Source organism: Oncorhynchus gorbuscha, linkage group LG07 (assembly GCF_021184085.1).
Source record: "Oncorhynchus gorbuscha isolate QuinsamMale2020 ecotype Even-year linkage group LG07, OgorEven_v1.0, whole genome shotgun sequence".
NCBI lineage: Eukaryota > Metazoa > Chordata > Actinopteri > Salmoniformes > Salmonidae > Oncorhynchus > Oncorhynchus gorbuscha.
The window spans coordinates 267,324-411,502 of record NC_060179.1 but is presented as its reverse complement, the minus strand read 5'-3'; the positions used below and the strand labels follow the sequence as shown (position 1 = coordinate 411,502).

The 144,179-nt window shown below is 44.5% G+C and overlaps 1 protein-coding gene and 1 long non-coding RNA gene across 2 annotated transcripts; both read right to left on the bottom strand.

Annotated features, from left to right (window-relative positions):
- Positions 1-41,986: 41,986 nt before the first annotated feature.
- LOC124039078 lies at positions 41,987-46,208 on the bottom strand. The gene is made up of 2 exons (XR_006839501.1): positions 42,377-46,208; positions 41,987-42,327 (listed from the first exon to the last, which is right to left on the bottom strand). It is a non-coding gene; the product is annotated as an uncharacterized LOC124039078 (long non-coding RNA).
- Positions 46,209-46,328: 120 nt separating this feature from the next.
- On the bottom strand, positions 46,329-137,023 carry ptchd1 (patched domain containing 1). Its single transcript, XM_046355386.1, has 12 exons — positions 136,693-137,023; positions 136,474-136,592; positions 134,232-134,333; positions 112,583-112,697; positions 97,605-97,835; positions 96,131-96,363; positions 95,812-96,050; positions 84,327-84,463; positions 76,489-77,130; positions 72,992-73,169; positions 47,935-48,271; positions 46,329-47,208 (listed from the first exon to the last, which is right to left on the bottom strand). Exons 1-12 carry the CDS (start codon positions 136,777-136,779, stop codon positions 46,608-46,610), a joined length of 3,021 nt encoding a protein of 1,006 aa, XP_046211342.1. The 5' UTR covers positions 136,780-137,023; the 3' UTR covers positions 46,329-46,607.
- Between the last annotated feature and the right edge of the window lie 7,156 nt (positions 137,024-144,179).

Below are 144,179 nucleotides of genomic sequence, written 5' to 3'. Positions count from 1 at the left end.
TACCCCTGGCTAGCGCTATATAACCCACTAGTTTCCTGGTTTATGGGACACCAACTAGACTTGGGTAAGGACTGCTGGACTAAATGTCTAATATTCCCACCAAGAGCCTTGCCATGTTGTCCTGCATCCCTTGAAGACCAAAACTTTTCTGCTCTCCCTCCCAAATACTTTGACCTCCGGGAGTTGCTGGAGGCAGGTTTCATTTGCCCCTCTACACCCCCTGCTGGTGCAGGGTAAGAAGGCTGGGGGCCTGCGTCGACTACAGAGGGCTGAACCAAACTACGATCATGAGTCATTACCCCCTAACTCTGATGTGCTCCGCATTGGAGTTGGTCCAAGGGGCCCAATTCTTCACCAAACTGGACATCTGCAATGTTTACGATCTGGTGAGAATCAGGGAGATAGACAGTCTTCCAGTCATCTAACACCCCTAGTGGCCACTGTGTATTTAGTTCAACAATGTCGCCACACCTGGATCAGAGCGTGATCCTCCTTGCTCCACTCCTCTGCCCGACACCAACATCACGCAAACTGGCACCGAAGACCTCTTTGGCTCTTTCGACCGGGTCAACAGGTGTGGCTGTCCACCCGTGATCTTCACTTAAAAGTGGACTCAAAGAAGCTAGCCCTCGCTACATAGGACCATACAAGATCCTGAGTTGCATCAACTCGGTCACCTATCGTTTTCCAGCTTCCCAGGTCCATGAGGGTCTGTCTGTCCTCGTTTCCCTTCTCAAGCTGGTAAGAACCAGACCATTCTCTCCCCCCACACCTGCTCCTCAGCCTCCTCAGCTTGAGGGATCCACCCGACGGTCCAATGTCTGTTAGAGGCTCGTCGGGTCCGTGGGACCCTGCAGTCCCTGGTGGACTGTGAGGGCTACGGTCCCGAGGAGCGGGCGTGGGTGCCTGCCCAGTTATTGTGAAAGAACTGGTATTGTGAAAGAAGAGACTCAGGACGCACAGATCGCATCATAGTGTTTTGAACGGATTCTTTCATCACTTGACGAGACAGCCTATAAGGAGGATTTCAGAGACTTGACCGTGTGGTGCCAGAACATCAACCTCTCCTTCAATGTGATCAAGACAAAGGAGATGATCGTGGACGATAGGAAAAGGAGGACAGAGCACGCCCCCATTCTCATCGATGGGGCTGTAGTGGAGCAGGTTGAGAGCTTCAAGTTCCTTGGTGTCCACATCACCAACAAACTATCATGATCCAAACACACCAAGACAGTCATGAAGAGGGCACGGAAAACCTATTTCCCCCTCAGGAGACTGAAAAGATTTTACATGGGTTCTCAGATCCTCAAAAGGTTCTACAGTTGCACCATCGAGAGCATCCTGACTAGTTGCATCACTGCCTGGTATGGCAACTGCTCGGCCTCTGACCGCAAGGCACTACAGAGGGTAGTGCGTACGGCCCAGCACATCACTTGGGCCAAGCTTCTTGCCATTCAGGACCTCTAATAGGCGGTGTCAGAAGACTGTCCAGTCATCTTTCTAAAATAATCTGCCGCAATATTTGCAACCCCTATTACTAGCCTGTTCAACCTCTCTTTCGTATCGTCTGAGATCCCTAAATATTGGAAATCTGCTCCGGTCATCTCCCTCTTCAAAGGGGGAGACATTCTAGACCCAAACTGTTAAAGACCTATATCCATCCTGCCATGCATTTCCAAAGTGTTCAAAAGCCAAGTTAACAAACAGATCACCGACCATTTTGAATTTCTCCATTATGCAATCTGGATTCAGAGCTGGTCATGGGTGCACCTCCGCCACGCTCAAGGTCCTAAACGATATCATGACCGCCATCGATAAAAGACAGTACTGTGCAGCCTTTTTAATTGACCTGGCCAAGGCTTCAGACTCTGTCAATCTCACATTCTTATCGGCCGACTCAAAAGCCTTGGTTTCTCAAATGACTGCATCGCCTGGTTCACAAACTATTTCTACTTCTGTTCAATTCTTGGGCCAACTTTTTTCTCTGAAAATATCAATGATGTCACTCTTGCTGCTGGTGATTCTCTGATCCACCTCTACTCAGACGACACCATTCTGTATACATCTGGCCCTTCTTTGGACACTGTGTTAACAAACCTCCAAATGAGCTTCAATGCCATACAACACTCCTTCCTTGGCCTCCAACTGCTCTTAAATGCTAGTAAAACTAAATGCATGCTCTTCAACCGATCGCTGCCCACACCCACCTGCCCGACCAGCATCACTACTCTGGACGCTTCTGACATATGTGGACATCTACAAATCCCTAGGAGTCTCGTTAGACTGTAAACTGTCCTTCCAGACTCACGTTAAGCATCTCCAATCCAAGGTAAAATCTAGAACCTTCTTCCTCTTTTGCAACAAAGCCTCCTTCACTCACGCTGCCAAACATACCCTCGTATAACAAAATAGCCTCCTACACTCTACTCAGCAAATTGGATGTAATCTATCACAGTGCCATCCGTTTTGTCACTAAAGCCCCATATACTACCCACCACTGCGACATGTATGCTCTTGTTGGCTGGCCCTCGCTACATATCGGTCACCAAACCCACTGGCTTCAGGTCATCTATAAGTCTTTGCTAGGTTAGGCCCAGCCTTATCTCAGCTCACTGGTCACCATAGCAACACCCACCCCATAGCAAGCACTCCAGCAGGTGTATTTCACTGGTCACCCCCAAAGCCAACACCTCATTTGGTTGCCTTTCCTTCTAGTTCTCTGCTGCCAATGACTGGAACGTATTGCAAAAATCACTGAAGCTGGAGACTAATATCTCCCTCACTAACTTCAGTTGTCAGAGCAGCTTACCGATCATTACACCTGTACACAGCCCATCTGTAAATAGCCCCCTCAACTTCCTCATCCCCATATTGTACCCAGTATCTCTACTTGCACATCATCATCTGCACATCTATCACTCCAGTGTTAATGATAAATTGTAATTATTTTGCCACTCTGGCCTAGTTATTGCCTTTCTACATTTGGCCACACTGTATATAGATTGTTCTATTGTGTTATTGACTGTACATTTGTTTGTGTAATTCTGTTGTTTTTTTGTCACTGCTTTGCTTTATTTTGGCCAGGTCACAGTGGTAAATGAGAACTTGTTCTCAACTGGCCTACCAGGTTAAGTAAAGGTGAAATAAATACATTATATAATCAGTAAGGAACTAAAGATGTTTAAAGGGAGAAGATGAACAGAAGAGCTGAATTAATTAATTGAATGTTCTTTTAGAAAGGAAGTAAGATATTTCAATACATCTGGAATAGAACTAGATCAAATTAGTTGAGCTCCATCTGGAATAGAACTAGATTAGATTAGTTGAGATACATCTGGAATAGAAGTAGATCAGATTAGTTGAGATACATCTGGAATAGAAGTAGATCAGATTAGTTGAGATACATCTGGAATAGAAGTAGATCAGATTAGTTGAGATACATCTGGAATAGAAGTAGATAAGATTAGTTGAGATACATCTGGAATAGAAGTAGATCAGATTAGTTGAGATACATCTGGAATAGAAGTAGATCAGATTAGTTGAGATACATCTGGAATAGAAGTAGATTAGATTAGTTGAGATACATCTGGAATAGAAGTAGATTAGATTAGTTGAGATACATCTGGAATAGAAGTAGATCAGATTAGTTGAGATACATCTGGAATAGAAGTTGATCAGATTAGTTGAGATACATCTGGAATAGAAGTAGATCAGATTAGTTGAGATACATCTGGAATAGAAGTAGATCAGATTAGTTGAGATACATCTGGAATAGAAGTAGATCAGATTAGTTGAGATACATCTGGAATAGAAGTAGATCAGATTAGTGGAGCTACATCTGGAATAGAATTGGATCAGATTAGTAGAGCTTTATGTACATTGATTTGGCTGAAGGAGTCTTTATTAAATGTAGAGCAAACTGGGTGGAGGAGGGAGTGATACACAAGCTTTAAGATAATCTATTTCTTAAATATTGACAAGACCTTGTGTAAAAACCCTGTGTGTTCTTTCTATGAACATCTGTATACATCTGGTTTCATGGGATTGAATGTGAACATTTTATAAAAACATGTTACAGTCATTTTCCAAGTCCATGTGTGAAGAGTTGTTTTCAATAGAAGAGATGAGAGATGTTCTTTCATCTTGCCACTGTGCTTCTACACCTGCATTGCTTGCTGTTTGGGGTTTTAGGCTGGGTTTCTGTACAGCACTTTGTGACATCTGCTGATGTAAGAAGGGCTTTTTGATTTGAAGGGCAAAGCACCTGGAACAGATTGGTATTTCAGTCTGTTGGTTTTTGAATTTGGCCTGGTATGGTTCTCAATCAGAGGCAGGTGTCGTTAGTTGTCTCTGATTAAGAATCATACTTTGGTAGCCCTTTTCCACCTGTGTTTGGTGGGTGTTTATTTTCTGTTTTGTGTGTCGTTTCGTTTGTTCGTTCTTCCTAGTTGTTATTTTGTTTAGTGTTCAGTTTTGATTATATTAAAAATCATGAACACATACCACGCTGTACCTTGGTCCTCGCCTTCTTCCACCAACAATGGCTATAAGAAATAACAGTTTGTTTGAGGACACAGTCTTGGAAATCCATGCCATGGCGCGTCATGATGATGTTGCGCATCTGCTAAAATCGGTTTCCTATTGAACATACTTCTTTCCAGAATAAATATTATAGTTTGATTACATTTTAGGGTGTATGAGGAGTAAATACAAATGTATTTAAAACAGATTAGATTTTTGGATTCCTTTCTTGCAAGTTGAACGAGTGGATTACTCAAATCGATGGTGCCAACTATACAGACTTTTTTTGGATATAAAAAATTATTTTAACTAACAAAACGACCCTACATGTTATCTCTGGGACCATTTGGATGACAAATCAGAAGACAATTTTCAAAAAGTAAGTGAATAATTCATCTTTAAATGTGAATGTGTCATGTTTTGTCATTAATTATCATGTCTTGTCCCTGTGCTTCCCCTTCTATTCGTTTCCCTCTGCTGGTCTTATTAGGTTCTTTCCCCCTTTCTATCCCTCTCTCTCCCCCTCCCTCTCTCACTCTCTCGCTCTCTCTTCTCTCTATCGTTCCGTTCCTGCTCCCAGCTGTTCCTATTCCCCTAATCAATCATTTAGTCTTCCCACACCTGTTCCCGATCCTTTTCCCTGATTAGAGTCCCTATTTCTCTCCTTGTTTTCCGTTCCTGCCCCGTCGGATCCTCATCTATAATTCACCGTGCTGTGTCTATGTTTTTCCCTGTCGTGTCGTGTTTCCCTCAGATGCTGCGTGGTGAGCAGGTGTCTGAGTCTGCTAGGTTCAAGTGCCTTCCCGAGGCAACCTGCAGTTCTCGATCAAGTCTCCAGTCTGTTCTCGTCTTTACGAGTAGTATTATGCTTTTTGTTTTGTAAAGTTTCTTACTGGATTAAAGACTCTGTTTTCGCCAAGTCGCTTTTGGGTCCTCATTCACCTGCATAACAGAAGGATCCGACCGAGGAATGGACCCAGCGACTACAGACGCTCGTAACACTGCCGTCGAGATCCAAGGAGCCATGCTCGGCAGACACGAGCAGGAATTGTCTGCTGCTCGCCATGCCGTGGAGAACCTGGCCGCTCAGGTTTCCGACCTCTCTGGACAGTTCCAGAGTCTTCGTCTCGTGCCACCTGTTACTTCCTGGCCTGCCGAGCCTCCAGAACCTAGGGTTAATAACCCACCTTGCTACTCCGGGCAGCCCACGGAGTGCCGCTCCTTTCTCACCCAGTGTGATATTGTGTTCTCTCTCCAACCCAACACATACTCTAGTGAGAGAGCTCGGGTTGCTTACGTCATTTCACTCCTTACTGGCCGGGCCCGAGAGTGGGGCACAGCTATCTGGGAGGCAAGGGCTGATTGTTCTAACAATTACCAGAACTTTAAAGAGGAGATGATTCGGGTTTTTGACCGTTCAGTTTTTGGTGGGGAGGCTTCTAGGGCCCTGGCTTCCCTATGCCAAGGTGATCGATCCATAACGGATTACTCTATAGAGTTTCGTACTCTTGCTGCCTCTAGTGACTGGAACGAGCCGGCGCTGCTCGCTCGTTTTCTGGAGGGACTCCACACAGTGGTCAAAGATGAGATTCTCTCTCGGGAGGTTCCTTCCAGTGTGGACTCTTTGATTGCTCTCGCCATCCGCATAGAACGACGGGTAGATCTTCGTCACCAGGCTCGTGGAAGAGAGCTCGCATCAACGGTGTTTCCCTGCTCCGCATCGCAACCATCTCCCTCCTCTGGCTCTGAGACTGAGCCCATGCAGCTGGGAGGGATTCGCATCTCGACTAAGGAGAGGGAACGGAGGATCACCAACCGCCTGTGCCTCTATTGCGGATTTGATGGACATTTTGTTAATTCATGTCCAGTAAGAGGCCAGAGCCCATCAGTAAGCGGAGGGCTACTGGTGAGCGCTACTACTCAGGTCTCTTCATCTAGATCCTGTACTACTATGTCGGTCCATCTACGCTGGACCGGTTCGGGTGCTACATGCAGTGCCTTGATTGACTCTGGGGCTGAGGGTTGTTTCATGGACGAAGCATGGGTTCGGAAACAACATTCCTTTCAGACAGTTAGACAAGCCTACGCCCATGTTTGCCTTAGATGGTAGTCATCTTCCCAGTATCAGATTTGAGACACTACCTTTAACTCTCACAGTATCTGGTAACCACAGTGAGACTATTTCTTTTTTGATTTTTCGTTCACCTTTTACACCAGTTGTTTTGGGTCATCCCTGGCTAGTATGTCATAATCCTTCTATTAATTGGTCTTGTAATTCTATCCTATCCTGGAACGTATCTTGTCATGTGAAGTGCTTAATGTCTGCCATCCCTCCCATTTCTTCTGTCCCCACTTCTCAGGAGGAACCTGGCGATTTGACAGGAGTGCCGGAGGAATATCATGATCTGCGCACGGTCTTCAGTCGGTCCCGAGCCAACTCTCTTCCTCCTCACCGGTCGTATGATTGTAGTATTGATCTCCTTCCGGGGACCACTCCTCCTCGGGGTAGACTATACTCTCTGTCGGCTCCCGAACGTAAGGCTCTCGAGGATTATTTATCTGTGTCTCTTGACGCCGGTACCATAGTGCCTTCTTCCTCTCCGGCCGGGGCGGGGTTCTTTTTGTTAAGAAGAAGGATGGTACTCTGCGCCCCTGCGTGGATTATCGAGGGCTGAATGACATAACGGTTAAGAATCGTTATCCGCTTCCCCTTATGTCATCAGCCTTCGAGATTCTGCAGGGAGCCAGGTGCTTTACTAAGTTGGACCTTCGTAACGCTTACCATCTCGTGCGCATCAGAGAGGGGGACGAGTGGAAAACGGCGTTTAACACTCCGTTAGGGCATTTTGAGTACCGGGTTCTGCCGTTTGGTCTCGCCAATGCGCCAGCTGTTTTTCAGGCATTAGTTAATGATGTTCTGAGAGACATGCTGAACATCTTTGTTTTTGTCTATCTTGACGATATCCTGATTTTTTTCACCGTCACTCGAGATTCATGTTCAGCACGTTCGACGTGTTCTACAGCGCCTTTTAGAGAATTGTCTCTACGTGAAGGCTGAGAAGTGCTCTTTTCATGTCTCCTCCGTTACTTTTCTCGGTTCCGTTATTTCCGCTGAAGGCATTCAGATGGATTCCGCTAAGGTCCAAGCTGTCAGTGATTGGCCCGTTCCAAGGTCACGTGTCGAGTTGCAGCGCTTTTGGTGGCCGACTCAGGAGCGTGACACGCGCCGTTTCGTGGCTGCTTGTTCGGACTGCGCGCAGACTAAGTCGGGTAACTCTCCTCCTGCCGGTCGTCTCAGACCGCTCCCCATTCCTTCTCGACCATGGTCTCACATCGCCCTAGACTTCATTACCGGTCTGCCTTTGTCTGCGGGGAAGACTGTGATTCTTACGGTTGTCGATAGGTTCTCTAAGGCGGCACATTTCATTCCCCTCGCTAAACTTCCTTCCGCTAAGGAGACGGCACAAATCATTATCGAGAATGTGTTCAGAATTCATGGCCTCCCGTTAGACGCCGTTTCAGACAGAGGCCCGCAATTCACGTCACAGTTTTGGAGGGAGTTCTGTCGTTTGATTGGTGCGTCCGTCAGTCTCTCTTCCGGGTTTCATCCCCAGTCTAACGGTCAAGCAGAGAGGGCCAATCAGACGATTGGTCGCATACTACGCAGCCTTTCTTTCACAAACCCTGCGTCTTGGGCAGAACAGCTCCCCTGGGCAGAATACGCTCACAACTCGCTTCCTTCGTCTGCTACCGGGTTATCTCCGTTTCAGAGTAGTCTGGGTTACCAGCCTCCTCTGTTCTCATCCCAGCTTGCCGAGTCCAGCGTTCCCTCCGCTCAAGCGTTTGTCCAACGTTGTGAGCGCACCTGGAGGAGGGTGAGGTCTGCACTTTGCCGCTACAGGGCACAGACTGTGAGAGCCGCCAATAAACGCAGGATTAAGAGTCCAAGGTATTGTTGCGGCCAGAGAGTGTGGCTTTCCACTCGCAACCTTCCTCTTACGACAGCTTCTCGTAAGTTGACTCCGCGGTTCATTGGTCCGTTCCGTGTCTCCCAGGTCGTCAATCCTGTCGCTGTGCGACTGCTTCTTCCGCGACATCTTCGTCGCGTCCATCCTGTCTTCCATGTCTCCTGTGTCAAGCCCTTTCTTCGCACCCCGTTCGTCTTCCCTCCCCCTCCCGTCCTTGTCGAGAGCGCACCTATTTACAAGGTACGTAAGATCATGGACATGCGTTCTCGGGGACGGGGTCACCAATACTTAGTGGATTGGGAGGGTTACGGTCCTGAGGAGAGGAGTTGGGTTCCGTCTCGGGACGTGCTGGACCGTTCGCTTATTGATGATTTCCTCCGTTGCCGCCAGGGTTCCTCCTCGAGTGCGCCAGGAGGCGCTCGGTGAGTGGGGGGTACTGTCATGTTTTGTCATTAATTATCATGTCTTGTCCCTGTGCTTCCCCTTCTATTCGTTTCCCTCTGCTGGTCTTATTAGGTTCTTTCCCCCTTTCTATCCCTCTCTCTCCCCCTCCCTCTCTCACTCTCTCGCTCTCTCTTCTCTCTATCGTTCCGTTCCTGCTCCCAGCTGTTCCTATTCCCCTAATCAATCATTTAGTCTTCCCACACCTGTTCCCGATCCTTTTCCCTGATTAGAGTCCCTATTTCTCTCCTTGTTTTCCGTTCCTGCCCCGTCGGATCCTCATCTATAATTCACCGTGCTGTGTCTATGTTTTGCCCTGTCGTGTCGTGTTTCCCTCAGATGCTGCGTGGTGAGCAGGTGTCTGAGTCTGCTAGGTTCAAGTGCCTTCCCGAGGCAACCTGCAGTTCTCGATCAAGTCTCCAGTCTGTTCTCGTCTTTACGAGTAGTATTATGCTTTTTGTTTTGTAAAGTTTCTTACTGGATTAAAGACTCTGTTTTCGCCAAGTCGCTTTTGGGTCCTCATTCACCTGCATAACAGAATGTATGAAACCTGTGCTGGTGGAAAAATAATTTGGGTTTTACTGTCCAAAGCAGAGAGTCTGTCACGTTTGTCTACCTTTAATAACTGGCTCCAGCGTGATCTCTCTACCATTGGAAGGGTTTTAATGTACGAAGCAGAGCGTCTGTCACGTCTTTAATAACTGGCTCCAGCGTGACCTCTCTACCATTGGAAGGGTTTTAATGTCCGAAGCAGGGCGTCTGTCACGTTGGTCTACCTTTAATAACTGGCTCCAGCGTGACCGCTCTACCATTGGAAGGGTTTTACTGTCCGAAGCAGAGAGTCTGTCACGTCTTTAATAACTGGCTCCATCGTGACCTCTCTACCATTGGAAGGGTTTTATTGTCCAAAGCAGAGCGTCTGTCACATTTGTCTACCTTGCCCTTTCCCTTTGTGTAGCTGATTGGGGCGGCAGCGTAGCCTAGTGGTTAGAGCGTTGGACTAGTAACCGGAAGGTTGTGAGTTCAAACCCCCGAGCTGACAAGGTACAAATCAGTCGTTCTGCCCCTGAACAGGCAGTTAACCCACTGTTTGCAGGCCGTCATTGAAAATAAGAATATGTTCTTAACTGACTTGCCTAGTTAAATAAAGATAAAAAAAACAGCAAGGGAATCAACAACACTTTCCTAGACTTCATATGGGAAATCAACAATACTTTCCTAGACTTTATATGGGAAAATAAACAACACAAACTTAAGAAGTCTGTAATATCAAACCAAAGAGCTGATGGTGGGTTTGAAGTACTAGATTTCATTGATATCAACAATACCTCTCTAGGCTAGGGGGTGGTATTTTCACAACTGGATAAAAAGTGTGCCCAAGGTAAACTGCCTGCTACTCAGGCCCAGAAGCTAGGATATGCATGTTATTAGTAGATTTGGATCGAAAACACTCAAGTTTCTAAAACTGTTTGAATAATGTCTGTGAGTATAACATAACTTATTTGGCAGGCGAAACCCAGAGGACAAACCATCCAGGATTTTTTATATTTTTGAGGTGAGTGTTTTCAATGTGGATCTAGATTTAAGGACTTGGTTGCAGTTCCTATTGCTTCCACTAGATGTCAGTCTTTAGAAATTGGTTGATGTTTTTCCTTTGAGGTATGAAGAAGTAGCCATTTCCTATCTGGGTGGATAGCCAAGTGTACTGTTGTGGTTGGGGTGCGCGAAACTGAAGCTCGCTCCACTTTCATTTTATCCGCTATTGAACGCAGTTTATTCCATCTTACATTTTATCGATTATTTATGTTAAAAATACCTAAAGTTGGATTAGGAAAGTTGTTTGAAATGTTTGGTCAAAGGCTCTTCAAAGGTAAGTCATGAATTATATCGTTATTTCTGAGTTTTGTGTTGCGCCTGGCGGGTTGTATAATGATTGTCATGTGTTTGTTTGATGGGGTGCTGTCCTCCGATAATAGCATGGTTTGCTTTCACTGTAAATCCTTTTTGAAATCTGACACGGTGGCTGGATTAACAAGAAGCAAAGCTTTAATTTGGTGTATTGCACTTGTGATTCTATGAAAATTAAATATTTCTATTAATTTAATTTGTATTTGGTGCTCTGTCATTTCACCGGATGTTGTCAAATCGATCCCGTTAACGGGATGTAATCCCTAAAGTTTTTAAAGTAAACTGGATATAAAGACTGTATGCTTAGCTCTGAATCTATATGGTACTTATGTCATATTTTTTTTTTAATTGGGTGGAAGTGCAACAATTTGTCAGCAAAATGGCCCATCAAACATTCTATGTTTCACGAAGAAGCCCTTTTAGCCTGGAAACGATGTTATGTCCACAGCTTCTCCCCACACAAAACACTCCAGTGGAACAACAAAAATAATGTTGTGAAAAAAGTCTTTATGGTTTGAAAAAAATATTATATTTGTGCTTGATTTATTTGATAATGGAAATATAGGAAGGTCTTAGAAACATATAACGTACCAATACATTATAAATAATTTAATTCTATATGCAAAGCATATCTATTACTCAATTAAATTAGATTTTCATTTGTGTTTTGGAGAACTTATGTTAGAAGGTTTCTCCCTGCTGGATCAGAAATGTAATAATACATTAATAAGGGAACTTGTTCCCTCAAAGAACAAGATCTCTTCAGAGGGAAATCCTTCTGTAATGCACATATTATTGAAATTGAATTGAAGAAAGCTTGCTCGCTCCCTCTTAAATGTTGTATATCAAAATAAATTCACATTAAAATCTTACATAAAATATACTCTTGTAATGGATCAACATTCAGGGACTTGGAGGACATGCACCTTTTCTGTGATACAGAAGGGGAAACTATTATAATCAAGTTATTTTGGAGCAAACTAAGTAATTACATGTTTTATTTCATTGACATATATTCACAATGAAAGATGTAATGTTATTATTCAAATAAAAACAAAGCTACTGAATTAGTAGTTAATTTCTTCACTTTCCCTGGTAAATTGTTCATACACAAAAAACAAATATTTGAGATCTGTCCCCAGGTGCAATATATTTTTTACATGAAATCAAATATTTAATAACATCTCTACAATTAGTGAATAGTGAATAACAAAACAAATGTGTTTATACAACCGTAACCCCTGACCTTATTCTATAATAGGTTTATACAACCGTAACCCCTGACCTTATTCTATAATAGGTTTATACAACCGTAACCCCTGACCTTATTCTATAATAGGTTTATACAACCGTAACCCCTGACCTTATTCTATAATAGGTTTATACAACCGTAACCCCTGACCTTATTCTATAATAGGTTTATACAACCGTAACCCCTGACCTTATTCTATAATAGGTTTATACAACCGTAACCCCTGACCTTATTCTATAATGTGTTTATACAACCGTAACCCCTGACCTTATTCTATAATAGGTTTATACAACCGTAACCCCTGACCTTATTCTATTTGAGGTTCTTTATTAATAACTTTTGAAACTGGTGTCACTGGCAATTAAAGTGTTTTCTGATTTTTAATTCTTATTTCCTTTATTTTATTTTCTTTAATGTAAATGTATGTTTCTTCAGAGAAATGTATTCATAGTGATCTCCTCTGTTTATTTGTTTAGTAATAGCTAGCTAGTAAAGAGGTACAAATATGCCGGTACACGGATGCATAACTCATAGAATTATTTTGTTCTAGTCAATGACAATACATGTTGCAAAGTAAATACCTGCGTCAAATATATCTCATTGCATTGCATGCTAGTGCATTAAATCTCTAGTTGTGTTTTTTTTGCATAGATAACGGGACTCACCCAACATCAAGGGAATATACATTTCTAATAGCTAGTGACTGCGGATGAAGGTGACCTCTCGATGTCCTATACTTGATGGGATTTTCATCAGTGTGAATGACAGACCCATGTCATCTATTGTATTTTGTGGCATCTTTCTTTATACTCAGCATGTAGTGGCCTACGTGCATCGTCTTCATGAATGGTTTAATGCATACTAATAATTAATATAATTATCACAATGTGAAGATATTTGTAAATATGTATTTAGTTATTTTACCAGTTAAGTTGACTGAAAACATTCTCATTTGCAGCAACAACCTGGGGAATAGTTACAGGGGAGAGGAGGGGGAAGAATGAGCCAATTGTAAGCTGGGGATGATTAGATGGCCATGATGGTATGAGGGCTAGATTGGGATTTAGCCAGGACACCAGGGTTTCCACTGGATATCATAAAGTGAATGCACCAATTTGTAAGTCGTTCTGGATAAGAGCGTCTGCTAAATGACTTAACCATTTACATTACATTTACATTTAACACCCCTACTCGATAAGTTACGATAAGGGCCATGGGATCTTCAGTGACCACAGAGAGTCAGGACACCCGTTTAACATGCCATCCGAAAGACAGCACCCTACACAGGGCAATGTCCCCAATCACTGCCCTTAGGGCATTGGGATATTTAGACCAGAGGAAAAGGTGCCTCCTAAGCGGCGTGGTGACAGGCAGGAGCAGCGAAAGGAGGAATGGACATGGGAAGACGTTTTGGACGGCAAGGGTTGTTACACTTGGGAGGAGATCCTGGCTGGAAGAGATCGCCTCCCATGGGAACAGGTGGAGGCACTTAGGAGAGCAGAGGCAGCCGGAGAGAGGGGCCGGTGATACGAGGGAACACGGTTGGCAAGGAAGCCCGAGAGTCAGCCCCAAAAATGTCTTGGGGGGTGGCACACAGGGAATATGGCGAAGCCAGGTAGGACACCTGCGCCAACTTCCTGTGCTTACCGGGGGGCTAGAGAGACCTGGCAGGCACCGTTTTATGCTGTGGAGCGCTCTGTGTCTCCAGTGCGGGTGCATAGCCCGGTGCGGTACATACTAGCTCCTTGTATTGGCCGGGCTAGAGTAAGCATCGAGCCAAGTGTCATGAAGCTGGCTCTACGCATCTGGTCTCCAGTGCGTCTCCTTGGGCTGGCTTACATGGCACCAGCCTTGCGCACGGCGTCCCCGGTTCGCCTGCATTGCCCAATGCGGGCTATTCCACCTCGCCGCACTGGCAGGGCGACCGGGAGCATTCAACCAGGTAAGGTTGGGCAAGCTCGGTGCTCAAGAGCTCCAGTGTGCCTGCACGGCCGGTCTATCCAGTATCACCTCCATGCACCAGCCCTCCGGTGGCAGCTCCCCCCCCGCACCAGGCTTCCTGTGCACCTCCTTGGCCCAGTACCACCAGTGCCAGCACCACGCATCAGGCCTACAGTGCGCCTCGCCTGTCCAGCGCTGCCGGAGTCTCCCGCCTGTCCAGCGCTGCCGGAGTCTCCCGCCTGTCCAGCGCTGCCGGAGTCTCCCGCCTGTCCAGCGCTGCCGGAGTCTCCCGCCTGTCCAGCGCTGCCGGAGTCTCCCGCCTGTCCAGCGCTGCCGGAGTCTCCCGCCTGTCCAGCGCTGCCGGAGTCTCCCGCCTGTCCAGCGCTGCCGGAGTCTCCCGCCTGTCCAGCGCTGCCGGAGTCTCCCGCCTGTCCAGCGCTGCCGGAGTCTCCCGCCTGTCCAGCGCTGCCGGAGTCTCCCGCCTGTCCAGCGCTGCCGGAGTCTCCCGCCTGTCCAGCGCTGCCGGAGTCTCCCGCCTGTCCAGCGCTGCCGGAGTCTCCCGCCTGTCCAGCGCTGCCGGAGTCTCCCGCCTGTCCAGCGCTGCCGGAGTCTCCCGCCTGTCCAGCGCTGCCGGAGTCTCCCGCCTGTCCAGCGCTGCCGGAGTCTCCCGCCTGTCCAGCGCTGCCGGAGTCTCCCGCCTGTCCAGCGCTGCCGGAGTCTCCCGCCTGTCCAGCGCTGCCGGAGTCTCCCGCCTGTCCAGCGCTGCCGGAGTCTCCCGCCTGTCCAGCGCTGCCGGAGTCTCCCGCCTGTCCAGCGCTGCCGGAGTCTCCCGCCTGTCCAGCGCTGCCGGAGTCTCCCGCCTGTCCAGCGCTGCCGGAGTCTCCCGCCTGTCCAGCGCTGCCAGAGTCTCCCGCCTGTCCAGCGCTGCCAGAGTCTCCCGCCTGTCCAGCGCTGCCAGAGTCTCCCGCCTGTCCAGCGCTGCCAGAGTCTCCCGCCTGTCCAGCGCTGCCAGAGTCTCCCGCCTGTCCAGCGCTGCCAGAGTCTCCCGCCTGTCCAGCGCTGCCAGAGTCTCCCGCCTGTCCAGCGCTGCCAGAGTCTCCCGCCTGTCCAGCGCTGCCAGAGTCTCCCGCCTGTCCAGCGCTGCCAGAGTCTCCCGCCTGTCCAGCGCTGCCAGAGTCTCCCGCCTGTCCAGCGCTGCCAGAGTCTCCCGCCTGTCCAGCGCTGCCAGAGTCTCCCGCCTGTCCAGCGCTGCCAGAGTCTCCCGCCTGTCCAGCGCTGCCAGAGTCTCCCGCCTGTCCAGCGCTGCCAGAGTCTCCCGCCTGTCCAGCGCTGCCAGAGTCTCCCGCCTGTCCAGCGCTGCCAGAGTCTCCCGCCTGTCCAGCGCTGCCAGAGTCTCCCGCCTGTCCAGCGCTGCCAGAGTCTCCCGCCTGTCCAGCGCTGCCAGAGTCTCCCGCCTGTCCAGCGCTGCCAGAGTCTCCCGCCTGTCCAGCGCTGCCAGAGTCTCCCGCCTGTCCAGCGCTGCCAGAGTCTCCCGCCTGTCCAGCGCTGCCAGAGTCTCCCGCCTGTCCAGCGCTGCCAGAGTCTCCCGCCTGTCCAGCGCTGCCAGAGTCTCCCGCCTGTCCAGCGCTGCCAGAGTCTCCCGCCTGTCCAGCGCTGCCAGAGTCTCCCGCCTGTCCAGCGCTGCCAGAGTCTCCCGCCTGTCCAGCGCTGCCAGAGTCTCCCGCCTGTCCAGCGCTGCCAGAGTCTCCCGCCTGTCCAGCGCTGCCAGAGTCTCCCGCCTGTCCAGCGCTGCCAGAGTCTCCCGCCTGTCCAGCGCTGCCAGAGTCTCCCGCCTGTCCAGCGCTGCCAGAGTCTCCCGCCTGTCCAGCGCTGCCAGAGTCTCCCGCCTGTCCAGCGCTGCCAGAGTCTCCCGCCTGTCCAGCGCTGCCAGAGTCTCCCGCCTGTCCAGCGCTGCCAGAGTCTCCCGCCTGTCCAGCGCTGCCAGAGTCTCCCGCCTGTCCAGCGCTGCCAGAGTCTCCCGCCTGTCCAGCGCTGCCAGAGTCTCCCGCCTGTCCAGCGCTGCCAGAGTCTCCCGCCTGTCCAGCGCTGCCAGAGTCTCCCGCCTGTCCAGCGCTGCCAGAGTCTCCCGCCTGTCCAGCGCTGCCAGAGTCTCCCGCCTGTCCAGCGCTGCCAGAGTCTCCCGCCTGTCCAGCGCTGCCAGAGTCTCCCGCCTGTCCAGCGCTGCCAGAGTCTCCCGCCTGTCCAGCGCTGCCAGAGTCTCCCGCCTGTCCAGCGCTGCCAGAGTCTCCCGCCTGTCCAGCGCTGCCAGAGTCTCCCGCCTGTCCAGCGCTGCCAGAGTCTCCCGCCTGTCCAGCGCTGCCAGAGTCTCCCGCCTGTCCAGCGCTGCCAGAGTCTCCCGCCTGTCCAGCGCTGCCAGAGTCTCCCGCCTGTCCAGCGCTGCCAGAGTCTCCCGCCTGTCCAGCGCTGCCAGAGTCTCCCGCCTGTCCAGCGCTGCCAGAGTCTCCCGCCTGTCCAGCGCTGCCAGAGTCTCCCGCCTGTCCAGCGCTGCCAGAGTCTCCCGCCTGTCCAGCGCTGCCAGAGTCTCCCGCCTGTCCAGCGCTGCCAGAGTCTCCCGCCTGTCCAGCGCTGCCAGAGTCTCCCGCCTGTCCAGCGCTGCCAGAGTCTCCCGCCTGTCCAGCGCTGCCAGAGTCTCCCGCCTGTCCAGCGCTGCCAGAGTCTCCCGCCTGTCCAGCGCTGCCAGAGTCTCCCGCCTGTCCAGCGCTGCCAGAGTCTCCCGCCTGTCCAGCGCTGCCAGAGTCTCCCGCCTGTCCAGCGCTGCCAGAGTCTCCCGCCTGTCCAGCGCTGCCAGAGTCTCCCGCCTGTCCAGCGCTGCCAGAGTCTCCCGCCTGTCCAGCGCTGCCAGAGTCTCCCGCCTGTCCAGCGCTGCCAGAGTCTCCCGCCTGTCCAGCGCTGCCAGAGTCTCCCGCCTGTCCAGCGCTGCCAGAGTCTCCCGCCTGTCCAGCGCTGCCAGAGTCTCCCGCCTGTCCAGCGCTGCCAGAGTCTCCCGCCTGTCCAGCGCTGCCAGAGTCTCCCGCCTGTCCAGCGCTGCCAGAGTCTCCCGCCTGTCCAGCGCTGCCAGAGTCTCCCGCCTGTCCAGCGCTGCCAGAGTCTCCCGCCTGTCCAGCGCTGCCAGAGTCTCCCGCCTGTCCAGCGCTGCCAGAGTCTCCCGCCTGTCCAGCGCTGCCAGAGTCTCCCGCCTGTCCAGCGCTGCCAGAGTCTCCCGCCTGTCCAGCGCTGCCAGAGTCTCCCGCCTGTCCAGCGCTGCCAGAGTCTCCCGCCTGTCCAGCGCTGCCAGAGTCTCCCGCCTGTCCAGCGCTGCCAGAGTCTCCCGCCTGTCCAGCGCTGCCAGAGTCTCCCGCCTGTCTGCAAGGAGCCGCCAGTCTGCAAGGGGCCGCCAGAGCCGCCAGTCTGCAAGGGGCCGCCAGAGCCGCCAGTGTGCAAGGGGCCGCCAGAGCCGCCAGTGTGCATGGGGCCGCCAGAGCCGCCAGTGTGCATGGGGCCGCCAGAGCCGCCAGTGTGCATGGGGCCGCCAGAGCCGCCAGTGTGCATGGGGCCGCCAGAGCCGCCAGTGTGCATGGGGCAGCCAGAGACGCCAGTGTGCATGGGGCAGCCAGAGCCGCCAGTCTGCATGGGGCAGCCAGAGCCGCCAGTCTGCATGGGGCAGCCAGAGCCGCCAGTGTGCATGGGGCAGCCAGAGCCGCCAGTCTGCATGGGGCAGCCAGAGCCGCCAGGATACGCCAGTCAGCCAGGATCTTCCAGGTCCTCCAGTCAGCCAGGATCCGCCATTCTGTCATGCCCTGGTCTTAGTGTTTTGGGTTTTCTTTATTATTTTGGTCAGGCCAGGGTGTGACATGGGTTATTTATTCATGTGGTGTGTCTTGTCTAGGGTTTTTTTGTAGGTCATGGGATTGTGGTTAGTGGGGTTGTCTAGAAAAGTCTATGGTTGCCTGGAGTAGTTCTCAGAGAAAGCGAAACGTGATGCAGAAAACGGAGTGATTTGTCCTAAACAAATAATCTTTCAGGAAAAACTGAACATTTGCTATCTGAGAGTCTCCTCATTGAAAACATCCGAAGTTCTTCAAAGGTAAATGATTTTATTTGAATGCTTTTCTGTTTTTAGTGAAAATGTTGCCTGCTGAATGCTAACGCTAAATGCTACGTTAGCTATCAATACTGTTACACAAATGCTTGTTTTGCAATGGTTGAGAAGCATATTTTGAAAATCTGAGATGACAGTGTTGTTAACAAAAGGCTAAGCTTGAGAGCAAATATATTAATTTCATTTCATTTGGGATTTTCATGAATAGTTAACATTGCGTTATGGTAATGAGCTTGAGGCTGGTAGTCACGATACCGGATCCGGGATGGCTCGACGCAAGAAATTACACACGCACACACTAACACAGGGATCTCCAACCCTGTTCCTGGAGAGCTACCGTCCTGTGGGTTTTCACTACAACCTTAATCAAGCACACCTGATTCTAATAATTAGCTGTAGTCCATTAGAAAGTAGGTCCAGGCTCCTTTATAGCAGATACTAATGCTAAAATAAATGAAGGGGAGTTTGAAAGGGATAGAGATAGAAGAAGTAGTATTACTGGATATGTCATTATTACTCCAGCAGATTCACACTGGATTAGTTTTTATAAACTGCCCCCTGTAATTCTGGAGGTTTTTATTCTAGACATATTTCAACATCTATACGATAGAAGGCTACAATGATCACGTGTGCTGGCTGCCAAATGTATAGGTGTCCCCGTAGGCCTAATATTTAAAATGGTTTGTTGGACGTCCCTCCTAATGAAAAGGCCTCCATCCTGCTGTGTGAGCTGCTGGACAGCACACTGTCACTTGATATGAGTTTATGGATGAGAAAGTGAACTTGCCATTTCCAAAAATGAGCTCAATGGGGAATGGGGAGTCCCTGAATTGTGATCTGTTACCTACGTCACAACCATGGTTTCATTTTTCGGAGAAATATATATATATATATATTACACAGCGCATTCGGAAAGTATTCAGACCCTTTGACTTTTTCCACATTTTGTTACACTACAGCCTTGTAGTTTTTTTGTGGGGCCCCAGTGTTGAGGATCAGTGGGGTGGAGATGTGGTTTCCTACCTTCACCACCTGGGGGCGGCCCGTCAGAAAGTCCAGGACCCAGTTGCACAGGGCGGGGTCTCAAGCTTAATAACGAGTTGAGGGCACTATGGTGTTAAATGCTGAGCTGTAGTCAATGAACAGCATTCTTACAGAGGTATTCCTCTTGTCCAGATGGGAGAGAGCAGTGACGTTTGCATCATCAGTGGACCTACTAGAGCACTATTCCACATCAGGTAACTGATGCAGCAGTCGAACCAGATTTTAAAAAACAGATAATAAATATAGAACAGCAGGGACTGTGAAGAGACAGACACATGCATACGCACACACATGATAACATACACACATGTACACATGGATTTTACATTGTAGATATGTGGTAGTGGAGTATGGGCCCGAGGGCACACACTTAGTGTGTTGTGAACTTTGTAATGAATGTATTGTAATGTTTTTCAAATTGTATAACTGCCTTAATTTTGCCAGGACCCAGAAAGAGTAGCTGCTGCCTTGGCAGGTACTAATGGGGATGCATAATAAACCCCAGGAAGAGTAGCTGCTGCCTTGGCAGGAACTATTGGGGATCTATAATAAACCCCAGGAAGAGTAGCTGCTGCCTTGATAGGAACTAATGGGGATCCATAATAAACCCCAGGAAGAGTAGCTGCTGCCTTGGCTAATGGGGATCCATAATAAACCCCAGGAAGAGTAGCTGCTGACAGGAACTAATGGGGATCCATAATAAATACAGATAGAAACAAACACCATTGTAAATACAACCCATATTTATGTTTATTTATTTTCCCTTTTGTACTTGAACTATTTGCACATAATATGAAATTTGAATTGTCTTTATTATTTTGGAACTTTTGTGAGTGTTTACTGTAAAAATGTGTATTGTTTATTTCACTTTTGTTTATGATCTATTTACTTTGGAAATGTAAACATGTTTCCCGTGCCCAAAAAATGTAAATTGACTTGAGTCAGATGATAATATTTATATATTTTGCATTATTCATCTCATAAGTACAGTTGAAGTTGGAAGTTTACATACACCTTAGCCAAATATATTTCAACTCAGTTTTCACGATTCCTGACATTTGTCACGTCCCCCCCCCCCCCGGCACTGCCCTGCATCACGCTGACACTGTCTCGTTCCATGTCCATTCCTTATGCCCCCCCCCCGGCACTGCCCTGCATCACGCTGACACTGCCTCGTTCCATGTCCGTTCCTTATGCCCCCCGGGCACTGCCCTGCATCACGCTGACACTGTCTCGTTCCATGTCCGTTCCTTATGCCCCCGGCACTGCCTCGTTCCATGTCCGTTCCTTATGCCCCCCCCGGCACTGCCTCGTTCCATGTCCGTTCCTTATGCCCCCCGGCACTGTCTCGTTCCATGTCCGTTCCTTATCATCCAATGTGACACCCATGATGCTTATGCTTGCTTACTATGTTTGTACAGATGAACATGGTTCCTTCAGGCGTTTGGAAATTGCTTCTAAGGATGACCCAGACTTGTGGAGGTCTACAATTTTTTTTCAGAGGTCTTGGCTGAGTTCTTTTGATTTTCCCATGATGTCAAGCAAAGAGGCACTGAGTTTGAAGGTAGGCCTTGAAATACATCCACAGGTACACCTCCAATTGACTCAAATGATGTCAATTAGCCTATCAGAAGCTTCTAAAGCCATGACATCATTTTCTGGAATTTTCCAAGCTGTTTAAAGGCACAGTCAACTTAGTGTATGTAAACTTCTTACCCACTGGAATTGTGATACAGTGAATTATAAGTCAAATAATCTGTCTGTAAACAATTGTTGGAAAAATGACTTGTGTCATGCACAAAGTAGATGTCCTAACTGACTTGCCAAACGATAGTTTGTTAACAAGAAATGTGTGGACTGGTTGAAAAACAAGTTTTAATGACTCCAACTTAAGTGTATGTAAACTTCCGACTTCAACTGATTTCCATCCTATTCTACTGTATCTTAGTCTCTACCGCTCTGACATTGCTTGTCCAAATATATTTATATTCTTAATTCCATTCTTTTACTTTATATTTTGTGTATTGTCGTGAATTATTCGATATTACCGCACTGTTGGAGCTAGAAACACAAATATTTCGCTACACCTGTGTGTGACAAACACAATTTGATTTGAGATAGAGAGACAGCTAGAGAAGGAGAGAAAGAGAGAGACAGCCAGAGAACAAGCGGTAGACAGAGAGAGACAGCTAGAGAACGAGAGAGAGAGACAGCTAGAGAATGAGAGAGAGGTAGACAGAGAGAGACAGCTAGAGAACGAGCGAGAGGTAGACAGAGAGAGACAGCTAGAGAATGAAAGAAAGGTAGACAAAGAGAGAGAGAGAGACAGCTAGAGAAAGGAGAGAGAGAGGTAAGACAGAGAATGAGAGAGGTAGACAAAGAGAGAGAGAGACAGCTAGAGAACGAGAGAGAGAGGTAGACAGAGAGAGAGACAGCCAGAGAACGAGAAAGAGGTAGACAGAGAGAGACAGCTAGAGAATGAAAGAAAGGTAGACAAAGAGAGAGAGAGAGAGGTAGACAAAGAGAGAGAGACAGCTAGAGAAAGGAGAGAGAGAGGTAAGACAGAGAATGAGAGAGGTAGACAAAGAGAGAGAGAGACAGCTAGAGAACGAGAGAGAGAGGTAAGACAGAGAATGAGAGAGGTAGACAAAGAGAGAGACAGCTAGAGAACGAGAGAGAGAGGTAGACAAAGAGACAGAGAGACAGCTAGCGAACGAGAGAGAGAGAGGGAGACCGAGAGAGACAGCTAGAGAATGAGAGAAAGGTAGACAGAGAGAGAGACAGCTAGAGAACGAGAGCGATGTAGACAGAGAGAGAGACAGCTAGAGAACGAGAGAGATGTAGACAGAGAGAGAGAGAGGTAGACAACGAGAGAGAGAGAGAGATACAGCTGGAGAACAAGTCAGGTAGACGAGAGAGAGAGACAGCTAGAGAACGAGAGAGAGAGGTAGACAGAGAGAGAGACAGCTAGAGAATGAGAGAGAGGTAGACAGAGAGACAGCTGGAGAACGAGAGAGAGTTAGACAAAGAGAGAGAGAGACAGCTGGAGAACGAGAGAGAGTTAGACAAAGAGAGAGAGAGACAGCTAGAGAACGAGAGAGAGTTAGACAAAGAGAGAGAGAGACAGCTAGAGAACGAGAGAGAGGTAGACAAAGAGAGAGAGACAGCTAGAGAATGAGAGAGAGAGGTAGACAGAAAGAGAGACAGCTAGAGAACGAGAGAGAGAGGTAGACAAAGAGAGAGAGACACAGCTAGAGAACGAGAAAGAGGTAGACAGAGAGAGAGACAGCTAGAGAATGAAAGAAAGGTAGGAAAAGAGAGAGAGAGACAGCTAGAGAACGAGAGAGAGAGAGGTAAGACAGAGAATGAGAGAGGTAGACAAAGAGAGAGAGAGACAGCTAGAGAACGAGAGAGAGGTAGACAGAGAGAGAGACAGCCAGAGAACGAGAAAGAGGTAGACAGAGACAGCTAGAGAATGAAAGAAAGGTAGACAAAGAGAGAGAGAGAGAGACAGCTAGAGAACGAGAGAGAGAGGTAGACAGAGAGAGAGACAGCTAGAGAACGAGAGAGAGAGGTAAGACAGAGAATGAGAGAGGTAGACAAAGAGAGAGACAGCTAGAGAACGAGAGAGAGAGGTAGACAAAGAGACAGAGAGACAGCTAGAGAACGAGAGAGAGAGGGAGACCGAGAGAGACAGCTAGAGAATGAGAGAAAGGTAGACAGAGAGAGAGAGAGACAGCTAGAGAACGAGAGAGATGTAGACAGAGAGAGAGACAGCTAGAGAACGAGAGAGATGTAGACAGAGAGAGAGAGAGGTAGACAACGAGAGAGAGAGAGAGATACAGCTGGAGAACAAGTCAGGTAGACGAGAGAGAGAGACAGCTAGAGAACGAGAGAGAGAGGTAGACAGAGAGAGAGACAGCTAGAGAATGAGAGAGAGGTAGACAGAGAGAGACAGCTAGAGAACGAGAGAGAGTTAGACAAAGAGAGAGAGAGACAGCTAGAGAACGAGAGAGAGGTAGACAAAGAGAGAGAGACAGCTAGAGAAATGAGAGAGAGAGGTAGACAAAGAGAGAGAGACAGCTAGAGAACGAGAGAGGCAGACAAAGAGAGAGACAGCTAGAGAACGAGAGAGGTAGACAAAGAGAGACAGGTAGAAAAAGGAGAGAGAGAGGTAGACAACGAGAGAGAGACAGCTAGAGAACGAGAGAGAGAGGTAGACAAAGAGAGAGAGAGACAGCTAGAGAACGAGAGAGAGAGGTAGACAGCTAGAGAACGAGAGAGGTAGACAAAGAGAGAGAGAGACAGCTAGAGAACGAGAGAGAGGTAGAGAGAGAGAGAGAGCTAGAGAAAGGAGAGAGAGAGGTAGACAAAGAGAGACAGCTAGAGAACGAGCGAGGTAGACAAAGAGAGAGAGAGACAGCTAGAGAACGAGAGAGGCAGACAAAGAGAGAGACAGCTAGAGAACGAGAGAGGCAGACAAAGAGAGACAGCTAGAAAAAGGAGAGAGAGAGAGGTAGACAACGAGAGAGAGACAGCTAGAGAACGAGAGAGAGGTAGACAAAGAGAGAGAGAGACAGCTAGAGAACGAGAGAGAGAGGTAGACAAAGAGAGAGAGACAGCTAGATAACGAGAGAGGTAGACAAAGAGAGAGAGAGACAGCTAGAGAACGAGAGAGAGAGAGGGTAGACAAAGAGAGAGAGACAGCTAGAGAAAGGAGAGAGACAGGTAGACAAAGAGAGAGAGACAGCTAGAGAACGAGAGAGGTAGACAAAGAGAGAAAGAGACAGCTAGAGAACGAGAGAGGCAGACAAAGAGAGAGACAGCTAGAGAACGAGAGAGAGGTAGACAAAGAGAGAGAGAGAGAGGTAGACGAGAGAGAGAGACAGCTAGAGAACGAGAGAGGTAGACAAAGAGAGAGAGAGACAGCTAGAGAACGAGAGAGAGAGGTAGACAAAGAGACAGCTAGAGAACGAGAGAGGTAGACAAAGAGAGAAAGAGACAGCTAGAGAACGAGAGAGAGGTAGACAAAGAGAGAGACAGCTAGAGAACGAGAGAGTTAGACAAAGAGAGAGAGAGAGAGACAGCTAGAGAAAGGAGAGGTAGACAAAGAGAGAGAGACAGCTAGAGAACGAGAGAGTTAGACAAAGAGAGAGAGAGACAGCTAGAGAACGAGAGAGAGGTAGAGAGAGAGAGACAGCTAGAGAACGAGAGAGAGGTAGAGAGAGAGAGACAGCTAGAGAAAGGAGAGAGAGAGGTAGACAAAGAGAGAGACAGCTAGAGAACGAGAGAGTTAGACAAAGAGAGAGAGAGAGACAGCTAGAGAACGAGAGAGAGGTAGACAAAGAGAGAGACAGCTAGAGAACGAGAGAGAGAGAGACAGCTGGAGAACGAGAGAGAGAGGTAGACAAAGAGAGAGAGACAGCTAGAGAACGAGAGAGAGGTAGACAAAGAGAGAGAGAGACAGCTAGAGAACGAGAGAGAGAGAGACAAAGAGAGAGAGAGAGAGAGACAGCTAGAGAAAGGAGAGGTAGACAAAGAGAGAGAGACAGCTAGAGAACGAGAGAGAGAGGTAGACAAAGAGAGAGAGACAGCTAGAGAAAGGAGAGAGAGAGGTAGACAAAGAGTGAGAGAGACAGCTAGAGAACGAGAGAGGCAGACAAAGAGAGAGACAGCTAGAGAACGAGAGAGAGAGGTAGACAAAGAGAAAGAGAGACAGGTAGAGAATGAGAGAGAGAGGTAGAGAAAGAGAGACAGGTAGAGAATGAGAGAGAGAGGTAGACAAAGAGAGAGACAGCTAGAGAACGAGAGAGAGTTAGACAAAGAGAGAGAGACAGCTAGAGAAAGGAGAGGTAGACAAAGAGAGGGAGACAGCTAGAGAACGAGAGAGTTAGACAAAGAGAGAGAGAGACAGCTAGAGAACGAGAGAGAGGTAGAGAGAGAGAGAGAGCTAGAGAAAGGAGAGAGAGAGGTAGACAAAGAGAGACAGCTAGAGAACGAGAGAGGTAGACAAATAGAGAGAGAGACAGCTAGAGAACGAGAGAGGCAGACAAAGAGAGAGACAGCTAGAAAAAGGAGAGAGAGAGGTAGACAACGAGAGAGAGAGAGAGACAGCTAGAGAACGAGAGAGAGAGGTAGACAAAGAGAGAGAGAGACAGCTAGAGAGAGAGAGGTAGACAAAGAGAGACAGCTAGAGAATTAGAGAAAGGTAGACAACAAGAGAGAGAGAGACAGCTAGAGAAAGGAGAGACAGGTAGAGAATGAGAGGGAGAGGTAGACAAAGAGAGAGACAGCTAGAGAACGAGAGAGTTAGACAAAGAGAGAGGGAGAGACAGCTAGAGAAAGGAGAGGTAGACAAAGAGAGAGAGACAGCTAGAGAACGAGAGAGAGACAGCTGGAGAACGAGAGAGAGAGGTAGACAAAGAGAGAGAGACAGCTAGAGAACGAGAGAGAGGTAGACAAAGAGAGAGAGAGACAGCTAGAGAACGAGAGAGAGAGAGACAAAGAGAGAGAGAGACAGCTAGAGAAAGGAGAGACCGGTAGAGAATGAGAGAGAGAGGTAGACAAAGAGAGAGACAGCTAGAGAACGAGAGAGTTAGACAAAGAGAGAGAGAGACAGCTAGAGAACGAGAGAGAGGTAGAGAGAGAGAGAGAGCTAGAGAAAGGAGAGGTAGACAAAGAGAGAGAGACAGCTAGAGAACGAGAGAGAGACAGCTAGAAAAAGGAGAGAGAGAGGTAGACAACGAGAGAGAGAGAGACAGCTAGAGAACGAGAGAGGTAGACAAAGAGAGAGATAGCTAGAGAACGAGAGAGAGGTAGACAAAGAGAGAGAGACAGCTAGAGAACGAGAGAGGTAGACAAAGAGAGAGAGAGACAGCTAGAGAACGAGAGAGAGAGGGTAGACAAAGAGAGAGAGAGACAGGTAGACAAAGAGAGAGAGACAGCTAGAGAACGAGAGAGAGAGGTAGACAAAGAGAGAGAGACAGCTAGAGAAAGGAGAGAGAGAGGTAGACAAAGAGTGAGAGAGACAGCTAGAGAACGAGAGAGGCAGACAAAGAGAGAGACAGCTAGAGAACGAGAGAGAGAGGTAGACAAAGAGAAAGAGAGACAGGTAGAGAACGAGAGAGAGTTAGACAAAGAGAGAGAGACAGCTAGAGAAAGGAGAGGTAGACAAAGAGAGAGAGACAGCTAGAGAATGAGAGAGTTAGACAAAGAGAGAGAGAGACAGCTAGAGAACGAGAGAGAGGTAGAGAGAGAGAGAGAGCTAGAGAAAGGAGAGAGAGAGGTAGACAAAGAGAGACAGCTAGAGAACGAGAGAGGTAGACAAAGAGAGAGAGAGACAGCTAGAGAACGAGAGAGGCAGACAAAGAGAGAGACAGCTAGAGAACGAGAGAGAGGTAGACAAAGAGAGACAGCTAGAAAAAGGAGAGAGAGAGGTAGACAACGAGAGAGAGAGAGAGAGACAGCTAGAGAACGAGAGAGAGAGGTAGACAAAGAGAGAGAGAGACAGCTAGAGAACGAGAGAGAGAGGTAGACAAAGCGAGACAGCTAGAGAATTAGAGAAAGGTAGACAACAAGAGAGAGAGAGACAGCTAGAGAAAGGAGAGACAGGTAGAGAATGAGAGAGAGAGGTAGACAAAGAGAGAGACAGCTAGAGAACGAGAGAGTTAGACAAAGAGAGAGGGAGAGACAGCTAGAGAAAGGAGAGGTAGACAAAGAGAGAGAGACAGCTAGAGAACGAGAGAGAGACAGCTGGAGAACGAGAGAGAGAGGTAGACAAAGAGAGAGAGAGACAGCTAGAGAGAGAGAGGTAGACAAAGAGAGACAGCTAGAGAATTAGAGAAAGGTAGACAACAAGAGAGAGAGAGACAGCTAGAGAAAGGAGAGACAGGTAGAGAATGAGAGAGAGAGGTAGACAAAGAGAGAGACAGCTAGAGAACGAGAGAGTTAGACAAAGAGAGAGGGAGAGACAGCTAGAGAAAGGAGAGGTAGACAAAGAGAGAGAGACAGCTAGAGAACGAGAGAGAGACAGCTGGAGAACGAGAGAGAGAGGTAGACAAAGAGAGAGAGACAGCTAGAGAACGAGAGAGAGGTAGACAAAGAGAGAGAGAGACAGCTAGAGAACGAGAGAGAGAGAGACAAAGAGAGAGAGAGACAGCTAGAGAAAGGAGAGACAGGTAGAGAATGAGAGAGAGAGGTAGACAAAGAGAGAGACAGCTAGAGAACGAGAGAGAGTTAGACAAAGAGAGAGAGACAGCTAGAGAAAGGAGAGGTAGACAAAGAGAGAGAGACAGCTAGAGAACGAGAGAGTTAGACAAAGAGAGAGAGAGACAGCTAGAGAACGAGAGAGAGGTAGAGAGAGAGAGCTAGAGAAAGGAGAGGTAGACAAAGAGAGAGAGACAGCTAGAGAACGAGAGAGAGACAGCTGGAGAACGAGAGAGAGAGGTAGACAAAGAGAGAGAGACAGCTAGAGAACGAGAGAGAGGTAGACAAAGAGAGAGAGAGACAGCTAGAGAACGAGAGAGAGAGAGACAAAGAGAGAGAGAGAGACAGCTAGAGAAAGGAGAGACAGGTAGAGAATGAGAGAGAGAGGTAGACAAAGAGAGAGACAGCTAGAGAACGAGAGAGAGTTAGACAAAGAGAGAGAGACAGCTAGAGAAAGGAGAGGTAGACAAAGAGAGAGAGACAGCTAGAGAACGAGAGAGGTAGACAAAGAGAGAGAGAGACAGCTAGAGAACGAGAGAGGCAGACAAAGAGAGAGACAGCTAGAGAACGAGAGAGGCAGACAAAGAGAGACAGCTAGAAAAAGGAGAGAGAGAGGTAGACAACGAGAGAGAGAGAGACAGCTAGAGAACGAGAGAGAGAGGTAGACAAAGAGAGAGAGACAGCTAGAGAAAGGAGAGAGAGGTAGACAAAGAGAGAGAGACAGCTAGAGAACGAGAGAGAGAGGTAGACAAAGAGAGAGACAGCTAGAGAACGAGAGAGGCAGACAAAGAGAGAGATAGCTAGAGAACGAGAGAGAGGTAGACAAAGAGAGAGAGAGACAGCTAGAGAACGAGAGAGGCAGACAAAGAGAGAGATAGCTAGAGAACGAGAGAGAGGTAGACAAAGAGAGAGAGACAGCTAGAGAAAGGAGAGGTAGACAAAGAGAGAGAGACAGCTAGAGAACGAGAGAGTTAGACAAAGAGAGAGAGAGACAGCTAGAGAACGAGAGAGGTAGAGAGAGAGAGAGAGCTAGAGAAAGGAGAGAGAGAGGTAGACAAAGAGAGACAGCTAGAGAACGAGAGAGGTAGACAAAGAGAGAGAGAGACAGCTAGAGAACGAGAGAGGCAGACAAAGAGAGACAGCTAGAAAAAGGAGAGAGCGAGGTAGACAACGAGAGAGAGAGACAGCTAGAGAACGAGAGAGAGAGGTAGACAAAGAGAGAGAGACAGCTAGAGAAAGGAGAGAGAGAGGTAGAAAAGGAGTGAGAGAGACAGCTAGAGAATGAGAGAGGCAGACAAAGAGAGAGATAGCTAGAGAACGAGAGAGAGGTAGACAAAGAGAGAGAGACAGCTAGAGAACGAGAGAGGTAGACAAAGAGAGAGAGAGACAGCTAGAGAACGAGAGAGAGAGGGTAGACAAAGAGAGAGAGAGACAGCTGGAGAAAGGAGAGAGACAGGTAGACAAAGAGAGAGACAGCTAGAGAACGAGAGAGAGAGGTAGACAAAGAGAGAGACAGCTAGAGAACGAGAGAGAGAGAGACAGCTGGAGAACGAGAGAGAGAGGTAGACAAAGAGAGAAAGACAGCTAGAGAACGAGAGAGAGGTAGACAAAGAGAGAGAGAGACAGCTAGAGAACGAGAGAGAGAGAGACAAAGAGAGAGAGAGAGACAGCTAGAGAAAGGAGAGACAGGTAGAGAATGAGAGAGAGAGGTAGACAAAGAAGAGACAGCTAGAGAACGAGAGAGAGTTAGACAAAGAGAGAGAGAGACAGCTAGAGAAAGGAGAGGTAGACAAAGAGAGAGAGACAGCTAGAGAACGAGAGAGTTAGACAAAGAGAGAGAGAGACAGCTAGAGAACGAGAGAGAGGTAGAGAGAGAGAGAGAGCTAGAGAAAGGAGAGAGAGAGGTAGACAAAGAGAGACAGCTAGAGAACGAGAGAGGTAGACAAAGAGAGAGAGAGACAGCTAGAGAACGAGAGAGGCAGACAAAGAGAGAGACAGCTAGAGAACGAGAGAGAGGTAGACAAAGAGAGACAGCTAGAAAAAGGAGAGAGAGAGGTAGACAACGAGAGAGAGAGACAGCTAGAGAACGAGAGAGAGAGGTAGACAAAGAGAGAGAGAGACAGCTAGAGAACGAGAGAGAGAGGTAGACAAAGAGTGAGAGACAGCTAGAGAAAGGAGAGACAGCTAGAGAACGAGAGAGTTAGACAAAGAGAGAGAGAGAGACAGCTAGAGAAAGGAGAGGTAGACAAAGAGAGAGAGACAGCTAGAGAACGAGAGAGAGAGAGACCGCTGGAGAACGATAGAGAGAGGTAGACAAAGAGAGAGAGACAGCTAGAGAACGAGAGAGAGAGGTAGACAAAGAGAGAGAGAGACAGCTAGAGAACGAGAGAGTGGTAGACAAAGAGTGAGAGACAGCTAGAGAAAGGAGAGACAGGTAGAGAATGAGAGAGAGAGGTAGACAAAGAGAGAGACAGCTAGAGAATGAGAGAGTTAGACAAAGAGAGAGAGACAGCTAGAGAACGAGAGAGAGAGAGAGACAGCTGGAGAACGAGAGAGAGAGGTAGAGAATGAGAGAGAGAGGTAGACAAAGAGAGAGACAGCTAGAGAACGAGAGAGGCAGACAAAGAGAGAGACAGCTAGAGAACGAGAGAGGCAGACAAAGAGAGACAGCTAGAAAAAGGAGAGAGAGAGGTAGACAACGAGAGAGAGAGACAGCTAGAGAACGAGAGAGAGAGGTAGACAAAGAGAGAGAGAGACAGCTAGAGAACGAGAGAGAGAGGGTAGACAAAGAGAGAGAGAGACAGCTAGAGAACGAGAGAGAGAGGGTAGACAAAGAGAGAGGGAGACAGCTAGAGAAAGGAGAGAGAGAGGTAGACAAAGAGAGAGAGACAGCTAGAGAACGAGAGAGGTAGACAAAGAGAGAGAGAGACAGCTAGAGAACGAGAGAGAGGTAGACAAAGAGAGAGACAGCTAGAGAACGAGAGAGAGTTAGACAAAGAGAGAGAGAGACAGCTAGAGAATGAGAGAGAGGTAGACAAAGAGAGAGAGACAGCTAGAGAACGAGAGAGAGTTAGACAAAGAGAGAGAGAGACAGCTAGAGAAAGGAGAGGTAGACAAAGAGAGAGAGACAGCTAGAGAACGAGAGAGTTAGACAAAGAGAGAGAGAGAGACAGCTAGAGAACGAGAGAGAGGTAGAGAGAGAGAGCTAGAGAAAGGAGAGAGAGGTAGACAAAGAGAGACAGCTAGAGAACGAGAGAGGTAGACAAAGAGAGAGAGAGACAGCTAGAGAACGAGAGAGAGAGGTAGACAAAGAGAGAGAGAGACAGCTAGAGAACGAGAGAGAGAGGTAGACAAAGAGAGAGAGACAGCTAGAGAAAGGAGAGAGAGAGGTAGACAAAGAGTGAGAGAGACAGCTAGAGAACGAGAGAGGCAGACAAAGAGAGAGATAGCTAGAGAACGAGAGAGAGGTAGAGAGAGAGACAGCTAGAGAAAGGAGAGAGAGAGGTAGACAAAGAGAGAGAGACAGCTAGAGAACGAGAGAGGTAGACAAAGAGAGAGAGAGACAGCTAGAGAACGAGAGAGAGGTAGACAAAGAGAGAGACAGCTAGAGAATGAGAGAGTTAGACAAAGAGAGAGAGACAGCTAGAGAACGAGAGAGAGAGAGAGACAGCTGGAGAACGAGAGAGAGAGGTAGAGAATGAGAGAGAGAGGTAGACAAAGAGAGAGACAGCTAGAGAACGAGAGAGGCAGACAAAGAGAGACAGCTAGAGAACGAGAGAGGCAGACAAAGAGAGACAGCTAGAAAAAGGAGAGAGAGAGGTAGACAACGAGAGAGAGAGACAGCTAGAGAACGAGAGAGAGAGGTAGACAAAGAGAGAGAGAGACAGCTAGAGAACGAGAGAGAGAGGTAGACAAAGAGAGAGAGACAGCTAGAGAAAGGAGAGAGAGAGGTAGACAAAGAGTGAGAGAGACAGCTAGAGAACGAGAGAGGCAGACAAAGAGAGAGATAGCTAGAGAACGAGAGAGAGGTAGACAAAGAGAGAGAGACAGCTAGAGAACGAGAGAGGTAGACAAAGAGAGAGAGAGACAGCTAGAGAACGAGAGAGAGAGGGTAGACTAAGAGAGAGAGAGACAGCTAGAGAACGAGAGAGAGAGGGTAGACAAAGAGAGAGAGACAGCTAGAGAAAGGAGAGACAGCTAGAGAACGAGAGAGTTAGACAAAGAGAGAGAGAGAGACAGCTAGAGAAAGGAGAGGTAGACAAAGAGAGAGAGACAGCTAGAGAACGAGAGAGAGAGAGACCGCTGGAGAACGATAGAGAGAGGTAGACAAAGAGAGAGAGACAGCTAGAGAACGAGAGAGAGAGGTAGACAAAGAGAGAGAGAGACAGCTAGAGAACGAGAGAGGTAGACAAAGAGAGAGAGAGACAGCTAGAGAACGAGAGAGAGGTAGACAAAGAGAGAGACAGCTAGAGAACGAGAGAGAGTTAGACAAAGAGAGAGAGAGACAGCTAGAGAATGAGAGAGAGGTAGACAAAGAGAGAGAGACAGCTAGAGAACGAGAGAGAGTTAGACAAAGAGAGAGAGAGACAGCTAGAGAAAGGAGAGGTAGACAAAGAGAGAGAGACAGCTAGAGAACGAGAGAGTTAGACAAAGAGAGAGAGAGAGACAGCTAGAGAACGAGAGAGAGGTAGAGAGAGAGAGCTAGAGAAAGGAGAGAGAGGTAGACAAAGAGAGACAGCTAGAGAACGAGAGAGGTAGACAAAGAGAGAGAGAGACAGCTAGAGAACGAGAGAGGCAGACAAAGAGAGAGACAGCTAGAGAACGAGAGACAGGTAGACAAAGAGAGACAGCTAGAAAAAGGAGAGAGAGAGGTAGACAACGAGAGAGAGAGACAGCTAGAGAACGAGAGAGTGGTAGACAAAGAGTGAGAGACAGCTAGAGAAAGGAGAGACAGGTAGAGAATGAGAGAGAGAGGTAGACAAAGAGAGAGACAGCTAGAGAACGAGAGAGTTAGACAAAGAGAGAGAGAGAGACAGCTAGAGAAAGGAGAGAGACAGGTAGACAAAGAGAGAGAGACAGCTAGAGAACGAGAGAGGTAGACAAAGAGAGAAAGAGACAGCTAGAGAACGAGAGAGGCAGACAGAGAGAGACAGCTAGAGAGAGAGAGACAGCTAGAGAACGAGAGAGAGTTAGACAAAGAGAGAGAGACAGCTAGAGAACGAGAGAGAGGTAGACAAAGAGAGAGAGAGACAGCTAGAGAACGAGAGAGAGGTAGACAAAGAGAGAGAGAGACAGCTAGAGAACGAGAGAGAGGTAGACAAAGAGAGAGAGAGACAGCTAGAGAACGAGAGAGAGAGGTAGACAAAGAGTGAGAGACAGCTAGAGAAAGGAGAGACAGCTAGAGAACGAGAGAGTTAGACAAAGAGAGAGAGAGAGACAGCTAGAGAAAGGAGAGGTAGACAAAGAGAGAGAGACAGCTAGAGAACGAGAGAGAGAGAGACCGCTGGAGAACGATAGAGAGAGGTAGACAAAGAGAGAGAGACAGCTAGAGAACGAGAGAGAGAGGTAGACAAAGAGAGAGAGAGACAGCTAGAGAACGAGAGAGTGGTAGACAAAGAGTGAGAGACAGCTAGAGAAAGGAGAGACAGGTAGAGAATGAGAGAGAGAGGTAGACAAAGAGAGAGACAGCTAGAGAATGAGAGAGTTAGACAAAGAGAGAGAGACAGCTAGAGAACGAGAGAGAGAGAGAGACAGCTGGAGAACGAGAGAGAGAGGTAGAGAATGAGAGAGAGAGGTAGACAAAGAGAGAGACAGCTAGAGAACGAGAGAGGCAGACAAAGAGAGACAGCTAGAGAACGAGAGAGGCAGACAAAGAGAGACAGCTAGAAAAAGGAGAGAGAGAGGTAGACAACGAGAGAGAGAGACAGCTAGAGAACGAGAGAGAGGTAGACAAAGAGAGAGAGAGACAGCTAGAGAACGAGAGAGAGAGGTAGACAAAGAGAGAGAGACAGCTAGAGAAAGGAGAGAGAGGTAGACAAAGAGAGACAGCTAGAGAACGAGAGAGGTAGACAAAGAGAGAGAGAGACAGCTAGAGAACGAGAGAGGCAGACAAAGAGAGAGACAGCTAGAGAACGAGAGAGAGGTAGACAAAGAGAGACAGCTAGAAAAAGGAGAGAGAGAGGTAGACAACGAGAGAGAGAGACAGCTAGAGAACGAGAGAGTGGTAGACAAAGAGTGAGAGACAGCTAGAGAAAGGAGAGACAGGTAGAGAATGAGAGAGAGAGGTAGACAAAGAGAGAGACAGCTAGAGAACGAGAGAGTTAGACAAAGAGAGAGAGAGAGACAGCTAGAGAAAGGAGAGAGACAGGTAGACAAAGAGAGAGAGACAGCTAGAGAACGAGAGAGGTAGACAAAGAGAGAAAGAGACAGCTAGAGAACGAGAGAGGCAGACAGAGAGAGACAGCTAGAGAGAGAGAGACAGCTAGAGAACGAGAGAGAGTTAGACAAAGAGAGAGAGACAGCTAGAGAACGAGAGAGAGGTAGACAAAGAGAGAGAGAGAGACAGCTAGAGAACGAGAGAGAGGTAGACAAAGAGAGAGAGACAGCTAGAGAACGAGAGAGAGGTAGACAAAGAGAGAGAGAGACAGCTAGAGAACGAGAGAGGTAGACAAAGAGAGAGAGACAGCTAGAGAACGAGAGAGTTAGACAAAGAGAGAGAGAGAGACAGCTAGAGAAAGGAGAGGTAGACAAAGAGAGAGAGACAGCTAGAGAAAGGAGAGACAGCTAGAGAACGAGAGAGTTAGACAAAGAGAGAGAGAGAGACAGCTAGAGAAAGGAGAGGTAGACAAAGAGAGAGAGACAGCTAGAGAACGAGAGAGAGAGAGGTAGACAAAGAGAGAGAGACAGCTAGAGAACGAGAGAGAGAGGTAGACAAAGAGAGAGAGAGACAGCTAGAGAACGAGAGAGTGGTAGACAAAGAGTGAGAGACAGCTAGAGAAAGGAGAGACAGGTAGAGAATGAGAGAGAGAGGTAGACAAAGAGAGAGACAGCTAGAGAATGAGAGAGTTAGACAAAGAGAGAGAGACAGCTAGAGAACGAGAGAGAGAGAGAGACAGCTGGAGAACGAGAGAGAGAGGTAGAGAATGAGAGAGAGAGGTAGACAAAGAGAGAGACAGCTAGAGAACGAGAGAGGCAGACAAAGAGAGACAGCTAGAGAACGAGAGAGGCAGACAAAGAGAGACAGCTAGAAAAAGGAGAGAGAGAGGTAGACAACGAGAGAGAGAGACAGCTAGAGAACGAGAGAGAGAGGTAGACAAAGAGAGAGAGAGACAGCTAGAGAACGAGAGAGAGAGGTAGACAAAGAGAGAGAGACAGCTAGAGAAAGGAGAGAGAGAGGTAGACAAAGAGTGAGAGAGACAGCTAGAGAACGAGAGAGGCAGACAAAGAGAGAGATAGCTAGAGAACGAGAGAGAGGTAGACAAAGAGAGAGAGACAGCTAGAGAACGAGAGAGGTAGACAAAGAGAGAGAGAGACAGCTAGAGAACGAGAGAGAGAGGGTAGACAAAGAGAGAGAGAGACAGCTAGAGAACGAGAGAGAGAGGGTAGACAAAGAGAGAGAGACAGCTAGAGAAAGGAGAGACAGCTAGAGAACGAGAGAGTTAGACAAAGAGAGAGAGAGAGACAGCTAGAGAAAGGAGAGGTAGACAAAGAGAGAGAGACAGCTAGAGAACGAGAGAGAGAGAGACCGCTGGAGAACGATAGAGAGAGGTAGACAAAGAGAGAGAGACAGCTAGAGAACGAGAGAGAGAGGTAGACAAAGAGAGAGAGAGACAGCTAGAGAACGAGAGAGGTAGACAAAGAGAGAGAGAGACAGCTAGAGAACGAGAGAGAGGTAGACAAAGAGAGAGACAGCTAGAGAACGAGAGAGAGTTAGACAAAGAGAGAGAGAGACAGCTAGAGAATGAGAGAGAGGTAGACAAAGAGAGAGAGACAGCTAGAGAACGAGAGAGAGTTAGACAAAGAGAGAGAGAGACAGCTAGAGAAAGGAGAGGTAGACAAAGAGAGAGAGACAGCTAGAGAACGAGAGAGTTAGACAAAGAGAGAGAGAGAGACAGCTAGAGAACGAGAGAGAGGTAGAGAGAGAGAGCTAGAGAAAGGAGAGAGAGGTAGACAAAGAGAGACAGCTAGAGAACGAGAGAGGTAGACAAAGAGAGAGAGAGACAGCTAGAGAACGAGAGAGGCAGACAAAGAGAGAGACAGCTAGAGAACGAGAGAGAGGTAGACAAAGAGAGACAGCTAGAAAAAGGAGAGAGAGAGGTAGACAACGAGAGAGAGAGACAGCTAGAGAACGAGAGAGAGGTAGACAAAGAGAGACAGCTAGAAAAAGGAGAGAGAGTGGTAGACAAAGAGTGAGAGACAGCTAGAGAAAGGAGAGACAGGTAGAGAATGAGAGAGAGAGGTAGACAAAGAGAGAGACAGCTAGAGAACGAGAGAGTTAGACAAAGAGAGAGAGAGAGACAGCTAGAGAAAGGAGAGAGACAGGTAGACAAAGAGAGAGAGACAGCTAGAGAACGAGAGAGGTAGACAAAGAGAGAAAGAGACAGCTAGAGAACGAGAGAGGCAGACAGAGAGAGACAGCTAGAGAGAGAGAGACAGCTAGAGAACGAGAGAGAGTTAGACAAAGAGAGAGAGACAGCTAGAGAACGAGAGAGAGGTAGACAAAGAGAGAGAGAGAGACAGCTAGAGAACGAGAGAGAGGTAGACAAAGAGAGAGAGAGACAGCTAGAGAACGAGAGAGAGGTAGACAAAGAGAGAGAGAGACAGCTAGAGAACGAGAGAGAGAGGTAGACAAAGAGTGAGAGACAGCTAGAGAAAGGAGAGACAGCTAGAGAACGAGAGAGTTAGACAAAGAGAGAGAGAGAGAGAGACAGCTAGAGAAAGGAGAGGTAGACAGAGAGAGAGACAGCTAGAGAACGAGAGAGAGAGAGACCGCTGGAGAACGATAGAGAGAGGTAGACAAAGAGAGAGAGACAGCTAGAGAACGAGAGAGAGAGGTAGACAAAGAGAGAGAGAGACAGCTAGAGAACGAGAGAGTGGTAGACAAAGAGTGAGAGACAGCTAGAGAAAGGAGAGACAGGTAGAGAATGAGAGAGAGAGGTAGACAAAGAGAGAGACAGCTAGAGAATGAGAGAGTTAGACAAAGAGAGAGAGACAGCTAGAGAACGAGAGAGAGAGAGAGACAGCTGGAGAACGAGAGAGAGAGGTAGAGAATGAGAGAGAGGTAGACAAAGAGAGAGACAGCTAGAGAACGAGAGAGGCAGACAAAGAGAGACAGCTAGAGAACGAGAGAGGCAGACAAAGAGAGACAGCTAGAAAAAGGAGAGAGAGAGGTAGACAACGAGAGAGAGAGACAGCTAGAGAACGAGAGAGAGAGGTAGACAAAGAGAGAGAGAGACAGCTAGAGAACGAGAGAGAGAGGTAGACAAAGAGAGAGAGACAGCTAGAGAAAGGAGAGAGAGAGGTAGACAAAGAGTGAGAGAGACAGCTAGAGAACGAGAGAGGCAGACAAAGAGAGAGATAGCTAGAGAACGAGAGAGAGGTAGACAAAGAGAGAGAGACAGCTAGAGAACGAGAGAGGTAGACAAAGAGAGAGAGAGGCAGCTAGAGAACGAGAGAGAGAGGGTAGACAAAGAGAGAGAGAGACAGCTAGAGAACGAGAGAGAGAGGGTAGACAAAGAGAGAGGGAGACAGCTAGAGAAAGGAGAGAGACAGGTAGACAAAGAGAGAGACAGCTAGAGAACGAGAGAGGTAGACAAAGAGAGAAAGAGACAGCTAGAGAACGAGAGAGGCAGACAAAGAGAGAGACAGCTAGAGAACGAGAGAGGTAGACAAAGAGAGAGAGAGAGAGAGAGAGAGGTAGACAAGAGAGAGAGAGACAGCTAGAGAACGAGAGAGGTAGACAAAGAGAGAGAGAGACAGCTAGAGAACGAGAGAGAGGGGTAGACAAAGAGAGAGAGAGAGAGAGAGACAGCTAGAGAATGAGAGAGGTAGACAAAGAGAGAAAGAGACAGTTAGAGAACGAGAGAGAGGTAGACAAAGAGAGACAGCTAGAGAACGAGAGAGTTAGACAAAGAGAGAGAGAGAGACAGCTAGAGAAAGGAGAGGTAGACAAAGAGAGAGAGACAGCTAGAGAACGAGAGAGTTAGACAAAGAGAGAGAGAGACAGCTAGAGAACGAGAGAGAGGTAGAGAGAGAGACAGCTAGAGAAAGGAGAGAGAGGTAGACAAAGAGAGAGAGACAGCTAGAGAACGAGAGAGGTAGACAAAGAGAGAGAGAGACAGCTAGAGAACGAGAGAGAGGTAGACAAAGAGAGAGACAGCTAGAGAACGAGAGAGAGTTAGACAAAGAGAGAGAGAGACAGCTAGAGAATGAGAGAGAGGTAGACAAAGAGAGAGAGACAGCTAGAGAACGAGAGAGAGTTAGACAAAGAGAGAGAGAGACAGCTAGAGAAAGGAGAGGTAGACAAAGAGAGAGAGACAGCTAGAGAACGAGAGAGTTAGACAAAGAGAGAGAGAGAGACAGCTAGAGAACGAGAGAGAGGTAGAGAGAGAGAGCTAGAGAAAGGAGAGAGAGGTAGACAAAGAGGGACAGCTAGAGAACGAGAGAGGTAGACAAAGAGAGAGAGAGACAGCTAGAGAACGAGAGAGGCAGACAAAGAGAGAGACAGCTAGAGAACGAGAGAGAGGTAGACAAAGAGACAGCTAGAAAAAGGAGAGAGAGAGGTAGACAACGAGAGAGAGAGACAGCTAGAGAACGAGAGAGTGGTAGACAAAGAGTGAGAGACAGCTAGAGAAAGGAGAGACAGGTAGAGAATGAGAGAGAGAGGTAGACAAAGAGAGAGACAGCTAGAGAACGAGAGAGTTAGACAAAGAGAGAGAGAGAGACAGCTAGAGAAAGGAGAGAGACAGGTAGACAAAGAGAGAGAGACAGCTAGAGAACGAGAGAGGTAGACAAAGAGAGAAAGAGACAGCTAGAGAACGAGAGAGGCAGACAGAGAGAGACAGCTAGAGAGAGAGAGACAGCTAGAGAACGAGAGAGAGGTAGACAAAGAGAGAGAGACAGCTAGAGAACGAGAGAGAGAGAGACAGCTGGAGAACGAGAGAGAGAGGTAGACAAAGAGAGAGAGAGACAGCTAGAGAACGAGAGAGAGAGGGTAGACAAAGAGAGAGAGAGAGACAGCTAGAGAAAGGAGAGAGAGAGGTAGACAGAGAGAGACAGCTAGAGAAAGGAGAGAGAGAGGTAGACAAAGAGTGAGAGAGACAGCTAGAGAACGAGAGAGGCAGACAAAGAGAGAGACAGCTAGAGAACGAGAGAGAGGTAGACAAAGAGAGACAGCTAGAAAAAGGAGAGAGAGGTAGACAACGAGAGAGAGAGACAGCTAGAGAACGAGAGAGAGAGGTAGACAAAGAGAAAGAGAGACAGCTAGAGAACGAGAGAGAGAGGTAGACAAAGAGAGAGACAGCTAGAGAACGAGAGAGGTAGACAAAGAGAGAGAGAGACAGCTAGAGAACGAGAGAGAGAGGGTAGACAAAGAGAGAGAGAGAGACAGCTAGAGAAAGGAGACCGGTAGACCGGTAGACAAGTCGCTCTGGATAAGAGCGTCTGCTAAATGACCTAAATGTAATGTAAATGTAGGTAGAGAGAGAGAGATAGAGAAAGGAGAGAGAGAGGTAGACAAAGAGAGACAGCTAGAGAACGAGAGAGAGAGACAGCTAGAGAACGAGAGAGAGGTAGACAAAGAGAGAGACAGCTAGAGAACGAGAGAGAGTTAGACAAAGAGAGAGTGACAGCTAGAGAACGAGAGAGAGGTAGACAAAGAGAGAGAGACAGCTAGAGAACGAGAGAGAGAGAGACAGCTGGAGAACGAGAGAGAGAGGTAGACAAAGAGAGAGAGAGAGAGAGACAGCTAGAGAACGAGAGAGAGGTAGACAAAGAGAGAGAGACAGCTAGAGAACGAGAGTGAGAGAGACAGCTAGAGAACGAGAGAGGCAGACAAAGAGAGAGACAGCTAGAGAACGAGAGAGAGGTAGACAAAGAGAGACAGCTAGAAAAAGGAGAGAGGTAGACAACGAGAGAGAGAGACAGCTAGAGAACGAGAGAGAGAGGTAGACAAAGAGAGAGAGAGACAGCTAGAGAACGAGAGAGAGAGGGTAGACAAAGAGAGAGAGAGACAGCTAGAGAAAGGAGAGAGACAGGTAGACAAAGAGAGAGAGACAGCTAGAGAACGAGAGAGGTAGACAAAGAGAGAAAGAGACAGCTAGAGAACGAGAGAGGCAGACAAAGAGAGAGACAGCTAGAGAACGAGAGAGAGGTAGACAAAGAGAGACAGCTAGAAAAAGGAGAGAGAGGTAGACAAAGAGAGAGAGAGACAGCTAGAGAATGAGAGAGAGAGGTAGACAAAGAGAGAGAGACAGCTAGAGAACGAGAGAGAGGTAGAGAGAGAGAGAGAGAGAGAGAGAGAGAGAGAGAAAGGAGAGAGAGAGGTAGACAAAGAGAGACAGCTAGAGAACGAGAGAGGTAGACAAAGAGAGAGAGAGAGACAGCTAGAGAACGAGAGAGAGGTAGACAAAGAGAGAGACAGCTAGAGAACGAGAGAGAGGTAGACAAAGAGAGAGAGACAGCTAGAGAACGAGAGAGAGACAGCTAGAGAACGAGAGAGAGAGAGACAGCTGGAGAACGAGAGAGAGAGAGGTAGACAAAGAGTGAGAGACAGCTAGAGAACGAGAGAGAGGTAGACAAAGAGAGAGAGACAGCTAGAGAACGAGAGAGAGAGAGACAGCTGGAGAACGAGAGAGAGGTAGACAAAGAGAGACAGCTAGAAAAAGGAGAGAGGTAGACAACGAGAGAGAGAGACAGCTAGAGAACGAGAGAGGTAGACAAAGAGAGAGAGAGACAGCTAGAGAACGAGAGAGAGAGGGTAGACAAAGAGAGAGAGAGACAGCTAGAGAACGAAAGAGAGGTAGACAAAGAGAGAGAGACAGCTAGAGAACGAGAGAGAGGTAGAGAGAGAGAGAGAGAGATAGAGAAAGGAGAGAGAGAGGTAGACAAAGAGAGACAGCTAGAGAACGAGAGAGGTAGACAAAGAGAGAGACAGCTAGAGAACGAGAGAGAGTTAGACAAAGAGAGAGAGACAGCTAGAGAACGAGAGAGAGAGAGACAGCTGGAGAACGAGAGAGAGGTAGACAAAGAGAGAGAGACAGCTAGAGAACGAGAGAGAGAGAGACAGCTGGAGAACGAGAGAGAGGTAGACAAAGAGAGAGAGACAGCTAGAGAACGAGAGAGAGAGAGACAGCTGGAGAACGAGAGAGAGGTAGACAAAGAGAGAGAGACAGCTAGAGAAAGGAGATAGAGAGGTAGACAAAGAGTGAGAGAGACAGCTAGAGAACGAGAGAGGTAGACAAAGAGAGAGACAGCTAGAGAACGAGAGAGAGGTAGACAAAGAGAGACAGCTAGAAAAAGGAGAGAGGTAGACAACGAGAGAGAGAGACAGCTAGAGAACGAGAGAGAGAGGTAGACAAAGAGAGAGAGACAGCTAGAGAACGAGAGAGAGAGGGTAGACAAAGAGAGAGAGAGACAGCTAGAGAAAGGAGAGAGACAGGTAGACAAAGAGAGAGAGACAGCTAGAGAACGAGAGAGGTAGACAAAGAGAGAAAGAGACAGCTAGAGAACGAGAGAGGCAGACAAAGAGAGAGACAGCTAGAGAACGAGAGAGAGGTAGACAAAGAGAGACAGCTAGAAAAAGGAGAGGGAGGTAGACAAAGAGAGAGAGAGACAGCTAGAGAATGAGAGAGAGAGGTAGACAAAGAGAGAGACAGCTAGAGAACGAAAGAGAGGTAGACAAAGAGAGAGAGACAGCTAGAGAACGAGAGAGAGAGGTAGACAAAGAGTGAGAGACAGCTAGAGAAAGGAGAGACAGGTAGAGAATGAGAGAGAGAGGTAGACAAAGAGAGAGACAGCTAGAGAAAGGAGAGGTAGACAAAGAGAGAGAGACAGCTAGAGAACGAGAGAGTTAGACAAAGAGAGAGAGAGACAGCTAGAGAACGAGAGAGGTAGACAAAGAGAGAGAGAGAGACAGCTAGAGAACGAGAGAGAGGTAGACAAAGAGAGAGACAGCTAGAGAACGAGAGAGAGGTAGACAAAGAGAGAGAGAGAGACAGCTAGAGAACGAGAGAGAGGTAGACAAAGAGAGAGAGAGACAGCTAGAGAACGAGAGAGAGGTAGACAAAGAGAGAGAGAGACAGCTAGAGAAAGGAGAGAGAGGTAGACAAAGAGAGAGAGAAGAAGATTTAATGTACAGACAAAGTGAGGTGCATTAATATGTTATATTGATAGAAGTGATCCAACCGGTAGATGCTAATTTCTCTTTTCCCAGCAGGCTGCAGTATGAATGTGACATCACAACTGAATACAAACAACACAAGGTACCCGGAGGCCATCACATCTTCTAGTCTACACTAGGGTGTGTGTGTGTGAGTGTCCGTCACACACTAAAAGACACCGAGACCCAGAAACATGTGTGTCTTTATTCTTCTAGCCAACAGAAACATCAACAGAACACAAGACGGATCCCTGTAGAAGTCCCTAATCCAGAGTTCAGGCCAAAAGTAGTGCACTATGTAAAGAATAGAGTGATATACAGTACTGCACTGGAATACTGGAGTGCATAGGCCTATGAAACAGGGGCTAAGGGTCGATTTAGGATTCAAAAACATTTCATTTGATTCATTAGTCTGATTTCTGACTGCAGATGTTCCTGTTGTTGCTGTATTTCTAAAGTCTGTAAAGTATTTAGAATATTTTTGACTCCATAATGATAATTATTAACTCTGCAGCAGCAGCTCCTCTATTACCTGTAATATGGTTATTACCTGTAATATGGTATCACTGCTCCTCTATTACCTGTAATATGGTATCACTGCTCCTCTATTACCTGTAATATGGTATCACTGCTCCTCTATTACCTGTAATATGGTATCACTGCTCCTCTATTACCTGTAATATGGTAGCACTGCTCCTCTATTACCTGTAATATGGTATCACTGCTCTTCTATTACCTGTAATACATGCTGTATATCACTGCTCTTCTAATACCTGTAATACATGCCGTACATCACTGCTCCTCTATTACCTGTAATACTGTATCACTGCTCTTCTGTTACCTGTAATATGGTATCACTGCTCCTCTATTACCTGTAATACTGCATCACTTCTCTTCTATTACCTGTAATATGGTATCACTGCTCCTCTATTACCTGTAATACATGCCGTATATCACTGCTCCTCTATTACCTGTAATACTGCATCACTGCTCTTCTATTAACTGTAATATGGTATCACTGCTCCTCTATTACCTGTAATACATGCCGTACATCACTGCTCCTCTATTACCTGTAATATGGTAGCACTGCTCATCTATTACCTGTAATACGGTATCACTGCTCTTTTATTACCTGTAATATGGTAGCACTGCTCCTCTGTTAGCTGAAATACATACCGTACAGCACTGCTCCTCTACTATCTCTAATACTATCACTGGTCCTCTAATACCTGTAATACGGTATCAATGCTCTTCTATTACCGGTAATACTATCACTGCTCCTCTATTACCTGTAATATGGTATCACTGCTCCTCTATTACCTGTAATACGGTATCATTGCTCTTCTATTACCTGTAATACTATCACTGGTCCTCTATGACCTGTAATACGCTATCACTGCTCTTCTATTACCTGTAATATGGTATCACTGGTCCTCTATGACCTGTAATACGCTATCACTGCTCTTCTATTACCTGTAATACGGTATCACTGGTCCTCTATTCCCTGTAATATGGTATCACTGCTCCTCTATTACCTGTAATACGGTAGCACTGGTCCTCTATTACCTGTAATACGGTAGCACTGGTCCTCTATTACCTGTAATATGGTATCACTGGTTCTCCATTACCTGTTATAAACTGGGTGGTTCGAGCCCTGAATGCTAATTGGCTGACAGCCGTGGTATATCAGACCGTATACCACAGGTATGACAAAACATGTATTTTTACTGCTCTAATTATGTTGGTAGCCAGTTTATAATAGCAATAAGGCAGCTCGGGGTTTATGGTATATGGAAAATATACCACGGCTAAAGGCTGTGTCTATGCCTCCGCAATGCGTCATGAATAAGAACAGCCCTTAGCCGTGGTATATTGGCCATATACCACATCCCCTCATGACTTACTGCTTAATTATAGAGTACCACAGTATAAGTCATAACTTATGAGTCATAACTCATAACCTAGAAGTCAAACAGAGAAATGGTTCTAATTGTTTTTCCACCAATCATATTTCCCATAGGGGATTTTAGAAACACCTAAAGTAAGGGCTGTGTTTCGTGTAGGCCTAACCTGGTGTACCCTTTTGATAACCGATCTCTCTAGGACAAGGTGACTTATCAATATATTTACCCCCCCAAAAATGTAATGCCGCTAATGTGGCTATCATAAAGAACTACAAATGCCATGATGATCTGGATGAGACTGCCGAATTGAGTCAAAGGTCAGAATCTCTGGATTATCTATCTAATGTTTAGTAATGAATACATAGGCAACATTTCTTTAAATGGACAATTCTGTTAACTGTCTTGTATAAGTTTTAAATTGACACAATACCCGTTAGCAAATGTGTCAGCTAGAGATGACATGCATCTTTGATACTAATTAGCATTTGATTAGAATCTGAGAGTAAATAGAGCCGGATATATTGTAAAGTCACCTAGTCTTTACATGGTTATCAAAACGTCATGCCAGGGCAAGCCTACATGAAACATAGCCCTCATTATAAGTGTTTCTAAATCCCATATGAGAAAAATGAAAAGTGGAAAAACTATTTGAACCCTTTCCCTGTTGGACCACCAGGTTATATGGGTATTATGACACCTCCACTCTGGAGCTCTATACGGTATCACTGCTCCTCTATTACTTGTGATACGGTATTTTTTGGAGTTTGGGATAAACAGATGATTCACAGGTGAATGTAACATACACAGTGTTCCACAGGTCATTAGTTACTATGACAACTGACTGACATCCCTCTCATACAGGGTTAGAAGTCTCTGATTGGACAATAGTTCATGAAGGGTTTCTGACATCACTAAAACCTTTCCTCCATTGATACAGGAAACTCGTACTGATGTCAAAGTCTCTGTGAGACCATAGTAGATCCAGTCTGCAGTAGATCCAGTCTGCAGTAGATCCAGTCTGCAGTAGATCCAGTCTGCAGTAGATCCAGTCTGCAGTAGACCCAGTCTGTAGTAGATCCAGTCTGCAGCAGATCCAGTCTGCAGTAGATCCAGTCTGCAGTATACCCAGTGTTCAGTAGATCCAGTCTGCAGTAGATCCAGTCTGCAGTAGATCCAGTCTGCAGCAGATCCAGTCTGCAGTATACCCAGTGTTCAGTAGATCCAGTCTGCAGTAGATCCAGTCTGCAGCAGATCCAGTCTGCAGTAGATCCAGTCTGCAGTAGATCCAGTCTGCAGCAGACCCAGTGTTCAGTAGATCCAGTCTGCAGTAGATCCAGTCTGCAGCAGATCCAGTCTGCAGTAGACCCAGTGTTCAGTAGATCCAGTCTGCAGCAGATCCAGTGTTCAGTAGACCCAGTCTGCAGTAGATCCAGTCTGCAGTAGACCCCGTGTTCAGTAGATCCAGTCTGCAGTAAACCCAGTCTGCAGTAGATCCAGTCTGCATTAGATCCAGACTGCAGTAGACCCAGTGTTCAGTAGATCCAGACTGCAGTAGATCCAGACTGCAGTAGATCCAGTCTGCAGTAGATCCAGACTGCAGTAGACCCAGTGTTCAGTAGATCCAGACTGCAGTAGACCCCGTGTTCAGTAGATCCAGTCTGCAGTAGACCCAGTGTTCAGTAGACCCAGACTGTAGTAGATCCAGTGTTCAGTAGATCCAGACTGTAGTAGATCCAGTGTTCAGTAGATCCAGACTGTAGTAGATCCAGTGTGCAGTAGATCCAGACTGTAGTAGATCCAGTGTGCAGTAGATCCAGTGTGCAGTAGATCAAGTGTGCAGTAGATCCAGTGTGCAGTAGATCCAGTGTGCAGTAGATCCAGACTGTAGTAGATCCAGTGTGCATTAGATCCAGACTGTAGTAGATCCAGTGTGCAGTAGATCCAGTGTGCAGTAGATCCAGTCTGCAGTAGATCCAGTGTGCAGTAGATCCAGACTGTAGTAGATCCAGTGTTCAGTAGATCCAGACTGTAGTAGATCCAGTGTGCAGTAGATCCAGACCATAGTAGATCCAGTGTGCAGTAGATCCAGTCTGAAATAGATCCAGTGTGCAGTAGATCCAGTCTGCAGTAGATCCAGTGTTCAGTAGATCCAGTGTTCAGTAGATCCAGTGTGCAGTAGATCCAGTCTGCAGTAGATCCAGTGTTCAGTAGATCCAGTCTGCAGTAGATCCAGTGTTCAGTAGATTCAGTCTGCAGTAGATCCAGTGTTCAGTAGATCCAGACTGCAGTAGATCCAGACTGCAGTAGATCCAGGCTGCAGTAGATCCAGGCTGCAGTAGATACAGACTGCAAAAAATGGGGGGGGGGCATGTCCTGATAACTGCAAGGAGAGTAACCATGGAAACAAAGCACCTCTCCATGTTTCTTCTATCTTACTCCACCCTCTCTGTTTCACTCTGTCTCTCACTCTCTTTCTCTCTACCTCTCCCTTTGACTTTTTCTCCCTCTCACTCTCTTTCTCTCTCCCTATCTATCTCTCATCTGACTTTCTCACCTTCTCTCGCTCTTCCTCTCTCCCTCTCACTTTCTTTCTCTATCCCCATCTCTCTCATCTGACTTTCTCACCTTCTCTCGCTCTTCCTCTCTACCTCTCACTTTCTGTCTCTCTCCGTATCTATCTCTCATCTGACTTTCTCACCCTCTTTCACTCTCTCTCCCTCCGTTTCTTCCTCTCTCTCTCTATGTGAAAACGCAACATGTTGATTCCTTGCTCTGATTGGCCACACCCCGTGAGGCTTCAGCCAACAGAGGCTAGTAGCCATGGTAACATACCATTTACATTACATTTAAGTCAGTAGAACATACCCTCAGCGACCCCATCAAAACCTGTGACATCACATCCTGTTGGTCAGACGGTGGTGATCTGGTCGACCACCCTGGTGCTGTCAACCATCTCCACACACTCCACCTCCTCTCTAAGCCCCTCCCCTTCCCCTCTATCTCCCTGTCTACTTCCTGTCTTCTTGGCGGGTGGCAGGAAGGTGAGCAGCGTGGGCAGGAAGGCCAAGGCATGGAGCGCTGAACAGAATGCCGTCAGCACTAGGCAACGGAACAGCGAGCGTGTAAGGTTGGAGCGGACGGCGGCCAGAGGGAGCAGCGCTGCAGTATAGCAGATCAACGTCTGTAGAGAGGGGACGCCATGTCTCTCCAACGCCAGTCTGACCCACACGGTCCGGCTGTCCCCCCGGCCAGAGGAGAAGGTGGCCAGTAGAGGACCACAGCAGTCTGCAGAGTGACCCAGTGCTGAAATCAAACATAACACAGACACGCAGTCGAGCTCCACGCCCCACAGAGTCATGAAGCCCAGAACACCAAACTGGACAGAGAGGAGGGTTAGACTGAGCCACACTGCCACTAGGGGCTCCACGACCGCTAGAGACGACAGACCCAGTAGGAACAACACCGCCATCAGGGAGTGGCGCAGAGGAGAGCTCACCGCTGTAGCATACCTAGAGAGAGGGGGAGAGAAAGAGAGAAACAGAGAGAGATGGAGAGAGGAAGATACAAAGGAGAGAGAGGTGGAGAGAGAGGTAAAGAAGAGAGAGAGGGAGAGGGAGAGGAGAGAGAGGAATAGAGGGGCAGAAAGGAGAGAAGGAGAGAGACAAAAAGACAGGTAGAGGGGAGAGAGAGAGAGAGAGAGAGAGAGAGAGAGAGAGAGAGAGAGAGAGAGAGAGAGAGAGAGAGAGAGAGAGAGAGAGAGAGAGAGAGAGAGAGAGAGAGAGAGAGAGAGAGAGAGAGAGAGAGAGAGAGAGAGAGAGAGAGAGAGAGAGAGAGAGAGAGAGAGAGAGAGAGAGAGAGAGAGAGAGAGAGAGAGAGGTAGGAGAGAGAGAGGTAGGAGAGAGAGAGGTAGGAGAGAGAGAGGTAGGAGAGAGAGAGGTAGGAGAGAGAGAGGTAGGAGAGAGAGAGGTAGGAGAGAGAGAGGTAGGAGAGAGAGAGGTAGGAGAGAGAGAGGTAGGAGAGAGAGAGGTAGGAGAGAGAGAGAGAGAGACAGGTAGGGGAGGGAGAGAGAGAGAGAGAGAGAGACAGGTAGGGGAGGGAGAGAGAGAGAGAGAGAGGTACAGAGGGGGAGGGAAAGAGGAGACAGAAAGATCAGTTGAGACTCCTCTCTTCTCACACACACACACACACACACACACACACACACACACACACACACACACACACTCCCGTCCCACCTGTCCAGGTAGACGAAGGAGGGGTTGAAGATGAGAAAGCGGACGCGTGATGTCAGAGACAGACGTCTCAGTGTGTCCAATAGGACGGACATCTCCTCCCTCTTGTTCTCTGTTGTCTTGGCAACCAGGAAGACACGTGACGCTGCCATCTCTGGCTCCTCCCCTTCATCACGCTCAGCGAAGATGATGTCATCGGCAAAATGAGCGAATTGCGGCTGGCGAAGGAAGGAGAGGCGGAGCATCCGCGTAAAGCTTTCACGTGATTGGCTGGTAGTGGAGAGGTTCCGTTCTGTCAGGTAATCCAGGTAGCTTTCCAGCCAGCTGATTCGCTGGAACCCTTCAACAATAATAACAATTATATTCATGTACCAATAGTAATATTTATACAGCACTTTACATACAATATAATACTAGTTCTACAGCTGCACCATCGAGAGCATCCTGACTGGTTACATCACTGCTTGGTATGGCAACTGCTCGGCATCTAACCGCAAGGAGCTACAGAGGATAGTGTGTACAGTCCAGTACATCACTGGGGCCAAGCTTCCTGCCATCCAGGACCTCTATACCTGGTGGTGGTGTGTACAGCCCAGTACATCACTGGGGCCAAGCTTCCTGCCATCCAGGACCTCTATACCATGTGGTTCTGTGTACAGCCCAGTACATCACTGGGGCCAAGCTTCCTGCCATCCAGGACCTCTATACCTGGTGGTTCTGTGTACAGCCCAGTACATCACTGGGGCCAAGCTTCCTGCCATCCAGGACCTCTATACCAGGTGGTGGTGTGTACAGCCCAGTACATCACTGGGGCCAAGCTTCCTGCCATCCAGGACCTCTATACCAGGTGGTGTCAGAGGATTTCTTCACATTTCTTCACACACACTGCTGCTACTTTCTGTTTACTATATATGCATAGTCACTTTATCCCGACCTACATTACCTCAATTACCTCGTACCCCTGCACAATGACTCGGTACCGGTACCCCTTGTATATAGCCTTGTTATTACCTTGTACCCCTCACAATGACTCGGTACCGGTACCCCTTGTATATAGCCTTGTTATTACCTCGTACCCCTGCACACTGACTCGGTACCGGTACCCCTTGTATATAGCCTTGTTATTACCTCGTACCCCTGCACAATGACTCGGTACCGGTACCCCTTGTATATAGCCTTGTTATTACCTCGTACCCCTGCACAATGACTCGGTACCCGTACCCCTTGTATATAGCCTTGTTATTACCTCGTACCCCTGCACAATGACTCGGTACCGGTACCCCTTGTTATTACCTCGTACCCCTGCACAATGACTCGGTACCCGTACCCCTTGTATATAGCCTTGTTATTACCTCGTACCCCTGCACAATGACTCGGTACCGGTACCCCTTGTTATTACCTCGTACCCCTGCACAATGACTCGGTACCCGTACCCCTTGTATATAGCCTTGTTATTACCTCGTACCCCTGCACAATGACTCGGTACCGGTACCCCTTGTTATTACCTCGTACCCCTGCACAATGACTCGGTACCGGTACCCCTTGTATATAGCCTTGTTATTACCTCGTACCCCTGCACACTGACTCGGTACCGGTACCCCTTGTATATAGCCTTGTTATTACCTCGTACCCCTGCACACTGACTCGGTACCGGTACCCCTTGTATATAGCCTTGTTATTACCTCGTACCCCTGCACAATGACTCGGTACCGGTACCCCTTGTATATAGCCTCCACAATGACTCGGTACCGGTACCCCTTGTATATAGCCTCCACACTGACTCGGTACCGGTACCCCTTGTATATAGTCTCCACATTGACTCTGTACCGTAACACCCTGTATATAGTCTCCACATTGACTCTGTACCGTAACACCCTGTATATAGCCTCCACATTGACTCTGTACCAGTACACCCTGTATATAGCCTCCACATTGACTCGGTACCGGTACCCCCTGTATATAGCCTCCACAATGACTCTGTACCGGTACCCCTTGTATATAGCCTCCACATTGACTCGGTACCGGTACCCCTTGTATATAGCCTCCACATTGACTCGGTACCGGTACCCTCTGTATATTGCCTCCACATTGACTCTGTACTGGTACCCCCTGTATATAGCCTCCACATTGACTCTGTACCGGTACCCCCTGTATATAGCCTCCACATTGACTCGGTACCCCCTGTATATAGCCACCACATTGACTCTGTACCGGTACCCCCTGAATATAGCCTCCACATTGACTCTGTAACGGTACCCCCTGTATATAGCCTCCACATTGACTCTGTACCGGTACCCCCTGTATATAGCCTCCACATTGACTCTGTACCAGTAACCCCTGTATATAGCCTCCACATTGACTCGGTACCCCCTGTATATAGCCTCCACATTGACTCTGTACCGGTACCCCCTGTATATAGCCTCCACATTGACTCTGTACCGGTACCCCCTGTATATAGCCTCCACATTGACTCTGTACCGGTACCCCCTGTATATAGCCTCCACATTGACTCGGTACCCCCTGTATATAGCCTCCACATTGACTCTGTACCGGTACCCCCTGTATATAGCCTCCACATTGACTCTGTACCGGTACCCCCTGTATATAGCCTCCACATTGACTCTGTACCGGTACCCCTTGTATATAGCCTCCACATTGACTCTGTACCGTAACACCCTGTATATAGCCTCCACATTGACTCTGTACCGGTACCCCCTGTATATAGCCTCCACATTGACTCAGTACCACTACCCCCTGTATATAGCCTCCACATTGACTCAGTACCACTACCCCCTGTATATAGCCTCCACATTGACTCAGTACCACTACCCCCTGTATATAGCCTCCACATTGACTCAGTACCACTACCCCCTGTATATAGCCTCCACATTGACTCTGTACCTGTACCCCTTGTATATAGTCCTGTTATTGTTATTTTATTGGGTTACTATTTACCCTTAAGCTTATTTTTTTTTAAACTCCGCATTGTTGGTTAAGGGATCGTAAGTAACATTTCACGGTAAGGTCTACAGTTGCAAGTGACAAATAAAAAGGTATTTGATTTGATTGTTGATTTATTTGATTACTTGACAATCAATCAAAACAATCAATTGAATGCAAGTTCCTGAAAATGTGTTTAAAAGAGGGAATAGGGTTTAAAAGAGATTTAAAGAAGACCATTAGCTTTGAGGGAATCGGGTTAATGCCATGGTGATACATTGGCAATTTTGGAAGAAAAACATTTAAAATAATAATCTGGGGAGTTTTGATTGGCAGCGCCACATAGTGGGTCATTTTTTATGTTCCTCCAATCAGAGCTTAGATCTCGGTCCTGTGATCAGTCTGCCGTTTTAAAATATTTAGGAAAACATGGTGGCCATTTTTTAGATGAAGCGAGAGAAAATACCTAAAACCTAAAATCATCTCTGGTTTTGGAGTGAAATGTTGGTCATTAGTGTCTCATATGTTACCTCACTACCATATTTGATCACAATATATATACGGCTCCGAGTCGTCTTGTTAGTATATACATATTGTGTTCAGTTTGTCATATTTAACTGCCAGAAACATACACTGTAGTTTCCATGCTAATCGATCAGCCTGCTAATCGATCAGCCTGCTAATCGATCAGCCTGCTAATCGATCAGCCTGCTAATCGATCAGCCTGCTAATCGATCAGCCTGCTAATCGATCAGCCTGCCAATTGATCAGCCCATATTAAATGGATATTTAGCCCAAATCACAACATGACATACTGATTAACTTACCCTGTAAGCAGTCTATGGAAGGTATGACAGCAAACCATGCTTTGGTTTAGTTTCCCTGGCACTGTTTCCACATGCTAACATTTTAGCATTTGTGGCACAACTCCCATTCAAGTCATGGGACCAATATCAGCATTTTTCCCATACCATGTACAAAACATCTATAAGTGACTATGTTGAGCTTCACAGTCCATTGTAGGGTTAGGGTTTGACATGATGTGCGAAAAAGGCTAAATACAAAATAGATCAAATACAGAAATCGAATTTATCTAAGTATTCACACTCCTGATACAATACTTTCGATAAGCACCTTTTGTGGTGATTACAGCTCTGAGTCGTCTGGGTTATGTCTGTATCAGCTCTGAGTCGTCTTGGGTATGTCTGTATCAGCTCTTAGTCATCTTGGGTATGTCTGTATCAGCTCTGAGTCGTCTTGGGTATGTCTGTATCAGCTCTGAGTCGTCTTGGGTATGTCTGTATCAGCTCTGAGTCGTCTTGGGTATGTCTGTATCAGCTCTGAGTCGTCTTGGGTATGTCTGTATCAGCTCTGAGTCGTCTTAGGTATGTCTGTATCAGCTCTGAGTCGTCTTGGGTATGTCTGTATCAGCTCTGAGTCGTCTTAGGTATGTCTGTATCAGCTCTGAGTCGTCTTAGGTATGTCTGTATCAGCTCTGAGTCGTCTTGGATATGTCTGTATCAGCTCTGAGTCGTCTCGGGTATGTCTGTATCAGCTCTGAGTCGTCTCGGATATGTCTGTATGAGCTCTGAGTCATCTCGGGTATGTCTGTATCAGCTGTGAGTCTTCTTGGGTATGTCTGTATCAGCGCTGAGTCGTCTTGGGTATGTCTGTATCAGCGCTGAGTCGTTTTGGGTATGTCTGTATGAGCTCTGAGTCGTCTTGGGTATGTCTGTATCAGCTGTGAGTCGTCTTGGGTATGTCTGTATCAGAGCTGAGTCGTCTTGGGTATGTCTGTATCAGCTCTGAGTCGTCTTGGGTATGTCTGTATCAGCTCTGAGTCGTCTTGGGTATGTCTGTATCAGCTCTGAGTCGTCTTGGGTATGTCTGTATCAGTTCTGAGTCGTCTTGGGTATGTCTGTATCAGCTCTGAGTCGTCTTGGGTATGCCTGTATCAGCTCTGAGTCGTCTTGGGTATGTCTGGATCAGCTCTGAGTCATCTTGGGTATGTCTGTATCAGCTCTGAGTCGTCTTGGGTATGTCTGTATCAGCTCTGAGTCGTCTTGGGTATGTCTGTATCAGCTCTGAGTCGTCTTGGGTATGTCTGTATCAGCTCTGAGTCGTCTTGGGTATGTCTGTATCAGCTCTGAGTCGTCTTGGGTATGTCTGTATCAGCTCTGAGTCGTCTTGGGTATGTCTGTATCAGCTCTGAGTCGTCTTGGGTATGTCTGTATCAGCTCTGAGTCGTCTTGGGTATGTCTCTATCAGCTCTGAGTCGTCTTGGGTATGTCTGTATGTTAGAGGAAATTATAGTTGAAATGATTAATTATGTATACATTATTGATTAGAACCATTTATTCTAATACTATTATTTTATGATATGAAAAGTATAGGTTTTTGGTTAAGCTGTTACTGAAAATGTAAGCAGAACTAATTAATTGTCTGTGCCTCTTGGACAGTTTAAGGGGGAGTTGAGATAGCTTTTCATACAGATAAGAATGTTTTGGTTGGATTCCATTAGTGGAGAGAAGTATATCTTTTAGACAGGTTGGAATGTAGTTTTATGAGGGGAGTAAAACATCTCTAGGACTGAATACTACGCTATTGTAAGGATGGGAGAGGGTGTGAAACTGATGACGTCATTTTATGTTCTCTTTCTTTAAAATGTAATGTTCTTTGTATTTTGGGTCAGTACTCTCTGGAATTAAACGCTCTTACCTGGATTTTAAAACTGGTCTCGATCTACTTCATGCATAATTAATGAACTTACACATCATTAATGAATTAGAAACAAGTGCGAAATTGGTTTTGGCAATTAAAACATAAAGGAATTTAGAATTCCTCTATCAATTTGGTCCTTCGAGGTGCCGGATCTAAATATCTCTACCTGTTATCTGAAGGTAATACGCTGAAAATCGTGCACGGACGAGTTTTTGACTCGTTTTACTAAAGACCTGACCTCTGAATTGAGGTTAAAATTGAAACAGGCCTGCGTATTATCACAGAGGACAGAGAGGGTGACTAGATTCAAACGAACAATGCTTATCCCAGTCAGCAGCAGGTAAAGTAGCTTTTATTCTTGAATTTGGGAGGGATTATTTAGGATATTTATTGATTAAAATGTTATGAAGGAGTTGAATTTGATCAATAATAGGTGCTTGAATATTCCGAACAAATAAAATGGGTTTCTACCGGGGGTATTAACCAGGATATCGATAAAAAGGAAGCAAGTCCGAAATTGACCTGAGGTAAGGAGCGCTACCATCAAATAAACTAGAGCTTAATAAAGCCTGGTCTTGCAAGCCAGGAGGATTATTAAGGAGTGATATAGTACGCATTGGAGAATTAGGACGCTTGTTCCGTACAAATAGGATGGCCAATAATTCAATAAACATACCTAAATAAAGTTTTTACCTAATAGTCTATCTGTGTATGGGAAGCTGACTGTGGAAAGTAGCAGATAGATATGTTAAAACAGGTGAGGATAAATTAGGCTTGGTGAGAAGGCAGGGTAATTCTAGGTGAACAGAATAAATGAACCTGTACAATGCTGAAAGAAATTAATATCAAATGATAAGTGATTAGTCTAGAGTAGTGAGATTCGAGACATTAACGATTGAAAGTCCCAAAAGGAATATCCTATGGGTGAAATGTGATGTCCGATCAAAAGTCTTCTATAGACGTGGTTCACAGGAGAGGTCAACTTAGTCTAGAGTAGTGAGATTCGAGACATTAACGATTGAAAATCCCAAAAGGAATATCCTATGGGCGAAATGTGATGTCCGATCAAAAGTCTTCTATGGATGCGGTTCACAGGATGGAAAATACATACTGATTATTTTTAAAGGAACACACACATAGGCAGACAGAATAGTAACTAGAAGTAACTAAGTAACGGTAAATTACAAATTTATAGAACTGCACGCACATAGAATTTAAAATTATATAGAAAGGCATAGATAAGTGTTTAAAGACATTGCTACTAGTAACGGTAAGGATTAAGAATGGGGAGAAATGCCTCGAAAGAAGCCCCAGAACTAACGGGAGACGAGCGATACATGGCACAGAAAGACAAGAGAAACATCGATTTCTGTCTAAGATGGAAAAAATAATAATAATAATAATACGATTTTGATGGCCGTCTAAATGTAGAAAAGCTAGAATCCCTTATAAAACAGATACATAAGGAATGTGGTAATAATGTGAAAAAGCAGAATAAACAGGGGTTATACACAGCCGGAGTTTGGCTTTCGGAAGCAAAAAAAGAGAAAGCGACGCGCAGAAAACGAGAATTCTAACTGAGGGAAAACTTTGGGCGTTAAATTGGGGCTGTTTTCTGTTGTCTAGATGTCGGAGTAACAAATACAGATAACTGTAAAAATGGGTATATTTGCGGAGAGTCTCGGTCAAATTCATAGCGCTGGTAGTATAGTGGCGAGCGCAACAGTCTCACCAACGGTAATCCACGGTTCGGTTCCCGGCCGAGGCGTTTGAACTAAAATGGATTTTTAGATCGTAATTGACCTATTTGCATGTTTTGCCTGAAAAATACGGTCGCCAGTGTTTGCAAAAGATATAACTGAACGGATATTATGTGTTCTAGATAAGAATTGATAAAATAAGTCATTAAAAATAATGGCGAGACAATTTCGATGTAAAACGCTATTTCGCCCAAAATGATCTGGTGGAATAATGTATTGAGATGGGAGTCGTAGTTAAATAGATGTATCATAGAAGACAGAGAGTTGCTTGGAGTTGAATGGAGGGGATAACGGGGAGATACGATGCAGTTCCAGCCTGCCTGGACGTTGTGGCTATTTGTGAGTCAATTGACATGAGAAGTTTAACACAAAAACATGGCACGTTTGAATGTTAGGGTATAGTAAATTGAGAAGTTCGGTTGGGTTTACTCTGAAGATTAGAATTTAAAACTGAACTCAATCTGAATAGGGAATATATATTTTACAAAGGCGGGCAGATTTGTGTCTATAGCCAGCGACGGAATTGCTAGACACTCAATGGGGCTATATAGTGCAACGCTTTGGACTATAAATTAGGTAAGAATAGTTTAATCGTAAAAAGTTGTGATTGTTTTTCCGAGTATTGATTTTTGGTTAAGGTAACGCTAGTGCATTTGAACAAAAAGTAACGTATTCTAAAAAGTATCTGTTTTCCGTTCTCATTGCGGGGAACAAATAAAATGTCTTATCTTATAGGGACAGTGCACGTCAATCACAGTGGTTTGAGTGTATGACAGGGGAAAAAATATTGTGGGACGACAATTCGAAGATAAGTTGCATGATACCTCAAGAGATTTAAAACAAACGATGTGAAGGGATCATCGGAATTATTGGGTGTCGTTGTAGGAGTGAAAGTTTGGGTTAAGGGGATTTCCCTGTTCCCAGAGACAAGGCATTTTAAAGGCGTACACTCACTAATGCTGGTCTGAGTTTGTAATTAGACAAGTGAATAACGTATTGGGAAGAGAGTTGTAATGAAAATACTAAGTCAAAGACGAGACAGTTACTTAGAGCAAAATGGGTTCTAAATGATAACAAAGAGACAATTATAATTTATGCCCATCGAAAAGCTTTTATAAAATTAGCGAATTTAGAGATGTTGGTTGGGGTGGTAAATTATAATTCAGGATTTGAACAGATGTGATAAATTACGTTTGGTTAATCGAACAAGAATTATTTACAATTAATTTGAAGTCGCTACGAATTGGCAGGTTGAACGCTTGATGATGACGTCACTAGCGAGACACTTTTGTCACCAGGGACTGGGGATAACGGAGCAAATCGTATGGCTGTTAGTGTGTGGATCGAGGTTTCGAGTAACTTTTCAGAAGTTGATATAAAAGTGTTTTGTTAATTTGTTTACTGGTTATGGTCAATTTTAGGGTTTGATTTAACTTAGTTGAACAGCGTGCTCTGGCGGGTTTAGGTAGAACTCTTTGTTCCGAGACGGATGGGAGTTACCCAAAAGTAAGTAAATTAAAGGAGCCATGAGGGAATGCGAATGCATATTTATTAAATATCTGGGATTAAATTACGGATTCCTTACACTATGAAATGTACGACATTTGCGGCAGAGAGAAAAAGTAATGCATTGGATAATAATGTTATTGGGTTAATTGTATCTAAAGGTAGCATGGTCATTTAAGTAAACATATCCGTAGACGATGTTTAAAACTTATGATTAATGATTTGAGTCAAAGGGGAATTATCATTAGGTTTTAGTTATAGTTCACTTATCGAGTTTCTGATTCGAGGTAGCATTAGTGAATGATAGTTAGGGGTGTGGTGTCTCACTTTTAGAGGCCTGCTGGGATTATAATTTTGGGGAGAGTGGGAGAGAGAGCAGCTTTAAACGACCAAATTGAAAAATGTCTGCAAATTATATATATATATAAAACAACTGTTAGAACGATTTGTTTTAGTGCAAGGAGATTTTAAAGAGGCACGCTCACATATGGAACCTTATGAGATGTTATTTTATGGGTTTTAATTACACAGGTGACTATTTCTATTGTAAGGATAAAGGGATCTTTATGTCTAATATGGTATGGCCTTTTGACCTTATCATGACTGGCTTCTGAGGTCTGATCAGCCTCAGGGGAGAGTCATTTGTATAATGAATGGGGTCATATTGAGTTACTAGTTTTAAGGTAAATTCATTAGAAATGAAGCAGTTTTGGTTGAGGGCTTAGAATTACTGTTTAAGCCACAAATGAGAAAGGGGTTCAGGATTCTGTCTTATAACATTAGCTGTGAAGTTTTTTTGAATGGGCTATTAGGGATTTGGTATTGTAACAGAGACAAAGTCATATTTATCATTGAGAATAAATAGGGGAAGATTACATGATAACCAACTTGGGACAGTTCTGGGATTGGAGAAGAGGATATCCTTATAGCATTAGGGGATCCCACAAAGGTGGATAGGTTTTCCATGATATGGGGGAAACCTGGGAGCACTGTTGAACTTTGTAAAGGTGATGAAATCCTACTAACCATCAAAACTATTAAGCTCTCTGATGCAGGCACTTACACCCCCGGACTACAAAGGACCGGGACAGACACGATGGGTGTGTTTTCTATTAAGGTACTGCCAAAACCAGAGGTCCCAGACGAACCAGGGCCAGGCACACTCCTCTACCACCCCTGCCACCACTGTGTTAAAAATCCTACTCAGGTCATTTATATTAGACTATTCAGCTATTGATCAATTAGGCACGGCGACTGGTTTTGATGGTAGGGACAATTTGTGGCTGTCTTATACAGAATAGACTTGCTTAGGATATGCTTCTTGCTAGTCAGGGGGGCGCCTGCAAGATGTTCGGTGAACAATTTTGCACGTATATTCCTAATAACACCAGTCCAGATGGTAGTATATCTAAGGGCCTTAATGGGCTTGATGCACTATCTGCTGAGATGAGGACCATGGCAGGGGGTGGAGGAGTCTGACTGTTCTTAGTTGGGAGCCTGGTTAGGTAAGTACACTGGTATGATGGTTACTGGATTTCTGACCCTAATTCTTGTATTATTTGTTATTGATGTGATGTGCTGCTTGCATCATACCGTGTTTTAAGAAGTCTGTTACAGATGTGGTGAAGGCTTCAGGCATGATGCCTTTGCTTGATGCTCCAGTTGGAGAGGCTGAGGTGAAGCATGCTTTCAGGGGAGGATGAGACTGACTGAGGATGACCCATGTATGGTTGTTCTCCCTGTTGTGAGGGGTGGCATGGTGCCCACCTGGTGCAGGATAGGAGTAGCTGAGAGGACTAGATGGGTGATAAGAATGCTTTGTTCTGCTTTACTCTGTTTTCCATGACCAAAGTTTTATTCCACACTTTGCAACACATATTAAATCCATGTTATTGTCAGATAGAATACTGAGGGTCCCCAAGGAGAGGGCGTATTAGTGTAGGAAGGATTTTTAATATGGTTAGCATTTATTAGATTATAAGTTTTTAAAGTATTAGTATTTAGTATTATATTTAACAGGAATATAGGACATCTATGATGATTTAGGATTATTGTTAGGATTAAGATATATTGATTAAGGACTTTAGAGAAAAGCCGCTCATAGACATGTTCTTTCTGAAAGAAAATCCATGAGTTTATAAAGCCAAACAGTGAAGCATGTAGTTCACATTTGGGAATGTGAAAAACAGCCACAGGCAGACAGAAGAGCCCTCCCCCTGCACTGCAGAGACCTTGAAGGTTGGAGAGCAGAGAAGTTTTAGAAGGGGAGCCAGGACGAGCAAAGATAACATAGTGTGTAGATAAACAGTTACTGAGTGGAGACAAAAGCGAGAATTGGACATGTGGAAAATGAAAGGGACACTCCTAAATGAAAATGTCAGACATAAGGATAATTCACTAAAATCTTACCTAAGTCATTGTGTAAGAATAAGGCAAGGTTGTTACCTGGGCAGAGCCAGGTAACTGAAGGGGGGATGGGTAAATAGTGTTCTAGAATAGGATGTGACGTACGGAATAATTAACTAATATTTTTTTTTTTAGCTAATTGGTTTGACGAATAAGAAACTGTTTTATTAACCAAACCTGTATGTCCAAGAGTTTATGCACTACAGGTGAACTACAGGTGAAGACACTCAATCTAGTCCTGTGGGCCACCCGGATTCATATCGCACTGCGGGAGGGTAAGATACAATTTTCACTGCCAGAACAATAACAGTGTTCGAGAGGAGAACTGGAAATAACAGAATTCCGGGGGCCATCTCTCGAATGAAGTAACCCTCCCTGTCCTGTCACCCCTGTTTTTGTTCATAGAAGTGAAGATGTGTCTGGCTCTTGCTAAGTGATGCGTTCTCGGGGAAAGGGTGGGGTTTCACATGGAAGCTGTTAGTCTGAGCTGTCTTATCGTGGGTGACATATTCCTGATACAGCACGTCCTACCGGAGAGTGCCAAAGAGGATAATTTGACTCATGTGCTAGATGAGGGAAATGGGATGTTACCAAAGATTCTCAAAAGGTCACTGAAACAAAACAGTAAGGAAGTGAGGGTGGAATTGGGCAAAGATCTCTCAGTAGAATTTTGTGTAGACCAATTGGGGTCATTCACTCCTTGGCAGTCTAGAACCATGGGACTCTATGGGAAGTATTTGTGTAAATCACCCTGTAAGTCGTGGAGCCAGGTCATAACTCACACTGAAAGGGATGGCTACGTAAACCCATACACTCAATTTGGGACCAGGTGGAGTATAGTCAGGGTTGGCGTTTTGGACTGTGTTCCCGAGCAGAGGAAGTATTGTATAAAGGTGCGAATTAACATTAAGGCGGTCAATACTCAGGACCTCGGGTTATGGTATGTGGGCTTCGACCAGTTTTCAACTGATACTATGGTACCGTTCCAGGTGACAGAAGTTAGAGTCGTGTAGTCAGCTCAGAAGTTAGAGTTAGTGTAGTCAGCTCAGCTATCACCATTGAGACCGTGTCTGTGCCTCGACCTAGGTTGGGCAAAACTAAACATGGCGGTGTTCGCCTTAGCAATCTCACTAGGATAATGACCACCTCCATTCCTGTCATTACTGAAAGAGATCATGATACCTCACATCTCAAAATAGGGCTACTTAATGTTAGATCCCTTACTTCAAAGGCAATTATAGTCAATGAACTAATCACTGATCATAATCTTGATGTGATTGGCCTGACTGAAACATGGCTTAAGCCTGATGAATTTACTGTGTTAAATGAGGCCTCACCTCCTGGCTACACTAGTGACCATATCCCCCGTGCATCCCGCAAAGGCGGAGGTGTTGCTAACATTTACGATAGCAAATTTCAATTTACAAAAAAAAAAAAAAATGACGTTTTCGTCTTTTGAGCTTCTAGTCATGAAATCTATGCAGCCTACTCAATCACTTTTTATAGCTACTGTTTACAGGCCTCCTGGGCCATATACAGCGTTTCTCACTGAGTTCCCTGAATTCCTATCAGACCTTGTAGTCATTGCAGATAATATTCTAATCTTTGGTGACTTTAATATTCACATGGAAAAGTCCACAGACCCACTCCAAAAGGCTTTTGGAGCCATCATCGACTCAGTGGGTTTTGTCCAACATGTCTCTGGACCCACTCACTCTCACAGTCATACGCTGGACCTAGTTTTGTCCCATGGAATAAATGTTGTGGATCTTAATGTTTTTCCTCATAATCCTGGACTATCGGACCACCATTTTATTACGTTTGCAATTGCAACAAATAATCTGCTCAGACCCCAACCAAGGAACATCAAAAGTCGTGCTATAAATTCACAGACAACACAAAGATTCCTTGATGCCCTTCCAGACTCCCTCTGCCTACCCAAGGACGCCAGAGGACAAAAATCCGTTAACCACCTAACTGAGGATCTCAATTTAACCTTGCGCAATACCCTAGATGCAGTTGCACCCCTAAAAACTAAAAAAATGTCTCATAAAAAACTAGCTCCCTGGTACACAGAAAATACCCGAGCTCTGAAGCAAGCTTCCAGAAAATTGGAACGGAAATGGCGCCACACCAAACTGGAAGTCTTCCGACTAGCTTGGAAGGACGGTACCGTGCAGTACCGAAGAGCCCTTACTGCTGCTCGATCGTCCTATTTTTCTAACTTAATTGAGGAAAATAAGAACAATCCGAAATTCCTTTTTGATACTGTGGCAAAGTTAACTAAAAAGCAGCATTCCCCAAGAGAGGATGACTTTCACTTTAGCAGTGATAAATTCATGAACTTCTTTGAGGAAAAGATTATGATTATTAGAAAGCAAATTACGGACTCCTCTTTAAACCTGCGTATTCCTCCAAACCTCAGTTGTCCTGAGTCTGCACAACTCTGCCAGGACCTAGGATCAAGAGAGACGCTCAAGTGTTTTAGTACTATATCTCTTGACACAATGATGAAAATAATCATGGCCTCTAAACCTTCAAGCTGTATACTGGACCCTATTCCAACTAAACTACTGAAAGAGCTGCTTCCTGTGCTTGGCCCTCCTATGTTGAACATAATAAACGGCTCTCTATCCACTGGATGTGTACCAAACTCACTAAAAGTGGCAGTAATAAAGCCTCTCTTGAAAAAGCCAAACCTTGACCCAGAAAATATAAAAAACTATCGGCCTATATCGAATCTTCCATTCCTCTCAAAGATTTTAGAGAAGGCTGTTGCGCAGCAACTCACTGCCTTCCTGAAGACAAACAATGTATACGAAATGCTTCAGTCTGGTTTTAGACCCCATCATAGCACTGAGACGGCACTTGTGAAGGTGGTAAATGACATTTTGATGGCATCGGACCGAGGCTCTGCATCTGTCCTCGTGCTCCTAGACCTTAGTGCTGCTTTTGATACCATCGATCACCACATTCTTTTGGAGAGATTGGAAACCCAAATTGGTCTACACGGACATGTTCTGGCCTGGTTTAGGTCTTATCTGTCGGAAAGATATCAGTTTGTCTCTGTGAATGGTTTGTCCTCTGACAAATCAACTGTACATTTCGGTGTTCCTCAAGGTTCTGTTTTAGGACCACTATTGTTTTCACTATATATTTTACCTCTTGGGGATGTTATTCGAAAACATAATGTAAACTTTCACTGCTATGCGGATGACACACAGCTGTACATTTCAATGAAACATGGTGAAGCCCCAAAATTGCCCTCGCTAGAAGCATGTGTTTCAGACATAAGGAAGTGGATGGCTGCAAACTTTCTACTATTAAACTCGGACAAAACAGAGATGATTGTTCTAGGTCCCAAGAAACAAAGAGATCTTCTGTTGAATCTGACAATTAATCTTAATGGTTGTACAGTCGTCTCAAATAAAACTGTGAAGGACCTCGGCGTTACTCTGGACCCTGATCTCTCTTTTGAAGAACATATCAAGACCATTTCGAGGACAGCTTTTTTCCATCTACGTAACATTGCAAAAATCAGAAACTTTCTGTCCAAAAATGATGCAGAAAAATTAATCCATGCTTTTGTCACTTCTAGGTTAGACTACTGCAATGCTCTATTTTCCGTCTACCCGGATAAAGCACTAAATAAACTTCAGTTAGTGCTAAATACGGCTGCTAGAATCCTGACTAGAACCAAAAAATTTGATCATATTACTCCAGTGCTAGCCTCTCTACACTGGCTTCCTGTCAAAGCAAGGGCTGATTTCAAGGTTTTACTGCTAACCTACAAAGCATTACATGGGCTTGCTCCTACCTACCTCTCTGATTTGGTCCTGCCGTACATACCTACACGTACGCTACGGTTACAAGACGCAGGCCTCCTAATTGTCCCTAGAATTTCTAAGCAAACAGCTGGAGGCAGGGCTTTCTCCTATAGAGCTCCATTTTTATGGAACGGTCTGCCTACCCATGTCAGAGACGCAAACTCGGTCTCAACCTTTAAGTCTTTACTGAAGACTCATCTCTTCAGTGGGTCATATGATTGAGTGTAGTCTGGCCCAGGAGTGGGAAGGTGAACGGAAAGGCTCTGGAGCAACGAACCGCCCTTGCTGTCTCTGCCTGGCCGGTTCCCCTCTTTCCACTGGGATTCTCTGCCTCTAACCCTGTTACGGGGCTGAGTCACTGGCTTGCTGGGGCTCTCTCGTGCCGTCCCTGGGGGGTGCGTCACCTGGGTGGGTTGATTCACTGTTGTGGTCGGCCTGTCTGGGTCCCCCCCCTTGGGTTGTACCGTGTCGGAGATCTTTGTGGGCTATACTCGGCCTTGTCTCAGGATGGTAAGTTGGTGGTTGAAGATTTCCCTCTAGTGGTGTGGGGGCTGTGCTTTGGCAAAGTGGGTGGGGTTATATCCTTCCTGTTTGGCCCTGTCCGGGGGTGTCCTCGGATGGGGCCACAGTGTCTCCTGACCCCTCCTGTCTCAGCCTCCAGTATTTATGCTGCAGTAGTTTATGTGTCGGGGGGCTAGGGTCAGTTTGTTTATCTGGAGTACTTCTCCTGTCCTATTCAGGTGTCCTGTGTGAATCTAAGTGTGCGTTCTCTAATTCTCTCCTTCTCTCTTTCTTTCTCTCTCTCGGAGGACCTGAGCCCTAGGACCATGCCCCAGGACTACCTGACATGATGACTCCTTGCTGTCCCCAGTCCACCTGGCCATGCTCCTGCTCCAGTTTCAACTGTTCTGCCTTACTATTATTCAACCATGCTGGTCATTTATGAACATTTGAACATCTTGGCCACGTTCTGTTATAATCTCCACCCGGCACAGCCAGAAGAGGACTGGCCACCCCACATATGCTCTCTTTAATTCTCTCTTTCTTTCTCTCTCTCGGAGGACCTGAGCCCTAGGACCGTGCCCCAGGACTACCTGACATGATGGCTCCTTGCTGTCCCCAGTCCACCTGACTGTGCTGCTGCTCCAGTTTCAACTGTTCTGCCTTATTATTATTTGACCATGCTGGTCATTTATGAACATTTGAACATCTTGGTCATGTTCTGTTATAATCTCTACCCGGCACAGCCAGAAGAGGACTGGCCACCCCACATAGCCCGGTTCCTCTCTAGGTTTCTTCCTAGGTTTTGGCCTTTCTAGGGAGTTTTTCCTAGCCACCGTGCTTTTACACCTGCATTGTTTGCTGTTTGGGGTTTTAGGCTGGGTTTCTGTACAGCACTTTGAGATATCAGCTGATGTACGAAGGGCTGTATAAATACATTTGATTTGATTTGTTTGAGAGTCGATAAGGAGAATATGATTGGCCGAAGTTCAACCAATCCCTCTAAAACAACGGCTATTCCTAGTGTAATCATCCAGGGTAAAGGAATATTACCCCTGACGGGACCATGTCTGATTTGACAGGCTGGTTGAACTCTGGGGATTTCAATATGTTGAAGTGGGCCAGGGCGACATCTGGTGGTTGTGCGGGGGAATGAGTTTGTGGCCAGTATTGCCAACTGATTGGACTGGTTAGGAATGCCTTTTACACTCATACAACACCAAGACATGAAGTTAGACAAACGAGAGAGAAGAGAAGCTCCATCTGGGTCTTTTGACGACAGAGTATATATTGATAACATTGGGGTTCCACGAGGTGTGCTGGATGAGTTCAAGGCAAGAAATCAGATATTAGCAGGATTGGAGTCAAGCATTTGCTGGTGGTCTACTCTCAAATAAGAATGTAGACTGGATTATTTATAGTTGCCAGAAGTGTTATTAAAGGTTTTGTAGAACAGACTGAAGCAACCAGCTGGAAGACCTGACAGAATAGAATTGCATTAGATAAAAGGGGGAAGTGGGCGTGGTAATCAGGACTAATCAGGACGAATCAGTGCCCGAAGCCTCAGCTGGTTTGACCACCCTGGCTCACGGGTTGGCAGAAAACTCTGGGGTGAATACTTCCCTGACTAATTGGTTTGATAGTACGATTGGAAAATGGAAAAACGTTATAATCACGGTGTTTGGGCTGTATCCACCTGCATGAGTGTTTTAATTTTATGCGGCTGTTGTCTAATTCCCTGTGTGCGAGGCCTTGTTTCCAGGACTCTGGAGAGATCAATGACACTACAGATTGTGCGTTATGGGCCGATTCCAGGTTCTGACCTGTGGAGGACTGAAGGCATGTCTACAGAGGAAGTGGACGAATCTGGATCTGTCATTTGTGGGGAATTTATGTTTGATGAGGCTAGTGTTGAGATTAAGGGGAATTAGATTGTAATTTGTTTCCATGATTAAACTGCTTTTTAATGAAGGTCGTGACGAAAATCCGGAAGGAAGAGTTATGATTCTGATGTAGGTTTAAAAACAGTTGGAGTTAAGGTTAGATTTGATATGTGAAGAGTTGGATAAACATTTATAATAATGTTAATTTGTTGATTATGTGTGTGTCTATTCATATGATAATCTGATAAACCTCTATAAAAAGGTTAGTTAAGTTCGTTTATACTTGTATTTTTATGATTAAATAAAACTAGATGTAGATTTGAATGTATAATATTTGATCAAAGGGAGGATTGTTAGAGGAAATTATAGTTGAAATGATTAATTATGTATACATTATTGATTAGAACCATTTATTCTAATACTATTATGTTATGATATGAAAAGTATGAGTTTTTGGTTAAGCTGTTACTGAAAATGTAAGCAGAACAAATTAATTGTCTGTGCCTCTTGGGCAGTTTAAGGGGGAGTTGAGATAGCTTTTCATACAGATAAGAATGTTTTGGTTGGATTCCATTAGTGGAGAGAAGTATATCTTTTAGACAGGTTGGAATGTAGTTTTATGAGGGGAGTAAAACATCTCTAGGACTGAATACTACGCTATTGTAAGGATGGGAGAGGGTGTGAAACTGATGACGTCATTTTATGTTCTCTTTCTTTAAAATGTAATGTTCTTTGTATTTTGGGTCAGTACTCTCTGGATTTAAACGCTCTTACCTGGCTTTTAAAACTGGTCTCGATCTACTTCATGCATAATTAATGAACGTACACATCATTAATGAATTAGAAACGAGTGCGAAATTGGTTTTGGCAATTAAAACATAAAGGAATTTAGCATTCCTCTATCACTGTATCAGCTCTGAGTCGTCTTGGGTATGTCTGTATCAGCTCTGAGTCGTCTTGGGTATGACTGTATCAGCTCTGAGTCGTCTTGGGTATGTCTGTATCAGCTCTGAGTCATCTTGGGTATGTCTGTATCAGCTCTGAGTCGTCTTGGGTATGTCTGTATCAGCTCTGAGTCGTCTTGGGTATGTCTGTATCAGCTCTGAGTCGTCTTGGGTATGACTGTATCAGCTCTGAGTCGTCTTGGGTATGTCTGTATCAGCTCTGAGTCGTCTTGGGTATGTCTGTATCAGCTCTGAGTCGTCTTGGGTATGTCTGTATCATCGCTGAGTCATCTTGGGTATGTCTGTATCAGCTCTGAGTCGTCTTGGGTATGTCTGTATCAGCTCTGAGTCGTCTTGGGTATGTCTGTATCAGCTCTGAGTCGTCTTGGGTATGTCTGTATCAGCTCTGAGTCGTCTTGGGTATGTCTGTATCAGCTCTGAGTCGTCTTGGATATATCGCTGCTGGTTAATCAAAACGGATTGCTTGCTTTTTGTTACATTTTATTACAACCAAACTCATGAGAATGATTCACCTTCCTGGTTTTACGGTGACAACGTCCGTGGAGGGCTTGCAATGCAACGTATGGAGATGTGTGAATCTGATCTGATAGATGGTTCTGATTAGGTTTATAAAACAGGCCTAATAGGGAGTAGTAAAACACTTAGTGGACATTCTTGCTCTCTCTTTATATTGTGTAAATATTGTCTTTTTATTTGTGTAAAACCCTTCATAGACTGTATTGTTTTAATATTATACAATGTGTTTAGACAGCCTGTTCAAAACAAGATGTTGATTCATGTTGTTTAGGCTTTTGATGAGAATTTTTCACTCTCTTTGTTGTGAATTTAATCTTGTTTATTGACAATATAGTGTATATATATTTCAACAATGAAGCATTAACTTAGAACAATGTGGACTGCAAAAAGGTTCAAGTTAACATATTTAGCAAAAATTGGATTTTTAACATTTTTAAATGTTTTATTTCACCTTTATTTAACCAGGTAGACTAGTTGAGAACACCTTTATTTAACCAGGTAGGCTAGTTGAGAACACCTTTATTTAACCAGGTAGGCTAGTTGAGAACACCTTTATTTAACCAGGTAGACTAGTTGAGAACACCTTTATTTAACCAGGTAGACTAGTTGAGAACACCTTTATTTAACCAGGTAGACTAGTTGAGAACACCTTTATTTAACCAGGTAGACTAGTTGAGAACACCTTTATCCTTCCAGGTAGACTAGTTGAGAACACCTTTATTTAACCAGGTAGACTAGTTGAGAACACCTTTATTTATCCAGGTAGACTAGTTGAGAACACCTTTATTTAACCAGGTAGACTAGTTGAGAACACCTTTAGTGTTCTCATTTGCAACTGCGACCTGGCCAAGATAAAGCAAAGCAGTGTGAACAGACAACAACCCAGAGTTACACATGGAGTAAACAATAAACAAGCCAATAACAAAATAAACCAGTCAATTACACAGTAGAAAAAAGAAAGTCTATATACATTGTGCAAAAGGCATGAGGAGGTAGGCAATAAATAGGCCATAGGAGCTAATAATGACAATTTAGCAGATTAACACTGGAGTGACAAATGAGCAGATGATGATGTGCAAGTAGAGATACTGTTGTGCAAAAGAGCAGAAAAGTAAATAAAATATAAACAGTATGGGGATGAGGTAGATAGATTGGGTGGGCTATTTACAGATGGACTATGTACAGCTGCAGTGATTGGTTAGCTGCTCAGATAGTTGATGTTTAAAGTTTGTGAGGGAAATAAAAGTCTCCAACTTCAGCGATTTTTGCAATTCGTTCCAATCACTGGCAGCAGAGAACTGGAAGGCGGCCAAATGAGGTGTTGGCTTTGGGGATGATCAGTGAGATATTCCTGCTCGAACGTGTGCTACGGGTGGGTGTTGTTATAGTGACCAGTGAACTGAGATAAGGAGAAGCTTTACCTAGCATGGACTTATAGATGACCTGGAGCCAGTGGATCTGGCGACAAATTTGTAGCGAGTGCCAGCCGACTAGCGCATACAGGTCGCAGTGGTGGGTGGTATAAGATGATTTGGTAACAAAACGGATGGCACTGTGATAAACTGCATCCAGTTTGCTGAGTAGAGTATTGGAAGCTATTTTGTAGATGACATCGCTGAAGTTGAGGATCGGTAGGATAGTCAGTTTTACTAGGGTAAGTTTGGCGGCGTGAGTGAAGGAGGCTTTGTGGCGAAATAGAAAGCCGATTTTTAGATTTCATTTTGGATTGGAGATGTATAATATGAGTCTGGAAGGAGAGTTTACAGTCTAGCCAGACACCTAGGTATTTATAGTTGTCCACATATTCTAGGTCAGAACCGTCCAGGGTGGTGATGCTAGTCGGGCGGGCGGGTGCTGGCAGCGAATGGTTGAAAAGCATGCAGTTGGTTTTACTAGCGTTTAAGAGCAGTTAGAGGCCACGGAAGGACTGTTGTATGGCATTGAAGCTCGTTTGGAGGTTAGTTAGCACAGTGTCCAAGGAAGGGCCAGAAGTACACAGAATGGTGTCGTCTGCGTAGAGGTGGATCAGGGAATCGCCCGCAGCAAGAGCAACATCATTGATATATACAGAGAAAAGAGTCGGCCCGAGAATTGAACCCTGTGGTACCCCATAGAGACTGCCAGAGACAACATGCCCTCCAATTTGACACACTGAACTCTGTCTGCAAAGTAGTTGGTGAACCAGGTGAGGCAGTCATGAGAAAAACCAAGGCTATTGAGTCTGCCGCTAAGAATATGGTGATTGACAGAGTCGAAAGCCTTGGCCAGGTCAATGAACACGGCTGTTGGCCCGGGTTTGGAGTAGCCAGGAGGAAGGCATGGCCAGCCGTTGAGAAATGCTTATTGAAATGTTTGATTATCATGGATTTATCAGTGGTGACCGTGTTACCTAGCCTCAGGAGGTGCTCTTGTTCTCCATGGACTTTACAGTGTCCCAAAACAGGATGCGAATTTCTGCTTGAAAATGCTAGCCTTTGCTTACCTGACTGACTGCGTGTATTGGTTCCTGACTTCCCTGAACAGTTGCATATTGTGGGGACTATTCAATGCTATTGCAGTCTGCCACAGGATGTTTTTGTGCTGGTCAAGGGCAGTCAGATCTGGAGTGAACCAAGGGCTATATCTGTTCTTAGTTCTGCATTTTTTGAACGGGGCATGCTTATCTAAGATGGTGAGGAAATGACTTTTAAAGAATGACCAGGCATCCTCGACTGACGGGATGAGGTCAATATCCTTCCAGGGTACCCGGGCCAGGTTGATTAGAAAGGCCTGCTCGCATAAGAGTTTTAGGGAGCGTTTGACAGTGATGAGGGGTGGTCGTTTGACCGCAGACCCATAGCGGATACAGGCAATGAGGTAGTGATCGCTGAGATCCTGATTGAAAACAGCGGAGGTGTATTTGGAGGGCAAGTCGGTCAGGATAATGTCTATGAGGGTGCCCATGTTTACGGATTTAGAGTTGTACCTAGTGGGTTCCTTGATGATTTGTGTGAGATTGAGGGCATCTATCTTAGATTGTAGGACTGCCGTGGTTTTAAGCATATCCCATATCCCTAACACAATGAACTCTGAAGCTAGATGGGGGGTGATCAATTCACAAATGGTGTCCAGGGCACAGCTGGGAGCGGAGGGGGGTCGATAGCAGGCGGCAACAGTGAGAGACTTATTTCTGGAGAGGTACATTTTTAAAATTAGAAGTTCAAACTGTTTGTGTATAGACCTGGAAAGTATGACAGAACTTTGCAGGCTCTCTCTGCAGTAGATTGCAACTCCTCCCCCTTTGGCAGTTCTATCTTGACGGAAAATGTTGTAGCTCGGTATGGAAATCTCAGAATTGTTGGTGGCCTACCTAAGCTAGGATTCAGACACGGCAAGGACATCAGGGTTAGCAGAGTGTGCTAAAGCAGTGAGTAAAACAAACTTAGGGAGGAGGCTTCTGATGTTGACATGCATGAAACCAATGTTTTTTCAATCACAGAGGTTAACAGGATAGGATAGGTCTGTATTTTGTTATTTGGTTTCTGTAAACTGTTTAAGAAACTGTAACAGACTAATATTGGAATTGGAGGGCAATACCAAGGCAATACATAAACATTTTTTATTTTTTTATTTTACCTTTATTTAACCAGGCAAGTCAGTTAAGAACACATTCTTATTTTCAATGATGGCCTGGGAACGGTGGGTTAACTGCCTGTTCAGGGGCAGAACGACAGATTTGTATCTTGTCAGCTCGGGGGTTTGAACTCGCAACCTTCCGGTTACTAGTCCAATGCTCTAACCACTAGGCTACCCTAATACTTTAAACATACAACTTGAAGCAACCACATACAGGCATTTGGAAAGTTTTTAGACCTTTTGACTTTTTCCACATTTTGTTACATTACATAATTATTTTACAATTGATCAAATCCAATAAATTCCTCTTCAATCTACACACAATAACCCATAATGACAAAGTGAAAAAAGGGTTTTAAAAATTCCAAATGTATTAAAAATAAAAAATAGAAAAACCTTAGTCAGTAATACTGACTTTGCTACGAGACTGTAAATTGAGCTCAGATGCATCCTGTTTCCATTGATTCTTGAGATGTTTCTACAACTTGGAGTTCACCTGTGGTAAATTCAAATGATTGGACATGATTTGGAAAGGCACACACCTGTCTATATAAGGTCCCATAGTTGACATTGCATGTCAGAGAAAAAACAAAGCCAAGACATCGAAGGAATTGTCCGTAGAGCTCCGAGACAGGATTGTGTCGAGGCACAGATCTGGGGAAGGGTACCAAAAAACGCCTGCAGCATTGACGGCCCCCAAAATCACAGTGCCGACCAAGAACCCGATGGTGACTCTGGCAGAGCTCTAGAGTTCCTCTGTGGAAATGGAGCACTCCACCAATCAGTTGGAGCATTCCACCAATCAGGCCAAATAGTTCCGTCTGGCCACTCTACCAATCAGTTGGAGCATTCCACCAATCAGGCCAAATAGTTCCGTCTGGCCACTCTACCAATCAGTTGGAGCATTCCACCAATCAGGCCAAATAGTTCCGTCTGGCCACTCTACCAATCAGTTGGAGCATTCCACCAATCAGGCCAAATAGTTCCGTCTGGCCACTCTACCAATCAGTTGGAGCATTCCACCAATCAGGCCAAATAGTTCCGTCTGGCCACTCCACCAATCAGGCCAAATAGTTCCGTCTGGCCACTCCACCAATCAGTTGGAGCATTCCACCAATCAGGCCAAATAATTCCATCTGGCCACTCTACCATAAAGGCCTGATTGGTGAAGTGCTGTAGAGACTGTTGTTCTTCTGGCAGGTTCTTCCATCTCAGCCAATAAGCTCTGGTCAGTGTGGTCATTGGGTGCTTGGTAACCTCCCTTCTTGCCTAGTTTGGTCGGACAGCCAGCTCAAGGCAGAGTCTGGGTAGTTTCCCAATGATGGAGACCTCTGTGCTCTTGGAAACTTTCAACACTCTAGGAATAGTTTTATACCCTTCCCCAAATATACGCCGCATTACCATTCAATCTCAGAGATCTACGGACAGTTCCTTGGACTTCATGGTATAGTTACTGCACTGTCAACTGTGGGACCTTATACAGACAGATGTGTTTCTTTCTAAATCATGTCCAAATAGTTGAATTGGCCACAGGTGGGCTCCAATCAAGTTGTAGTGACATCTCATGGATGGTCAAAGGAAATTGGATACCCCTGAGTTGCAGAGCAAAGGGGTCTGAATACATATGTACATTTGATATTTCTGTATTTCATTTTCAATACATTTGCTAAATTGACAAAAAAAAAAAAACTTTTTTATTATGGGGTATTTTGTTTAGATGGGTGACATATAAAAAAAATGTTAAATCCACTTTGAATCGAGGCTGTAACACAATGTGTAATAAGTCCAGGGGTGTGAATACTTCCTGAAGGCGTACATTAATATATCCTATGCTTTATATGAAATCTATTCTTCATGTCCATGTTACTTGTTGCCCATCATTGCTCCCCTGTCTCATACCCCATCTCGTTGCCAGCAACATTGCCTCAACAAATTGCCAGTGGATCATGGCCTTTAGGGTTAGTACTTTTAAGGTTCTCTATCAGGGTTAGGGGTCAGAGGTCAGTACACCTTTCGCGTACTCAAGCAAGGTTAGGGTTAGGGGAGTTTTTCAAACTCGGTCCTGGGGCCCCCCTGGATACAGGTTTTGTTTTTTGCTCTAGCGCTACACAGCTGATTCAAATAATGAAAGCTAGATGATGAGTTGATCATTTGAATCAGATGTGTAGTGCTAGGGCAAAAAAAAAAACATGCACCCCTTGGGGTCCCCAGGACCAAGTTTTGAAAACCCTGGGTTAGGGTTAAAGGTCAGAGGTCAGTGCCTTTAGCTACTCCGGCAGGGTTAGAGTTATGGTTGGAGGTCAGAGGTCAGTGCCTTTAGCTACTCCGGCAGGGTTAGAGTTATGGTTGGAGGTCAGAGGTCAGTGCCTTTAGCTACTCCGGCAGGGTTAGAGTTATGGTTGGAGGTCAGAGGTCAGTACCTTTAGCGTACTCCAGCAGGTCTCGCTGTACCGAGGTGTTCCAATAGGGGGCGCTCTCATAGACATAGAAGCCAATCACAGGAGAGTAGGAGGAGAAGTAGCGCTGCTGGGCGCGAGCATACAACAACGTCCCTGTATCCATAGCAACCAGAGAACTGGGCTCCGAGCCCTGGCTCACCTGCAACACACATGTTATTATATATTAGATATATTCTTAATAACGGTTAGGGCTTTGAGTTAGAAATATTAACGTTAGGAATTAGTATAATTAGTAGTCAGTGAGTTAGTAGAATTAGTAGTCAGTAGAGTTAGTAGAATTAGTAGTCAGTGCAGTTAGTAGTCAGTAGAGTTAGTGTTAGTAGAATTATTAACGTTAGTAGTACAATTAGTAGTCAGTGAAGTTGGTAGAATTATTAATGTTAGTAGTCAGTAGAGTTAGTAGATTATTAATGTTAGTAGTCAGTAGAGTTAGTAGATTATTAATGTTAGTAGTCAGTAGAGTCAGTAGATTATTAATGTTAGTAGTCAGTAGAGTTAGTAGATTATTAATGTTAGTAGTCAGTAGAGTCAGTAGATTATTAATGTTAGTAGTCAGTAGAGTTAGTAGATTATTAATGTTAGTAGTCAGTAGAGTTAGTAGATTATTAATGTTAGTAGTCAGTAGAGTCAGTAGAGTTATTAATGTTAGTAGTCAGTAGAGTTAGTAGATGTAATGACTGTCCTGGTCAGGTCAGGTTACAGGAGACCACAACCCTACAGATTATCTCTCAACCCCAACAGAGGAGGAGAGATCTAGAGGTCTGAAGATGTGGGGGGTTTCATGACCCCTCACGCCCCTGGTAAATCTCAGGCCACAGGCAAATTCCTTTGTCCTGATACTATGGAGAACCAGCCTCAGAACATTAAACATGAAATAAAGGGGCTTTGGAACAATGGTTTCCATCAGCCACAATGGTGGTCATGACGATAGATGGAATATGAAAATGTATGTCATTTTTGTTTTGTTATTAAAGGTTAATAGATGATGTTATTACGAAAACAATGTAACGTGAAGAGTTTTCCTAGTAGATGTTTGATGTTTATACATTGCACGTTGTATGGAAAATATCCGAATCAAAGAGAATGTATTTGGGAAGATGAAATGTTAAGTTAGTTGTCTAAAATTGGATTTGAATCAAATCTAGACCTTGCCTCATTAACTTGGTACACCCAGTGAATTGCCCTAAAGGCGGTTACACCCACTTCTGACCCAAGGGTATAAAACCTGTGAGTATAGAATTTACAAGACTACGTGGCCCCAGCAAGGTCTAAAAAGTCAACAAACCCAGAACGCAACGCAAGTTTGAGGACAAAGGAACCCTTTTCTACCCAAGCTACGGAGGAGTAGCTGTGTCTATGCGGGTGAATTCAAGTCGAACCACCTAGCCTCCATCTCCCATCGAATCGTGGTATCTAAAGGGTTTCATTCCTACGCTGTGAGCTCTGAGCTAAAGAGCTGTCTGACCTCAGAAGAGCCCTTCCAGAACAAAGGGTGAGGGAACAGACTCCTAAGTGCAAAAGGACACTGACAGCGGGAGGACGATCAGGGAGGTGCGCCGGAGTAGTGCGTCAGCTGAAGGCCTACGTAGAGAATCCTCGGAGATCATCCCCATGTAATTACATCATTATATTCGGACCCATAAGAGAGGCAGTTTGTGGCAAGGCTAGGGTTAGAATAAAATAGCTGACAAATTCACCCAAATGTATATTTCTCTTGTGTACTTTCTTTTTTCTCTCTCTTTTGAAATCCTCATTGTGGGTAACACGGGCCATAGTGTGTTGGTCCGTTATACTAAGTTCTAATCATTAAGCCTAGAATGTGTTTTGTCTATGTGTATCTTTTATCATCATTTTAGCTTTTTAGTAAATAAATATTCAACTAAGATTGGTGTGGTACGAATTCATTGGTGAGACCCGGGTCCGTGCAGATTCACGGGCTATATGACGTTCAGAACCAGATTGGTAGAGGCAACTGGTTAATTAGCGGCTGTTGTAAAATCGATATTCTGATATTCTTTGAGCTAATTTGGGAAATAGAAACTCAATAAAAACCTATGGTACCCCAGGTTAATGAGTTAATAACGGCTTGATTCAGTTAATTACACAATTAGAAACTTTAATGATTCGATGAACAACAGTCGTCACATTAACTAATACAACGTCACGACATAGAGTTAGTAGTCAGTAGAGTTAGTAGAGTTAGTAGAAAGTAGAGTTAGTAGAAATATTAACGTTAGTAGAGTTAGTAGAGTTATTAACGTTACTGGAGTTAGTAGAATTATTAACGTTAGTAGAGTTAGTAGAATTATTAATGTTAGTAGAGTTAGTAGAATTATTAACGTTAGTAGAGTTAGTAGAATTATTAATGTTAGTAGAGTTAGTAGAGTTATTAACGTTACTGGAGTTAGTAGAATTATTAACGTTAGTAGAGTCAGTAGAGTTAGTAGTCAGTAGAGTTGTAGAGTTAGTAGTCAGTGGAGTTAGTAGAATTAGTAGTCAGTAGAGTTAGTAGAATTAGTAGTCAGTGGAGTTAGTAGAATTAGTAGTCAGTAGAGTTAGTAGAATTAGTAGTCAGTGGAGTTAGTAGTCAGTAGAGTTAGTAGTCAGTAGAGTTGTAGAGTTAGTAGTCAGTGGAGTTAGTAGAGTTAGTAGTTAGTAGAGTTAATAGTCAGTAGAGGTAGTAGAGTTAGTAGTTAGTAGAGTTAGTAGTCAGTGGAGTTAGTAGAGTTATTAGTCAGTGGAGTTAGTAGTTAGTAGTTAGTAGAGTTAGTAGTCAGTAGAGGTAGTAGAGTTAGTAGTCAGTAGAATTAGCAGTCAGTAGAGGTAGTAGAGTTAGTAGTCAGTGGAGTTAGTAGAGTTAGTAGTCAGTAGAATTAGCAGTCAGTAGAGGTAGTAGAGTTAGTAGTCAGTGGAGTTAGTAGAGTTAGTAGTTAGTAGAGTTAGTAGTCAGTAGAATTAGTAGTCAGTAGAATTAGCAGTCAGTAGAATTAGCAGTCAGTAGAGGTAGTAGAGTTAGTAGTCAGTGGAGTTAGTAGTCAGTAGAGTTAGCAGTCACTCAGAGAGAGGAGAGAGAGGTGAACTCAGTGTCACGCCATTGCATTTTATGTCCAATGTTTTAATAATTCTTAGTAATCGGTAGTTAGTAGAGTTAGTCGTCAGTAGAGGTAGTAGAGTTAGTAGTTAGTAGAGTTAGTAGTCAGTAGAATTAGTAGCCAGTAGAGTTAACAGAGTTAGTAGAGTTAGCAGTCAGCAGTGTTATTAGAGTTAGTAGTCAGTAGAGTTAGTAGAGTCAGTAGAGATAGTAGTCAGCATAGTTAGTAGTTAGTAGAGTCAGTAGAGATAGGAGTTAGCATAGTTAGTTGTTAGTAGAGTCAGTAGTATGTATGTGTGTGTGTGTGTGTGTGTGTGTGTGTGTGTGTGTGTGTGTGTGTGTGTGTGTGTGTGTGTGTGTGTGTTACCTGTAGGAAGCCCATCAGGCCAAAGGAGATGTATACGAGGTAGAGCAGAACCATGAAGGGCTTCACATAGGTGTTGGTGATCCAGTCTCCATAGCAACGCTGCACGCAGCCTAGCAACAAGTGTGAGTCCTGGGGTCGCAGTTCAGAGATGGTGGTTGGGGTGTGTGTATTTGGAATGTGTGTGTGAGCATGTATGTGTGTAGTGTTGGGAGTGTGTGTGTGAGCGTGTGTAGTGTTAGGTGTATGGTCATGTGTGTGTGTGGTGTTGGGAGTGTGTGTGTGAGTGTGTGAGTGTGCAGGATTCGCTGTATGTGTGTAGGTGTGCGCAGCATTAGGTGTGTGTGTGTGTGTAGAGTTGGGTGTGTGTGAGTGAGTTTGTGAGTGTGTCTCGTCCTGGTAGCGTGTGTACATGAGACAACGGTACCAGCGTGGCTTGGTGTCCAGTGCTCCCTTCTTGGGGACGCGGCGACAGAAACACCCGTGTCTGTACCCTGTCTCCAGGTAACCTGTGGCAACCAGACAGGTGGCGTAGAAGGACAAGGTGTAAAGGTAACCAACGGTTACGCCCAATGCAGCACAGCGACAGAACAGCCGGACAGCCTCCAGGTTGGTCAGAGGAGACGCAGCCAGACCCAGAGACACCTGGGAACACACACACACGTAGAATGTATGCACACATGACTGTAAGTCGCTTTGGATAAAAGCGTCTGCTAAATGGCATATATTATTATTATTATTACATCGTTTCCATTGGCACTTTAAGTCAGGGTCAAATTCCAGCTGGGTCGGAGGAAACCCGGGCTAGCGCAGACAAGTTTCACAACTGGGGCCTGATTAGATTTGAGCTGGTGACACGGTTGATACTGTATGCAACCACCAGCTGATCACTGCTGAATGCGAACACGTCTGGGTTTATTCCTGTTAGCTTGCCTCAGTTTGTTGAGGTTAGCTAGCACATGGACAAGCAGCACTGCAGTAGCCAGGTATGACACCATAGCTGGATTCGTAATTTATTTTTGCACTACACAAACTTTCATGAGAACAGAGTCAGTCATGTTGTTTGGTTATCAGCCCTCAAATGCTAGCGAGCTAACATTAGCTAGCAGGTATTTTAGATAGGCGGGTCATTTTCATACATTATTGAAAGCTAGCTACCTAAACTAAATGACCAAAAGTATGTTTCCCTTCTCCTGAGAAAGCCTCCCCTTTTCTGTCATCGCTGTTCACTTCCTGTTGAAAGTGTGTGAGGGAAAATGTCTGTGTGTATCAGATTGTACACAGATCATATGTTTAGCATAAATGCTGCTTTTCTAACAACCAATTTGGCTGGGTTCATGCAAGTGACTGATTGATTGCTCATGGGAGGAATCCTCACAATCACTGTATAGGCAATTTGGCAGTACGCCAAGAACATTGGTCTGGGAACCAAAAGGGGTATCTCAGTTTCAAGGTCTCAGCTTGGAGAGAAGAAGCCTTGTGAGGTAGTGGTCATGCAGGAACCAATGTTAATGATGAATAATGAATAATGTATATCAAGCAAATATAGCTTGTCTGTGTAAACAGAATACAAGATAACTTAAGGGACCGCCCTGGAGGAACTTATGACCTGTACTGAATGTGCAGAGTTTGTTCTAACCTCTCCAGTTAACTGATAATAGAGAGTGATTTGCTTAATATTGACTTCAGGTTTCCCTGGTGTTGAATTTCCACCACACATCGAACAAGGGAGAGCTCGGTTTGTTGTTTTGGAAAGTTTTTAAAGTCTATTGAAAAAGATTGATTACTAGCTAGCTACCTCTTGAGTTTGGTTCCCGCGATGCGGTTGGCATCAGTTGCTGGGACCTCTACCATATATCCAGTGATCCTGCCTACCATGGCCGGGTCTGAGGAACCGTTTGGAGTAGCAGCTAGCCTAGCAGGGTTTTCTTGAGGGCTTGAACGCAGCCCGAGACACAGTTAGTCATTGTGGCTGGGACAGTGGATTGTCCCGGGCCTGTGGCTGTATAGATCCCTGCAGTTTGTTGTTGTTTTCAATCTTCCCTGCGACCTGAACTGTCTGGAACTATGAGGACTAACAGTGTAACCTACGTTGCTACAATGACAAAGACCAAATCCGGCGGGAGTACCGTTAAGGACAGTGGTGTCTATCACAGGTGAGGGATCTTTTAAACAAACAAAAATAGTTCTACAAGCAATTGTTACAACAAGAAAATAGCTTAAAGTGTTTTATCAAAATACTGGTGGAGTCAACGAAAAAAAGAATGGACGACTTGACAAGGTAGCTGTTCTGGAAAAAGCCAAGAACTTGAGAGGAACGTAGATCTTCCTCAACGAGGACTATCCTGAAGCTGTGCACCAGAAGAGGAAAGAACTCATCCCAGCTATGAAAGCTGCCGGAGCGCGTGGGGACTTTGCTTACATCTATGACAAGCTCATTGTCCCTGCTCCCTCCCAAAAGCCTGGAAGAGATGAGAGAGCCAAGACTATGGGTTCGTAGCTTCAACACCGCAGCACACACACACCAACGGATTACTAGATGGAAAAAGTATATTTTTCTCTCAGTTGAAGTCGGAAGTTTACAAACACCTTAGCCAAATACATTTACACCTTAGCCAAAGACATTTAAACTCTGTTTTTCACAATTCCTGACATTTAATCATAGTAAAGATTCCCTGTCTTAGGTCAGTTAGGATCACCACTTTATTTTAAGAATGTGAAGTGTCAGAATAAAAGTAGAGAGAATGGTTAATTTCAGCTTTTATTTATTTCATCACATTCCCATTGGGTCAGATGTTTACATACACTCAATTAGTATTTGGTAGCATTGCCTTTAAATTATTTAACTTGGGTCAAAAAAAAATTGGTAGCCTTCCACAAGCTTCCCACAATAAGTTGGGTGAATTTTGCCCATTCCACCTGACTGGTGTAACTGAGGTTTGAAGACCTCATTGATCGCACACACTTTTTCAGTTCTGCCCACAAATTTTCAATGGGATTGAGGTCAGGGCTTTGTGATGACCACTCCAATACCTTGACTTTGTTGTCCTTAAGCCATTTTGACACCACTTTGAAAGTATGCTTGGGGTCATTGTCCATACTGTGGATATAGACACTTTTGTGCCTGTTTCCTCCAGCATCACAAGGTCCTTTGCTGTTGTTCTGGGATTGATTTGCACTTTTCGCACCAAAGTACGTGCATCTGTAGGAGACAGAACGCGTCTCCTTCCTGAGCAGTATGACGGCTGCGTGGTCCCATGGTGTTTATACTTGCTTACTATTGTTTGTACATATGAATGTGGTACCAACAAGGCATTTAGAAATTACTCCCAAGGATGAACCAGATTTGTGGAGATCTAAAATTATTCTTGGCTGAATTATTTTGATTTTCCTATGATGTCAAGACAAGAGGCACTGAGTTTAAAGTTAGGCCTTGAAATATATCCACAGGTACACCTCCAATTCTAAAACCATGATAGAATTTTCTGGAATTTTCCAAGCTGTTTAAAGGCACAGTCAACTTAGTGTTTGTAAACTTCTGACCCACTGGAATATTGATACATTGAAATATAAGTGAAATAATCTGTCTGTAAACAATTGTTGGAAAAATTACTTGTGTCATGTAGATGTCGGTAACGACTTGCTAACACTATAGTTTGTTAACAAGAAATGTATGGAGTGGTTGAAAGACAAGTTTATTGACTCTAACCTAAGTCCGACTTCAACTGTATATCTCTGATAAACTACCCAGGAAAGGGCTGAAAATGTCAAGTGTTATTGAAGTGTTGTGGTTGCAGGTTCACTTGGCACATCGTAAGCATTTTCTTTAGGGGTGTTGCTATAGGCCATCAAGTGCTAACAGTCAGTATCTAAATAATGTATGTGAAATGCTTGATAGTGTATATGATGTAAACAGAGAGGTCTACATTATTGGAGACCTGAATATTGACTGGTTTTCATCAAGATGTCTGCTCACGAGGAAGCTTCTCACTGTAACTAGTGTCTGTAATCTGGTTCAGGTTATTAATCAACCTACCAGGGTGTTTTTCAAACACTACAGGATAAGATCATCCACATGTATCAATCACATGTTTACTAATACTGTAGAACTTTGTTCTGAAGCTGTATCCGTACCCATTGGATGCAGTGATCACAATATAGTGGCTATATCCACGGCTTTTGTGGAGCGATGGGTAACGATGCTTCGAGGGTGACTGTTGTTGATGTGTGCAGAGGGTCCCTGGTTCGCGCCCGGGTATGGGCGAGGGGACGGACGTAAAGTTGTACTGCCAAAGTTCCAACAGCTGGGCGAAAAAATAGTGTATAAGATTTTGCTGTGACACTTTTTGTGGATGTTAAAAATATTTGTTTGTCTGGTGTTCGTCTGGTGTCAGGACGAGCCTGCAGGAAGGATACCACATGAGGGAGGAGGATGTATTCCCTGTAGTCACAGAGTTGAGATTGCCTGCAATGACAACAAGCTCAGTTCGATAATGCTGTGACACACTGCCCCAGACCATGACGGACCCCAGCTCCAAATGGATCCCGCTCCAGAGGCCTCGGTGTAAAGCCACTCCAGACCATGACGGACCCTCCACCCTCCAAATGGATCCCGCTCCAGAGTACAGGCCTCGGTGTAAAGCTAATTCCTTCAATGATAAACGCAAATCTGACCATCACCCCTGTTGAGAAAAAAACGTGACTCGTCAGTGAAGAGCACTTTTTGCCAGTCCTGTCTGGTCCAGACAGGATAAGACGGGGGCATTGTTCCATGATCTCGCCATCACGGTTGACAACTCCATTGTGTCCTCCTCCCAGAGCGCTAAGAACCTTGGCGTGATCCTGGACAACACCCTGTCGTTCTCAACTAACATCAAGGCGGTGGCCCGTTCCTGTAGGTTCATGCTCTACAACATCCGCAGAGTACGACCCTGCCTCACACAGGAAGCGGCGCAGGTCCTAATCCAGGCACTTGTCATCTCCTGTCTGGATTACTGCAACTCGCTGTTGGCTGGGCTCCCTGCCTGTGCCATTAAACCCCTACAACTCATCCAGAACGCCGCAGCCCGTCTGGTGTTCAACCTTCCCAAGTTCTCTCACGTCACCCCGCTCCTCCGCTCTCTCCACTGGCTTCCAGTTGAAGCTCGCATCCGCTACAAGACCATGGTGCTTGCCTACGGAGCTGTGAGGGGAACGGCACCTCAGTACCTCCAGGCTCTGATCAGGCCCTACACCCAAACAAGGGCACTGCGTTCATCCACCTCTGGCCTGCTCGCCTCCCTACCACTGAGGAAGTACAGTTCCCGCTCAGCCCAGTCAAAACTGTTCGCTGCTCTGGCCCCCCAATGGTGGAACAAACTCCCTCACGACGCCAGGACAGCGGAGTCAATCACCACCTTCCGGAGACACCTGAAACCCCACCTCTTTAAGGAATACCTAGGATAGGATAAAGTAATCCTTCTCACCCCCCCCTTAAAAGATTTAGATGCACTATTGTAAAGTGGCTGCTCCACTGGATGTCATAAGGTGAACGCACCAATTTGTAAGTCGCTCTGGATAAGAGCGTCTGCTAAATGACTTAAATGTAAATGTAATGTAAATGTCCAGCGATGGTGGATTTGTGCCCATAGGCGACGTTGTTGCCGGTGATGTCTGGTGAGGACCTGCCTTACAACAGGCATACAAGCCTTCAGTCCAGCCTCTCTCAGCCAGTTGTTGTTTACATCCTGTACCTGTCCCGCCGGTGTGATGTTCGGATTCACCGATCCTGTGCAGGTTTTGTTACACGTGGTCTGGCATTGCGAGGACGATCAGCTGTCCATCCTGTCTCCCTGTAGCACTGTCTTAGGCATCTCACAGTACGGACATTGCAATTTATTGGCCTGGTCACATCTGCCCGTCCTCATGGCTCCTTGCACCGTGCCTAAGGCACATTCACACAGATGAGCAATGACACTAGGCATCTTTCTTTTTGTGTTTTTCAGAGTCAGTAGAAAGGCCTCTTTAGTGTCCTAAGTTTTCATAACTGTGACCTTAATTGCCTACCGTCTGTAAGCTGTTAATGTCTTAATAACCATTCCACAGGTGTATGTTCATTCATTGTTTATTTGCCTTTCTTCATTGAACAAGCATGGGAAACAGTGTTTAAACCCTTTACAATGAAGATCTGTGAAGTTATTTGTATGTTTAGGAATTATCTTTGAAAGACAGGGTCCTGAAAAAGGGATGTTTATTTTTTTGCTGAGTTTATAACAGACTCCACTCTTCTGGGAAAGCGTTCCACCAGAAGTTGGAACACTGCCCAGGGACTTGCTTCCATTCAGTCACAAGAGCATTGGTCAGGTTGGGTACTGATGTTGGGCGATTAGGCCTCGCTCGCAGTTGGCATTCCTATTCATACCAAAGGTATTAAATGGGATTGAGGTCAGGGCTCTGTGCAGGCCAGTGAAGTTCTTCCACACCGATCTCGACACACTGTTTCTGTATGGACCTTGCTTTGTGCACGGGGGCATTGTCATGAAACAGGAAAGGGCCTTCTCCAAACTATTGCCACTAAGTTGGAAGCACATAATCGTCTAGAATGCTGTAGCATTAAGATTTCCCTTCACTGGAACTAAGGGGCCTAGCCCGAACCATGAAAAACAGCCACAGACCAGCCACAGACCTTCTCCACAAAACTTTACAGTTGGCAATATGCATTGGGGCAGGTACAGTTCTCCTGGCATCAGGAGAAACAAACCAAGATTTGTCCATCGCACTGCCAGAGGGTGAAGCATAATTCATCACTCTAAAGAAGTGTTTCCACTGCTCAATAGTTCAATGGCAGCGATCTTTACATCAGAGGCAGTTTGGAACTTAGTAGTGAGTGCTGCAACCAAGGACAGACGATTTCTATGAGCTACGCTCTTCAGCACTCGACGGTCCAGTTCTAGCTAGCCAGCAAGCTAAACATCTGGCTAGTTGGCAGTGGCAGGAGGATGGGAGCAACATTAGTGGAGCTAATTAGTTAGTTAAGCTGCACAGTAATGTCTACCTATTAACATGACATCATTTCTAAATGCAATTTGAGCCAGAATATCAAGGCTATCTAGACCGCCAAGGCTATCTAGACCGCCAAGGCTATCTAGACCATCAAGGCTATCTAGACCATCAAGGCTATCTAGACCGCCAAGGCTATCTAGACCATCAAAGCCATCTAGACCATCAAGGCTATCTAGACCCACAAAGCCATCTAGACCCACAAGGCCATCTAGACTCACAAGGCCATCTAGATCCACAAGGACATCTGGACCCACAAGGCCATCTAAAACCCCAAGGCCATCTAGAACCCCAAGGCCAGCCAAACCATCAAGGCCATCTAGACTTCAAGGCCATCTGAACCCCAAGGCCATCTAGAACCCCAAGGCCAGCCAGACCATCAAGGCCATCTAGACCCCAAGGCCATCTAGAACCCCAAGGCCATCTAGACCCACAAGGCCATCTAGAGGCCAAGGCCAGCTAGACCACCAAGGCCATCTAGAACCCCAAGGCCATCTAGACCCACAAGGCCATCTAGAGGCCAAGGCCATCTAGAACCCCAAGGCCATCTAGACCCACAAGGCCATCTAGAACCCCAAGGCCATCTATACCCACAAGGCCATCTAGAACCCCAAGGCCAGCCAGACCATCAAGGCCATCTAGACCCCAAGGCCATTTAAAACCCCAAGGCCACCTAGAACACAAGGCCAGCTAGACCACCAAGGCCAGCCCACCAAGGCCAGCCCAACCCAGATTGAATTCAAGGCTTTAGCGTGTCACAGCTAGACAAACACAAAGACAAAGACAAACACACACATACTGACCTGATGTAGCAGTGTAGCTCCTGAGTAACGCAGCATGACATCAGAGAATACGCTAGCTACACGCTCCTTAACATGTTGGTCCTCACGTGTCCTTCTCCATGACGATAGCATCTCAAATGTGCCAAACAGTCCGTGACCTGGAGACAGACACACACAGAGATAAATGTGTTTTGTGTGTTTGTAGTGTTTGTGTATTCCTGGATACCAAGGAAAGCCAGACTTCCCTAAAAATGTTAGCAAATAAAAAGAAAATGTATTCAACATTTTTAACATGTATCTTTCATCTCTCGGCAATTCTAAATGTTCCTTCAATTCGCAAGAGGCTGATCGTATGTCACTGTATAAAGCATCCGAGTGAGCAAATCAGAGCTCCTCTCTTTCAGAAAGTGTAGCCCATGTATCTGATGCTGTCTGGTCAAAAAGAGTATGACATTGTTACCACAATTGGCCTAGCGTCGTCCGGGTTAGGGAGGGTTTGGCCGGTAGGGAAATTCTTGTCTCATCGTGCACCAGCGACTCCTGTGGCGGCCTGGACACAGTGCGCGCTAACCAAGATTGCCAGGTGCACAGTGTTTCCTCCGACACATTGGTGCGGCTGGCTTCCGGTTGGATGGTGCTGTGTTAAGAAGCAGTGCGGCATGGTTGGGTTGTGTATCGGAGGACGCATGACTTTCAACCTTCGTCTCTCCCGAGCCCGTACGGGAGTTGTAGCGATGAGACAAGATAGTAGCTACTAAACAATTGGATACCACGAAATTGGGGAGAAAAAGGGGTAAAAAAAACATTAACAATGAGACGGCCTATAGGGAGGAGGTCAGAGAACTGGCAGTGTGGTGCCAGGACAACAAAACCTTTTCCCTCTCAGGAGACTGAAAAGATTTGGCATGGGTCCCCAGATCCTCAAAAGGTTCTACAGCTGCACCATCGAGAGCATGCTGACCGGTTGCATCACCTCCTGGTATGGCAACTGCTCGGCATCTGACCGTAAGGCGCTACAGAGGGTAGGGAGAATGGCCCAGTACATCACTGGGGCCAAGATTCCTGCCATCCAGGAGATACAGTGGGGCAAAAAAGTATTTAGTCAGCCACCAATTGTGCATGTTTTCCCACTTAAAAAGATGAGAGAGGCCTGTAATTTTCATCATAGGTACACTTCAACTATGACGGACAAAATTAGAAAGAAAAATCCAGAAAATCACATTGCAGGATTTTTAATGAATTTACTTGCAAATTATGGTGGAAAATAACTATTTGGTCAATAACAAAAGTTTATCTCAATACTTTGTTATATACCCTTTGTTGGCAATGACAGAGGTCAAACCTTTTCTGTAAGTCTTCACAAGGTTTTGACACACTGTTGCTGGTATTTTGGCCCATTCCTCCATGCAGATCTCCTCTAGAGCAGTGATGTTTTGGGGCTGTTGCTGGGCAATACGGACTTTCAACTCCCTTCAAAGATTTTCTATGGGGTTGAGATCTGGAGACTGGCTAGGCCTCTCCAGGACCTTGAAATGCTTCTTACGAAGCCACTCCTTCGTTGCCCGGGCGGTGTGTTTGGGATCATTATCATGCTGAAAGACCCAGCCACGTTTCATCTTCAATGCCCTTGCTGATGGAAGGAGGTTTTCACTCAAAATCTCACAATACATGGCCCCATTCATTCTTTCCTTTACACGGATCAGTCGTCCTGGTCCCTTTGCAGAAAAACAGCCCCAAAGCATGATGTTTCCACCCCCATGCTTCACAGTAGGTATGGTGTTCTTTGGATGCAACTCAGCAGTCTTTTTCCTCTAAACACGACGAGTTGAGTTTTTACCAAAAAGTAATATTTTGGTTTCATCTGACCATACGACATTCTCCAAATCTTCTTCTGGATCATCCAAATGCTCTCTAGCAAACTTCAGACGGGCCTGGACATGTACTGGCTTAAGCAGGGGGACACGTCTGGCACTGCAGGATTTGAGTCCCTGGCTGCGTAGTGTGTTACTGATGGTAGGCTTTGTTACTTTGGACCCAGCTCTCTGCAGGTCATTCACTAGGTCCCCCCGTGTGGTTCTGGGATTTTTGCTCACCGTTCTTGTGATGATCTCACCCTGTGGGGTCAAAATTTTGTGTGGATCTTGTGTGAACTCTTTATCCACATTATATCAGGGAGTGTAAAGCCATAACACGTGTTTTTCCCGGAGTAGGCTATAATCGATAATGTCAAAAGCTGCACTGAAGTCTAACAAGACAGCCCCCCCAATCATTTTATCATCAATTTCTCTAAGTCAATCATCAGTCATTTGTGTAAGTGTTGTGCTTCTTAAGTGTCCTTCCCTATAAGTCATTACACACCACAGACCAGCAGCATCTGGTTGCTCCTCATTACACACCACAGACCAGCAGCGTCTGGTTGCTCCTCATTACACACCACAGACCAGCAGCGTCTGGTTGCTCCTCATTACACACCACAGACCAGCAGCATCTGGTTGCTCCTCATTACACACCACAGACCAGCAGCGTCTGGTTGCTCCTCATTACACACCACAGACCAGCAGCATCTGGTTGCTCCTCATTACACACCACAGACCAGCAGCGTCTGGTTGCTCCTCATTACTCACCACAGACCAGCAAATATTATTTACATCATCAACATATGAATCACTACACAACTTCTTTTATGATCTCTTGTACACTATATTAGGCCCAGCCTTTGGAACTTTGGTTTTCCTATATATGTCTAATACATTGTGATCACTACATCCTATGGATTTGGATAGCCCAGTTGACAAATTATTACAAACAGTAACCAGCCAAGCAGAAGCGTTACAAAACTCAGAAATAGAGATAAAATGAATCCCTTACCTTTGATGATCTTCATATGGTGGCACTCAGAAGACATTCATTTACTCAATAAATGTTCCTTTTGTTCGATGAAGTCTCTTTATATCCAGAAACCTCTGTTTTGTTAGCGCGTTTTCTTCAGTAATCCACAGGCTCAAACGCAGTCAAAACAATCAGACAAAAAATACAACTTGTATCCGTAAAGTTCATAGAAACATGTCAAACGATGTTTATATTCAATCCTCAGGTTGTTTTTTAGCCCAAATGATCTATAATATTTCAACCGTCAATAGAAAAGGTAAACAAGAAATGCACTTGCACATGAAAAAGCTCTGCCACACGGTAGGGTCCACTCGTTCAGACTGGTCTTACTTCCTCATTTATAATAATACAAGCCTGAAACGATTGCTAAAGACTGTTGCCATCTAGTGGTGAATGCACCAATTTGTAAGTCGCTCTGGATAAGAGCGTCTGCTAAGTGACTTAAATGTAAATGTAAATGTAAATGTAGTGGAAGGCATAGGAACTGCAAATGGAGTCAATGGATACTGTAATGGCATTGAATAGAAAACTACAAAACCCCCAAAAACTACTTCCTGAATGGATTTTTCTCAGGTTTTTGTCTGCTAAATCAGTTTTGTTTTACTCACAGACACTATTTTAACAGTTTTGGAAACTTTAGAGTGTTTTCCATTAAAATATACCAGTTATATGCATATCATATCTTCTGGGCCCGAGTAGCAGGCCGTTTAATTTGGGTATGCTTTTCATCCAAAATTCCGAATGTTGCCCCCTACCCTAGAGAAGTTAAGAGGGTGTGAACAATGCTGAATGAGAGCTCTCCAGAAGCTGTCCCAAAAATATTCAAGGGCCATTTTCTCAAAAGTGGGGTAAGAAGTTCATCAACTTTCAAAGCAGAATTACTTTCCCATTGTTCCTCAACTGTAGAGTATGATATACCATTTTGTAGCTGAGTCTCTACTGTTATCCAATGTAAAAGAAAACACCATTTGAAATGTTCCTACATAAGACTGAATCGAGCCCATCGGTCACATATGGCTTTTATCCTGGCTTGGCTTCCCCAGTGATTTTACCCACGCACTGCTACTGTGTGTGTGTGCTGGGGGAGGTGTGTGTGTGGGGGAGGGGTGGGGGGGGCAGATGGCTTTCACCTCTGTGGTTGCCATGGCACCTGTGACTCATCAGTGACACTGACCCCCTCCTCCTGTGAAGTTCTGAGATAATCTATTTTCTGTGTGTGTGTGTGTGTGTGTGTGTGTGTGTGTGTGTGTGTGTGTGTGTGTGTGTGTGTGTGTGTGTGTGTGTGTGTGTGTGTGTGTGTGTGTGTGTGTGTGTGTGTGTGTGTGTGTGTGTAGGATTATGATAATGCTTTTTACTACTACAAATCTAGGTGACCTATCAGACATTATCCTGTTTCTGACCGTCCTATCAGACATTATCCTGTCTCTGACCATCCTATCAGACATTATTCTGTCTCTGACCGTCCTATCAGACATTATTCTGTCTCTGACCGTCCTATCAGACATTATTCTGTCTCTGACCATCCTATCAGACATTATCCTGTCTCTGACCGTCCTATCAACATTATTCTGTCTCTGACCGTCCTATCAGACATTATCCTGTCTCTGACCGTCCTATCAGACATTATCCTGTCTCTGACCGTCCTATCAGACATTATTCTGTCTCTGACCATCCTATCAGACATTATTCTGTCTCTGACCATCCTATCAGACATTATCCTGTCTCTGACCATCCTATCAGACATTATTCTGTCTCTGACCGTCCTATCAGACATTATCCTGTCTCTGACCATCCTATCAGACATTATCCTGTCTCTGACCATCCTATCAGACATTATCCTGTCTCTGACCGTCCTATCAGACATTATTCTGTCTCTGACCATCCTATCAGACATTATTCTGTCTCTGACCGTCCTATCAGACATTATTCTGTCTCTGACCGTCCTATCAGACATTATTCTGTCTCTGACCATCCTATCAGACATTATTCTGTGTCTGACCGTCCTATCAGACATTATCCTGTCTCTGACCATCCTATCAGACATTATTCTGTCTCTGACCATCCTATCAGACATTATCCTGTCTCTGACCGTCCTATCAGACATTATTCTGTCTCTGACCATCCTATCAGACATTATCCTGTCTCTGACCGTCCTATCAGACATTATCCTGTCTCTGACCATCCTATCAGACATTATCCTGTCTCTGACCATCCTATCAGACATTATTCTGTCTCTGACCATCCTATCAGACATTATCCTGTCTCTGACCGTCCTATCAGACATTATTCTGTCTCTGACCATCCTATCAGACATTATTCTGTCTCTGACCGTCCTATCAGACATTATTCTGTCTCTGACCGTCCTATCAGACATTATTCTGTGTCTGACCGTCCTATCAGACATTATTCTGTGTCTGACCATCCTATCAGACATTATTCTGTCTCTGACCATCCTATCAGACATTATCCTGTGTGGCTCAGTTGGTAGACCATGCCGCTTGGAAAGACAATATTGTGGATTTGATACCTACTGGAGCCACCCATATGAAAATGTATGCACACACTACTGGCACTTTGGATAAAAATCAGAGAGAGACAGGGGAGCAAGGGAGAGGAGAGGTGGACGAAAGGGAGAGTAGTGGGAAGTAGACTGCCTGGGGACTTAGATTCGCTGTAGTCTGAACCTCTCCCTCTCTCCAAGAGCTGTGTATTGTAAAGGAGTACAGTAAGTGTTTGTTGGGAGGTGCTCAGGGGTTGAAGGGACTGGAAGCTTCCATCGTCACAATGTATTCATAGGGTTAGACAAAAACTAAACATCCTCTGTCTCTCTCTATATTTATCAGGAATACAGTCTATGTTTGAGACAGACAGACACACACACGCACAAACACACATATACAAGCACATGCTCACTGTAATTAGTGTCATGTGTGGGAGGAGAGCTGCTGTTGGGACTGAAATAACAGAGGACATACGGAGAGCGAGAGAGAAAGAGAAAGAGAGAGTAAAGACATACACCAACAGCTTAAGTGGGGTCTGGGAAAAGAATGTAAAAAAATAGAGATGAAGAGAGAGAGAGGGAGAGATAAGGAGAGAGAAAGATAAGGAGATAGAGAGAGATTATAAGAGAGAGAAAGAGAGATGGGGGAGAGAGAGAGGGAGAGATAAGGAGAGAAAGAGAGAAAGAGAGATGAGAGAGAGAGAGAGAGAGAGAGAGAGAGAGAGAGAGATGAGAGATGAGAGAGAGAGAGAGATGAGGAGAGAGAGAGAGAGCGATAAGGAGAGAGAGAGATGATAGAGAGAAAGAGAGATGAGGAGAGAGAGAGAGATAAAGAGAGAGAGATGATGATAGAGAAAGAGAGATGAGAGAGAGAGAGATGATGATAGAGAAAGAGAGATTAGAGAAAGAGAGATGAGAGAGAGAGAGAGAGAGAGAGAGAGAGAGAGAGAGAGAGAGAGAGAGAGAGAGAGAGAGAGATAAGGAGAGAGAGAGATGATGATAGATAGAGAGAAAGAGAGATGAGGAGAGAGAGAAAGAGAGATGAGGAGAGAGAGAAAGAGAGATGAGGAGAGAGAGAGATAAAGAGAGAGAGATAAAGAGAGAGAGATGATAGAGAGAAAGAGAGATGGGAGAGAGAGTCACACCCTGATCTGTTTCACCTGTTTTTGTGCTTGTCTCCACCCCCCTCCAGGTGTCGCCCATCTTCCTCATTATCCACTGTGTATTTATACCTGTGTTCTCTGTTGCCAGTTTGTCTTGTCTTGTCAGATCATACCAGCTTGTTTTTCCATCTCCCTGCTTTCTCAAGTTCTGTTACCTAGTTTCCTCGGTTCTGACCATTCTGCCTGCACTGAACCCCAGCCTGCCTGCCACTCTGTATCTCCCTGACTATGACCCGTTTACGAACCTCTGCCTGTCCTGACCCCCAGCCTGCCTGCTACTCTGACCCGTTTACAAACCTCGGCCTGTCCTGACCCCCAGCCGGCCTGAGGTTCTGTACCTTATTGACTCTGACCAGTTTACAAACCTCTGCCTGTCCTGACCCCCAGCCTGCCTGCCACTCTGACCCGTTTACGAACCTCTGCCTGTCCTGACCCCCAGCCTGCCTGCCACTCTGACCCGTTTACAAACCTCTGCCTGTCCTGACCCCCAGCCTGCCTGCTGTTCTGTACCTTATTGACTCTGCCCTGGATTATAGACCTCTGCCTGCCATGTCTTTTGCCTGACCCCTGTTTGGGTCAATATACATCTGTTACTCTAGCTGTCTGCATCTTGGTCTTATCCTGACTACTGATAGATAGATAGATAGATAGATAGATAGATAGATAGATAGATAGATAGATAGATAGATAGATAGATAGATAGATAGATAGATAGATAGATAGATAGATAGATAGATAGATAGATAGATAGATAGATAGATAGATAGATAGATAGATAGAGAGAGAGAGAGAGAGAGAGAGAGAGAGAGAGAGAGAGAGAGAGAGAGAGAGAGAGAGAGAGAGAGAGAGAGGGAGAGAGAGAGAGAGAAAGAGAGAAAGAGAGAAAGAGAGAGAGAGAGAGAGAGAAAGAGAGAGAGACCCCCAGGTAGGTAGGTAGGTAGTTATAACTCAACCAGCACTATATATATATATATATATATATATATATATATATACACTGCTCAAAAAAATTAAGGGAACACTTAAACAACACAATGCAACTCCAAGTCAATCACACCTCTGTAAAATCAAACTGTCCACTGTCTACAAACAGGCTCTCAAAGTGCATGATAGGAAGCCCAATAGCCATAATCACTGTTACATCCTCAGAAAGCATGAGCTCTTGAGTTGGGAAAATCTTGTGCAATACACTGACGCATGTCTTGTATTCAAGATCCTTAATGGCCTGGCTCCCCCTCCAATCAGTAGTTTTGTTAAACAGAAAACCCAAACATATGGCAGCAGATCCACAAGGTCTGTCATGAGAGGTGACTGTATAGTTCCCCTAAGGAAAAGTGTAACGTCGTTCGTATGTTGAAGAAAGAGAGTCGGACCGAAATGCAGCGTGTTGGTTACTCATGACTTTAATGAAAGAAACGCGGTACATGAAGATAACTGATACTAAATACAAAAAACAACAAAACGGAGCGAGAAACTATTACAGCCTATCTGGTGACCACAACACAGAGACAGGAACAATCACCCACGAAATACAAAGCGAAACTAAGGCTGCCTAAATACGGTTCCCAATCCAAGACAACGAGAATCACCTGACTCTGATTAGGAATCGCCTCAGGCAGCCAAGCCTATACCACACCCCTAAACAGCCGCGATCCCAAATAATACAAACCCCAATACGAAAAACAACATATAAACCCATGTCACACCCTGGCCTACCCAAACATATAACAAAAACACAAAATACAATGACCAAGGCGTGACAAAAAGCACCTTTAGTAAATCTGCATTCTCTGTGAGAGCTTCCCATGTCTGGAATACACTGCCATCAGACACACATAACTGCACCACATATCACACTTTCACAAAATGCTTGAAGACCTGGCTAAAGGTCAATCAGATTTGTGAACATGGTCCCTAGTTGTGTGTCGCCACTTTCCATGTTATCTGTTGTCTGTAGCTTGTGAGGTGTGGAAACACTTTGTTGCTTTTATGAATTTTGTCTTGCTGCTGTTTGTTCTATGTTGCTCTGTCTGTATGCTACGTCTTGCTTGTCCTATGTTGCTCTGTCTGTATGCTATGTCTTGCTTGTCCTATGTTGCTATGTCTTGCTTGTTCTATGGTGCTATTGTCTATATTGTAATTGTTTTAATAACCTGCCCAGGGACTGCGGTTGAAAATTAGCCGGCTGGCTAAAACCGGCACTTTTACTGAAACGTTGATTAATGTGCACTGTCCCTGTAAAAATAAAATAAACTAAACTAAAGCTGTCATATCTGTTCCGCCCGCTAGGGACGTTTTCCTTTATGACGTAGATTGTAATCAAGTTATGATTTAATTATGTGTATGTGTAACTCTGTGTGATTAGTTAGGTATTTAGTAAATAAATCATTAAGCCCAATTTTGTATTGCTGATTCAACTTGTTAGCCGGGGTTTGTGCAGATAACCATGAATTTACAACTTTCAGATGAGACTGAATTAAGATGGCGATTGATATTGACTGCTATTGATGTAAAGATAACAGCTCTATAAATATTATTTCGTGGTGCCACGGCTGTCTATATTTAATTACATTTACATGATTAGCTCAATCAGGTGATATTAATTACGGATTAATTATTTAATTATTTTATAGAACAGCATGTCATATCACTTAATCCGGCATAGCCAAAGACACAACAGTATATATATATATATATTATTTTTTTCACCTTTACTTAACCAGGTAGGCTAGTTGAGAACAAGTTCTCATTTACAATTGCGACCTGGCCAAGATAAAGGAAAGCAGTGCGGCACAAACAACAACACAGAGTTACACATGGAATAAACAAAACATACAGTCAATAACACAATAAACAAATATATACAGTGTGGGCAAATGTAGCAAGATTAGGGAGGTAAGGTAATAAATAGGCCATAGTGGTGAAATAATTACAATTTAGCATTAACACGAGTGATAGATGTGCAGATGATGATGTGCAAGTAGAGATACTGGGGTGCAAAAATAAATAACAATATGGGGATGAGGTAGTTGGGTGGACTATTTACAGATGGGCTATGTACAGGTGCAGTGATCGGTAAGAAGCTCTGACAGCTGGTGCTTAAAGTTAGTGAGGGAGATATAAGTCTTCGGCTTCAGTGATTTTTGCAATTCATTCCAGTCATTGGCAGCAGAGAACTGGAAGGAAATATGGCCAAAGAAGGAATTGGCTTTGGTGATGACCAGTGAAATATACCTGTTGGAGCGTGTGCTACGGGTGGGTGCTGCTATGGTGACCAGTGAGCTGAGATAAGGCAGGGCTTCATCTAGCAAAGATTTATAGATGAACTGAAGCCGGTGGGTTTGCATACAGGCTGCAATGGTGCGTAGGATATGGGGCACTGGTGACAAAACGGATGGCACTGTGATAGACTACATCCAATTTGCTGAGTAGAGAGTTGGAGGCTATTTTGTAAATTACATCGCTGAAGACATTCCAGCAGTATGAATGATACCCCCAGGTAGATAGGTAGTTATAACAAACCCAGCAGTATGAATGGTACCCCCAGGTAGAGGGGTAGTCATAACTCACCCAGCAGTATGAATGGTACCCCCAGGTAGATAGGTAGTCATAACTCACCCAGCAGTATGAATGGTACCCCCAGGTAGATATGTAGTTATAACTCACCCAGCAGTATGAATGGTACCCCAGGTAGAGGGGTAGTCATAACTCACCCAGCAGTATGAATGGTACCCCCAGGTAGATAGGTAGTTATAACTCACCCAGCAGTATGAATGGTACCCCAGGTAGATAGGTAGTTATAACTCACCCAGCAGTATGAATGGTACCCCCAGGTAGATAGGTAGTTATAACTCACCCAGCAGTATGAATGGTACCCCAGGTAGATAGGTAGTTATAACTCACCCAGCAGTATGAATGGTACCCCCAGGTAGATAGGTAGTTATAACTCACCCAGCAGTATGAATGATACCCCCAGGTAGATAGGTAGTTATAACTCACCCAGCAGTATGAATGGTACCCCCAGGTAGATAGGTAGTTATAACTCACCCAGCAGTATGAATGGTACCCCCAGGTAGATAGGTAGTTATAACAAACCCAGCAGTATGAATGGTACCCCCAGGTAGATAGGTAGTTATAACAAACCCAGCAGTATGAATGGTACCCCCAGGTAGATAGGTAGTTATAACAAACCCAGCAGTATGAATGGTACCCCCAGGTAGAGGGGTAGTCATAACTCACCCAGCAGTATGAATGGTACCCCAGGTAGAGGGGTAGTCATAACTCACCCAGCAGTATGAATGGTACCCCCAGGTAGATAGGTAGTTATAACTCACCCAGCAGTATGAATGGTACCCCAGGTAGATAGGTAGTTATAACTCACCCAGCAGTATGAATGGTACCCCAGGTAGATAGGTAGTTATAACTCACCCAGCAGTATGAATGGTACCCCAGGTAGATAGGTAGTTATAACTCACCCAGCAGTATGAATGGTACCCCCAGGTAGATAGGTAGTTATAACAAACCCAGCAGTATGAATGGTACCCCCAGGTAGATAGGTAGTTATAACTCACCCAGCAGTATGAATGATACCCCCAGGTAGATAGGTAGTTATAACTCACCCAGCAGTATGAATGGTACCCCCAGGTAGATAGGTAGTTATAACTCACGTGACAGTATGAATGGTACCCCCAGGTAGATAGGTAGTTATAACTCACCCAGCAGTATGAATGGTACCCCCAGGTAGATAGGTAGTTATAACAAACCCAGCAGTATGAATGGTACCCCCAGGTAGATAGGTAGTTATAACAAACCCAGCAGTATGAATGGTACCCCCAGGTAGATAGGTAGTTATAACAAACCCAGCAGTATGAATGGTACCCCCAGGTAGAGGGGTAGTCATAACTCACCCAGCAGTATGAATGGTACCCCAGGTAGAGGGGTAGTCATAACTCACCCAGCAGTATGAATGGTACCCCCAGGTAGGTTGAGTTGTAAGTGGTTCCAGTCAGGTTAAGGATGCCAGCAGCAGTGAGACCAGAGAGGGCGATAGACAGCAGAGCCAAAAGCCCCAGCCAGGGTTTAGCCCTCACACAGTCCCTCATAGAACAACAGCCCACGGCTAACACCAAACACACACATACACTGGCCAGCAGGGGGCGCCGAGCCAGCACTGACGACGCCTGGAAGTCTGTCCTGGGGGGAGAGAGGGCTGAGTTAGAGGGGTAGAGTGAAGAGAGAGACACACACACACACTCACAGATGCACACACACACCTTAGAGAGGATGAAGTGAAGGGGTATAAGCTCAGTTCAGGGTGTCCCGCCCCAAACCGGCCCAGCTCGCCACAGAACGCCTGCTCCCATTGGCTAGCCACCCTGTCTGTCAGGGCGCCGCGAGCCTGCAGGTAGTAGGTCAGCTGCAGAGCCCTAGCGCTCCGGACTCCCTGGCCTCGACCAGACACACCCCCAGGACCCTGTACTGCAGGCCCCGCCCCCCACGCCTGCACCTGGAAAAGAAGAAAGGCTGCATCTAAAGAAGGGAAAGGTCACCTGAGGGCGGTTGTCAGGGCCAGTAAAGGGTTGTTAGCAGAAGAAAGGTTGCAAAATTCACATAACTTTCCCAAAAAGGGATATCCTACGAAACAGGTTTGAGGAGTTAGCCAGGTACATTTCTATGGCAACAAGTCCTTCAGAACTATCCTGCTCGGGTGCAGGCTAATTCAGAGATAACTCCATTTATCCTGAATTAAGTGTTTGAGCCACGAGTTGAGGACCAATGAAATTAGATTCCCTTCCTGTCGCAAAGATGGTGTCATCGTCCCTTTCATTCGAGGTAAACTACTTATTCAGAATTGTATTAATCAAATGTTTTTTGGGGGTGTAAAAAAAGTAATTAAAATATGTATCACGACACATTTATTAGTAAGGAAAACATTTGCTTTCCAAACTGTATGTTTTTCTCACAATTATATTTTCAAATTTGTTAAAGGCAAACTAACAGCCGTAACCAACCATAGACATAGATAGCAGTTCCCTTTCAAGTCAGGACTGGCAGCTATTGCTAGTGTACCCATGAGTTTAACAGTGAAATTCTCAGGTTTAGAGGTTCCAAAACCCTTCTATGGATTATATGTCTATGGCCACAACACAACAAGCTGTTCCACAGATTGGAGGGATTGGTGTGCTTATCAATGCACAAGCAACTTTTATCCCACTCCTAAGACGGCAATAACATCAAGTAATAAATAAAAGCACTTCTGAAAGTCCATTTCACTCCACAACCTGCTGAATTTGCAAGATCATTTTCTTTCATTTTGATTTCGGCACAAATTAAAATGTGGCACACATCACCCATGGATTGATGTTTCAGCATCGTCTCAAAGAAGAGCGTTCGACTGGCCATGTGTGACATTAACGCAAAGTTACAAGCCTGCTAGATTCAGAGGCAGGAGGACGAACAATATCCACCATTGTAGTACTTGGATGGAATGTGAAGCTAACTGAAGCTGGTTAGCTTCAGAAAACCCTGAGTATCTCTCTCTTACTTTGTAGGATACCCCTCTGGTTGTCCAGAAATCCTGGTTGGAGGACTTATTTCCTGCTCATTCCCTTCTGATTCTGGAAATCTTCCAACTTGGATTTGAGGAAAACCTGGGAACTTTGTGGAAAGTTGCCAGAATTGTGCAACTCTAGTCTCAAATCAGACACTCATCCTAACAGGTGACCAATGAAAATACACAGTACACACCCCTCCTAACTGGTGACCAATGTAGGCCATCCGCCCATCAGCCAAACGTGTGATTGGGTAGCGCAGAGGAAGGGAAGAACGGTTAGCGAAGCGAGCTGATTGGCTGTCCTCCAGGGCTCGGATGATGTCATCGATGATGCAGGTATTCTTGTCGTCGAGAAGACAGAGGTGGGAGAAAGAGTAGTTGAACCCCAACACTGGAACCTGGAGCTGAACGACAGCACGATGGAGCTAAAGAGAGAGAAAATTCTTTATTTCTGTGTTTCTTTACCAATACATTCAATCAGTAGCGATATCACTGCCTTTACACAGGAAACAAGGCTGTTATTTTAGAACATGGAAGTACCTGTATGCATATAATATCCAGTGCAATCGGAGAGAGTATTAAGACCCCTAGACATGTTCCACATTTTATTATGTTACAGCCTTATTCTAAAGTTGATTAAATCGTTTTTTCCCCCATCATTAATCTACACACAATACCCCATTATGACATCACAACAACCCATAATGACATCACAACACCCCATAATGACATCACAATACCCCATAATGACATCACAATACCCCATAAAGCAAAAACAGGTTTTTAGAAACGTGTGCACCTTTATTAAAACTGAAATATCACATTTACATAAGTATTCAGACCCTTTACTTAGTACTTTGTTGAAGCACCTTTTGCAGCGATTACAGCCTTAAGTCTTATTTGGTATGACGCTACAAGCTTGGCACACCTGTATTTTGGGGATTTCTCCCATTCTTCTCTGCAGATCCTCTCAAGCTCTGTCAGGTTGGATAGGGAGCGTCGCAGCACAGCTATTTTCAGATCTCTCCAGAGATGTTCGATCAGGTTCAAGTCCGGGCACTGGCTTGGCCACTCAAGGACATTCAGAGACTTGTCCCAAAGCCGCTCCTGCATTGTCTTGGCTGTGTGCTTAGGGTCGTTGTCCTGTTGGAAGGTGAACCTTCACCCCATTCTGAGGTCCCGAGCGTTCTGGAGCAGGTTTTCATTGAGGATCTCTGTACTTTGCTCTGTTCATCTTTCCCTCATTCCTGACTAGTCTCCCAGTCCCTGCCGCTGAAAAACATCCCCACAGCATGATGCTGCCACCACCATGCTTCACCGTAGGGCTTCACCGTAGGGAAGGTGAAAGGTTTCCTCCAGAACTGACACTTGGCGTTCAGGCCAAAGAGTTCAATCTTGGTTTCATCAGACCACAGAATCTTGTTTCTCATGGTCAGTCTTTTAGGTGCATTTGGCAAACTCCAAGCAGGCTGTCATGTGCCTTTTAATGAGGAGTGGCTACCGTCTGGCTAATTGGTGGAGAGCTGCAGAGATGGTTATCCGTCTGGAAGTTTCTCCCATCTCCACAGAGGAACTCTGGAGCTATGTCAGAGTGACCATTGGGTTCTTGGTCACCTCCCTGACCAAGGCCCTTCTCCCACGAGTGCTCATTTTGGCCGGGCGGCCAGCTCTAGGAAGAGTCTTGGTGGTTCCAAACTTCTTCCATTTAAGAATGATGGAGGCCACTGTGTTCTTGGGGACCTTCAATGCTGCAGAAATATTTTGGTACTCTTCCCCAGATCTGTGCCTCAACACAATCCTGTCTCGGAGCTCTACGGACAATTCCTTTGACCTCATGGCTTGGTTTTTGCTCTGACATGCACTAGGAACTGTGGGACCTTATATAGTCAGGTGTCTGCCTTTCTAAGTCATGTCCAATCAATTGAATTTATCACAGGTGGACTACAAACCAGTTGTAGAAACATCACAAGGATGATCAATGGAATCAGGATGCACCGGAGCTCAATTTACAGTCTCATAGCAAAGGGTCAGAATACTTAAAGGTATTTCTGTTCATTTAAAAAATATATATATATATGCAAACATGTCTTAACTGTTTTTGCTCTGTCATTATGGGGTATTGTATGTAGATTGATGATGGAAAAAATGATTTAATACATATTATAACAAAGCTGTGATGTAACAAAATGTGAAAAGGGGAACGGGTCAGAATACTTTCCGAATGCACTGTATACACCTATACTGTAATCTACCTACTACCATATGTACCTGTATGTATATAATTATGTTCCTATAATTATACTGTTTGTATATGTCCAATAATACAGTACAAACACTGTATTGGGAGAAGTATCCACAGATTAGGAAGCATTCTGTTCTGTTTCCATGGCAAGAAGACAATAGGGATCATGTGCGTGGTTACAGTTACTAGGAAACAGCGATACCATTCACAGTGTGTGGGCGGAGTTATCACACACCTTGGAATGCTGCATCTACCAGCGCTTGTGTGTGTTTACGGTCACTAGACTACCCATTAAATGCCATACCTCACTCTCAACAACAGAGCTTTAAACCCTAACATTGATCAATATTGGAAATAAGTGTTGTTACTGACTGGATATAAATCAAATCAAATTGTATTTGTCATATGCGCCAAATACAACAGGTGTAGTAGACCTTACAGTGAAATGCTTACTTACAAGCCCTTAACCAACAATAGAGATTTAAGAAAATACCTAAAAAAAAGTAAGAGATAAGAAAAACAAATAATTAAAAGAGCAGCAGTAAATAACAATAGCGGGGATATATACAGGGGGTACCGGTGTCGGGGTAATATGTACGTGTAGGGAGAGTTAAAATGACTATGCATAGATAATAACAGAGTAGCAGCAGCGTAGAAGAGGGGGGGGGGATGCAAATAGTCTGGGTAGCCATTTGATTAGCTGTTCAGGAGTCCTATGGCTTGGGGTAGAATCTGTTTAGAAGCCTCTAGGACCAAGACTTGGCGCTCCGGTACCGCTTGCCGTGCGGTAGCAGAGAGAACAGTCTATGACTAGGGTAGCTGGAGTCTGACCATTTTTATGGCCTTCTTCTGACACCGCCTGGTATAGAGGTCCTGGATGGCAGGAAGCTTGGCCCCGGTGATGTACTGGGCCGTACACACTACCCTCTGTAGTGCCTTGAGGTCGGAAGCCGAGCAGTTGCCATACCAGGCAGTGATGCAACCCGTCAGGATGCTCTCGATGGTGCAGCTGTAAAAACTTTTCAGGATCTGAGGACCCATGTCAAATCTTTTCAATCTCCTGATGGGGAATAGGTTTTGTCATGCCCTCTTCACGACTGTCTTGGTGTGCTTTGACCATGTTAATTTGTTGGTGATGTGGACACCAAGGATCTTTAGCCCTCAACCTGCTCCACTACAGCCTCGTCGATGTGAATGGGGGCGTGCTCGGTCCTCCTTTTCCTGTAGTCCACAATCATCTCCTTTGTCTTGATCACGTTGAGGGAACGGGTGTTATCCTGGCACCACACGGTCAGGTCTCTGACCTCCTCCCTATAGGCTGTCTCATTATTGTCGGTGATCAGGCCTACCACTGCTGTGTCATCGGCAAAATTAATGATGGTTTTGGAGTCATGTCTGGCTGTGCAGCCATGAGTGAACAGGGAGTAAAGGAGGGGACTGAGCACGCACTCCTGAGGGGCCCCCGTGTTAAGGATCAGCATGGCGGATGTGTTGTTACCTACTCTTACCACCTGGGGGAGGCTAATCAGGAAGTCCAGGATCCAGTTGTAGAAGGAGGTGTTTAGTCCCAGGATCCTTAGCTTATTGGTGAGTTTTGAGGGGACTATGTTGTTGAACACTGAGCTGTTGTCAATGAATAGCATTCTCACGTATGTGTTCCTTTTGACCAGGTGGGAAAGGGCAGTGTGGAGTGCAATAGAGATTGTATCATCTGTGGATCTGTTGGTGCGGTATGCAAATTGGAGTAGGTCTAGGGTTTCTGGGATAATGGTGTTGATGTGAGCCATGACCAGCCTTTCAAAGCATTTCATGGCTACAGATGTGAGTGCTACGGGTAAGTAGTCATTTAGGCAGGTTACCGTAATGTTCTTGGGCACAGGGATTATTGTATTCTGTTTGAACATGTTGGCATTACAGACTCAGACAGGGAGAGGTTGAAAATGACAGTGAAGACACTTGCCAGTTGGTCAGCGCATGCTCGGAGTACACGTCCTGCTAAGCCTTCTGGCCCTGCGGCCTTGTGAATGTTGACCTGTTTAAAGGTCTTACTCACATCGGCCGTGGAGAGCGTGATCACGTCGTCCAGAACAGCTGATGTTCTCATGCATGTTAAAGTGTTACTTGCCTTGAAGCGAGCATAGAGGTTACTTAGCTTGTCTGGTAGGCTCGTGTCACTTGGCAGGCCTCGCGGCTGTGCTTCCCTTTGTGGTCTGATAGTTTGCGAGCCCTGCCACATCCGAAGAGCGTCGGAACCGGTGTAGTACAATTCGATCTTAGTTCTGTATTGAGGCATTACCTCTTTGACAGTTCGTCGGAGGGCATAGCGGGATTTCTTATAAGCTTCCGGGTTAGAGACCCGCTCCTTGAAAGCGGCAGCTCTACCCTTTAGCTTAGTGTGAATGTTGCCTGTTATCCATGGCTTCTGGTCGGGGTATGCATGTACGGTCACTGAGGGGATGACGTGCTCGATGCACTTATTGATAAAGCCAGTGACTGATGTGATGTACTCCTCAATGCCATCGGAAGAATCCCGGAACATATTCCAGGCTGTGCCGCAAAACAGTCATGTTGTTTAGCATCTGCTTCATCTGACCACTTTTTTATAGACTGAGTTGCTGGTGCTTCCTGCTTACATTTTTGCTTGTAAGTAGGAATCAGGGGGATAGAATTGTGGTCAGATTTGCCAAGTGTGAGGGAGAGCTTTGTACACGTCTCTGTATGTGGAGTAAAGGTGGTCTAGAGTTTTTCCCCTCTGGTTGCACATTTAACATGCTGATAGAAACGAGGTAAAACTGATTTAAGTTTCCCTGCATTAATGTCCCCGGCCACTAGGAGTGCAGCCTCTGGATGGTAGGGGTCAAGTGCTGGTTAAGTTGAGGGGAGGAGGATTATTTAAGATATTGATTGAAGGTAGGGTTTCAGATGCTTTCGGAAGATGTTCCACTGTTCTAGCTTCAGGGGGAAGCTGGTTCCATCATTGGGGTGCCAAGACAGAGAAGAGCTTGGACTGGGCAAATATTGCCCTCCCCCAAGAGACCTGAGGTGGTAGAATGAAGTGCTTGGGTTGGGGTGTAGGGTTTGAGCACAGTCTGAAGGTAGGGAGGGGCAGTTCCACTTGCTCTTCCGTAGGTAAGCACCATTGTCTTGTAGTGGATGCGAGCTTCGACTGGAAGCCAGTGGAGTGTGCAGATGAGTGGGGTGACATGAGAGAACTTGGGAAGGCTGTAAACCAGGAGGGCTGCAGCGTTCTGGATTAGTTGCAGGGGTTTGATGGCACAAACGGGGAGCCCTGACAACAGCGAGTTGCAGTAGTCCTGTCGGGAGGTGACAAGTGCCTAGATTAGGACCTGCACTGCTTCCTGTGTGAGGTAGGGTCGTACTTTACGGATTTACATTTATATTTAAGTCATTTAGCAGACCCTCTTATCCAGAGCGACTTACAAATTGGTGCATTCACCTTATGACATCCAGTGGAACAGTCACTTTACAATAGTGCATCTAAATCTTAAAGGGGGGGGGGGGGGGGTGAGAGGGATTACTTATCCTATCCTAGGTATTCCTTAAAGAGGTGGGGTTTCAGGTGTCTCCGGAAGGTGGTGATTGACTCCGCTGTCCTGGCGTCGTGAGGGAGTTTGTTCCACCATTGGGGGGGCCAGAGCAGCGAACAGTTTTGACTGGGCTGAGCGGGAACTGTACTTCCTCAGTGGTAGGGAGGCGAGCAGGCCAGAGGTGGATGAACGCAGTGCCCTTGTTTGGGTGTAGGGCCTGATCAGATGTTGTAGAGCCTGAACCTGCAGGAGTGGGTCACTGCTTTGATGTTTACAGAGAATGACAGGGTGTTGTCCAGGGTCACGCCAAGGTTCTTTACACTCTGGGAGGGCGACACTGGAGTTGTCAACTGTGATGGAGAGGAAGAGCAGTTCCGTCTTGTTGAGCTTGAGGTGGTGGGCCGACATCCAAGTTGAGATATCTGCCAGGCACACAGAGACGCGTGTTGCCAACTGGGTTTCAGAAGGGGGGGAAGGAGAAAAGTAGTGTCATCCGCATAGCAATGATAGGAGAGACCATGTGAGGATATGACAGAGCCGGATGACTTGGTGTATAAAGAGAAGATGAGGGGACACCATTAGTCCTCTCCACATCACCTGGTCAGAGCAGCCTGCCAGGTAGGATGCATTCCAAGACTGTGCAGAGCCTGAGACGCCCAGCCCTGACGGTGTCGAAGACAGGGGATAGATCTAGGAGGATGAGAGCAAAGGAGAAAGAGTCCGCTTTGGCAGTGTGGAGAGCCTCCATGACAGAGATAAGTCTCGGTTGAGTGACCCGTTTTGAAGCCTGACTGGTTAGGGTCTAGAATATTGTTCTGAGTGAGATAAAAAGAGAGTTGATCACCAATAGCACACGCAAGTGTTTTGGAAAGAAAAGAAAGAAGGGATACAGGTCTATAGTTTTGGACGTCAGATGAGTCGAGTGTTTCTTGAGGAGGGGAGCAACTCGGGCCATTTTGAAGTCAAAGGACGCAGCCAGTGGTCAGGGATGGATTGATGAGTGAAGTGAGGAATGGGAGAAGGTCTCCAAAGATGGTCGGGAGAAGGGGATGGGGTCGAGCGAGGGGAGAGAGAGGAGAAAGAGGTCAAGGCGTAGGGTAGTGCTATGTGAGGGAGACCAGTGGACTCAATAGGCAGAGTGAATGAGTAGCGGATGTCAACTTTCTTTCAAAGTGGTTGACAAAGTTTTCCAGAGAGGGAGGAAGGAGGGGGTGAAGGATTAAGGAGAGAGGAGAATGTTTCCTAGGGTAGTAGTTTCCGAGGGTTAGAGGCAGAAGTTTGAGATTTAGAGTGGTAGAAAGTGGCTTTAGCAGCCTATACAAAGGAAGAGAAGGTAGAGGAGGGAATGAAACGATGATAGGTCCTCCGGAAGTTTTGTTTTCCTCCACTGTTCTGTAAGCTCGCAATGAGTCACTCAGCCACGGCGCAAGAGGAGAGGTTAGAGCCTGCCGGGAGGAAAGAGGACAGTGCAAGCCATAGGATGCAGAAAGGGAGGAGAATTGAAGAGGCAGAATCGTATTGTATATATTATGGATCCCCATTAGCTGCTGCCAAAGCAGCAACTACTCTTCCTGGGGTCCAGCAAAATTAAGGCAGTTTATACAATTTTAAATACATTACAATACATTCACAGATTTCACAACACACTGTGTGCCCTCAGGCCCCTACTCCACCACTACCACATATATACATTACTAAATCCATGTGTATGTATAGTGCGTATGTTATCGTGGGTGTGTGTGTGTTTGTGTTGCTTCACAGTCTCCGCTGTTCCATAAGGTGTTTTTTTGTATCTGTTTTTTAAATAAAACATTTTTGCTTGCGTCAGTTAGTTGATGTGGAATAGAGTTCCATGTAGTCATGGTTCTATGTAGTACTGTGCACCTCCCATAGTCTGTTCTGTACTTGGGGACTGTGAAGAGACCTCTTCTGGCATGTCTTGTGGGGTATGCATGGGTGTCCGAGTTGTATGCCAGTAGTTTAGACAGACAGCTCAGTGCATTCAACATGTCAATCAATACCTCTCATAAATAAAAGTAGTGATGAAGTCAATCTCTCCTCCACTTTCAGCCAGGAGAGATTGACATGCATATTATTAATATTAGCTCTCTGTGAACATCCAAGGGCAAGCCGTGATGCCTTGTTCTGAGCCAATTGCAATTTTCCTAAGTCCTTTTTTGTGGCACCTGACCAAATGACTGAACAGTAGTCCAGGTGTGACAAATCTATTTCCTGTAGGACCTGCCTTGTTGATAGTGTTGTTAACCAGTTGGATATAGGGGGCGCTCTTTTAATTTTGGGATGAAAAACGTTCCCGTTTTAAACAAGATTTTGTCATGAAAAGATGCTCGACTATGCATATAATTGACAGCTTTGGAAAGAAAACACTCTGACGTTTCCAAAACTGCAAAGATATTGTCTGTGAGTGCCACAGAACTGATGTTACAGGCGAAACCCAGATAAAAATCCAATCAGGTAGTGCCGCATTTTTTGAAACCGCCTCATGCCAATGACTCCTTATATGGCTGTGAAGGAGCTAGGAGTCAGCTTACATTTTCCACGTTTCCCCCAAGGTGTCTACAGCATTGTGACGTCTTTTTAGGTATTTCCATTGGAGAATGGCTGTAAGAGACCATATAGGGCGAGTGGTCGCATGGTGTCTGCCGGAGAAAACCTTGCGTAAAATACTGAGGTAGCCATTTTTCCAATTGCTTCTTATAAGAAACCAACTGCCTCGACGGATATATTATCGAATACATATGTTAAAAACACCTTGAGGATGGATCCTAAACAACGTTTGCCGTGTTTCTGTCGATATTATGGAGTTAATTTTGTTATAGTTGAAGTATTTTTCGATCGATTTCTCAGCCAAGCAGGATGAACAAACGGGACGTTTTTCGCCTACAAAAATATTATTTTTGGAAAAAAGGAACTTTTGCTATCTAACTGGGAGTCTCCTGAGTGAAAGCATCTGAAGGTCTTCAAAGGTAAATGATTTAATTTGGTTGCTTTTTTTTATTTTTGTGAAAATGTTGCCTGCTGCCAGCAGAGCTAGCATAGCATTATGCCATGATAAACTTACACAAATGCTTGTCTAGCGTTGGCTGTAACGCATATTTTGAAAATCTTAGATGACAGTGTTGTTAACAAAAGGCTAAGCTTGTGTTTGAATATATTTATTTCATTTCATTTGCGATTTTCATGAATATGAAAAGTTGCGTTATGGTAATGCGCTTGAGGCTATGATTACGCTCCCGGATACGGGATTGCTCGTCGCTAGAGGTTTTAAGAAGGCAGAGCATCACTTTATTATAGACAGACTTCTCCCCATCTTAGCTACTACTGCATCAATACGTTTTGACCATGACAGTTAAGAATCTAGTGTCACTCCAAGCAGTTTAGTCATCTCAACTTGCTCAATTTCCACATTATTTATTACAAGATGTAGTTGAGGTTTAGTGTTTAGTGAGTGTTTTGTTCCAAATAAATTGCTTTTAGTTTCAGAAATATTTAGGCCTAACTTATTCCTTGCCACCCACTCTGAAACTAACTTCAGCTCTTTGTTGAGTGTTACAGTCCTTTCAGTCGCTGTAGTCGCTGACGTGTATAGTGTTGAGTCATCCGCATATGTAGAAACTCTGGCTTTACTCAAAGTCAGTGGCATGTCGTTAGTAAAAATTGAAAAAAGCAAGGGGCCTAAACAGCTTCACTGAAGTCAGCTCTCACAATCATTTTATCATGAATTTCTCTCAGCCAATCATCAGTCATTTGTGTAAGTGCTGAGCTTGATCAGTGTGCTGACCTTGCTGTGCTTGTGAGTTGGAGGGGAAAGGGTGAGGTCAAAAGGGGCAAGGAGGGGAAAGAGAGAGTTAATCTAAGGCAGATGTCAGGAGTTTGAAGTCGCAAGTACAAAGAGCAGTGCGCCATTGTCAGGAAATGAGCTTATCAAGGTGTCAAGGTCATTGAGGAACTCTCCAAGGGCACCTGGTGGGAGATAGATGACAGAGATAGAGATCGATGACAGAGATAGAGATAGATGACAGAGATAGAGATAGATGACAGAGACACGATGGAATTGAAATGAGGCGATGGGCAGGTAAGAGAGCGAGAAAAGACTTTGGAGAAATGAGTAGACCGGAGCCACTACCATGACGACCAGATGCTCTTAGAATATGAGAGAAAACATAGTCAGTTGAAGAAAGAGCAGCTGGAGTAGCAGTGTTTATGGGCTGATCCATGTCTCAGTCAAGGCAAAACAATCAAGGGAGTGAAGGGCAGCCTAGGCTGAGATGAACTTGGCGTTCTTGAATGCAGATCGGCAGTTCCAAATGCTGCCTGAGACCCAGATTACCAACACAACAACAGTAACACATTGCCCCGCCCCTTGATCCTGATTACCAACACAACAGTAACACATTGCCCCTTGATCCTGATTACCAACACAACAACAGTAACACATTGCCCCTTGATCCTGATTACCAACACAACAACAGTAACACATTGCCCCACCCCTTGATCCTGATTACCAACACAACAACAGTAACACATTGCCCCGCCCCTTGATCCTGATTACCAACACAACAACAGTAACACATTGCCCCTTGATCCTGATTACCAACACAACAACAGTAACACATTGCCCCGCCCCTTGATCCTGATTACCAACACAACAACAGTAACACATTGCCCCGCCCCTTGATCCTGATTACCAACACAACAACAGTAACACATTGCCCTGCTCCTTAATCCTGGTTGATGTGTCAACAACTAACTGCAAATGATGATCAGTCAACAGTTCACACTAAGTATGCTACTGGGGAAACAGGAAACACTTAAAGTAGTTGGACCTAGCTAGAAAAAGACAGTACTAGACCACAACAGATTAAGACAAAATGAATTATACATATCACTCCTGGAGATATCAGAAGTCCTCTAGAATGAAGCTCACTACATGACCAAAAGTATGTGGCAACATAGTCGTCGAACATCTCATTCCAAAGTCATGGGCATTAATATGGAGTTGGTCCCCTTTGCTGCTATAACAGCCTCCACTCTTCTGGGAAGGCTTTAATATGGAGTTGTTCCCCTTTGCTGCTATAACAGCCTCCACTCTTCTGGGAAGGCTTTAATATGGAGTTGTTCCCCCCTTTGCTGCGATAATAGCCTCCACTCTTCTGGGAAGTCTTTCCACTTTTGGGGTGGCAGGTAGCCTAGTGGTTAGAGTGTTGGACTAGTAACTGAAAGGTTGCAAGATTGAATCCCCAAGCTGACAAGGAATATTGCTGTGGGGATTTTCTTCCATTCATCCACAAGAGCATTTGTGAGGTCGAGTCAAGTTCTTCCACACCGATCTCGACAGACCATTTCTGTATGGACCTTGCTTTGTGCACGGGGCCATTGTCATGCTGAAACAGGAAAGGGCCTTCCCCAATTTGTTGCCACAAAGTTGGAAACACAGAATCAACTAAAATGTCATTGTTTGCTGTGGTGTTAAGATTTCCCTTCACCTGAATTAAGGGTCCCGAACCATGAAAAACTGCCCCAGACCAGTATTCCACCCCCACCAAACTTTACATTTGGCACTATGCATTCGGGCAGGTAGCTTTATCCTGGCATCCGCCAAACCTAGATTGGTCCGTCAGACTGCCAGATGGTGAAGTGTGATTCATCACTCCAGCCAACGCTTGGCATTGCGCATGGTGATCTTCGGCTTGTTGTGGATTTTTTAGAAATGGAGTAATAACAACTCTACTTGTACGTGTTCTGTTCTTTATCTCCCTTATGTGACCCTTTCAGAAAAAAATCACAATCTCAAGAATTTGTACAGTGACTTCGGGAAATTCCATTTTTTTAGGTTACAGCCTTGTTTTTCCTCATCAATCTTCACACAATACCCCATAATGACAAATCAAAATATCACATTTACATAAGTATTCATACCCTTTACTAAGTACTTTATTGAAGCTACTTTGGCAGCGATTACAGCCTCAAGTCTTATTGGGTATGATGCTACAAGCTTGGCATACCTGTATTTGGGGAGTTTCTCCCATTCTTCTCTGCAGATCCTCTCAAGCTCTGTCAGGTTGGATGGGCAGGGTCGCTCCATAGCTATTTTCAGGTCTCTCCAGAGATGATCGACCGGGTCAAGGACATTCAGAGACTTGTCCTGCAGCCACTCCTCCGTTGTCTTGGCTGTGTGCTTAGGGTCGTTGTCCTGTTGGAAGGTAAACCATCACCCCAGTCTAAGGTCCTGAGCACTCTGGAGTAGGTTTTCATTAAGGATATCTCTGTACTTTGCTCACATCATCTTTGCCTCAATTCTGACTATTCTCCCAGTCCCTGCCACTGAAAAACATCACCACAGCATGATGCTGCCAACACCATGCTTCACTGTAGGGATGGTGACAGGTTTCCTCCAGACGTGACGCTTGGCATTCAGGCCAAAGAGTTCGATCTTGGTTTCATCAGACCACAGAATCTTGTTTCTCATGGTCAGAGTCTTTAGGTGCCTTTTGGCTCCAAGCAGGCTGTCATGTGCCTTTTACTGAGGAATGGCTTCCGTCTGGCCACTCTACCATAAAGGCCTGATTGGTGGAGTTCTGCAGAGATAGTTGCCCTTCTGGAAGGTTCTCCCATCTCCACAGGGGAACACTAGAGCTCTGTCAGAGTGACCATCCGGTTCTTGGTCACCTCCCAAACCAATGCCCTTCTCCCCCGACTCAGTTTGGCCGGGCGGCCAGCTCTAGGAAGAGTCTTGGCGGTTCCAAACTTCTTCCATTTAAGAATGATGGAGACCACAGTGTTCTTGGGGACTTTCAATGCTGCAATCTTTGCCTCGAAACAATCCTGTCTTGGAGCTCTACAGACAATTCCTTTGACATGGCTTGGTTATTGCTCTGACATTCACTGTCAACTGTGGGACCTTATATAGTCAGATGTGTGCCTTTCCAAATCATGTCCAATCAATTGAATGTACCACAGGTGGGCTCCAATTAAGTTGTAGAAACATCTCAAGGATGGTCAATGGAAACAGGATGCACCTGAGCTCAATTTCGAGTCACCTAGCAAAGGGTCTGAATACTTATAATTTTTTTAAATAGATTTTCAAAAATGTCTAAACCTATTTTTGCTTTGTCATTATGAGGTATTGTGTGTAGATTGCTGACAATTTTTGTTTATTTAATCCATGTTAGAATAAGGCTGTAACGTAACAAAATGTGGAAAAAGTCAAGGTGTATGAAATCTTTCCTAAGGCACTGCATATACCTCCAGGTTTGGCTGACTGACTGGTTCAGACTATATACACCTCCTGGCTTGGCTGACTGACTGGTTCAGACTATATATAACTCCTGGCTTGGTGACTGACTGGTTCAGACTATATACACCTCCTGGCTTGGTGACTGACTGGTTCAGACTATACCTCCTGGTTTTGCTGACTGACTGGTTCCTGGCTTATATATACCTACTATTCTACGGTATCTCATTCACTTAATAATGTTTACTTATCTGGCATTACTCATCTCATATGTACTGTAACCTATACTATTCTATAGTATCTTAGTCTATGCATTACTCATCTCATATGTACTGTAACCTATACTATTCTATAGTATCTTAGTCTATGCATTACTCATCTCATATGTACTGTAACCTATACTATTCTATAGTATCTTAGTCTATGCATTACTCATCTCATATGTACTGTAACCTATACTATTCTATAGTATCTTAGTCTATGCATTACTCATCTCATATGTACTGTAACCTATACTATTCTATAGTATCTTAGTCTATGCATTACTCATCTCATATGTACTGTAACCTATACTATTCTAAAGTATCTTAGTCTATGCATTACTCATCTCATATGTACTGTAACCTATACTATTCTATAGTATCTTAGTCTATGTATTACTCATCTCATATGTACTGTAACCTATACTATTCTATAGTATCTTAGTCTATGTATTACTCATCTCATATGTACTGTAACCTATACTATTCTACTGTGTCTTAGTCTATGTATTACTCATCTCATATGTACTGTAACCTATACTATTCTATAGTATCTTAGTCTATGTATTACTCATCTCATATGTACTGTAACCTATACTATTCTATAGTATCTTAGTCTATGCATTACTCATCTCATATGTACTGTAACCTATACTATTCTATAGTATCTTAGTCTATGTATTACTCATCTCATATGTATATACTGTATTCTATACTATTCTACTGTGTCTTAGTCTATGCATTACTCATCTCATATGTATATACTGTAACCTATACTATTCTACTGTGTCTTAGTCTATGCATTACTCATCTCATATGTATATACTGTAACCTATACTATTCTACTGTGTCTTAGTCTATGCATTACTCATCTCATATGTATATACTATAACCTATACTATTCTACTGTATCTTAGTCTATGCATTACTCATCTCATATGTATATACTGTAACCTATACTATTCTACTGTGTCTTAGTCTATGCATTACTCATCTCATATGTATATACTGTATTCTATACTATTCTACTGTGTCTTAGTCTATGCATTACTCATCTCATATGTATATACTGTAACCTATACTATTCTACTGTGTCTTAGTCTATGCATTACTCATCTCATATGTATATACTGTATTCTATACTATTCTACTGTATCTTAGTCTATGCATTACTCATCTCATATGTATATACTGTAACCTATACTATTCTACTGTGTCTTAGTCTATGCATTACTCATCTCATATGTATATACTGTATTCTATACTATTCTACTGTATCTTAGTCTATGCATTACTCATCTCATATGTATATACTGTATTCTATACTATTCTACTGTATCTTAGTCTATGCATTACTCATCTCATATGTATATACTGTATTCTATACTATTCTACTGTATCTTAGTCTATGCATTACTCATCTCATATGTATATACTGTATTCTATACTATTCTACTGTATCTTAGTCCGTTCCGCTCTGACATCGTTTGTCCATATGTATAGTCTTAACTCATTCCTACTTAGATGTGTGTGTATTGGGTTTATGTTGTGTCATTTGTTAGATGTTACTTGTTAGTTATTACTGCACAGTTGGAGATAGAAGCACAAGCACTTCGCTACACCCGCAATAATGTCTGCTAATCATGTGTATGTGACCAATGAAATTTGATTTGGCTTGGCTGACTGAGTGAGTGACTGGTTCAGATTATATATACACTGCCTGGCCTGACTGACTGACTGCTGTTTATCTGGCTGGCCCTGTGCTGTGTGGTTTTTACACTGAGAGAGGAGTGTGTTAAGCAAACATACAATAGGCCGCTATATCATTCTCAGACCAACACACGCACACACGCACACACAGCGTTACCTTGAGTACTAGGTCTGTGTGTAGAGGGTCCAGGATGCTGCCTCTCCTAGAGGTGACTATAACACGACCGTAACGACCTGGAGTCTGCAGGTCAGAGTACAGGGTGTGTTTAGATCTGTTGGCAACAAACACACAGACACACCTTTCAGTCCACCATTACTAAAATATATATTACAGTGCATTCGGAAAGTATCCAGACCCCTTGACTTTTTCCACATTTTATTATGTTACAGCCTTATTCTAAAATGGTTTAAATCGTTTTTTATCCCTCAACAATCTACACACAATACCCCATAATGACATCACAATACCCCATAATGACATCACAATACCCCATAATGACATCACAATACCCCATAATGACATCACAATACCCCATAAAGACATCACAATACCCCATAATGACAAAGAGAAAACAGGATTTATACATTTTTGGGAGTGGGGGGAAATATGCCATTTACCTAATTGTTCAGAGCCTTTACTCAGTACTTTGTTGAAGCACCTTTGGCAGCGATTACAGCCTATAGTCTTCACATGGGTAGGACGCTACAAGCTTGGCAAGGGGTCTGAATACTTTCCAAATGCACTGTATATTAGAATAAGGATTGTTTGGTCCCACATGGTATTGTCCACTTTCTATTCTGCTGGATTTGTGTTTATTTTCCCAGTTTTTGTGTTCGGAATGGTTCAATAAAGTTTTATTCATACAGCACAATTCAGACATGGAATGCATTGCTATGTGCTTCACTGGGAAAAAAAACTAATTTAAAAAACATTGTATTCTAAAACTCACAGGCAGCCAGTGCAGAGACCATTAAACCGGTGTAATGTGTTCTCTGTCTGGTCTTGGTCAGTACCCTGCAGCATTCTGTATGTTTTACAGTGCAGAGACCCTTAAACCAGTGTAATGTGTTCTCTGACTGGTCCTGGTCAGTACCCTGCAGCATTCTGTATGTTTTGCAGTTGACCAATGGCTTTCTTGGGTAGACCAGACAGGACAGCATTACAGTAGTCAAGCTTGCTTGTAATAAAACCATGGCTGAGTCTCTGTATCAGCCTGAGAGAGAAAACAGTCACACCTTGGCAATGTTCCTCAGGTGGTGAAAAGCTATTTTGGTCATATTCCTAATGTGTGATTCAAAATGGAGTTCAGAATCTAAAATGACACCTATGCTTTTTACCTAGTGTTTAATCTTTATTGCCCATTAAAATGTGCGGCCAGATTTCTCTCTGTGCTTTGACTCCAACAATAAGTACCTCGGTTTTGTCTTGATATAGCTGGAGGAAGTTGTGAGCCATCCAAGTGTTCAAATCACTAATACAACCTAATAATTTATCCATGGAGCTAAATCCTCTGATGACATGGAAATGTCGTGTATCGTCTGCGTAGCAGTGAAAATCAATGCTGTGCTTCCTAATAACACTGCCAAGGGGTAACATATATAAACTGAACACTACTGGACACAAAATCGAACCTTGTGGAAAGCCACATGATATCTAAGTTATGTTCACCAAGGGAGACATAAAACTCTCGACCAGTTAAATAGGTCCTAAATCAATTTAGAACTGGACCGGAGAGGCCACCCCCCTCTCCAGAAGGACATCATGATCAACAGTGTCAAATGCAGCACTTAAATCTAAGAGTACAAGGACAGAGAGTTGTTTGGCATCTGTGTTGGCTCTAAGATCATTTACCACTAACTAAGGCTGTCTCTGTGTTGTGTTGGGCATAAAAAAACAGATTGGATTTGTTTTTTTACAGTTGTCACTTAAATGATTTAGCTGTTTGAACATCAATTGCTCCAGAATGTTGCTTAAGAATGGAAGGCTTGAGATTGATGGATAATTGCTAAGAGATGAAGAATCTAGATGCCGTTTCCCCAGAAGGGGTTTCACATAACAGTTTTTAGTGCAGTGGGGAAAGTGCCCGTGAACAGGGAGAGATTATCAATAGACTGCATTTCTTCAGATATGCAATTAATATTTTGAAGAAGGTGGTGGGGATAGGATCTAGAAGGCAGGTAGAAGGTGGTGGGGATAGGATCTAGAAGGCAGGTAGAAGGTGGTGAGGATAGGATCTAGAAGGCAGGTAGAAGGTGGTGGGGATAGGATCTAGAAGGCAGGTAGAAGGTGGTGGGGATAGGATCTAGAAGGCAGGTAGAAGGTGGTGGGGATAGGATCTAGAAGGCAGGTAGAAGGTGGTGGGGATAGGATCTAGAAGGCAGGTAGAAGGTGGTGGGGATAGGATCTAGAAGGCAGGTAGAAGGTGGTGGGGATAGGATCTAGAAGGCAGGTAGAAGGTGGTGGGGATAGGATCTAGAAGGCAGGTAGAAGGTGGTGGGGATAGGATCTAGAAGGCAGGTAGAAGGTGGTGGGGATAGGATCTAGAAGGCAGGTAGAAGGTGGTGGGGATAGGATCTAGAAGGCAGGTAGAAGGTGGTGGGGATAGGATCTAGAAGGCAGGTAGAAGGTGGTGGGGATAGGATCTAGAAGGCAGGTAGAAGGTGGTGGGGATAGGATCTAGAAGGCAGGTAGAAGGTGGTGGGGATAGGATCTAGAAGGCAGGTAGAAGGTGGTGGGGATAGGATCTAGAAGGCAGGTAGAAGGTGGTGGGGATAGGATCTAGAAGGCAAGTAGAAGGCTTAAGTTGTGATGTGATTTTCCTGAGCATGTCTGTGTCAACCAGGGAACATAAATCCATAGTGCCTCTGCGTGGTAAACTAGGGCACATATCATCAAACTTCTCATCAGGTCTGACTTGTCTGATACCTAGCCTAATGTTGGTTATTTTATATCTGAAATATGCCGCAAACTCATCACATTTAGATGTGAAGGAAAGTTCACATAGGTTTGGGGGGGTAGGATTTATCAGGCCATCAACGGTCGAGAAGAGCACTCTCTAATTATTCTGATTACTTGTAATCAAGCTAGAAAAATAAGACTGTCTGGCATTTCTAAATGTCTTGTTATATATGCCAAGTTGGTCTCTCGGAATATCATAATTGATCTGCAACTTTGACTTTCTCCACTTCCGCTCTTTCTTTCTGAAATGTCTCTTTAATTGATTAGTTTCCTAATTTATTAGTTCCCCAAATGGAGCTCTCTGTTTGGATGTGGCCTTTTTCAACTATGGCATCAATGGTTGTCCTTCATTAGCTATTAGTGATCAACTAAATCACCACAAGAGGAAGGCAGAATAGGTGGTGGAGTATTGTTCACACACTCAATAACATCTGTAGCAACTTCAGAGGTAAGATAGTTTCATAATAATGCGTAATTACCCTGTGCTATGGGCAACAAGGTAGTATAAGTTCTCTCACGTCACCCCGCTCCTCCGCTCTCTCCACTGGCTTCCAGTTGAAGCTCGCATCCGCTACAAGACCATGGTGCTTGCCTACGGAGCTGTGAGGGGAACGGCACCTCAGTACCTCCAGGCTCTGATCAGGCCCTACACCCAAATAAGGGCACTGCGTTCATCCACCTCTGGCCTGCTCGTCTCCCTACCACTGAGGAAGTACAGTTCCCGCTCAGCCCAGTCAAAACTGTTCGCTGCTCTGGCTCCCCAATGGTGGAACAAACTCCCTCACGACGCCAGGACAGCGGAGTCAATCACCACCTTCCGGAGACACCTGAAACCCCACCTCTTTAAGGAATACTTAGGATAGGATAAAGTAATCCTTCTCACCCCCCCTCCCCCCTTAAAATATTTAGATGCACTATTGTAAAGTGGCTGTTCCACTGGATGTCATAAGGTGAATGCACCAATTTGTAAGTCGCTCTGGATAAGAGCGTCTGCTAAATGACTTAAATGTAAATGTATAAAATACATAGAGGTGATCAGATAAAGCAACATCAACAATAGAGGATATGTTAATCGAAAGCCTCTTGGTAATAACCAAGTCCAAACCCTAACCCATCTGGATTGAAGTAACCAATCAAATAACAACCAAATTATTAATGTTACAACCACTTTTTTCTGACAGTCTTCAATCTATCAGAATAGTAGGTGATGACAGTTTGTATAAACTCACTAGAAGTCGGTGTTATAGGAACATAAACTAGGTTAATCACAATAACCATAGTGCCATTCCTACAGGAATGTATATGGTTTCCACGTCCTCTGTTGGTTATTCTGACAGGGAGGACTGGAACACTATCAGACCCTGTCTGTCAGTCTCTAAAACAGTTTGATGTTGCTGGAAATAATCCTGGAACCCTGCGGTTAGGGTGAATCCCGTCTCTTTAATAATTATTCTCTTCACTGTCCAAAGATTTAAAAATATAATAATAATTGTAGTCCTCCCTCAGATCATCCAAAACTAAGGTTAAACATATGTGTGAGTGACGATGGTGTGAATATTGGAGTGGTTGGCCAGAACCGTGAGCAAGAGGGAGTTGAAGTTCTGGACACTGGCTCCTGGGTGACTGTGGACCTTGGTCGGTCCACAGATTGCAGGCAGGCCAATAAAACTCATCATCGAGCTGCCAACGTGATGGAATCTGATGTGGAACGAAGAGGGGGCTAGGGGGGCTGGTAGGTCCATCTCAAGCGGGGCAAAGTTCTTTGATAGTTGGATTGGTATCAAAGCACAAGGCGAGACCCAGATGCAGACACAGGAGGCAGATGGTTGGAGTCTAGAGAATGGTCGTGGACAGGCAAGAGAATGGTCGTGGACAGGCAAGAGAATGGTCGTGGACAGGCAAGAGAATGGTCGTGGACAGGCAAGAGAAGGGTCGTGGACAGGCAAGAGAATGGTCGTGGACAGGCTAGAGAATGGTCGTGGACAGGCAAGAGAATGGTCGTGGACAGGCAAAAAGGTCAAAACCATATCAGAGTGCAGGAGGTACAGAGTGGCAGAAAGGCTCGTGGTCAAGGCAGGCAGAATGGTCAGGCAGGTGGGTACAGAGTCCAGAAACAGGCCAGGGTCAAAACCAGGAGGACTAGAAAAAAGAGAATAGCAAAAGGAGTATTGGAAAAACACGCTGGTTGACTTGACTAAACATACAAGATGAACTGGCACAGAGAGACAGGAAACACAGGGATAAATACACTGGGGAAAATAAGTGACACCTGGAGGGGTAGAGACAATCACAACAGGTGAAACAGATCAGGGCGTTATAATTGGATCTTCTTGGATAGATGAAGGGTGGCCAGACTGCCTCCCTGATCTCATATGCCTTGCGAGTGTCCAGTCTCCACTGGGCCGCGGAGTTGAGCTTAACATCTGTCCATTGGATTGGGACAGATCAATGCCGCCTGACTCATCAACAGCTTTGCTAGAGATTTGGTTTGCCTGGGTTACAGCAAGGTTGGTGTACTTAGAAAGCAGGTACTCCTTTTCTCTCAGCCGAGCTGACAGCCGGAGGATCTCTTCTCTAAGCTACTTGATGGTGGTGCATGTAGGGCAGATAAATCCCTGTCCATTTTCCAGTTCCACATTATCTTCATCATGTGATTGTGTGGAAAACATTTCACACCTGAAGCATTTGTGCCGTCGTGCATAAAAACAATGGTGTGCTAGCACCGTTAGCCTACTCCATTTTCATGATAGCTAGCTAACACTTGATATGTGTGAACAATATTTTTTGTGAACAAATGTTTCATTTTGGCGTTATAACAAGGTTGCTAACAACATGGAAAATCATTGCGGAAGTCTGTTGCAGCTGAAGTCGACCACAAAATCCACAGTGCTATGCTCTCTCTATATAGCTACACACAATAATACCAAAGACAATATCAGCGTGTAACGTAGCTAGTTAGCTGTAAAATCGACTCAACAAACTACACTATCAATTTACGAGTCTATAATCTCACCATGTTCAACCTGCAGATCGATTTGCCTCACAGAGTGGAGTCTAACAATCGCAATGGTAGATATACTTTTGAAGAGATGGGAAACGTTGCCCATGCTACGCCAATGGGCCGCACGGTGCATTCTGCATGATTCTAGGATAAGGAACTAGCAGATTCTTGACACTGTTGGTTTACATGTTGAATCTTTCATGTTGTTTCCTTATGGAAGTCTATGACAGTTTTGTGTTAAAATATATTGAGCAACTTTGGTTGTAACTGTATTTATCTGTCATTTGTTAAGGCTTTATACCATTCTGTTAGAGGTTGCTACTGAACAAAGCCTATTTATGGACTCATTTGTTAAAACCTTTTGGAGTACCGATTCCTTTAGCGGGATCATTTTCGTCAACATCCAGTGAATTGCAGAGCGCCAAATTCAAATTAAATGACAAAAAATATTTCATTTTCATGAAATCACAAGTGCAATATACCAACACACAGCTTAACTTGTTGTTAATCCACCTGTCAGATTTTTAAAAAGCTTTACGGTGAAAGCAAACCATGCGATAATGTGAGGACAGCTTTTGAGTAGACAAAACATTACAAACAGCTAGCAGCAAAGTAGATTAATCACGAAGGTCAGAAAAGCAATAAAATGAATCGCTTACCTTTGATCTTCATATGTTTGCACTCACGAGACTCCCAGTTACACAATAAATGCTTGTTTTGTTCCATAAAGATTCTCTTTATATGCAAAAACCTCCATTTGGTTGGCGCGTTTTGTTTAGTCATCCACAGGCTCGTGCAGGTCACGACGGGCAGACGAAAATTCCCAATGGTATCCGGAAAGTTCGTAGAAACATGTCAAACGTTTTTTATAATCAATCCTCAGGTTGTTTTTACAATAAATAATCGATAATATTTCAACCGGACGTCAGCCTTTTCAATACAAGAGAGAAAGAAAAGGTGTCACTCCAGTGCCGCTCACATGAACAAATCTAAAGACATCTGTCTATCCACTGACGCGATGTGATCCTTCTCGCTCATTTTTCAGAATAAAAGCCTGAAACTCTGTCTAAAGACTGTTCACACCTTGCGGAAGCCATAGGGAATGGAATCTGGTTGATATCCCTTTAAATGAAGGATAGGCTTGCAACGGAAGAGAGAGGTTTCAGAAAAACAGCACTTCCTGAATGGATTTTCCTCAGGTTGTCGCCTGCAATATCAGTTCTGTTATACTCACAGACAATAGTTTGACAGTTCTGGGAACTTTAGAGTGTTTTCTATCCTCATCTGTCAATTATATGCATATTCTAGCTTCTGGGCCTGAGAAATAGGCAGTTTCATTTGGGCACGTTTTTTCATCCAAACATCAAAATATTGCCCCCTAGTCTCAAGAGGTTATTAAGGCTTTATACACTACTGTTGGAGGATACTACTGAACAAAACCTACGTATGGATTAATTTGTATGTAGATATTAGTACGTAATAGTAAATAATATTCGAAAATATATAGATAACAGTAGATAATATGTAGATAACAGTAGATAATATGTAGATAACAGTAGATAATATGTAGATAACAGTAGATAATATGTAGATAATATGTAGATAACAGTAGATAATATGTAGATAACAGTAGATAACAGTGGATAATATATAGATAATATGTAGATAATATGTAGATAACAGTAGATAATACAAAACTAAGGAGATGATTGTGGACTTCAGGAAACAGCAGAGGGCAGAGGGAACACCCCCCTATCCACATCGATGGAACAGTAGTGGAGAGGGTAGCTAGTTTTAAGTTCCTCGGCATACACATCACAGACAAACTGAATTGGTCCACTCACACTGACAGCGTCGTGAAGAAGGCGCAGCAGCGCCTATTCAACCTCAGGAGGCTGAAGTTATTCGGCTTGTCACCAAAAGCACTCACAAACTTCTACAGATGCACAATCGAGAGCATCCTGGCGGGCTGTATCACCGCCTGGTACGGCAACTGCTCCGCCCTCAACCGTAAGGCTCTCCAGAGGGTAGTGAGGACTGCACAACGCATCACCGGGGGCAAACTACCTGCCCTCCAGGACACCTACACCACCCGTTGTTACAGGAAGGCCATAAAGATCATCAAGGACATCAACCACCCGAACCACTGCCTGTTCACCCCGCTATCATCCAGAAGGCGAGGTCAGTACAGGTGCATCAAAGCTGGGACCGAGAGACTGAAAAACAGCTTCTATCTCAAGGCCATCAGACTGTTAAACAGCCACCACTAACATTGAGTGGCTGCTGCCAACACACTGTCATTGACACTGACCCAACTCCAGCCATTTTAATAATGGGAATTGATGGGAAATGATGTAAATATATCACTAGCCACTTTAAACAATGCTACCTTATATAATGTTACTTACCCTACATTATTCATCTCATATGCATATGTATATACTGTACTCTACAACATCGACTGCATCCTTATGTAACACATGTATCACTAGCCACTTTAACTATGCCACTTTGTTTACTTTGTCTACACACTCATCTCATATGTATATACTGTACTCGATACCATCTACTGTATGCTGCTCTGTACCATCACTCATTCATATATCCTTATGTACATGTTCCTTATCCCCTTACACTGTGTATAAGACAGTAGTTTTGGAATTGTTAGTTAGATTACTTGTTGGTTATCACTGCATTGTCGGAACTAGAAGCACAAGCATTTCGCTACACTCGCATTAACATCTGCTAACCATGTGTATGTGACAAATAAAATTTGATTTGATTTGATAATATGTAGATAACAGTAGATAATATGTAGATAACAGTAGATAATATGTAGATAACAGTAGATAATAGTAGATAATATGTAGATAATATGTAGATAATAGTAGATAATATGTAGATAACAGTAGATAATATGTAGATAACAGTAGATAATGTAGATAACAGTAGACAATATGTAGATAACAGTAGATAATATGTAGATAACAGTAGATAATATGTAGATAATATGTAGATAATATGTAGACAACAATAGATAATATGTAGATACTATGTAGATAATATGTAGATAATATGTAGATAACAGTAGATAATATGTAGATAATATGTAGATAATATGTAGATAATATGTAGATAACAGTAGATAATATGTAGATAATATGTAGATAACATGTAGATAACATGTAGATAATAGTAGATAACAGTAGACAATATGTAGATAACAGTAGACAATATGTAGATAACAGTAGATAATATGTAGATAACAGTAGACAATATGTAGATAACAGTAGACAATATGTAGATAACAGTAGATAATATGTAGATAATATGTAGATAATATGTAGACAACAATAGATAATATGTAGATAATATGTAGATAATATGTAGATAACAGTAGATAATATGTAGATAATATGTAGATAACAGTAGAAAATATGTAGATAATAGTAGATAATATGTAGATAACATGTAGATAATAGTAGATAATATGTAGATAATATGTAGATAACAGTAGATAATTTGTAGATAATATGTAGATAACAGTAGATAACAGTAGATAATATGTAGATAATATGTAGATAATATGTAGATAATATGTAGATAATATGTAGATAATATGTAGATAATATGTAGATAACAGTAGATAATTTGTAGATAATATGTAGATAACAGTAGATAACAGTAGATAATATGTAGATAATATGTAGATAATATGTAGATAATATGTAGATAATATGTAGATAATAGTAGATAATATGTAGATAATATGTAGATAATAGTAGATAATATGTAGATAATATGTAGATAACAGTAGATAATATGTAGATAACAGTAGATAACAGTAGATAATATATAGATAATATGTAGATAATATGTAGATAACAGTAGATAATATATAGATAATATGTAGATAATATGTAGATAACAGTAGATAATATGTAGATAATAGTAGATAATATGTAGATAATATGTAGATAACAGTAGATAATATGTAGATAATATGTAGACAACAATAGATAATATGTAGATAATATGTAGATAATATGTAGATAATGTGTAGATAATTTGTAGATAACAGTAGATAATATGTAGATAACAGTAGATCATATGTAGATAATATGTAGATAATATGTAGATAATATGTGGATAATATGTAGATAACAGTAGATCATATGTAGATAATATGTAGATACAGTAGATAATATGTAGATAATATGTAGATAATATGTAGATAACAGTAGATAATATGTAGATACAGTAGATAATATGTAGATCATATGTAGATAACAGTAGATCATATGTAGATAATATGTAGATAATATGTAGATAATATGTAGATAACAGTAGATAATATGTAGATAATATGTAGATAATATGTAGATACAGTAGATAATATGTAGATACAGTAGATCATATGTAGATAATATGTAGATAATATGTAGATAATATGTAGATAACAGTAGATAATATGTAGATAATATGTAGATAACAGTAGATAATATGTAGATAATATGTAGACAACAATAGATAATATGTAGATAATATGTAGATAATATGTAGATAATGTGTAGATAATTTGTAGATAACAGTAGATAATATGTAGATAACAGTAGATCATATGTAGATAATATGTGGATAATATGTAGATAACAGTAGATCATATGTAGATAATATGTAGATAATATGTAGATACAGTAGATAATATGTAGATAATATGTAGATAACAGTAGATAATATGTAGATACAGTAGATAATATGTAGATCATATGTAGATAACAGTAGATCATATGTAGATAATATGTAGATAATATGTAGATAATATGTAGATAATATGTAGATACAGTAGATAATATGTAGATACAGTAGATCATATGTAGATAATATGTAGATAATATGTAGATAATATGTAGATAACAGTAGATATGCTGATCATGTGTGGCTAATAGTAGATAATATGTAGATAACAGAAGATAATCTGGGGATCATATGTAGATAATATGTAGATAACAGTATGCAGAGAATAGAAGATAATATTTTTTTTACGTTACAGCCTTATTAAAAAATTGATTAAATAATTAAAAATCCTCATCAATCTATAAAGAAATACACCCTAATTGTCACGCCCTGGTCGAAGTATATTGTGTTTGTCTTCATTTATTTGGTCAGGCCGGGGTGTGACATGGGTTTATTGTGGTGTGTTTTGTCTTGGGGTTTTGGTAGGTATTGGGTGTGTGGGTAACAAAGTCTATGGCTGTCTGGAGTGGTTCTCAATCAGAGGCAGGTGTTTATCGTTGTCTCTGATTGGGAACCATATTTAGGCAGCTGTCACGCCTTGGTCTTAGTATTTTGTGTTTTCTTTAATTATTTGTTCAGGCCAGGGTGTGACATGGGTTTATTGTGTTGTCGTATTGGTTTTTTTTGTAGGCATTGGGATTGTGGCTGATTAGGGGTGTGTCTAGCATAGGCTTGGCTGCCTGAGGCGGTTCTCAATCAGAGTCAGGTGATTCTCGTTGTCTCTGATTGGGAACCATATTTAGGTAGCCTGGGTTTCACTGTGTATTTTGTGGGTGATTGTTCCTGTCTCTGTGTTAGTATTTCACCAGATAGGCTGTAATTGGTTTCGCGTTTCGTTTGTTGTTTTTGTTATTAAGTTATTTCATGTATCGTCTTTTCTTCAGTAAAGAACATGAGTAACCACCACGCTGCATTTTGGTCCGCTTCTCCTTCAACTGACGAACGCCGTTACAGAATCACCCACCACACCCGGACCGAGCGGCGTGGTAACAGGCAGCGACAACAGGAACAGCGAAAGGAGGAATGGACATGGGAGGACGTTATGGACAGCAGGAGTATAGAGTATACGACTTGGGAGGAAATAGACAGGTGGGCGGTCGACCCAGAGAGAGTGCCGGAGCCCGCCTGGGATTCGCTGGAGCAGTGCGAAGAGGGCTATAGGAGAATGGAGTCGAAGAGAAAGACACGGCGGCACAGAAAGAAACTCGAAAGTCACCCCCAAAAATGTATTGGGGGGGGCTCAGGGAGAGTGTGGCAGAGTCAGGGTTCAGACCTGAGCCAACTCCCCCTGTTAATCGTGAGGGGCAGCGATCAAAGGACTTCTGGACTTGGGAGGAGATATTGGACGGAAAAGGACCCTGGGCTCAGCCTGGAGAATATCGCCGCCCCAAGGAAGAACTGGAGGCGAAAAAGCGGAGAGGCGCTGGTATGAGGAGGCAGCACGGCGACGCGGATGGAAGCCTGAGAGTCAGCCCCAAAAATGTATTGGGTGAGGCTTACAGGGAGTATGGCTATGCCAAGTAGGAGACCTGCTCAAACTCAAACTGCTTACCGGGGGGCTAGAGAGACCGGGCAGGCACCGTGTTATGCTATGGAGCGCGCGGTGTTTCCAGTGCGGGTGCATAGCCCGGTGCGGTTCATACCAGCTCTTCGTATTGGCCGGGCTAGAGTGGGCATCAAGCCAGGTAAGGTTGGGCAGGCTCGGTGCTCAAGAGCTCCAGTGCGCCTGCACGGTCTGGTCTATCCAGAGCCACCTCCACACACCAGTCCGCCGGTGGCAGCTCCCCGCACCAGGCTTCCTGTGCGTGTCCTCGATCCAGTACCACCAGTTCCAGCACCACGCACCACGCACCAGGCCTTCAGTGCGCCTCCCCTGTTCAGCACAGGCAGAGCCATCCTTCTCTCTAGCGCTGTCGGAGTCTCCCGCCTGTTCAGCGCTTCCAGAGCCTTCCTCCTCTACAGCGCTGCTGGAGCCTCCCGCCTGTTCAGCGCAGCCAGAGCCTTCCTCCTCTCCTGCGCTGTCGGAGTCTCCCGCCTGTTCAGCGCTTCCAGAGCCTTCCTCCTCTACAGCGCTGCCAGAGCCTCCTGCCTGTTTGGAGCAGCCTGAGCTGCCAGACTGCATGGAGCAGCCAGAGCTGCCAGTCTGCATGGAGCAGCCAGAGCTGCCAGTCTGCAAGGAGCAGCCTCAGCTGTCAGTCTGCATGGAGCAGCCAGAGCTGCCAGTCTGCAAGGAGCTGCCAGTCTGCAAGGAGCTGCCAGAGCTGTCAGTCTACAGGGAGCAACCAGAGCCGCCAGTCAGCATGGAGCAGCCAGATCCGTCAGTCAGCCAGGATCCGCCAGTCAGCCAGACTCTTCCAGATCTGCCAGTCAGCCAGACTCTTCCAGATCTGACAGTTAGTCAGACTCTTCCAGATCTGACAGTCAGCCAGACTCTTCCAGATCTGACAGTTAGTCACTCTTCCAGATCTGCCAGTCAGCCAGACTTCCAGATCTGCCAGTCAGCCAGACTCTTCCAGATCCGCCAGTCAGCCAGACTCTTCCAGATCCGCCAGTCAGCCAGACACTTCCAGATCCGCCAGTTAGCCAGGATCTGCCAGAACCGCCAGCCAGCCAGGATCTGCCAGATCCAACTACCTGCCTGAGCTTCCTCTCAGTGCTGAGCTTCTTCTCAGTGCTGAGCTTCCTCTCAGTGCTGAGCTTCCTCTCAGTGCTGAGCTTCCTCTCAGTCCCGAGCTTCCCCTCAGTCCCGAGCTTCCCCTCAGTGCCGAGCTTCCCCTCAGTGCCGAGCTTCCCCTCACTGCCGAGCTGCCCCTCAGTCCCGAGCTGCCCCTCAGTCCCGAGCTGCCCATCAGTCCCGAGCTGCCCCTCAGTCCAGTTCTGGGTGAGGACTACTAGGCCATGGTTGGCGGCGAGGGTAGACTATCCTAGGACGCGAGGAGGAGGGACTAAGACATTGTTTTGATGTGCGTCCGGGAGTCCGCACCTTAGGGGGGGGTTCTGTCACGCCCTGGTCGAAGTATATTGTGTTTGTCTTTATTTATATGGTCAGGCCGGGGTGTGACATGGGTTTATTGTGGTGTGTTTTGTCTTGGGGTTTTGTTAGGTATTGGGTGTGTGGCTTAGTGGGGGTATCTAGCAAAGTCTATGGCTGTCTGGAGTGGTTCTCAATCAGAGGCAGGTGTTTATCGTTGTCTCTGATTGGGAACCATATTTAGGCAGCCATATTCTTTGAGTGTTTTGTGGGTGATTGTTCCTGTCTTTGTGTTTAGATAGGGCTGTTTCGGTTTTCACATTTCATTATTTTGTAGTTTCTTCATGTATAGTTTTTTCCTTCATTAAAATATCATGAATCATCATCACGCTGCATTTTGGTCCGACTCTCCTTCTCCACAAGAAAGCCGTTACAATAATGACAAAGCAAAAACAGGTTTTAGAAATGTTTGCAAATTGATTCCAAATTTAAAAATTAACAGAAATACCTTATTTACATAAGTATTCAGACCATTTGATTTGAGACTTGAAATTGAGCTCAAGGGCATCCTGTTTCCATTTATGTGGTGTGGGGGCTGTGCTTTGGCAAAGTGTGTGGGGTTATATCCTTCCTGTTTGGCCCTGTCCGGGGGTGTCATCGGATGGGGCCACAGTGTCTCCTGACCCGTCCTGTCTCAGCCTCCAGTATTTATGCTGCAGTAGCTTATGTGTCGGGGGGCTAGGGTCAGTTTGTTATATCTGGAGTACTTCTCCTGTCTTATCCGGTGTCCTGTGTGAATTTAAGTATGCTCTATCTAATTCTCTCTTTCTCTCTTTCTTTCTCGGAGGACCTGAGCCCTAGGACCATGCCTCAGGACTACCTGGCATGATGACTCCTTGCTGTCCCCAGTCCACCTGGCCGTGCTGCTACTCCAGTTTCAACTGTTCTGCCTGCAGCTATGGAACCCTGACCTGTCCCAGACCTGCTATTTTCAACTCTCTAGAGACTGCAGGAGCGGTAGAGATACTCCTAATGATCGGCTATGAAAAGCCAACTGACATTTACTCCTGAGGTGCTGACTTGCTACACCCTCAACAACTACTGTGATTATTATTATTTGACCATGCTGGTCATCTATGAACATTTGAACATCTTGGCCATGTTCTGTTATAATCTCCACCCGGCACAGCCAGAAGAGGACTGGCCACCCCTCATAGCCTGGTACCTCTCTAGGTTTCTTCCTAGGTTCCTGCCTTTCTAGGGAGTTTTTACTAACCACCGTGCTTCTACACCTACATTGCTTGCTGTTTGGGGTTTTAGGCTGGGTTTCTGTACAGCACTTTGAGATATCAGCTGATGTACGAAGGGCTATATAAATACATTTGATTTATCATCCTTGAGACGTTTCTACAACTTTTGAAGTCCACCAGTGGTAATTTCAATTGATTGGACATGATTTGGAAAGGAACAGACAGACCTGTCTATATAAGGTCTCACAGCTGGCAACCTGGCCAAACTGAACAATCGGGGGAGGTGACCAAGAACCTCATTGGACTCTATGTAAACTGGAAACCACCTATACTGATGCTGCATTTCTTATAGCTGGGGATTTTAACAAGGCTAATCTGAAAACAAGGCCCCCTAAATTTTATCAGCATATTGATGCGCTACCCGGGCTGAAAAAACCCTGGATCGTTGCTACTCTAACTCCAGCGATGCATACAAAGCCCTCCCTCGCCCCCCTTTCTGCAAATCTGACCACCACTCCATTTTGTTGCATCCAGCCTAGACATAAAATAAAACAGGAAACTACAGTGTTCAGGTCTGTTCAACGCTGGTCAGACCAATCTGATTCCACGCTTCAAGATTGCTTCGATCACGTGGACTGGTGACGATAACAACACCCACCCGTAGCACGCGCTCCAGCAGGTATATCTCACTGATAATCCCCAAGCCCCAACACCTCATTCGGCAGCCTTTCCTTCCAGTTCTCTGCTGCCTGTGACTGGAACAAAATGCAAACATCGCTAAAGTTGGAGACTTTGATTTCCCTCACCAACTTTAATCATCAGCTATCTGAGCAGCTAACCGATCGCTGCAGCTGTACATAGTCCATCTGTAAATAGCCCACCCAATTTACCTACCTCATCCCCATACTGTTTTTATTTATTTACTTTTCTGCTCTTTTGCACACCAGTATATCTACCTGCACATGATCATCTGTTCATTTATCACTCCAGTGTTAATCTGCTAAATTGTCATTATTAGCTCCTATGGCCTATTTATTGCCTACCTCCTCATGCCTTTTGCACAATGTATATAGACTCTCTTTTTTTTCTACTGTGTTATTGACTTGTTAATTGTTTACTCCATGTGTAACTCTGTGTTGTCTGTTCACACTTCTATGCTTTATCTTGGCCAGGCCGCAGTTGCAAATGAGAACTTGATCTCAACTAGCCTACCTGGTTAAATAAAGGTGTTCTCAACTAGCCTACCTGGTTAAATAAAGGTGCACGCCGACAATAAAAACCTTCCCCTACCAGAAAACGTGGATTGATGGCAGCATTCGCTCAAAACTGAAGGCACAAACCACTGCTTTTAATCAGGGCAAGGCGACCGGAAACATGACTGAATACAAACATTGTAGCTATTCCCTCCGCAAGGCAAACAAACAAGGTAAGCATCAGTATGGAGACAAAGTAGAGTCGCAATTCAACGGCTCAGACAAGAGAGGTATGTGGCAGTGTCTACAGTCAATAACGGACTACAAAAAAAAAGAAAACCAGCCCCGTCGAGGACCCCGATGTCTTGCTCCCTGACAAACTAAACAAATTACTTGCTTTGAGGACGATACAGTGCCACCGACATGGCCCGCGACCAAAACCTGCAGACTCTCCTTCACTGCAGCCAACGTGAGTAAAACATTTAAACGTGTTAACCCTCGCAAGGCTGCCGGCCCAGATGGCATCCCTATCCGCGTCCTCAGAGCATGCGCAGATCAGCTGGCTGGTGTGTTTACGGACATATTCAATCAATCCCTATCCCAGTCTGCTGTTCCCACATGCTTCAAGAGGGCCACCATTGTTCCTGTTCCCAAAAAAGCTAAGGTAACTGAACTAAATGACTATCATGAAGTGTTTTGAGAGACTAGTCAAGGATCATATCACCTCCACCCTACCTGACACCCTAGACCCACTCCAATTTTCATAACGCCCCAATAGGTCCACAGATGCCGTAATCGCAATCACACTGCACACTGCCCTAACCCATCTGGACAAGAGGAATACCTATGTAAGATTGCTGTTCATCGACTACAGCTCAGCATTTAACACCATAGCACCCTCCAAACTCGCCATTAAGCACGAGACCCTGGGTCTCGACACCGCCCTGTGCAACTGGGTCTTGGACTTTCTGACGGGCCGCTCCCACCCCATCTCCACCCCGCTGATCCTCAACACTGGGGCCCCACAAGAGTGCGTTCTCAGCCCTCTCCTGTACTCCCTGTTCACCCATGACTGCATGGCCATGCACGCCTTCAACTCAATCATCAAGTTTGCAGACGACACTACAGTGGTAGACTTGATTACCAACAACGACGAGACTGCCTACAGGGAGGAGGTGAGGGCCCTCGGAGTGTGGTGTCAGGAAAATATCCTCACACTCAACATCAACAAAACAAAGGAGATGATCGTGGACTTCAGGAAACAGCAGAGGGAGCACCCCCCTATCCACATCGACGGGACAGTAGTGGAGACGGTGGAAAGTTTTAAGTTCCTCGTCGTACACATCACGGACAAACTAAATTGGTCAACCCACACAGACAGCATCCTGAAGAAGGCGCACCAACGCCTCTTCAACCTCAGGAGGATGAAGAAATTTGGCTTGTCACCAAAAGCACTCACAAACTTCTACAGATGCACAATCGAGAGCATCCTGTCGGGCTGTATCACTGCAGCAAGCCCACAACAGCAAGGCTTGCCAGAGGGTAGTGAGGTCTGCACAACACATCACCGGGGGCAAACTACCTGCCCTGCAGGACACCTACACCACCCGATGTGACAGGAAGGACATAAAGATCATCAAGGACAACAACCACCGAGCCACTGTCTGTTCACCCCGCTATCATCCAGAAGGCGAGGTCAGTACAGGTGCATCAAAGCTGGGACCGAGAGACTGAAAAACAGCTTCTATCTCAATGCCATCAGACTGTTAGACAGCCATCACTAACATTGAGTGGCTGCTGCCAACATACTGACTCAAATCTCTAGCCACTTGAATAATTAAAAATTGTAATGTAATAAATGTATCACTAGTCACTTTAAACAATGCCACTTTAAATAATGTTATATAATGTTTATATTACATTACTCATCTCATATGTATATACTGTACTCTATACCATCTACTGCATCTTGCCTATGCCGTTCGGCCACCACTCATCCATTTATTTATAGTTCCTAGTTCAATAAAGGTTAATTAAATAAAATGTAAAAATGACAGCATCATGCTGTGGGGATGTTTTTCAGGGACTGGGAGAATAGTCGGGATCAAGGGAAAGATGAACAGAGCAAAGTACCGAGAGATCCTTGATGAAAACCTGCTCCAGAGCGCTCATGACCTCAGACTGGGGTGAAGGTTCACCTTCCAACATGACAACGACCCTAAGGACACAGCCAAGATAACGCAGGAGTGGCTTCAGGACAAGTCTCAATGTCCTTGAGTGGCCCAGCCAGAGCCTGGACTTGAACCTGATCGAAATATCTCTGGAGAGAACTGAAAATAGCTGTGCAGTGACGCTTCCCATCCAACCTGACAGAGAGGATCTGCAGAGAAGAATGGGAGAAACTCCCCAAATACAGGTGTTCCAAGCTTGTAGCATCATACCCAAAAAGACTTGAGGCTGTAATCGCTGCCAAAGGTGCTTCAACAAGCTACTGAGTAAAGGGTCTGAATACTTACGTAAATGTAATATTTCCATTGTTTATTTTTCATACACTTGCAAAACGTTTGTCATTATGGGGTATTGTGTGTAGATTGATGAGTGAAAAAAATATTTAATCTGTTTAAGAATAAGGCTGTAATGTGGAAAAGTGAAGGGGTCTGAATACTCTGAATGCATTGTAATAGTAAATAATATGTAGATAAAATGTATAACATACTAGATCATGTGTATAATACGTCGATAATAGAAGAGACAGAGATATTAGATAGTGGTAGTAGATAACATGAAGATATTATATTATTATTATTATAGACAGATATTAGACTAATAGTAGATAATGGTAGATACTAGTAGATAATAGTAGACAGAGATATTAGACTAATAGTAAATAATAGTAGATACTAGTAGATAATAGTAGACAGAGATATTAGACTAATAGTAGATAATAGTAGACAATAGACTAATAGTAGATAATAGTAGATAATAGACTAACAGTAGATAATAGTAGATAATAGACTAATAGTAGATAATAGTAGATAATAGACTAATAGTAGATAATAGTAGATAATAGTAGACAGAGATATTAGACTAATAGTAGATAATAGTAGATACTAGTAGATACTAGTAGATAATAGTAGACAGAGATATTAGACTAATAGTAGATAATAGTAGATACTAGTAGATACTAGTAGATAATAGTAGACAGAGATATTAGACTAATAGTAGATAATAGTAGATAATAGTAGAGACATTAGATAGTAATAGTAGATAATAGTAGATAACAGTAGATAACAGTAGATAATAGTAGATAATAGTAGATAATAGTAGATAATAGTAGATAAGTAGATAACAGTAGATAATAGTAGATAACAGTAGATAATAGTAGATAATAGTAGATAATAGTAGATAACAGTAGATAACAGTAGATAATAGTAGATAATAGACTAATAGTAGATAATAGTAGATAATAGTAGACAGAGATATTAGACTAATAGTAGATAATAGTAGATAATAGTAGATAATAGACTAATAGTAGATAATAGTAGATAATAGACTAATAGTAGATAATAGTAGATAATAGTAGATAATAGACTAATAGTAGATAATAGTAGATAATAGTAGATAATAGACTAATAGTAGATAATAGTAGATAATAGTAGATAATAGTAGATAACAGTAGATAATATGTAGATAATAGACTAATAGTAGATAATAGTAGATAATAGACTAATAGTAGATAACAGTAGATAATAGTAGATAATAGACTAATAGTAGATAATAGTAGATAATAGTAGACAGAGATATTAGACTAATAGTAGATAATAGTAGATAATAGTAGATAATAGACTAATAGTAGATAATAGTAGATAACAGTAGATAACAGTAGATAATAGACTAATAGTAGATAATAGTAGATAATAGTAGACAGAGATATTAGACTAATAGTAGATAATAGTAGATAATAGTAGATAATAGACTAATAGTAGATAATAGTAGATAATAGACTAATAGTAGATAATAGTAGATAGACTAATAGTAGATAATAGTAGATAATAGTAGACAGAGATATTAGACTAATAGTAGATAATAGTAGATACTAGTAGATACTAGTAGATAATAGTAGACAGAGATATTAGACTAATAGTAGATAATAGTAGATAATAGTAGATACTAGTAGATACTAGTAGATAATAGTAGACAGAGATATTAGACTAATAGTAGATAATAGTAGATAATAGTAGATACTAGTAGATAATAGTAGAGACATTAGATAGTAATAGTAGATAATAGTAGATAACAGTAGATAACAGTAGATAATAGTAGATAACAGTAGATAACAGTAGATAATAGTAGATAATAGACTAATAGTAGATAATAGTAGACAGAGATATTAGACTAATAGTAGATAATAGTAGAGACATTAGATAGTAATAGTAGATAATAGTAGATAATAGTAGATAACAGTAGATAATAGTAGATAATAGTAGATAATAGTAGAGACATTAGATAGTAATAGTAGATAATAGTAGATAACAGTAGATAATAGTAGATAATAGTAGATAACAGTAGATAACAGTAGATAATAGTAGATAATAGACTAATAGTAGATAATAGTAGATAATAGTAGACAGAGATATTAGACTAATAGTAGATAATAGTAGATACTAGTAGATAATAGTAGAGACAGAGGTATTAGACAGTAAGAGTTCTTAACAGTAGATACTAGTAGATATGTAGATAATAGTAGAGACATTAGATAGTAATAGTAGATATGTAGATAATAGTAGAGACATTAGATAGTAATAGTAGATATGTAGATAATAGTATATAATAGTAGAGACTGATTTTAGACTGATTTTACTGATTTTAGACAGTAATAGTAGATACCAGTAGATAATAGTAGATACTAGTAGATATGTAGATAATAGTAGATAATAGTAGAGACAGCTATTAGACAGTAATAGTAGATAATAGTAGATATGTAGATAATAGTAGATATTAGTAGAGACAGCTATTAGACAGTAATAGTAGATACCAGTAGATAATAGTAGATACTAGTAGATATGTAGATAATAAGAGAGACAAAGCTATTAGACAGTAATAGTAGATAATAATAGATACTAGTAGATATGTAGATAATAGTTGGTACTAGTAGAGACAGCTGTTAGACAGTAATAGTAGATAATGGTAGATAATATTAGATACTAGTAGATATGTAGATAATAGTAGATACTAGTAGATATGTAGATAATAGGAGAGACAAAGCTATTAGACAGTAATAGTAGATAATGGTAGATAATATTAGATACTAGTAGATATGTAGATAATAGTAGATACTAGTAGATATGTAGATAATAGGAGAGACAAAGCTATTAGACAGTAATAGTAGATAATAATAGATACTAGTAGATATGTAGATAATAGTAGATACTAGTAGATATGTAGATAACAGCAGATACTAGTAGATATGTAGATAATAGTAGATAATATGTAGAAACAGAACTATTAGACAGTAATAGTAGATAATGGTAGATAATATTAGATACTAGTAGATATGTAGATAATAGTAGATACTAGTAGATATGTAGATAATAGTAGAAACAGAGCTATTAGACAGTAATAGTAGATAACAGACCTGTTGACAGGAAACAATGAGTCCACCAGGTTTCCTTCTATCTTTGCCAGACTGTGTTTAGGAACCAGGAGGGACTCCACGTTACCTTCCACTCTATACCGACTGAAACGCACACACACGCACACACACAAACACAATAGCAGAATAACTTTGTGCAACATGTCATCATGTCAGAATCTGCTACAGGCCTGCACCAATCAACATGTAGGAGTCTGCTACAGGCCTGCACCAATCAACATGTAGGAGTCTGCTACAGGCCTGCACCAATCAACATGTCATCATGTCGGAGTCTGCTACAGGCCTGCACCAATCATCATGTCATCATGTCGGAGTCTGCTACAGGCCTGCACCAATCAACATGTAGGAGTCTGCTACAGGCCTGCACCAATCAACATGTCATCATGTCGGAGTCTGCTACAGGCCTGCACCAATCAACATGTAGGAGTCTGCTACAGGCCTGCACCAATCAACATGTAGGAGTCTGCTACAGGCCTGCACCAATCAACATGTAGGAGTCTGCTACAGGCCTGCACCAATCAACATGTAGGAGTCTGCTACAGGCCTGCACCAATCAACATGTAGGAGTCTGCTACAGGCCTGCACCAATCAACATATAGGAGTCTGCTACAGGCCTGCACCAATCAACATGTAGGAGTCTGCTACAGGCCTGCACCAATCAACATGTAGGAGTCTGCTACAGGCCTGCACCAATCAACATATAGGAGTCTGCTACAGGCCTGCACCAATCAACATGTAGGAGTCTGCTACAGGCCTGCACCAATCAACATATAGGAGTCTGCTACAGGCCTGCACCAATCAACATATAGGAGTCTGCTACAGGCCTGCACCAATCAACATGTAGGAGTCTGCTACAGGCCTGCACCAATCAACATGTAGGAGTCTGCTACAGGCCTGCACCAATCAACATGTAGGAGTCTGCTACAGGCCTGCACCAATCAACATATAGGAGTCTGCTACAGGCCTGCACCAATCAACATGTAGGAGTCTGCTACAGGCCTGCACCAATCAACATGTAGGAGTCTGCTACAGGCCTGCACCAATCAACATGTAGGAGTCTGCTACAGGCCTGCACCAATCAACATGTAGGAGTCTGCTACAGGCCTGCACCAATCAACATGTCACCATGTAGGAGTCTGCTACAGGCCTGCACCAATCAACATGTAGGAGTCTGCTACAGACCTGCACCAATCAACATGTAGGAGTCTGCTACAGGCCTGCACCAATCAACATGTAGGAGTCTGCTCCAGACCTGCACCAATCAACATGTCACCATGTAGGAGTCTGCTACAGGTCTGCACCAATCAACATGTAGGAGTCTGCTACAGGCCTGCACCAATCAACATATAGGAGTCTGCTACAGGCCTGCACCAATCAACATGTAGGAGTCTGCTACAGGCCTGCACCAATCAACATATAGGAGTCTGCTACAGGCCTGCACCAATCAACATGTAGGAGTCTGCTACAGGCCTGCACCAATCAACATATAGGAGTCTGCTACAGGCCTGCACCAATCAACATGTAGGAGTCTGCTACAGGCCTGCACCAATCAACATGTAGGAGTCTGCTACAGGCCTGCACCAATCAACATGTAGGAGTCTGCTACAGGCCTGCACCAATCAACATGTAGGAGTCTGCTACAGGCCTGCACCAATCAACATGTCACCATGTAGGAGTCTGCTACAGGCCTGCACCAATCAACATGTAGGAGTCTGCTACAGACCTGCACCAATCAACATGTAGGAGTCTGCTACAGGCCTGCACCAATCAACATGTCACCATGTAGGAGTCTGCTACAGGCCTGCACCAATCAACATGTAGGAGTCTGCTACAGACCTGCACCAATCAACATGTAGGAGTCTGCTACAGGCCTGCACCAATCAACATGTAGGAGTCTGCTCCAGACCTGCACCAATCAACATGTCACCATGTAGGAGTCTGCTACAGGTCTGCACCAATCAACATGTAGGAGTCTGCTACAGGCCTGCACCAATCAACATGTAGGAGTCTGCTCCAGACCTGCACCAATCAACATGTAGGAGTCTGCTACAGGCCTGCACCAATCAACATGTAGGAGTCTGCTACAGGTCTGCACCAATCAACATGTAGGAGTCTGCTACAGGCCTGCACCAATCAACATGCTGTGGCCTTCATGCCATGTGGCTTCTTTTTCTGAATAAAAAAATATAACATTGAGCTCTGTATTTTTAGGTGTGTCTGTTACCTGAAGCTGGCCCCCAGCAGGACAGACACCAGTACGGGGGCGGAGGCGAAGAAGACTGGGTGGCTCGCCACGAACCGACCCAGAGCCTGGAAAGAGCTCCTCAGGCCTGCCTGCAACACCTGAATCACACACACACACATAGATACACACACAAACACATCAACATCCTTTCTCTCTCTCACACACACACAATCATCCTTCTCTCTCTCACAAACACACCTGGCGCAGCATCCTCCTAGCGCGCTCTGGACACAACGTCTTGAGCCTCTCCCACCAGCGAGAGGAAACAGCGGGCACGCCGACCATCAGGTGCACACAGCATCGGGTCCACAGGCACTACTGTCCCAGTGTTCTCCGGTAGACAGACAGAAAGACAGACAGAAAGACAGACAGGAAGACAGCCTAGTTGTCCCTGGTCAGACAGCTTCTTTTCAGGGCTTCACTCATCAGAGCCCCTGGCGGCAGACTGTAGCTCCAACAGATAAATAACCTGCAGATCTCTGTCTTTCTCTTGCTCTCTGTCTCTCGCTATATATGTATATATATATTCCCCCTCTATTTCTCTCTTCCCCCAACTTGCTCTCTTTCCCCCCACTTCCTCTCTTTCCCCCAAATCTCTGTCTTTACTCCCTCAACTCTCCCTCTCTCTACAGGTTGGGTGCAGCAGACAGTAGACACGGTAGCCTAGAGAGCAGCAGATGCCGGGAGATAATGGCACTTCTATAGAGACAGCTCCATCGATAGACGACAGAACTCGAACTAACCTACATGGGTAAATGAAGGCAACAGAGACCCAGTGAAAGCAGCCAAGAGAAGCGATAGCCTATCCTTAAAGCAGCTAGATGGTGACGTTATCATCCAGAGTGGGCGCAGTGGACCCCTCATATCTCCCGCCTCATCCACCCTTCTCTGGGTGTAGCCAAGATAGATAAAATCGCTAGTTTAGCACGGTAACTCGGTAATCCAGTAGCACTGGCCCAGGGAGTGCAGGCTCGGTAAAACTAGGTGAAAAAAAGATTTCCCGGTGTGTGTAGGTGATGTTATCCGGTTAGGAAGGGCTGCAGCGGTAAAGGCTTTGTCATCGCCTCCTCACGCGCTACTGCCCCATTATCACCCCGGTGGCTCCACGCCACTCTCTCTTCCACTGGCCGCTCCTCTCCGTTGTCTTCACGCTCTAACAAACTGACATTACTAATTACCGGCTGGCTGGCAAACAGTGATTCCGTTACTGATGCACCTCTTCCCGCGCCCCGCCTCGCTGGTAATGCAGAGACTCAAACTCCGAATATCAGTTTTTTCAGGCAGTCACTGGGAGCGCCAGCCTCTTTCTCTGTAACTGTTATCAGTTACCAGCTAAAATATTACAATCAGATTACAGATACTTTTCAAAAATAATTACTTATACTTTTACATTCACATCCATATTTGTGAGAAAAAAATCTGACATTCAATAAATCATTGAAAAAAAGTCACACGTTTAAATTTAAATTGGTTAAATTTGTTCCACCTGAGGGAGAACACAAGTCAGAGTCTAATATGATGACACACAAAATGCATTTGATGGATCCTTTTGTCTTCTTCTAATGCCTCTCAAGGGGAAAGTAATCCAGAAGTAACTGAATGTAATCAGATTGTGTTCTCCCTCTCTCACTCTCATCACTCTGTTTGGTTCTGACCCTTGTGATATTTAGCTCCAATCTCACTGGTCACTCTGAGTGCCGCTGTACTGTATGTTTACTGTTGGAATGTATTTAGCTGTTTCCATAGCGACCAGACAGACCACTTCTTCTTTGACAAGCTCTGGTTCCCATGGTGATGGCTCCTGGTGCTATGGTGACACACACAGAGCGAAGAGAGAGAGCGAAGAGAGAGAAAAGAGAGAGCAGAAAGAGAAGAGAGAGCAGAGAGAGCAAAGAGAGAGAGCAGAGAGAGAGCACAGAGAGAGAGCAGAGAGAGAGAGAAGAGAGAGAGCACAGAGAGAGAGCAGAGAGACCAGAGAGAGAGCACAGAGAGAGAGCAGAGAGAGCGAAGAGAGACCAGAGAGAGAGCACAGAGAGAGAGCAGAGAGAGCAGAGAGAGCGAAGAGAGCAGAGAGAGAGAAGAGAGAGAGAGCAGAGAGAGAGCACAGAGAGAGAGCAGAGAGAGAGAAGAGAGAGAGAGCAGAGAGAGAGCACAGAGAGAGAGCAGAGAGAGAGAGCACAGAGAGAGAGAAGAGAGAGAGAGCAGAGAGAGCGAAGAGAGAGCAGAGAGAGAGAAGGAAGAGAGAGCAGAGAGAGAGAAGAGAGAGAGAGCAGAGAGAGAGACTGACACAATTAGACCCAAACAAATCATGACTTGACACATTGGAAAGGAATAACAACAAAAAAAACAGAACAAACTAGAATGCAATTTGGCCCTAAACCAGTGGTTCTTAACCTGGGTTCGATCGAACCCCAGGGGTTCGGTGAGTCAGTCTCAGGGGTTCGGCGGAGGTCAAGACAAACATCCGATTCATATGATTCGTGATGACCCGCTCCGCTTGGCCATCATTGGCTGCAGGTGATCACGCTACATCACTTGGCCTATCTGTGCTGCAGGGAATTTGGCGCGCTCAGTTTGTGACTGTGGTGATGGTATGTCTTGTGATTTCTTTCTTAATATTTTAATCCCTTCATACTTACTATGTCGAGCAAAAAAAGAAAGTGGTCGGACGAATATGTACAATATGGATTTACATGTATAACCGAGCGTGATGGGAGTCAATGTCCTAACTGCATGATTTGCAATGCCAAGTTGAGCAATTCTAGTCTAGCACCGGCAAAACTAAGAGAACACTTCCTTAAGCTGCATGGAGATGGAAAATACAAGAACACAACACTCGCTGAATTCAAGGTGAAGAGAGCCAGATTCGATGAAAAGGCTACTCTGCCTGTTCTCGGCTTTGTACCCATCAACAAACCGATCCTCACAGCATCGTACGAAGTTGCTTACCTGATCGCAAAGCAGGGCAAACCACACACCATTGGTGAAACACTCATAAAACCAGCTGTGTTGAAGATGGCGAATATCATGCTGGGAAAAGAGGCCGAAGTTAAGTTATCCCAAATTTCTCTTTCAAATGACACCATCAGCGACAGAATAGAGGACATGAGCAAAGACATCTTGGCTCAAGTAGTTGCAGATCTGATTTCAAGCCCGGCAAAATTCAGCCTTCAACTCGACGAGACCACAGACGTTTCCAATCTAAGCCAGCTTGCTGTATTCGTGCGCTACGTGAAAGACGACGTGATAAAGGAAGAATTTTTATTTTGTAAGCCTCTTACAACAACAACTAAGGCAGCCGATGTGAAGAAACTTGTGGATGACTTCTTCAAAGACAACAGTCTTTCGTGGGATATGGTTTCTGCAGTTTGTTCGGATGGAGCTCCAGTCATGCTGGGAAGAAAGTCTGGTTTTGGTGCGCTAGTGAAAGCCGATGCACCACACATCATTGTTACGCATTGTATTCTGCACAGGCATGCGTTGGCAACAAAAACCTTGCCTCCAAAACTGGCAGAAGTATTAAAAATTGTAGTGGAATGCGTGAACTATGTGCGAACTAGTGCTCTGCGGCATCGCATCTTCAGTGAGCTGTGTAAAGAAATGGGCTCTGAATTCGAGGTACTTCTGTACCATTCTAACGTTAGGTGTTTATCCCGGGGACAGGTGCTGAATCGTGTTTTTGCCGTGCGTGTGGAATTAGCCCTGTTTTTGCAAGAGCACCAACATTGTCATGCAGATTGCTTCAAAAATTCTGAGTTCATTCTCATTTTAGCGTACATGGCCGATATCTTCGCAGCTCTCAATCATCTCAATCAAAAGATGCAGGGCGGTGGAGTCAACATCATCGAAGCGGAGGAAAACCTGAAGGCTTTTCAAAAAAGCTACCGTTATGGAAACGACGAACAGAGAACAATAACTTTGCAAACTTTCCCCTGCTGGACGACTGTGTAAGTAAGATCGAAGATGTATCTGGAATCAGAGACATTTCTGTACCCGCTGAACTGAAGCAAGCAATAGCCACGCACTTAGATGAGCTTGCAAAGTCTTTCGACGGATACTTCCCTACAAGAGAGTCATATCCAGCATGGGTGAGACAGCCGTTCACGTTTAGTGTTGAGACAACAGATGTCAATGATGAATACCTCGATGAAATCATTGAAATTCAGCAGAGCCAGGTTCAACAGCAACTCTTCAGAACAACAACGCTTTCAACGTTTTGGTGTCAACAAATGGTAACGTACCCTGTTATTGCTAAGAAAGCTCTGGAGATTTTCATACCGTTTGTTACAACATATCTTTGCGAGCAATCCTTTTTGAGGATGCTGGACATAAAAACGAAGAAAAGGAACAGACTTTGTTGCGAAAATGACATGAGAGTGGCACTTGCCAAGGTGAAGCCGCGCATTTCTGAACTGGTCTCTGAAAGGCAACAGCAGAAGTCACACTGATTTGCAGTAAATATTCATTATTATGTTTTTGTTTTTGTTTTTGTGAAAATGATAATCTGTGTGAAAATGTTTTGATGATTTTGTTCTTTGAAAACAGTGATGTTGATGCACGGTTCATTTTGTGCACCAGTCAAATATATACCTATGTTTTGAATTAGATTTTTTTTTTTCAATTAAGAAGGGTTCGGTGAATGCGCATATGAAACTGTTGGGGTTCAGTACCTCCAACAAGGTTAAGAACCACTGCCCTAAAAAGAGAGTACCTGCCCACTGTGACTGACCCAAACTTAAGGGAAGCTTTGACTTTGTACAGACTTAGTGAGCCTTGCTATTGAGAAAGGCCACCGTAGGAAGACCTGGCTCTCAAGAGAAGACAGGCTATGTGCACACTGCACACAAAATGAGGTGGAAACTGAGCTGCACTTCCTAACCTCCTGCCAAATGTATGACCGACCATATGTGACCCAGAAAACTAGGTGTATGTCGCAAGTTACGACTTCACAGGAGAGCCGTTTGAACGTAAAAAAAATATGTTTTTTATCAAATGTTTTTTGGCAGAAATGCCTTCTCGAACAAGTGAATTTTCATGTGCCTTAATAACAAACTTGTATGCCGTCTGTAAATATGAATACAATTGTTAAATTACGAGCCTTGTTGGTTAAGCCACAGAAAAAGTAGCCAAAACTAGCCATGATTGGCTGAGATAATGAGTGGGCAGGACATGCCGAGAGAGGAGTTGATTAGTCTACCATATTGAAAGCTTCTGTCTATTTGATCTCTGTGTTTGTAATCCTGTCGACCATTTTTTTTAATGTTTTGTGTCGTGGAGCTGCATCCTCCGCTTTCTGGAGGATCAAGTTTTGAAATCAGTGTAATTAGAGTATGATAGCTAAAGAGATGGAGAAATCACCTGTCTCTGGATTACATCTTCAAACTAAGGGCAACCGTGGTATGGCATCCCTGACAGGGAGACGTGTCCATCATGTATGATGATGTATACAGGTAAAATAGCTACATTTTCAGATATTACATGTATCTACATTTTGAAAGAAAGTGGTTTCATTTCAAGCTAAAATGTACTGTTAGCTAACTAGCTACGATTAGCTGGCTGGCTCCCTAGCTGACGTTATGATTTGTTTCCCAGAGCCGTTTGCTGTCCTAGTTAGAGCCTAATGTTAGCTAGCTAGCTACGATTAGCTGGCTGGCTCCCTAGCTAACGCTATGATTTGTTTCCCAGAGCCGTTTGCTGTCCTAGTTAGAGCCTAATGTTAGCTAGCTAACATTGAACCTGGTTGGTTAGCTCCCAGCATTGTTAGGCATTGTTGGCACTTTGTTAATTGTTGCTACTTTGTTCACTGCTGGCACTTTGTTCATTGTTGTTTAACTAGCTAACGTTAGTTGGCTGGCTCATTAGCTAACGTTGCGTGACGTGTGATCTTAAACGTTGTTTACCTAGCTAGGTTCATTGTTTACCAAGCTAGCTTGTTATATGTCTTATGTCTTAAGCTTAAGCTAAAGTGTACTGTTAGCTAGCTAGCTAACTTTAGCTGACTGTCTCCCTAGCGGACGCGATTATTTGTTTTCCAGAGCTGTTTGCTTTTCTATTTAGAGCCTAATGTTAGGCATTGTTGGCACTTTGTTCATTGTTGGCACTTTGTTCATTTTTGTTTAACTAGTTAACATTAGGTGGCTGGCTCGTTAGCTAACATTATGTGATGTGTGTACAACACCCGTTGAATATGGCCTGTGTCAGTAAACGTCTGCAAAAAACCTTATACTCACAAACACACACTCTCAGCCAACGCTGCTGTCCCATGTTATCGAGACACTAAAGCACAGGACACTTCCCATTTCACACTGTGTATTTACATCCTGGATCCCATCATACTATTTCTACTACTGTAAATGTGATTTTAGTTACACTGTTCATACACATGGCATATTTATTTATATACTGGATTCTTAACATAGCTTACTCTAGTGTATCTACTGCTGTACATATTATTCTTAGTTTATCTTGTATAAATTCCCAGTGATTGCATTTTGATACTGCTACAGTGCTATTTGGGTTGTTAATTGGATTCGTCCTGCCTTTTTGTATTTATTTTTCTTGACATTTTAATTGTTTGACATTTTACTGCATTGTTAGGAGCTAGCATTTCATTGCACCGCTTCATTGCACCGCTATAACACCTGCTAAACCAATAAACTTTGATTTGATTTGTTAAAGCAAAAGAAAATCCCATGACTGAACCTCATCTCAGATGGATTGTCTGGGGCCAAGTTAAACCCCTCTTTCATGTAAAAACAAAAGTCATGACCATCATGCTTTTAGGGAAAGAGGATCATTTTGTGCATGCATTAAACTGTAAGTTATTCCAGTCCCCTTGCTTAAGGGGTCCGCTGTCCTCCCCGGTATAATTAATTTATGTTGAAGGACTGAGAAACTCAGTTCTGTTGACTTTTTAGATTGACTTTCTACTCCAAAATGAATGAAAAAAAATCTAAAATGATATTTAAAATATGAGCCCAATAACTGATGCAACATAGTGGCTATAAATACATGGGCTGAAGTATGGGGTTGTCAATTTGCATTTACCCTGTTGGATACCAGAGACATGGACTGTTCTCCATGATCCCGTCCGGCATGTGGTACTGATGCATCAAGGCTCTCACAAACAGACTCCTAAACAGCTTCTATAAGACTGTTATATGGCTAACAACTACTGCTCTCCCTCTCCCACAGACTATCCACACTGACTCTATGCCCATCCACAGGTCTCTACCCACTCAGACAAAAACCTACGCTGCTGCTACAAAGAGTATTGATTAGATTTAGTACTCCATTACGCTGCTGTCCAATGATTATTGATTGTCATTACAATTAGTATCCATCTATTTATCCTGCTACTGGTCACTACTCCTCCTGTTTACATGTATATATTACAATTAGTATCTATCTATTTATCCTGCTACTGGTCACTACTCCTCCTGTTTACATGTATATATTACAATTAGTATCTATCTATTTATCCTGCTACTGGTCACTACTCCTCCTGTTTACATGTATATATTACAATTAGTATCTATCTATTTATCCTGCTACTGGTCACTACTCCTCCTGTTTACATGTATATATTACAATTAGTATCTATCTATTTATCCTGCTACTGGTCACTACTCCTCCTGTTTACATGTATATATTACAATTAGTATCTATCTATTTATCCTGCTACT

Excerpts from the sequence above, each read along its gene's own strand:
- ptchd1 (XM_046355386.1), bottom strand. The coding sequence starts at position 136,779 with ATGGTCGGCGTGCCCGCTGTTTCCTCTCGCTGGTGGGAGAGGCTCAAG. Across the intron at positions 96,051-96,130 it reads TTCACTTCATCCTCTCTAAG|GACAGACTTCCAGGCGTCGT; the intron begins GTGTGTGTGTGC and ends CTCTCCCCCCAG. Across the intron at positions 48,272-72,991 it reads CCTGCTGGAGTACGCTAAAG|GGTTCCAGCGAATCAGCTGG; the intron begins GTACTGACCTCT and ends TTATTGTTGAAG.